The 133,217-nt window shown below is 49.3% G+C and overlaps 8 protein-coding genes, 1 long non-coding RNA gene and 1 pseudogene across 24 annotated transcripts in view; 4 read left to right on the top strand and 6 right to left on the bottom strand.

Annotated features, from left to right (window-relative positions):
- Positions 1–707: 707 nt before the first annotated feature.
- PPY (pancreatic polypeptide) lies at positions 708–2,349 on the bottom strand. The gene is made up of 4 exons (XM_039846849.1): positions 2,198–2,349; positions 1,278–1,468; positions 996–1,067; positions 708–853 (listed from the first exon to the last, which is right to left on the bottom strand). Exons 2-4 carry the CDS (start codon positions 1,466–1,468, stop codon positions 829–831), a joined length of 288 nt encoding a protein of 95 aa, XP_039702783.1. The 5' UTR covers positions 2,198–2,349; the 3' UTR covers positions 708–828.
- A 4,683-nt stretch (positions 2,350–7,032) lies between these two features.
- Positions 7,033–8,235, bottom strand: PYY (peptide YY). The gene is made up of 3 exons (XM_039846850.1): positions 7,570–8,235; positions 7,374–7,454; positions 7,033–7,215 (listed from the first exon to the last, which is right to left on the bottom strand). The coding sequence occupies exons 1-3, from the start codon at positions 7,785–7,787 to the stop codon at positions 7,191–7,193; spliced, it is 324 nt and encodes a 107-aa protein (XP_039702784.1). The 5' UTR covers positions 7,788–8,235; the 3' UTR covers positions 7,033–7,190.
- Positions 8,236–38,770: 30,535 nt separating this feature from the next.
- On the top strand, positions 38,771–44,102 carry NAGS (N-acetylglutamate synthase). Its single transcript, XM_039846647.1, has 7 exons — positions 38,771–39,240; positions 39,815–40,089; positions 40,198–40,411; positions 40,676–40,856; positions 41,454–41,625; positions 41,723–41,905; positions 42,583–44,102. Exons 1-7 carry the CDS (start codon positions 38,815–38,817, stop codon positions 42,734–42,736), a joined length of 1,605 nt encoding a protein of 534 aa, XP_039702581.1. The 5' UTR covers positions 38,771–38,814; the 3' UTR covers positions 42,737–44,102.
- Positions 44,103–44,126: 24 nt separating this feature from the next.
- On the bottom strand, positions 44,127–47,659 carry TMEM101 (transmembrane protein 101). Its single transcript, XM_039846654.1, has 4 exons — positions 47,471–47,659; positions 46,978–47,158; positions 45,949–46,095; positions 44,127–45,177 (listed from the first exon to the last, which is right to left on the bottom strand). Exons 1-4 carry the CDS (start codon positions 47,605–47,607, stop codon positions 44,869–44,871), a joined length of 774 nt encoding a protein of 257 aa, XP_039702588.1. The 5' UTR covers positions 47,608–47,659; the 3' UTR covers positions 44,127–44,868.
- A 9,056-nt stretch (positions 47,660–56,715) lies between these two features.
- On the bottom strand, positions 56,716–75,853 carry LSM12 (LSM12 homolog). The gene is made up of 5 exons (XM_039846655.1): positions 75,599–75,853; positions 73,676–73,809; positions 60,957–61,066; positions 59,437–59,563; positions 56,716–58,691 (listed from the first exon to the last, which is right to left on the bottom strand). Exons 1-5 carry the CDS (start codon positions 75,720–75,722, stop codon positions 58,599–58,601), a joined length of 588 nt encoding a protein of 195 aa, XP_039702589.1. The 5' UTR covers positions 75,723–75,853; the 3' UTR covers positions 56,716–58,598.
- Positions 75,847–82,672, top strand: G6PC3 (glucose-6-phosphatase catalytic subunit 3). Of its 6 annotated transcripts, none has more exons than XM_039846648.1 (8): positions 75,847–75,969; positions 77,682–77,796; positions 78,426–78,677; positions 80,566–80,672; positions 81,070–81,160; positions 81,343–81,461; positions 81,653–81,794; positions 82,026–82,672. In XM_039846648.1, exons 3-8 carry the CDS (start codon positions 78,460–78,462, stop codon positions 82,387–82,389), a joined length of 1,041 nt encoding a protein of 346 aa, XP_039702582.1. In that variant the 5' UTR covers positions 75,847–75,969; positions 77,682–77,796; positions 78,426–78,459; the 3' UTR covers positions 82,390–82,672. The 6 variants fall into 6 exon arrangements, with proteins under 6 accessions (XP_039702582.1, XP_039702586.1, XP_039702585.1 ...); XM_039846651.1 differs by having other exon boundaries at positions 75,863–75,969; positions 77,679–77,796; XM_039846652.1 differs by lacking the exon at positions 77,682–77,796 and having other exon boundaries at positions 75,857–75,969.
- A 394-nt stretch (positions 82,673–83,066) lies between these two features.
- Positions 83,067–118,441, bottom strand: HDAC5 (histone deacetylase 5). 10 transcript variants are annotated; one of them, XM_039846641.1, is made up of 28 exons: positions 118,286–118,426; positions 117,859–118,037; positions 112,675–112,885; positions 105,608–105,682; positions 95,480–95,739; positions 95,226–95,370; positions 95,004–95,118; positions 94,586–94,716; positions 94,324–94,470; positions 94,123–94,235; positions 93,684–93,815; positions 93,255–93,477; positions 91,946–92,157; positions 91,443–91,733; positions 90,591–90,756; positions 89,676–89,809; positions 89,202–89,322; positions 88,676–88,725; positions 88,416–88,523; positions 87,956–88,011; positions 87,725–87,812; positions 86,687–86,806; positions 86,338–86,435; positions 86,080–86,198; positions 85,450–85,583; positions 85,084–85,168; positions 84,794–84,959; positions 83,067–84,701 (listed from the first exon to the last, which is right to left on the bottom strand). In XM_039846641.1, the coding sequence occupies exons 3-28, from the start codon at positions 112,694–112,696 to the stop codon at positions 84,662–84,664; spliced, it is 3,351 nt and encodes a 1,116-aa protein (XP_039702575.1). In that variant the 5' UTR covers positions 112,697–112,885; positions 117,859–118,037; positions 118,286–118,426; the 3' UTR covers positions 83,067–84,661. The 10 variants fall into 10 exon arrangements, with proteins under 10 accessions (XP_039702575.1, XP_039702576.1, XP_039702578.1 ...); XM_039846642.1 differs by lacking the exon at positions 118,286–118,426 and adding an exon at positions 118,038–118,054 and having other exon boundaries at positions 117,859–117,931; XM_039846644.1 differs by lacking the exon at positions 117,859–118,037 and having other exon boundaries at positions 105,608–105,679; positions 118,286–118,441.
- Positions 118,442–124,378: 5,937 nt separating this feature from the next.
- Positions 124,379–124,499, top strand: LOC120589302 (uncharacterized; annotated as a pseudogene).
- A 476-nt stretch (positions 124,500–124,975) lies between these two features.
- LOC120589209 (uncharacterized) lies at positions 124,976–126,763 on the bottom strand. The gene is made up of 3 exons (XR_005649423.1): positions 126,725–126,763; positions 126,051–126,107; positions 124,976–125,704 (listed from the first exon to the last, which is right to left on the bottom strand). It is a non-coding gene; the product is annotated as an uncharacterized LOC120589209 (long non-coding RNA).
- A 2,967-nt stretch (positions 126,764–129,730) lies between these two features.
- HROB (homologous recombination factor with OB-fold) overlaps positions 129,731–133,217 on the top strand; it is a 12,993-nt gene continuing 9,506 nt past the window's right edge. Inside the window, exons 1-2 of one of the 2 annotated variants that reach the window (XM_039846657.1) lie at positions 129,731–129,973; positions 130,938–130,988. In XM_039846657.1, coding sequence (XP_039702591.1) covers positions 129,971–129,973; positions 130,938–130,988 — 54 coding nt within the window. In that variant the 5' untranslated portion in view covers positions 129,731–129,970. The remainder of the gene's footprint in view (positions 129,974–130,937; positions 130,989–133,217) is intronic. The other variant, XM_039846656.1, reaches the window with a different exon arrangement.

Here is a 133,217-nt window from a genome sequence, read left to right on the forward strand (position 1 = left end):
TGTCTGCGCAGGATCTTGAACAAGCCGCTGTACCTCTCTGAGCCTCAGTTTCCTCCTCTGTAGAGTGAGGATAACCGTATCACCCTCGCAGGGTTGTTGGGAGGGTTAAATGCCCCTGGCACACAGTAGGCTCCTTTTTTCAACAATCCACACATGACACCATCTCCAGACCACTCTCCTCTGCCTATGCCTCCGCAGAGCCCTGTATCCCCTGATGAGCCATGCTCCAGCTGCACACAGCACATCTACGCAGCTCCGACCCGCCCAGAGGAGGGCAACTCCGACGCCACAGATGCAGCTGGTGACTGTCTTAGCACCAGTCCTTCTGGGCTGGGCCGTCACCCCTGCCCCCATGCCAAGGACACTAGGCTACAGGAAAGCATGGGTGGGGGTGCAGCTGGGAGTAGACTGATAAGCAGGAGGGTCTAGAGGTGCTGAAATGGGAAGATTCAAGCTCAAGACTGCTGCTTCATTGACTTGCTGAATGACCTTGGAAAGGTTCCTGTCTCCCTGTGGGACACAGCTTGCCCCTCTGTGAAGTGGAGAGGATGAGCTGAATGGCTCTGATGACCCTATAGATCTTCTGGATCATTCATAACACCCTCCTTCCCCTTCTCCTCTTCCTTTCTCTCCCCGTTTCTGTCCTGGCATTTGGCTGCTCTTGCCCCCACCAGGGATCCACAGAGACACACAGAGAGAGGCTATGTCTTTGATTTGCTTTATTTAGCTTGTGTGGGAGCAGGGAGCAAGCTTTGGCCACAGCCAAGGGTGTGGATGGGAGAGCTGGGCTGGCACTATCCTAGGAGTCAGAGGAGGCAGAACGTGGCATTACAAGTCCATCGGGCTGAGCTCCCTGTGAGGAGATGGCAGTGTAAGTGGACAGTCCTTGTGCCCAAGGGAGACCTCAGGCCAGTCCTGGGCTCCTGTTCTCCTCCCGCCACCCTCCCATTTCAGCCCCAGGGAGCTGGAGAGACAGGGCAGAGACTCAAACCTACCTGGGGGCAGCTGCGTGGGGGGAGCCCCACTCCAAGAAGTCCAGCATATCTTCTTTGTCTCTTTTCCCATACCTGGGAGGGGAGAGGCAGCTGGGGCAAGCGCTGTGCCCAGGTGCCAGCTCACCTGCCTCATGCCTGTCCTTGGACACCATCCCACCTGGGGCACATGGGCCTGGTCAGTACAGAGGCTCTGCTTTCACAAGAGCATGGACGGAGCAGGGGCTGGGGTCGTGGCCCAGGGTCCCAGGAGCTGGGACCTCTCTCCCTCTCTCTTATACACACCTGGGCCTGGTCAGCATGTTGATGTATCTGCGGAGCTCAGCTGCATACTGGGCCATCTGCTCTGGTGTGGCATTGTCCCCCGGGTACACTGGCTCCAGAGGGGCCCCTTCAGTACCCAGTGGTGGCTGCAGCAACAGAGCCACACACGTGGACAGGAGCAGCAGAGACAGGCAGCAGCGTGTGGCGTCCATCTGAGGAGCAATGAGCAGGGAGATAGAGACGGAACAGCACCCACCCCGCCAGCCTGGGGCCAAGGAACCAGAGCAAAGTGCCACTCAGACCTGAGCACCCCACCTCCTAGACACTGCCCTGGAGAGCACGAACAGCCCCTCTCGTGACCAGCGCAGAGGCCGGAGCTCAGCCAGGGCCTCAGCAAAGTAGAAAAGAGTAATGGAAAAGGTGGGGCCATGGAGCAGGAGGCACAGGATGCATGACACTCAGGGCCCATTGGCTCTGAGGAGGCAGATGTGAGGTGGGGGTTGGAGGGAAGGGGTTGGTGGGAAGGAAGGGTGCTCCTGCTCACCTACGGGGCAGGAGACTCAGAGTGAACCTGTGAACCAAAGGACAAAAATCCATAGCCTGTGGTCTGCCCTGACCCCCACCTCAGCCAGGGATAGACATGCAGATGCAGACGGTCATGGTCACAAACATGGATCCCAATCACTCACAAGGTCGTAGTCATACACATTTGTGTTTATAGCCATCACTCACTCCCCACACACATTTTCGGTCTTCTAGTCACAGATTGCTCTTTTGGGGTGACAGATTTGTCCAGATGTAGAGCCAGATCCACACAGGACCTTAGGCCTCCTGAGGCCCTCAGCCCTGCAAAGCAACAACTCCTTCCCCCCATCCCAGGTCCTAGCCCCAGGGAGTTCCCCAGAGCTCCGCAGAGTCTGGGGCAGGCTGAGCCTACTTACCCTGAGTCCCGAACGAGCAAGTCCTAAACCAAGCAGGTGCCTGCTTCAGGCTGGATGGGTGTCCTGCTCTCGGCCATGCCCCTTTATAGTCCTCAGCCCCCCAGAGTCCCCGCCTCCTGTCAGCCTCTCTCACTCCCCAGCCCTCATCCCCTCCTCCCACTGTCTCCCTGGTACCCACGACACCAGTGCTGGGGCCAGGGATGGGAGGGGCACACGGGCGTGTTCTAGGGGCCAGACTAGCAGTGTAACGGGTAAAAGCAGACCACAATAATTCCCTTGTGGACCCCCATCTGTCTTTGGGCACCAGAGCTGGCTTGGTTCAAGGAGGATAGGGTTTTGGGACCTCAGGATGAATGAAGGGTTCTGATTGCAGATCTCGGAACAGCCCCTCCTGCCTCCCAAGGATTAACCCAAAACTTCAAACAGGTCCCCTCAGAGCAGAAGACGGAGGCTGGGGCTCTGAGACCAGTGATGAAGGATGGAGAGGCAGGACTTCCTCTCCAGTGTGGGATTAGAAGAAGGTGGGAACAGTGAAGATGCCTCAGATAACTAGGCAATGTGGAAAAGAGTGGGAACCCAGGCAGAGAGAAACCCACTCTTTGGCTGGTGTGTAGGACACAGAATTAGAACTGACATGCCTGGGTTCAGGGGAAATGCGGGTGCCAATTTCTGGTAGCCATTTCAGAGCCTCCATTCCAGGGAATTGATAAAGACCAGCGTCATTTGTAAAGCCTTGAATTTTCCACAGTGCTCCCAGCTCAATCACCTCACTGAGTCCCTACAACAACCCATTTTACAGATTCAGAAACTAAGGCTCAGAGCCATTATGTCTTATATAACTAGTCAGTGAGACAGTCAGAGATTGAAACAAAGTCTAACTCCAAAATCTGAACTTTTTTTTATCTAAGTGGGGCTGTCAGGGTTTTGCTATAATTTCTCGCTTTTTAGCTGAGAAATGTGAGGCTCTCAGAAGTGAAGACATTTGCCCAAGATCACACAGCTGTCTAGAACTCGAGTTCTGGCCTAGATTCCCAACCCCACCAATCCCAGCAGTCCTCCCACTCAGGAGCCTCTGACTCTCCTTCTGCATCCCTTCCCCACCTCCCAGCCCCTCCCCAGCTCAGGCGGAGGAGCAGTAGCTGGCTGTGTCTCAATGACACACCAAAGCCCAAGAAAGGAGTAAAGGACCTCTCACTCTCGAGGTTCTGCTGGCCCAGATCAGGACGCCATAAGTGTGTGTTAGGAGAGGAGTTGGGGTGGTGGGGTGAGGACTGGGGATAATGCCGCTGGGATCTGAGCTTCAATTTTCCTCAAGATAATGAAGATAAAGGAAGGCTCAGTAAACATCCGTGTTCTGCTTGTTCCTCGCAATTCCGATATCTGGTAACAAGAAGAACAATAATGCTTCACCCGACAACAACTGACATTCCAACGAAGCAAATACAGAGATGTTCTGTCTCCACAAGCCCCTGCCCTTCCCTGGGCCTAGGTTCAGAATTTGCAAAACAAGGAAGGTGAGTATGCCACCAGGGGGCGCCAGGCTCCAGCCCGAGTTGGAAGAGTCTGGGCTCCCATAGGACTTATAGCCTGGTGGGACCTGTTCTGGCCACTATTTTCGTCAGGCTCCAGCCCCTGCAGACAGATGGTGGATCTGGGAATTGACTCAAGTGCTGGGGCCATTAATAGTTTTGTAAACAGCTTTGTCACTGCCTAAGAAATGAAAGGTACTTCACGATGTCAACTGAACCTATAGCTTTCATTTTTCTCTTTTGCAAATAACAAATCCCTCTTCTGGGACCTCTCTGGGATGTTATGACAATTGAGGAGGAAGAGGTAGTAGCTGTGCTTTTGAAACAGTATGGCCATGTCCAGAACTGCGATAGTTGGTTCTCATTCATCTTTATAAATTCCCAGGGAGTCCTGCTTAGAGTGGCATCAGGGACTTACTTGCAGGCAGGCTAAGTGGAAATGACAGTGGTCCCTCTCCCCCTGCCCAACCACATGCCCACTGGGACAGGGAAGATGACCATTGGGCAGTGTTGGGGATAGAGTGAGGGCCATGATGAGACTAGGAAAAGAACACCCCAGAAACCCCTGAGGTCACAGGGTAAAGGTGAATGGGGGTCCCCACATATAAGACTGCAAGGAGTTTAACCAGCATCGCATCTTTCATAAGAATGCCTCCATGTAGGTCCCAGGACTACCCCAGAAACATCATGCTGGAGAGGCCACATGTAGGTGCTACATCAACAGCCTTAGCTGAGCTCCTAGCCAATATCCAGGAGCACCCACTGGACACATGAGTGAGCCTTCTTGGACATCAGCCCCGTGGAGTCCTGAGTTAGACAGCTGCAGCCTCAGCCAACCTCTAACTCATTATGTGAGCGACTCCACCTGACAACTGCTTAGTCAAGCCCTTCCCAATCCTGATCCACGAAATCATGAGTGAAGTTGAATGGTTGTTTTAAGCTCCTAAGTTTTAGGGTAACTTGTTATGCAGTGTGGTAACGGCAGACCTACTCTTCTCCCATTCCTCCCTTCCCACTGGCTGGAACACCCAAACCGGCGATGGTGGGCCATCTTCAGTCATGGAGATGAGGGCATGGGGAACCCACAAAATAGGACCCTGGGCTCTTGGATGTCCTCAGAGAGCGGAGCTACCAACTCCCCAGATGCCACTTGTGTTTGATATAAAAGAGAAATAAATTTCTATCTTGTTTAAGCCACTGTTAATTCTGTCTCTATTTAAGAAGCCAAATCAATACCCTAAAAATATAATGTGTGTAAAACAAATAGCTCAGTATCTAGCACATAAGTGCTCTTTTTAAAAGGTAGCTTATTGCTGTCATCATCATTAATATTACATCTAAGGCTCCCTCCACTCCAACGTTGAGTCTGATCAGCGGTGAATTAACCACCTTCTCAAAACTCCACCATGTAAACGAAAGGTTAACCCTTTCGTTTACTGATAGTAAACCAGACATGTCAAGCTGGGCAGAAATTGTCTGTGACCACGCAGAATTCATACCAGAGATCTCCTCCATCAGCATCAAACTGACCACAGCCCTCCCAGACAGACCAAAAGATGGGATTATGGACACTGACACAGATACACATCCTCCCGCTTGCCTGACGGTGAAATGAACCAAAGCTCGTGGCAGCCAATTTGTGCCCTTATCCTACCTCTCCTGGTGCAGGGGGAATGGGATTGGAGGAGAGAAGATGGGGGAAGGGGGGCAGATAAGATAGGAAGTGGATCTCAGATAATGACAGCAGGCAGAGGGAAGCAGAGAAACTAACTCTACCCTGAGAAATAAGGAAAGGCTTCTGGGAGATCACTCCCCTGAAGATGTTTGCCAGACCGAAGGAAGGAAAATGGCTCTGAAGGTGGAGGAGGGGCCTGGGTAAAAGCATCAGAGTCCGCATAGCTTGTGACCTGCACCAGTCCCCGGACCTGCCTTCACCTCATGCTTCCGCCCCTACCTCGAATGAGACTGGAGGGGAAGATAGGGGTCAGAGCTCCGAGGCCACCTAGAACAGGTCGTATCCATACAGGAGCCACTCTTCCAGTTATGGGTCTTCTCCCAGAGCCACCTAACTGCAAATAGTCCTGCATGGCCCTATCCTCCAAAGTGACACCACTCAGCCTTTCTGCCTTTTTTACCCTCTCTGGGTCTGGGGCTTTGGCCTCAATCTGATTCTCCCTCCCATCCCCTAGCTCCCCACCTCAGCCTCAGCCAGGTCCTGCTGAACTAGAAGCCCAGAAAAGAGCTCACAGAGGAGGCTGTGTCTGATGGAGGAGACATAAGCCTTTCCTTCAGGGGAGCCACCAGATCTAGATCAGAGACAGGACACAAAAAGATGGGCAAAATAGAGCAGTGTCCATGAGAGCTGGGCAGCCACGGAGGGCAGGAAAAATGCTAGATCATCAGGGACAATCGAGGTAGGCCTCCTGGAGAAAGGGGGCTGGGAAGGAAGGGCGTCAGAGACCAGCCTGCAGGTAGGCTCTGGGATTCCTCGAGGTCACAGGTGCAGAGTGATGAGAGATTCAGGTCAGATTCCAGTTTAAACATCTACAGTGCCTTCGGCCTTTTGTGTCTGGTCCAGGGAAAGAGAAAAGGGGAGCACAGGAGGGTGCACCCATGGCCTTGTCACCTGAAAGGCACAGTTAGTGACTTTTCCACTGAACATGAATTCAGCAAGGTGGTGGAGGGCAGTTGCTACGGAAAAAGGCAGTCTCCACACTCCCATAACTCCTCCCGCCCAGGGAATGGGGGATGTTAGTTATAACCCCCCCACACAAACCTCACTCCCCAACTGGCTCTAACTCCACAGCTCCATCTTGGATCCTATCTGCACCTCCAGTCACTAGAGCCTTGGGGGTTAGTAACACATCTCTTCAGGGTAAACACCCTGGGCGTTTGTGCCTAGCTCGCGAACCCAACCGCTTTCATCTTGAGGGGTGCTAATCTGTGCCCCTCTACTCTCCTGGGCTGCTTAGCATGCTCTTTTCCACCCTCTCCACCTCCCAGTGACTTCTTCCTGCTCCTCCCTGCGCTTTTGAAGAACTTTCATTCTGCCCTCCTCCTACCCCACTAGGGAGTTCCACCTGGCCCCTCTCCACTCCCAGGGCTGGGCAGCGATGTCTTCTTTTAGCTCAGAGCAGCGGGAGCCCCCATTCCAGCCCAGCCATGTCCTGGGGAGCCTTTTATCTGAGGTGCCTAGCCTTCTCTCATCTCTTGCACCTCCATCCCACCTGGATACCCCCTCTAAGAAGGAGAAACGAAAGGAAATACAAACGCACACATTCCAATTCAGTGAAATTTGCTCTTTATTTGGGGATCAGGGAAGGGCCACATACAGCCCTCCAGCCCAGTGGGGGAGGGGAGCACGGAGAAACGGAACTAGGACCCTACCCTGAAGCCTACCCAGCCGCAAATATGCAAATGAGGTCGGTGTAGGTAGCATCTCTCCCAGGAGGCCTTGGGGGTCGTCACCACTGGTAGGCGACTTCAGGCCTGTAGGAGGGAAAGGAGAGGCATCGCAAGGAGCCCGGCCAAGGACCTGGAGAGGCGAGACTGGGGGGTAAGTTCTAGATGGCGGTGCAGGGTGGGACTCCGTGGGGCAGCAGGACAACGTCGCGCTCTAGAGGGCGTGACGAGGGGGGCGCTTTTACCGCGACGTGACCGGGCGGTCGGGGCCGTCTGGGAAGAGCAGTTTCGAGAGGAGCCCGGCTGGGCTGTCCCGTTTCCCATACCTGGGGGCGGGATCAGAGATGGGCGCGGTCAGATCTGGCCACGCCCTGGGTGGAGCGGGGCGGAGGGTGGGAGCCTCAGGGACCCGGCTCTGACCCGCTGGGAGCGCGCGCTCACCGCTGCCGAGTGACCAAGTTGAGGTAGTGGCGCAGGGACGCGTAGTAGCGGCTCAGCTCCTCGGGCGAGGCGTCTTCGCCGGGAGCCTCGGGTTTAGTGGGGTAGGCGTCGACCAGCGCCCCCAGGCAGGCGAGCAGGGCCAGCAGCACTGTGGCCATAGCGGGCCACGGCCTGCGAACCGTCACCATCTGCAGAAGGGGCAGTGGAGCGTGGGCCATCCCAAGCCTCGACCCCCGACGGCAGGGGACTGAGGCTGCCGTTGGGCCCACGCTCCAGCAGCCTGTCTAGGGCTGGTACGGGACCAAGGCTCAGCCACCGACTCGCTGTGTGTCCTCAGGCACTGCACTGCCTCTGGCCTCAGTTTCCTCATCGATCGGAGGGGCGTGAGCCCTGCCTGCCTCCCCTCCTCTCACTCGTGCTGCCCAGAACGGTGGGCGGAGGAAGAGGGCGATGCTGGCTGTGGGGCCTCCTAGGCCTCTTTCCTACCCACTTCTGCTGGCTCCCTTCCAACCCAGCTGCCCATCACTCGGCCACAGTTTCCACCTTCCCAGCCTCAGTTTCACCACAAAATAGCCTGGGTTACCCGCGTCAGACCGTTCTTGGGCCGCAGGACACTCACAGCAACAGCTCCTGAAACCTAGATTAGCAGGAAATGGAGAAAGGAGTCCCAAGGACTGGACTGCTGCAGATTGCCTTGTGGCCTCCTCTGCTCAGCGCTTCCCTGCGGGGCTTATATCCCAGCCTGTCAAGGGAGGGGGAGTCTGAGGGGGAGGGGGAGCCCAAGGGGGGAGGGCCCTTCTTCTTCCCTTCCTCCACCCCTGCCAGATCACTGAGCTTACACCCTTACACCCAGACAGTGCACGATGTCTCCACCTTGCAGGAGCTGCCAGCCGCCATGCTGGGAATCAAGGTTCCTCTGGACCCAGCGCCTAGCCTGAACCCAGTCTTCACCCCACAGCCCCACGACAGCAGTTCTAGCCTCCTGAGGAAGTGAAGCATTTGGATCTAGACTCCTGGGGCAGCCCCTTGGACCAAGGAAGAGATCCCATCTTCCCTAGCCTGTCCACGGGTGGGGAGTAGGGGGTGGGAGGCCAGACACATTTTCTCCAGCCTGTGGGACCTGTGACCTCTCCTTTGAAAAGACAATCTTTTCAGCTCTGCTCACCAATACCTTGGAGAAGAGCCGGGACTGACAGGATCTATAGGGAAGTCTCTTTCTACTGGCGGCAGGAGTGGGAGCTATGACCTTGCTCTTGACCTACTGCTTATAATGTCCTGGAGGACAGGCCTCTCTGGACATTATATCCCTCTCCTTTAAAGAAGTGGAAAGAGGGGCAGTAGGAGGCAGAGGCCAGTTCCCTCCCCAGAAGCAGCTGAGTTGGCCACCTGTACATTCAGCCTGGCATATGCAGGCCTGACTTCAGCCAAGCCTGGCATAGAGACCCCTTCCAAGGTAGCGTGCCCTCATCCCCATCCAGGTGATGCCAGGGCTACCTAAGCATGTGCCACTGTCCTCAACCCTTTGTAGTCTCCAGGGCAAGATCTTCGGCCAGGTGCTTTGAAGGAAAGAGGAAAGGACTAGCGTTTATTAAGCACATACTAGGCAGTACACGATGCCAGGCCCAACAGCACCGTGACCTGACTTTATCCCCAGTTTACAGATGAGAAACTGAAGCTTAGAGAGGCGAGTGAACTGCCAAGGTCACTCAGGATTCAAACAAGAGAAAAGGGCTGAGGCAGACCCCAGGAAGAGGCCCTCTCAGTCATGAGGCACAGAAAGGCTCACTACCTGGAATAACCATGGGGCTCAGGAGTCCTGCATGGGAGCAGGGGATGGGAGGCTAAATTTGGGGCCTGCCATATCTTTTGAGAGGCCAGGGTACAGAGGGGCCTCCAGACTGCCAACCCCATCAGACCCACCTACCCTAACAGGAAGAGGGGTTGCTGAGGAGTCTCCCCATAAAGCCTTTTCCAGCTCCCTTTCCCCAGCCTGGCCAGAGCCCCCAGGGCTTTCTGGCTTCCCATCAGCCATGAGGGCAGGAGGGGCCATCTTGTCCAGCCTCCTGGTTCTGGGCCAGCCGCTCCACCCTCCAGCACAGATGGCCGTGGGTGTTATTTTTAGAGCTCTCCTGAGGTGGAGAGTCCGGGGCTCCCTCAATCACCTTTTTATAGGTTCAATCACCTGCACTCTCCGGAAATGGCTCCTTATCAGCCAGTTGGGCCCCATGGGCTCTGCACATCCCAAGAAAGGCAGGGCAGTGTGCTGAGCATGGAGGTGGAAGAGGACATCAGGGCCAGGGGACATGGACCCTCTCATCAGAGGGAGGAGAAAAATCATCCTTAGGAAGCTTGCGTCTGATGGGCAAGGCATGGCCCTATTCTCCAGGAAGCCCGGTGTCAGAGGAGTCATGGCCGTATCCTTGGGGATCCCCAGTCTGAGGTGAGGGGTGCAGCAGTATACTAGGGAGCCACAGCCTGAGGAGAAGGCCTTCCACTATCCTGGTAGAGTCCCAGTCTGAGGAGCTCCCAGCACTTAGGGACAAACCCAGAGAGACAAGCCTGGGTCCAGTTTGGAGAGGACACAGCAGACATAAAAGAACTCCCCTCCTCCAGAGGCCATGGAGAGACTAAGGCAGGTGCTCACCCTGCGGATGGAAAGGTCAGCCAGGGGCCTGGTGAGGACAGCTGCAATCCCAGGCGTCCGGGCCTGGACCAGGACCCTGCAGGCTGAAGGGGCAAGAATATCCGAGAGAATGGGGGCCATTTGCTCTTCTGACCCTGCCAAGGAGTTTCTAGTGTGCAGATCCCAGGCCAAGAGAGATGACAGGAGTTGTGAGACACCACAGGGAGTCGGTGGCACCCCTGGAACCCTTCACACCTTGAGATGTGGGGGTCTGAGGATGGGAGAAGAAACCATGGGGAAGCTATAGGGTATGGGAAAGGCCCGGATTCCGGGTACAGCCTCTGAAGAAGTCGCTCCCCCATTCACATTCAGCGTGAAAGTAAATGGGACCCGAGGAAGTCCCTCAGGGTGCATCAGGAGCCAGCCCCCTATCCATCACTCGTCCTCCAATTACAAGGCAAGCTGATTGGTTCATTAATCACCACTTCCTCACTGAAGAGTTTATTAACTTGTTGATTAGTGGGGAGGATATCTCAGCCCTCGATCAATAGGCTCAGCTACCACCTGCCACCCACACACCCACCGTCATCACTGACCTGTGACTCAGTAACTATGAGACATGGCTGGAGGTGGAGAGCTGACATCTGTGAAGGAAGAAACTTCAAATACTTGGGACCAGCACCTGCTTCTAACTTGTCTTCAAAAGATAAGGGCAGACAGAATCACTGGGATTTCCTTGATCCCTATCCTCAGAGCACCTAGCAAGGCCACCCCAGGGGTCAGGGAGGCCATGGACTTGAACCCCAGCTGACCATTTCCTTTTCCCAGTGGGCTCAAGGGCCACCTATCAAGATAGTCTTAGCATTCTGTACTCCATCACCCACCCTCCCTCCTCCACTCCCCGTACACAAGGCATCTCTTTGATAGACCATGCACTGGGCAGTGCTAGTTCACGGCCTTCTACCTTCTGGCAAGACCTCATGCCCGAGGTCTTACAGACAGCAGGTTGCCATGCAGCAAGAGTGATTCAGCTCTCATCCAACAAGTACTTGTTATGTCCCTACTACATGCCAGGCACTATTCTAGGCAATGAACAGAGCAATGAACAAATAGGCAAAGTCCTTGCCCTCATGGAGCCTGCATTCAAGTGGCAGGAAATAAAAAATAAATGAATCGAAAAGGAAGCATGTAGTATGTCTGGTGATGATAAGTGCTATGGGAAAAAATCAGCATAAGAAGGATAAGGTGTGCTAGGCTAAGAGGACTTATTTTACATTTTGTGGTTAGGGAAGACCTCACCTATAACATGGTGTTTGAAGGAAGTGAGGAAGCAAACCATGGAGCTACCTTAGGACGAGTGCTCCAGGCAGGAGAAAGAGCAAGGACAAGGGCCCTGCGGTGGGAGCGTGCTTGGCAGCTTGAGGGAATGCGAGGGGTCTCATATGGCTGGAGTGGAGTGAGCAACAGGGAGTTGGAAGGAGAGGAGATCAGGGAGGCATCAGGAGATCAGATAATATAGAGCCTCGTTAGCTGCTATAGGGACATGGGCTTTTGCTCAGAGTGAGATGAGAGCTCTAGTAGAAGTCAAAGGATATGACTTACGTGTTAAAAAAAAAAGAAAGAGAGAAAGCATTCTGGCTGCTGTGTTGAGAATAGACTGAAGAGGTTAAGGGCAGAAGCAGGGAGGCCGGTTAGAAACCTGTTGTGATAATCTGGCCAGGAGGTGATGATGGTGTGCGTGTGAGTGCACGTGCACGCACACACACACTCTTCACAGCTGCCAATGTCTGACACATGTTTCACTCAAGAACAACTTCCAGTTACATCTATATAGTACCGACAGCCTTTCATCTAGCTGAAAAAATTCCTCTGGAGAAGATAGCAGAAAATCAATGAATGTCTGCAGTAGTGAGGTGGCAAATCTGTCTGCTCTCTGATTGTGAAGGCACCTCATTTATTAGTCCATGTGAAACTCTCAAGGCTACTTTGATCACTGGCCACAGCCCAGGAAAATACTGACTCCTGTCATGGTCCTTATAAAAACGCAAGCTCGTCATTTTATCATGAGTGTAACTGTCCTCTCACTTAAAACACTCTAGCCTTTTTTTGTTTGAAATAAAGCAGAAAATGAAGAATAAGCAGTAGACACCATTGAAAAATGGCCACATCTCTCCAAAGGGATATTAGCCATAATGAAGGAAACTTTGTCACCTTCTTGGACAAATGGTCGGGAAGCAGGCAGAGGCACTGTCTATTTCCCATGATCTTCCATCACTTGCAAAACACCATGGAGGGCAAGGAGGGCCATGGGTGAATGAATGAGATCAATGAGCATTGTCCAAACTGTCACACTGTGGATCCTGGTAATATTCAGGGGATGGAAGTGGGAGACGGTAAGAAAGAATTTTCACTTTTTATGATAGAAGCTCTCCTATGAGACCTCCCCTCACTTGAAGTTGCAGGTCTTTGTGTAAAATGCAGTGACAGAAACCTGTGGCATGGTGCAAAGCCAAGGCTCAGGCTTCTCTCTACAACAGATATCAGTGAAGTCTTTCTCTAAAGGACCAAACAGTAAATATTTTAGTCTTTGTTGCAACCGTTCACCTTTGTAGCACAGAAGCAGCCATAGAATTATGTAAAAAATAGACATGACTTGCTCCAATAGAACTTTAGTTGTGGACATTAAAGATTGAATTTCATATAATTCAATTTCCTGTCATGAAATATTTTTTCTTTTGATTTTTTTTTCAATGATTTAAAAATGTAAAAACATTCTTCATCCACAGGACATACAAAAACAGGGCCATGGGGCCATAGTTTGCTGACCCATGTTTCGAAAACCAACTATGAGAGCTCCAGACTGAGTTGTCTGTTTACCAGGAGTCAGTTGGATGCGTTTTCTTGCCTGTGTATGCCAGGTATGCTTGTCACTGTAATTACATAATCTTATAATTCGATTAAATGTTATATAAACTGAAATATGAGTGCATAAAAAATCATTTTCTTGAAAACTGAGTAGAATGCTTTGGAAAGACTCAACCAAGAGTCTGAAATGTTGAATTAGATCTGAAAGATAACTAGATTATTATTCAAGGGGAAACCTAAAAAATCTGGAAGGATTCTTTATCAGATAGTTTCCACATATCTTTAAGTTCTCACCCCACTTAATGAAACAGGAAATAAGAGATAAATTGCAAGAAGGACAAGGGGAATTCGAAAGATTGGTGCCCGAATGTGCATTTCCATGTCTGAAGTCAAAATAAAATGACTAAAGCATATATGTGTTTGTTTTTATGATTGCCCACTATAACTGACTTTTTCAAAAACTGGCCAATGACCTGGTTCTGTTTATATCTAAATAAGGGCTTCTCCAGTATTTTATCTATTTCCTATATAGTTTGAATGTTTTAATAGGATGTATATGTTATTTTAATAACAAAGAAATAATAAAAAAAAATTTTTTAAATCAATGAAGATACAATGTTGCTGTGTGTTGTGAGTCCTGGAACCGGAAGCTATGAGGGGTTTTGGGCTCTTGTCCCCACCTGGGAGGCCTATGCACGTCCCCATGTACTCCTGTTTTTAGGAATAAGCCTCCTGTTTGAGTTTGAAACTTCTCAGGGCCTACAGTCACAGGGAGCCTGTGCTGCTGGTACAGAAACTCAAATTCTGAAAGTGGCATGAATTTGGCAAAAAAAAGATTATAATCTGTGTCAGACACAGTCAGCTCTCTGACCCCCAGGCCATTTCAGACCTTGTATCTGTAACTCTTGATGTCTCACGTGGTACCAGCACATCGTGTGAGCCTAGGAAATGGCCACTGAATCAATGAACAAGTGAGCATACTAGCTAAGATATTGATACAGCTGCCTTAATAAAGACCAAATAAGAGCAGCTTACATATCATTGAGGTTTATTTCTCTCACATAAAGGTCCAAGCTGGCAGACGGTGCAGGGGTAGGGTGGCTCTGATCCAGAAGGAGGCCACGCACCTCCTATCCTGTTACCCCAAGATCATTACACTCACCTGCATGATTGAAGAATATTCGTTCCCCAAATCCACATCCCAGCTAATGGAAATGAGAAAAGTAGAAGTAAGGGACAAGCATTTTCCTTTTAAAAATGTGGTGAGGAAGCTTCACACATCGCTTCTGCTTCTACCCCAGAAGCCAGAACTTAGTCACATGGCCATTCTTAGCTAAGAGGGAGCCTTGCATACATAGTACCCACCACTAGAATATCATCTACCCCCATGGTTTTAACCACTTCTGGGGTGTTTTCCAAAACCAGAAACCGATTCTCTGATTCTCCAAACACCAGCTAAGTGTTCAACAGTTCAATTCAATTCTGACACTAACTACGTGAGTTAGCACAGACCCCATAGCTGAAGGGCTCAGTCCCACCTCGGATGCCTGTCTCAGGCCTCCCGTACTGCTGACCAACCGGCTATAAATCAGTGATTTCCACAATCTCCTCCTCAAGTTTGATAATTTGCTAGTACAGCTCAAAGAACTCAGGAACACACTATTTACATTTACCAGTTTATCACAAAGGATGCTATATAGGATACAAATGAATAGCCAGATGAAGGGCTACACAGGGCAAGGTCCAGGAGGGTTCTGAGTGCAGGAGTTTCCATCCTGTAGAGATGGGGCATGTGGATGGGTTCACCAACTCAGAAGCTCTCTGAACCCCATCACTTAAGGGTCTTTATGGAGGTTTCATCACATAGCCATAACTGATTATTAACTCAATCCCATCCTTAATGCTTGTAAAACACATTTTTGTCCATAAATATAAAATGAGATATACTATATATACTGTATTTGGGCTTGCTTTTTTCACTCAACAATGTACCACAGGCATCTTTCCATGTCAATAAATCTACATCTGACCCTCTCCTCTAGCACCTCCAGTCCTCCTTTCCTATCCTATCACTTATCACTTTCTGTCATGCTATACAATAAACTTATTATGTTTATTGTCTTTCTACTTGCAATGGACTTGAATGTTTGTGTCCCTCTAAAATTCATCTTATCCCCCAATGTGATCGCATTAGGAGGTGGGGCCTTTGTGAGGTGATTATTTCATGAGGGCAGAGCCCTTATGAATGGGATTAGTGTCCTTGTAGAAGAGACACCAAGAGCTCCCTCACCCCTGCCACCACGTGAGGGCACAGAGAGATGACAGACTTCTAAGAACTAGGAAGCATGCCCTCGCCAAACATTGAATATACCAGTGCCTTTATCTTGGACCTCTCATCCTCCAGAACTGTGAGAAATAAAATTTGCTTTTTAAGCTACCAAGTTTATAACTTGTTATAGCAGCCCGAGTGGACTAAAACACTACTAGAATACAGGCTCCATTAGAGCGGGGTCTTTGTTTTCCTCATTGATGTGTCTTCAGCACCTAGAACAGTGTCTGCCACATGGTGAGGGGCCAGCAATACTTGCTGAATGAACGAATCCACATCCTCACCTTCAATGGCCACGTGGTTTACATGCAATCACATATATAAACATATATCCACACATGCACACACTCTTAAAGAAAAAGTCTATTCCTCGCCCACTGCAGTCTAGGTCTTTATTAAGGAAAAAAGCAATCTTCTAAACCCTTCGCACACCCCGCAGGCCAGAGGGTGGGTGATATCAGGCCCTGTCTACAACAGAATGGGCATCATGCCTCGCCTCGCAGAGCCTGTTTCCAACTCCCCTTGAGGCTGCAGAACTAGTGGCTAAGGGCGCAGACTCAGGCCAGGAGGACTTGGTTGGCCACTTGTTGGCATGCGATCTGTGTAACCTCCATGTGCCTCGGTTTTGCCATCTGACAAATATAGACAACAATAGTACCTACTTTACATGACTGTGACAATTTTAAAAGCTATTAAGTTCCAGGTAAAATGGAGTAAGCCCACTCTACTCTGTCTCTCCTCTTGAAAGCAGCTGTAAAACTTGAACAGAAATGCAGGTAGCAGCCATCTGAGGAGTCTGAAAAGTAAAGAGCAGCAGGAAAATTAGGGAAGAAAGTCAGAATTCTAAGTTCCACTGAACTGGCAGTGAGCATCTCAGTTTGTTTGTTTTTTTTTCTGATATTCCCCAGCCTGGACACAAGACAGCTCCCAAGCCAGAATGGGCACTAGGATGAAGAGAGACATCTCCAGCAGAAACTCTAGTCCTGCCTCGAGGTGTGGAAGAGGAAGGTCTCACACTCAAAGAGAGTAGAAGAAACCTTGTTTTTCTTTTCTGTGTTTTCCCATGGCCCAGCCCCCAGGTAATTCTGTGGCAACAGCAGTGGTTACAGTAACATCAGTGGCTGCAGGGGCTCCCAGACACCTAAAACTCTGAAAGAGGAGAACTTCTCCCTCTGATGAAAAGAGGGTCACAAGAGAGTGGGGTGCACCCTATTGCTTTATATTCTCTCTTTGTCCTCCTGCCACATGGCCCTGAAGGCAAGTACAGTCACAGTCAGTGTGGAGCAGAGCCGAGTGGCTCGAGCCCCAGTTTTCTCACTGGAGAACAAAAAAGGGAGACCTCGGGGAATGAGAAAGCAAGATGGAAATCACAGAGATGGAAGAGCAACTTCATCAAGTTGTTTATAAACTCCTGAGCCCGCTGTTCAGGAGCACTCGAATGGATCTTGTCCTAAGCAGTATACCTAAGGCTCTGAGAACTGGACTAGGGGATGAGTCACTGTCCAGGTCCCAGGCTGGCCACTGGATGGGACAGATCTGAATAGCACTGCAAAAGCTTTGACATTGAACTGACATTAAAACTATAACCCACAGAAGTCTGGTTCAAGTCATGCATCCTGAACCCATCTGGGTCAGTTACCTGCTACAACAAAACTGCCAACAGTCTCCAAAGAATTTAAACAACAGCCAGATTCTCCCAACATAATATTGAAAAATATCCAGGGTACAAGCTAGCATTATTTAGCTACTAGAACCAGGAAAATCATCAGCTCTCACAGACAGGTGCAAATGCCAAGATGACACAGATGTTGGATTTCAAAGACTTCAAAGCAGCTATTTAAAATGCTCCGGGGAGTAAGGGCAAATACTCTTTAAATAAATGAAAAGATAGAAAAATCTTCGCTATTAAATAAAATATATAAAAGGAACTAAATGGAAATTTGAAACTGAAAAAAAAATAAAATAAAAATTCACTGGATGGGCTCAAATAGCAGAATAGAGATAACAGGAAAGTCAGTGAACTTGAAGCTAGCTCAACAGAAATGATCCAGTTTAAGTCACAGAGAATGATATTGGAAAAAAAAAAAAACATGAACAGAGCCTCAGGGATATAAAAGGATAGTACATATGGTTTAAAACTCATGACATCAGAGTTCAAGAAGAAAAGAAGAAAGAGTGAAATACAGAAAAAAAAATGCTTGAAGAAATAATGGCTAGAAACTTCCCCAATTTGGCAAAAGACATAAATTTATAGATTCAAGAACCTCAACAAACCCAACAAGGATCATGATCATACTGCTGAAAACAAAACAAAACAAAAAAAGTCTTGGAAGCAGCCAAGGAAAAAGAACATGTTACTTGTAGGAAAACAAGTATGCAAGTGACATCAGATTTCTCACCAGAAACTATAAGGCTAGAAAGAAGTGGAACATTTTCTAAGTGCCAAAAGAAAATAACTTTAACCAAGAATTCCATACTCAATGAAACTATCTTTCAAGTATAAAAATGTAATAAATTCTCAGTGAAGGAAAACTGAGAGAGATTGTATACAGCAGATCTGCACTGAAGGAATTGCTAAAGGAAGCTCTTCAGACAGATGCCTAAAGAGAGTGGTATTTTCTCTCAAAGTTCCATATAGTTATGGATGACCCAGAAATCCCATTCCAAAGTATTTATTCTAGAGAAATGAATACATATATCCACACAAAAACTTGTACACAAATGTTTATAGCAGCTTTATTTATAATTGCTCCCACTGAAAACCAACCACTCTAATGCCCTTCAATGAGTGACTGAATAAACAAACGATAGATATTCAATTCCAAGGTATTTACTACTCAGCAATTAAAAGGAATGAACTATTGATACATGGAACAAATTGGATTAATATCAAAGGCATTAGGCTGAGTGAACAAAGCCTGTCTCACAAGGTTACACACCGTGTAATTAAATTTATATGACATTCTCAAAAAGATAAAACTTTCATGATGGAGAACAGATCAGTAGTTGCCAGAGATTAGGGCTGGAAGGAGGAGCAACTACAAAATGAGTCTTTTGTACTGAGTAGTCCTTCAGAGTGATGTAACTCTTTGGTACCCTGACCATGGTGATGATTACAGGAATCTGTACATGTGTTAAAACCCAGAACAGTGCACCAACCAAAAAAGTCAATATTTTTTATGTTTATTTTTTTAAATTATATTGTTTAAGTTACTATCACTAAAGTGCTTAAAACAGCACTTGGAAAATAGTAAGCTTCCAAAAAGTGTTTGCTACTTAAAAATAAAACAGTTCTCTGAATTTTGTAAGAGCCGAGGCACATGCCTGCATGAGAAACATGAGAAACACTCCCAGGGTGGGGGTGCGCTTGAAGACCAGGAGACTCTCCAGCTTTATTGGGGTCTGTGCCTTCCTCGGGGTCACATCCTAGATGGTGTCACCAGACGATTCTGGCGCAAATGGAAGGGATCCAACAGGAAGAGTAATGATCATTGTGCACATACAGCCCTTTAGGAGGGGGTGAGGTGGGAAGAGGCGGACTGTGGGGTCCAAGCGCACTTATGGAGCATGGGGTCCTGTAGGAGCTCAGGGTTCATCTCCGGAATCAAACAAATCCTGGTTCAAACCTGCTTCAGCTACTCACCCAGCCTCCGTAGCCAGAGCAAGTTATTATATCTCTGAGCCTCGGCTTTGTCATCTGTGAAAAGTAGATCATAAAAGTGCCTGTAAAGGGATATGAGGATTTAATGATATGATGCCTGGTAAGATGCTCGGCACCATTGCCAGCTCATTGTAAGTGCCCAATAAAATGCTACATTTTATTCCTATTATTTGCAATAAAGAGATTGGCAGGATGCACCCTAAATGTGAACAGTGGGTTACCTTTTGTTGTGAGATTTTTATCCCCAACATTTCATTATAAAAATTTTCAAAGTTACAGCAAGTTGAAAAGACTGTTCAGTGAATGTTGCTAGTGAAATTAAGGGTGATTTTCTTTCTTTATGCTTATCTTGGGTTTATAGTTTTCTACAGCAGACATATATTACTTGGGTAATAAAAAATAAACACAGGGGAGGGGAAAAAGAAAAAAAAAAGTTAACCACTCAGGACCAAGGACAGAGCCCCACAATCTAAATTTATTGCTTCCCACTGATAGCTTCGTCTCTGCCATCAACTGTCTTTAGAATAGGCCCCATCTAATTAGGAATTCTTCCAGCCATCAAGCCATTTCGCCCACACGTCACCATTGTGTCCACAGGATGTCAGGAGAGATTTCGCCAAGTGCCTTGCTAAAGTCCAGACACAAGGAGGCTATGACACCTCCACCCCCAAACAAGTAATTCCATTAACGGGCAAGTCAGATCAAGTCAGAGTAATCAGGTCTTCTCTTTCCACATACTTGGGAACCAGGGGTGATAAAAGGGCATGGCTTCTGGAGTCAGACTGCTCTGGATTTGAATTTCACTTGCATTTTTCAGCTGTGTGACTTTGGGAAAGTTGCTGACCTCTCTGAACCTCGCTGTAAAAAGGGAATAAATAAAGCTTGTGTCACAGGCTTCTTTTGACAACCAACATAATGGATCTATCTGTCTCCTTTTCCATCCAAACTGTGGTCTCCTCAAGGCCAAGGCCTGGGGCTTCCTCTCTTTGCACCCCAGTGTCTGGTACTGATGGGAACCCTCGCTTCACCTTCCACTCCTGAATATCCCTTCTCCTCCTCTCTCTCAGTCTCTGCCACCTACATCTCCCCACTTCTCTCCACCATTCTCACCAGCTCCCTTTCTACCTATCTCCTCCTCCTCCTTCACCCTGTACGCCCCCTTCTCTCTCTCCCCCTCCAACTCCTTGTCCAGCTGAAGTGACAGGCTATATCCTCGACTCCATTCCACGTCCCTGGTGTCCATGAGCCACTGTGCAACCCATGGCCTGCTCCGTGGCCCTCAGCAGAGAGGGCTGGTGGATGGGGGTAGTGATAAAGTGGTGTCGACTCATTTACTCAATCACTTGTTAGCAGCTTCATTAGTCCTGAGGGCTCCATGGAAAGCCATTAGTTGTGACTCAGTCCATGCCATCCATCAGAGAGCAGGGTGGGGGGTGACAGCAGAGAGAGAAGAAAACAAGAAACAATCCACGTCCCGCCCTCCTGGTGCCTCCCAGGGAGACCGAGGCCCAGGCCAGCTGCATGGAAACGAGAGTTCTAGGGGCCTCGCCTTGACACCTGCTTCACCAAGAGGACTCTTTACCTCTTATAGGACGCGGGGGTGCTGCCCCCAGCTGGAGGGTGTTGGCCTAAAGCCTGTTCTGATGCCTATACATCCCCGCCACAGGCACTGCGGACCTGCCCGATCCTTGGCACCAAGCACTTGTGGCCCCCCCCAGCCTCCATCCTCCTTCGCCCCTCTGTCCATTTTCTTCTAACCCCCCCTCTGCCCATTCTGCTCTGTCTCCTCTGCCCAGCTCTGGGGGCCCTCGAAGCTGCATCCCAGTCTGAGAGCCATTTCTACCACTGTCACAGGGGTCATGCTGCTTAAAGTTCAGCTCTGGAATGGGGACCATTCAGGAAAACCTCTTGAAACTGCTGTCCCAGAGCCTGAGGCGCCTAAAAACTACCACTGTAACAAGAGTTCTTAAACAGGGTCCTTCAACAGGCTTCATGGGTCTGTCTGTGAACCTCTTGGAGTCGCATAGCAAAATTTGTGTTGAAGCACATTGTTCCTAGGAAGAGCATCCACGGCTTCCATCCATACTTAAAGCTCCCACCACCACCTCCCCCAGATCACCTCTCCTGCTGGTAGGGCTCAGCGGCATTGGGAATTACACCCCCTTCACTCCGTTTGGGTCTGCGCCTCAGAGAGAAAAGCAACAAACTTTGATCCAGCATTTTATTTGCTTCTAAAACAACACTAAAAATTGGAGGACATGTGATTTGTAGAGGCCACCCCCCAACCCCACTCCCTGGCTGGGTCAGGGCCCCTCCCTGAGCTCCCCCAATCATAGCCCTCAACACCCTGCACTAGAAGGGCAGAGATATTTGTCCATCTGCCCCCTGGACTGTGGGCACCTCGCATCCAGTGCTGTTGACTTACTCCTCTCCATCCTAAGCCCCAGCCCAGTGCCAGGCCCGGAAAGAGCCTTGATAAATGTGTGTTGGGTGAAGACATGAATGACTCCCCATTTTACAAAGATATGAGACGTAAAGAGGTAAGGTGACTTGCTTTATATGAGATCACTTAATCTTAACCTGCTGGGTCTAGGCCCCTGACACAGGCCTGGCTCCCCGGCCCTGTGGTGGGATGTGTTCTTAACTCTTTCTAGTTGTTCCAGTATCTAGTCTTCCTTTCTTTATTAGTCAGATAACCCCTGACTTAGCTAGCCATTGGCCATCCAGAATAAAAAATCACAGTTGCAGCCTCCCTTGCAATTAGTTATTTATATAGGACTAAGTCCTAGCCAATGGATTGCAAATGGAAGTGGTGTACCAAAAAATGTCCTTAAAGTCACTTTGAGGAATTATAATATTTTGGGGTTTTTTCCCTGCTTTCTCCTACCCATTTGCTGTAATAAACACCTAATGGCTGGAGCTCAAGCAGCCATCTTGGACAATGAGTCAAAGGACACATTTTAAAGAGCTAAAGTGAAAATCTTGAAAGACCCTGGATCCTCGACGATTCACTGCCACACCAGCCCTAGGCTACCAACCTCTGGGCTTTTTACCTGAGGGAATAAAACCTCGAGTGTTTATGGCAGTCATTCCCAAAGGATTGTTTCCTGATCAACAGCAGCAGCATCACCTGGCAACTTGTTGTAGAGACACATTCTCAGGCTTCCTGAATCAGTATATAGAGTGGGACCTGGCAATCTGTGTTTTAATAAGCCCTCTGCGTGACTCTGATGCATGCTCAAGTTTAAGAACCACTGGTTTAAGTCATAGTTGAGCTGTTCTTCATTCACAGCTGAACCAAATCTCAACAACTGGTAAAACGTCAAAAAGAAACAAGGCTTCTAGGCAAGGACTGCACTTGCCTATCCAGTATTTCCTTCCTCTAACCAGAGAGAGAGAGAGAGAGAGAGAGAGAGAGACAGAGAGACAGAGAGACAGAGAGACAGAGAGACAGGAGAGACAGAGAGACAGAGAGAGTATATATAGATTGACAGGCAGGCAGACAAGAGAAGAAAAGAAGAGAAGACAGAGAGACAGAGAGAAATTTAGAATATAATTGCTCTACTTGAGCAACCAGAAGCAGGCCAGCCTGCGGGAGATGAGAATCTAGATGGGGCCCAGGAACAGAAGAGGGGGAAGATGAGGGGAGGGAACAACAGGGAGTTTAATCGGTGGGACAGAGCTTAAATTCATCCGAATAGTAGCTCCATAAATGTTTTTTTTTAAAAAAAAAAAAAGAAAAGAAAAATAAACATTTTCAACTTTTTATTCAAGAATAGCACCCGTACACTAATGTGCACAAATTATAAATGTTCAGCTCAATGGGTTTTCACAAACTAAACACAGCAGTGTAACCAGCACCCAGCGTAAGAAACAAGGCACATCACCCACCCCCTTCCCCCATCTCTTCCCTGCCGAAGGTAATCAATCACTCATCCTTACTCTAACTTACCGGTGGAATCTTCTGGTAAGTATTCTTTTATGTCCAGCTTCTTTCACTCAACATGATCTTTGTGAAATTCATCTTTGTTGTTGTGTGTAGTTATAGTTTGTTCATTCATCTCTATATAAATTCCATGTGTAAATATGTCACAATTTATCCATTCTACTGTTGATGAGCATTTGAATAGTTTCAGGTATGGGGATATTATGACTACAGAGGCTATGAACATTTTTGGAAGTGTCTTTCTCTGAACATGTATACACATATGTCCCTAGGAGAGGAATTGCTGGGTTATAGGATGGTTATATGTTAAGCTTTACTATATGGTCAAACAGTTTCCCCAAATGGTTGAACCAGTTTATATTCCCAATAGCACTGTATGAGAGTTCTGGGTGCTCCACATCCTTGCCAACATGCGGTATTATCTCTTTCATGTTTTAGCAATTCTGGTGGATATGTAGTAGTATCTCATTGTGGTTTTAATTTGCATTTGCTTGATGGCTAATAAAGTTGAGCACCTTTTCATGTGCTCATTGACCATCTGAATATCTTCTCTTGTGGATTGCCGGTTGAAGTTTTACCCATTTTTCTATTGAATAGTCTACCTCTTTCTTATTGATTTATAAAAGTTATTTATATATTTTGGATAAGAATCCTTTACAGATATCTTCTCCCATTCTGTGGCTTGCTTTTCCACTCTCATTGTAGTATGATCACTACAGTCCGATGTGGCAATTTCCGGTAATATTTTAAACCAGCAGCCAGAGAACATATACATTCTCTTAGGACTCGAATGGGATTGTCACTGCACAGATACTCCCCTAGTTCTGTCCATCTCTGCCTGGGGGAGCTCTCCAGAGCTCCAGAGGGCGACAGCCCTAGCCACGCATACACGTGGGCCCACGTTCTCACCCACGCACATCACCTCTGAATCTGAATGTCAGTCAACACTAATTGGCAAGCACCACCACTTCAGAGAGGATGCGCTGAGAATCATATCCCAGGGTGGCAGGCTGTCAGGAAAAGGCAAAAAACTCAGCACAATTTAGATGGGGTGGAACCACTTGCACATGCGTGAGTCGGTACATGTGTTTTTCTCAAGCATATGCATGGCCCTGGGTGCCTGTGTGGGATTTTGTAGGAAGGGGCTCCCCTAATGATCCAGGACCTGATGCAGAGGCCACCACATGTTCACATATATACTACTCTGTGTATGTGATGTGAACAGCGCCCCTAAGATTCAACACTCTTGTGCAGTACACAACTGGAAGCTAGTATTTGGCGGCTCTGCTTTCAGGCAGGAGTCAGGAAAAACCAGAGAAAGTTTAGCCAAGCTTGTGGCAGAAACAGTACTAGGGGGAAAAAGCGGATTTGGGAATGTGGCGGAACAGGCATGACTGGACAGGACTGGACAGTCTGTCAAGCTAATGAGATGTCACTAATGCTTATGCTTGAAGCTGGGCCAAGCAGGACTCTGTGCTCTACTGGGAGCCGGGCCTGATGCCTGTGGCCAGTCTATGTTCCGCAGGCTCCCTAGTCTGGGGCAGCTGCTCATTTCTCCCCCAGACCACCTTGGGCACAGGGCGTCCTAAGAAGAGAAGGAGAAGGAGGAGAGTGTGAGCCCCAAATTTGTAGCCTCCAGCAGCATATTAAGGTCCTGAAGGCAGCTGGCAGCAGAAGAAAGGAGGCCGAGGAAGGATTTGGGGGCAGAGCTGGCTGTCCTGGGATGAAGGAGGCAGTGAGAGAGTATCAGCCGCTTTCCAGGGGCTCTCCCACGGGACCCTCTGATGTAGCCCCTGGTTCTGGGGCCTGCTCAGTGTCCCACAGGCCCCACCCCCCTGAGGCACAGGCAGCCTGAGACTCCCCCCTTTTGGGAATCCAGGGGCCTGGCTGCCTGTCCCCGAGGGGAAGAAGGTGAGGTCTGTTAGGGAGCAGCGGACAGAGGTCTGCTATGGGGAGCAGAAGGAGCAGGGCCTGGCTGGAGGGGACACTGCAGGACGTGAGGGCTGTGCCCTGGGGGTTCACGCCCATAGGAGCGGTCCCTCAGATCGCCACTGGTACACCCACTGCTCACACCTCCCACAAGCTCAGGCACACAACTCTCACCCTCGGGAACCTAGAGGTTGCACAGCGATCCACGCTTTTATTCAGACCCACACGTGTGCAAGTCCACACCATAGCCCCGGCGACATCCACGGGCTGGCTCATTCACCCCCCGTCCCCCCACGCGCCTGCTCTGGCCAGTGACCGCCACGGTCACCCGCGCCGCCCACCCGGAGATCCTCCGCGGCCAGTGGAGTTCGGGGGGTGCGGGCGGGCCGGCCTGGGCGTCCCGAGGCGAACTGCTGTTTGCGCAGCTAAGTGCAGTCTGTGTACAGAGCGGCGGGGCGGCGGGGCGGCGGAGCCGGAGCGGCGTTTATCTCCGCAAACAGTGCGCCCGCGCGCGGGGCCGCCGCGTCCATTAGCCGCAGCCACCGGAACCCCAGCGCCGCCGCCCTTATCCGGCGGCCGCTGATAAGGACCGGAGGGAGAGAAGGGGACAGTCAGTCCCTGACCACCCCCCCACCCCGCCTCCGATGGCCCCAGAGATCCTGTTAGGAGGGCCCCCGCCCAGGGGAGCCTTCCCTGAGCTTTCCGGCGGCTGCGGATCCTGTTCCGTCAGCCTCTCTCCCTACGTCCCTCACCCACAGCCCCACCAGCCGTGGCTGCTCCATGTAAGCCTCTCCCTACCCCGTCCTGCCTACCCCTCTGTGGTCGTCTACACCGCCAAGGACATATGTCTTGACTTGGATTCTCAGCAGGTGGGAGCAGGAGGCTCCTCGAGAATTCCTAAACATTTCGACCACCACCCCTGCTACTACTACTAGTAATAACACCTAACTTGACCGAAGCTTGATTGGGGCTGCTTAAGAAGCATTACTATCATCTGATTTCATTTTCCCAACAATTTCCCAACACCTCTGAGAGTGGGGGATGCACTGTTATCACCTCCATCTTACAGAGGTGGACACTGCTTGCTTAGAGAGGTTGAAAACCCAGCGCGTGGATTCGAACCCAGTGCTGTCTGAACCCAGAGCCTGCGCCTGCCTTCTCCTAAGAGACCAGCTAGTTGGTCCAGCCTCCTCCATTTACCGATGAGGAAACTGAGGCACAGAAGGGGGACAGTCCTAGGCAGGCCTCTGTGCTGCCACTTCTATGCCCTGCCCACTGCATCTGGGTGTCAGGCATGAGTGTGCTCTGAGGTTATTGCAATGGATTGTCTTAAGTCTAGACCAGCTCCTGATGGGATCATTAAATCTCGATTTTGCTGCTAATTAAATTCAGCCCGAACGCATGAGGTGGTGGTATCCGGCATGATATTATTTGTTTGTTTCTCTTCCAAACTGGTAGAAAAGTGGTTATTTGACTTTAGAAAAAGAAAAGGCCATTCTAAATACAAAAACAAATGGAAGAATTATAAAGAAAGCTTTTTATAAATTAAACTACATTAAAATGTAATGCTTCTCTATATTACTAAAAGAACTAAAAGGCACAACTCAAATTAAGAAAACACATTCATAACATATACAACCAAAGAAGCATTAGGATCTGAAATATATGAGAGTACCTACAAATCAATGAGAATATAACAGACACCCCATTTTAAAAAGTGAGCAAAGACAATATACAAATCACTAATAAATGTGGAAAATATGTATACAGTCTCATTATTAATAAAAAATGCAAATTAAAACAAAGACATACTTTTCTTCAATTAAAAAAATTGGCAATGTTAATGCCCAGTGCTGCCCAGGCTATAGTAAGCTCTTTTGCAAACACTAGCAATAATATTGTAAGAGGACTTTCGGGAGGCTAGTTTAGAGTAACATGTGTATACCCCTAATCCGAGGTTTCCATTTCTGTGAGTATAACCAGTGGATCTATCCAGAGATAAGCACAAGGATACCCATCTCAGCAGCAATCAAAAATAACACACACACAAAGAGAGACACAACACAAATATTCGAAATGGCCAACAGGAAAATTATAGTATATACGAAAAATGTACTACTTTGCTGGAGTCATTAAAAATCATGTTTTAGGGTGGAAAAAGTGAAGGGATTAAGAAATACAAATTGCCAGTTATAAAAACAGTCATGGGGATATAAAGTACAGCCCAGGGAATATAGTCAATAATATTGTAATAACTGCAATGGTGTCGGGTGGGCACTAGACTTATTGGGGTGATCACTTCATAAGTTATATAAATGTCTAATCATTATGTTGTATGCCTTAAACTAATGTAATATTGTATATCAACTGTAATTGAAAAAAATTTTTAAATTTTTAATAATTTAACCAAATAATTTAAGCCCATTAGAAAAATGTTAAATGACATGAAATATTTATGACATATGCTTACATGGGAAAAAAGCATAGTACAAAAATTGGTACATACAGAATAATTCCAAGTATATAAATATACATGTGTGTATGTATATATGCAGTGTGTGTGTGTGTGTGTGTGTGTGTGTGTGTGTAAATCTTGTAGGGATATTCTATTCATAAAAATATTAAGAGTGGTTATATCCTGGGATGAGATTACAGGTGATATTTTCTTTATATTTCTCTGTAATTTTTATAGTTCACTTATTATTTTTATAATCAGAAAAGTTTTAACTGAGAAAGTTAAAAACCAACAAGAAATGAGAACAAAAAAATGTATAATCTGTAAAGTATTGTTTCTTCCATTTTTTTAGTCCAGACTAGAGAAACGTGTTGTTGACTTTTGCTCCTCCGTGGGGCCCCCAGACTTTCTGAAAGCTGCCCTCTGGCCTACTCGCCCACAGGGACCCCTACCCTGGCCATGAGTATCTCACCCAAACTCCACCTGTTGTCATCCCCTTCATTCCTGCCTTCCCTCTGCAAGGCAGGAGTCTGCCCATCAGTTCCATATCCCCCCACCCCACATCTTGTCATAGGCCTTAGAACTACAACTGAATGCCTCTCACCACCACCGCCTCCCTGCCTCAGCACCAAAGCCCTTCTCCCTCTCCCCACCCGGTCCTCTGGCCAGGAATGAGGGCCTGAAGAAGGACCAGTGCCAAGAGCTTTGGTATCACTAAAGAAAAAGCAGAGGCCAGGCCCAGTGCCTGGGAGGAACAGATTTAAGGTTCTCCAGGATTCGGTAACAGGGTGTGGACACACTCTTGGTCCATAAAGAGAGAGTTGAGTGTCCAGGTACTTCTCTCCTAAAGACACACACCCAAGTGTATGTTCAGGAGAGGTGGCATTTAGGGTGTCTGAGGAGGGGGCTAGGTGCCCATTACCTCCCATGGTTCATCCCAGAACTAAGTCACATGATTTCTGTGGCTGGTGCACCCCAAGTTTCTGTAGTCTTGCAGCCTAAAGGAAAGGATCATTTGAGGACTGTAGCATCAGACAGGCCTAAACTGGAATCCCAGCTCTACAGCCCACTGATTTTCAGCAAGCCAATTGCCCTGAGAGCCTTGGTTTCCTCATTTGTACATGGGAATCAGAATAATGCCCTTGCAAGGTCACACTGTAAGGATCGCAGATAATGGAGAAAAACCCAGAGTGGGTGTTCATTAAACCATACCCATGGCTGGTATGCCTACCCCAGGACTCAGCACCTCAGGCCACTGTCAGGGGAGCCTGCATGTCCCTGCCCCTCGGCGCAGTCACTTGCTCACATGTGGTTTCTCATGTCCAGCCGCACAAACCACTTTTTGAATCCCAGCTCTACGTGTGTTTGCTGCATGCCGGCCTAAGCGGTTCGCATTTAATGTATATAGCAATCCTACGTGGTACGTGTTATTAGCTCTGTTCTACTGATAAGGAAACTAAAGCTCAGAAAGGTTAAGCAACCTGTCCCAGGTTCCACAGCAGGTAAATGGCAAGGCCAGGGCTCAAGCTCAGGCCATCCTGGCCCTGGTTCAAGTTCTTTCCTGTCTCAGGCTGCTTCGTGGGGCCAGATGCCAGCACATTCCTCTGGCCCGTGTCCACCCCCTCCTCTGGTGGTCAGCACAGATGTGAGTGACTGTGACCTTGAAGCCGTGTCTCTGTTATCGATAATCTCAGGCTGGGCAGACCTCTCTCCCCCTCTGCCCTTATTAATTGCACCAGGAGCCTCCTGAGAAAATCAGGCCTCCCTTCCCTGAACCCCTGCTGCTCTCTGGCTTAATTACTTCTGCTGGCTGTAATGAATGTCTCCGAACCCCTGAGACATGGAACTTCAGCAGAAACAGCTCCTCCATGACTCAGCCTCACCTCCCCTGGCCCGTCCTTTGAGCGGAGACATAGGCCTGGCCCCTATCCCTGTGTCCAGCTGATCCTCAGCTTCAGCTACAAAGGGCATCTGTGGGTGAGAGACTCCCAGCCCCTCAGCCTCCCTGCCCCTGATGGAATGCAGACCTGAAAATCAGACGATGAGGGGTTAACTCCACATTGGGGGTCTGGATCATCAGCCCCTCATCCAGCAATCTGCCCATCGGCATTGGAGCAGACAGCTCAGAATGGCAGCTCTTTCTGCTTCCTCCATGCCCACACCACTGTGGGGACAGTGCGAAGAGGCCATTTTTCCTTTCATTCATTCACCTAACATTCCCTGAGCACTTACTGTGTGCCAGTCTCTGCTCCAGGCACTGAGAATATGACAGAGAGCAAGACAGGCGAGGCCTGTTCCCTTTTGAGGCTTACAGTCTAGCAAAAACACAGCCCAAACAAGTGAACGAACAGATAAATAAAATTATTTACAAGGAAAGGAAAGTGGGAACAGAGATAGAGTGATGGCTTGAGTAGCAGGGGATGAGCAGGGAGAGATGGCATGTATACCTCCGTCCCATCTTGTTTAATCCCTAAATTGGAAGCCCTTACAGCAGTCAGCTCTGCATCCCTCATACTTCAAGTCCAACACGGTTTTACCAGGTCATCACCTCCAATCATCCAGGCTTTGGCCATGTATCCACCCCGCCCATAACCTAAAACAACCACAGGGAAGAGAGAGGGTGAACAGTGTCAGGAAGGAGGGTTCCCTGCAGCTGTCCAGCCTCCCCTCTTTCTGCCTCTCCACCTTTCCCCTAGAGTCCCTTATTCCCCCTACCAATCACCAAGATAACTTCCAGGTAGTTTAAAGAGTTAAACATAAAAACAGATTAAACCATAGAAAACCAGGAAGAAACAAATAATCAGACCTCCAGAGGGAAGAGACCTTTATGAGCGTAAAAGCTCTGGAAGAAATCACAGCGAAAGGTCAACAGCCTTGCCCACCTAAGCGTTAAACAGGCGCATGTCATAAAAGCGCATAACCGAAATTACAAACCAGCCCACCTCTCCTCACTGGGTTAACTCCTGATTGGTCCTAGACTCAGATCCACAAGGAATCCACAAGGAATCCCCCCTGACTCCCTCCATCCCTTGCCTCACTGGCTCTGGGTTGTCTGTCAGCCCTAAGTGCTCCGCACACCCCCGCTGCTCAACCCTTTACCAAAACACAGATGAAATTGTGTTGTGAAAGTCGATTTCTATTTCAATTTTCATGGTCCGTAGCACCTTGACATCTTAGGTTCCCCATGCCCAGCACAGAGATGCTTTACACAGAGTAGAACTTGGTAAGTTTTTTTTAGTAGATATCTATTATATTTTCCAGTTATTTAAAATTTTTTAATTGTAGTAAAATATACATAACATAAAATTTACCATCTTCATTAAGAAACTGCCATACTATTTCTATAGCTGTACCATCTGACATCCCCACCAACAATGCACAAAGGTTCCAATTTCTCCTCATCTTCGCCAGCACTTGTTATTTTCTGGGGGTTTCGATAGTAGCCATCCTAATGGGTCGAAGATGACATCTCGCTGTTGTTTTGATTTGTATTTCCTAACAACTATTGTTTTTTTAATGGAAGAGTGAACAGACTAAAACACATCCATATGGCGGCTATGAAAAAAGGTTAATATCTTTCATATGTAAAATGAATATACAAGTCTCTAAGGAAAACATTAAGATCCTCAAAAGATAAATGAACATGAACAGATAACTCCAAAAGAGGAAAAACAGCATAAGGATAGTCACCATCACTGGTAACCAAAAAAAGACAAAACAGGATACCATCCATGTTCTACCTGGTAAGATTTCAAAAGTTAAAAAAAAAAAAAAAAAGATAAAACTCACAGCTGGCAAGAGTGCTGGCAAATAGACATAGCCGCTCATTAATGGCCGATGAGAGTGTATGTTGGCACAACCCTTTTGAAAAGCAACTTTGACCCAGAAATTCAGTTTCTGGGCACTTACTGAAATAAACTCAATTCAGAAATATAAGCATAAAAACATATATCACAGTTTATTTATGATAGTAAAAGCTTGGAAGCATCATAAACATCTAATAGCATATAATCTATATTAAAATTAGAAATATTTCTACAGGATAACATTAGGTAGTCATCCAAAAGATAATTATGAAGTTTATGAAATGAGAAACTGTTTAGGATTTAATATTAAGTGGGAAAAGCAGGATACAAAATGTCACCTACAGTAAGATCGCCACCAGAAAAATAATATGTATAGTAAGTATGTATAAAAATACATGGCAGACTGGCAGCAGGAAACTGGCTGATGGGCCTGTGGTTAATTCTTCTTCATTTTGCTTCTTTGTGTTTCCTCTCTCCATACCATACCTCTCCCCAAACCCATAATATAATTAAAATTCTTCATAAACCTTGATCAGATATTCCCTCTTCTGAATATTTATCCTTAAAAAAAATCATTCAATATGAGGAAAATTTCTATGCATAAAGTGCTAATTACAACACTGTTTATAATCATATATAAATTGGATGCAAGCCATGTTTGATAATAACAAATTGACTAAGTGAAAGGAATTTTACTCTTGTTGAAATATTAGGCAGTTACTTAAAGCACAGTTAGGAAGTGTTAAGGGTGAGCTTGTGTCTCTTGAAAAGATATGTTGAAGTCCTAACCCCCAGTACCTCAGAATGTGACATTATTTGGAAGTAGGGCCATTGCAGATGTACTTAGTTAAGATGAGGTCATATTGGAGTAGGGTGGCACTTAGTCCAATATGACTAGTGTCCTTATGAGAAAAAGAGACACACAGTGGGAGAAGATAGCCATGTGACCATGGAACCAGAGACCGAAGCAGTGTGTCTACAGGCTGAGTAATGCCAAGGATTGCCAACGAACACCAAAAGCTAGAAAAGACAAGGAAGGATTCTCCCCTAAAGGTTTCAGAGGGAATGTGGCCTTGCTGACAGCTTGATCTTGGACTTCTAACCTCGGAAACTATGAGAAAATACATTTCTGCTGTTTTAAGCCCCCCGTTTGTGATACTTTGTTAGGGCAACCCCAGGAAACCAATACAGGAAGTAATATGAAAAATGTTTATGACATCCTAAGTGAAAAACTAGGAAAATTAATTGTATGTACACAATAACGGCCATGTTTTTAAAGTGTATAAAAAGAGCTTGGAAAGAAACAGACCAAATGCAAACAGCAGGTATTAGTAGGCTAGGTAGTTTCCATTTATCTAGTTTTTAGTAATTTTCCTGTTATTTTTACAATAAAGAGTTTTGCTTTAAAAAAAAGTAAATCCTAATTGTAACTACAGCTCCTCTTTCCAGTCCTATTGTCAGGATCCTGGTCTCTCTGCCTGCGATCTACCACCCCACCACTCCCATCCCATGTCCGAATCCATTCCTTATCTTCCAAAAGCCCAGAGGGGATGAGGCCACTCCCCTCAAAACCCTGCCGAGGGTCCCCTGGTCTACTTAACCCGCATCCACACCTCTGGCCTCAACTTGCCCTCTGCTTTGCCCTTCGCCTGCCGCACCACACCAGCAAGCAAGTCAGCGAACACTAGTCAGTATTCCCCTGGGGTTTCTCAGTCTGAGCCGCAGCAACCGGTAAGGTATCGAGGAAAGCGAGCCCAAGGCCAGTCTTCGAGGCTTAGACTTCAATCCGCTTGTTCTGACAACAGATCAAAACAAAGACCGCTCCCTATCCCAGGGTCCACTCGTCCAACACCCTGCCGGGTACAGTGGACACTCCATTAATGTGTCCCAGCTGAGGATACTCGAGGCCCCTCTTCCCACCTTTGCTCCAAATAAAACCTCCTACTCCTCCTAGTGCCTTTGCCCCCGACTCCTCCCATAGGCTGCACCATCACTCCCGCAACCCTCGGCTGGGTTTTCATGGAAAAGGGTTGGGATATCGGGATCCCAGAGAGGCCCGCGAAGGCTCTGGGAAGGCATTGGTTGAGGGTGGGGATAGATAGCCAGAGTCCCGGAGGAGAAGCAGTAAGCCTGAGCACCAGGGAATCGACCCCCACCCCAGCCTCCCAGGGCGGGTTTCCACTCGCCCCTCCTGCGCATTGCTTTCCTTTGAGGATCTTGACACTGCAGCCCGACCCTGCGCGTCCAGTCGGGGACTCATCCGGACCTAATACGGAGTGGCCGAGCAGGCATTGCCCCCTCGTGGCAATAGTGTGTAATTACAACCTGCAGACGCACAATGAAATCAGTATCCTTACTTGTTGGGACCTGGCGCCCTGCATTTCCAGGCCATGAGGCTGACAATTCATCCTTAGGACAGTTTCCTGATACCGCACAGTTCCCTACTTACACATTACCTCACTTTGGAACATGCACCTTTTAGGATGAACCATATGAAATTTCCATAGGTTGACCTTTTTTAACACGTGAAAACACAAAAACATACAAAGACACACAGGAACTCTGTCCCACACCTCACCCTCACACACACACAGACACACAACACTTCTACACACTTCTCTCTCCTCTGGGAGGCACACAGATGGGTACCTCAGGGAGCTTATAGCCATGGGACAGGAAGTACCACTTCTCACTACACTACCTTAACAGAGTCCCACACAGCACCCAAGCCCTGCACAGCCCTAAACATTCACATGCAACACCCCTCAGTCCAGCTCCACCCCAGCGTCTTCACCTCATACTCACTAGGGACATCCCTATATTGAGTGCCACCTTTCTCGACCTCTCTGGACCAGCTTACATGTCTGCTCCACGAAACTTTTTGGATTTTAATCCACATAGAATTCCCTGGGGTCTTGTTAAAGTGCAGGTTCTCATTCAGTAGGCTGAGAGTGGGCCCCAAATTCTGCATTTCTAACTGGCTCCCAGGTGGTGCCACGGACAACACTTTGAGTAACCAGGCTCTGCTTCTTTCTCTAGCCACAATTTCCCCAGGAGTTCCATGCTATGACCATCCCAGAACCCTCCCCAACCCTCTGCCACCTGGCTTTCCCACCCTACTCCCCATCACCCCACTGAAATGGAAGCGTCACTGAGGAGTGAAGCCAAAGGCCTTTTCTCAGACTTTGAGGTGTCTATACTCTAGGCTGCGCCTTACTTCCTGAAGCACCTCCACCCAGGGATTCTGGGTGACTCCTCATGGACCTCCTACTCTGGGCTCCTCCAGCCTCTCCATTTCAGGCTCCTCCTTCTGCAGCCCTCTCCTGGCAGCACATGCCCACACTCAGGGGCTTTGTCTATCACCTCTCCAGGGCCTCCCCAACCTTAACCTCTCTCCTGAGCTCTGGGCCCCTTTTCCAGTTGTCTGCTAGGAAGCTCTACCTGTGCCCTGAAAGCACCTTACCTCCACTTGTCTAAAACCAGCCTCCTAGGATCTCCTTAATAATAGTAATGCCTATTTCATGGCATTATTGTTAGAATTAAGTAAATATATATCAGGTGATTGGAACAGTACCTGAGAATGTTTGCTATTATTCAGGATAGTAGCCTTTCCTAAGTACCTCCAGTCTCCAGAGATTGTAACCTGAAGACCCTTTCTATCATAGGGTTGGTGACAAATTCTTCTGTCTCTCTCTCCCTCTTCCTCTCCCTCTCCTTCTCCCTCTCTCTCTCTTTCTCTCCTTCTTCTAATCAAAGAGAAGGTCTCTATCAGATGTTCCTGTCTGAGACACCTCTCTTACGCTGCCGATAATCTCTTCCTTTTAATAACCCCCAGGACAGCAGCCAGAGAGAGGCAGATAGTAGAGAGCCCCCTGCTGGACAAGAGGTTCATAGCACACTTAGATCCGAATATATCAATCCACCAATCAGGGGCTCCCTTCTCCACCTTGTACTATATATATTTACAGAATCCAGTATTTCACAGATTTGTGCCTTGGAGGAAAACTATGCCTGGAGGAAGCAAACTAACTTTTACTGAGCATTTACATTATGTCAGACTGGGAACTCGTGCATACAGGAATTCTTTGAATCTTTTTTTTATTTTGAAGATGTCCAGGCAAACGCAAAAGTGGAGAGGTAGTATAATGAACCCCCTGTACCCATTGTCCAGCTTCAACAAATGTCAACTCCTAACTCATGGCCAGTCTTGTTTCATCTGTTCCCCCAGCCACTTTCACCCCTCCATAGTTATTTTGAAGCAAATTCAAGGCATATTACCATTTCACCTATAAATATTCAGTATGTAGACTAAAAGATATGGGATACTTTTAAAAACATAACACATGATCATAATGACACCTAAAATATCTCAAATATCCTTTGTGCTCAAATGTCTCTGATTATCTAATTTTTTATGGTTTGTTTGAATCAAAATCCAAATGACTAAGAGACTTTAAAATATATTTTTTAATCTGTTCATCCTTCCCTGTCCTACTCTATGTCTTGTAACTTAATTGTTGAAGAAACCAGGTCATTTGTCCTATAAAGTTTCCCATGGTCTAGATTTGCTGACTGCATGCCCATGGAGAACTTTTTATCTTCACCACAATGCAATAAAATAAAGTTTTATTCTCTTTCTCCCATTTTACATGTGAGAAAACTGAGGCTCACGGAAGTTAAATGCCTTGCCCAAATCTTTGCAGCCTAGGAAGTGGCAGAGCCCGGGCCTTCTGACTTCCAGCCTGGAAAAATGAGACTGCGTCCTCAGATCACCTAGTTCAGCCCCTGGCACATAGTATGTGCTCAGAAAAACTTGTTGACTGGAAAGTCCTTTGTACACTCCCATTTGTCACACCCTCCAGGCCCATCTCTGAGACAGCACCCATTGGGCTCCACCTCTTCACAGATGAAAAGACCACCTTGGGGCTGTCTGGGCAGTCCTAGGTCCAACACCACAAACATGATTCCACAGACCCCACAAACCAAAGCCAGACTTCCCTTTCCACAGGCTTTACTTCTTTCTGTCTTCTCATTCATTCATTTTACTAAACACCTCTCACATGACAAATACCAATCTGGTATGTGAATGAGTGTGGCCATGTGCCTCTATGTGTGGGTAAATGGATATGGTCTCAAAGGGGTGTGTCTGCTTCTAATTGTGAGAAGCCAGGAGCCTGATTCTGGACACAGGGACAACAGGCTTTGCTCTGAAAAGCAAAACGAAACAACACCCAGCTTCGGAGGGGAAAAAAGAAAATTAGAGTAGAACCAGAGGCCAAAAATAATACTGTAGGCCTTCAGTTCAGAGGGCCTGGGGTAGGGTCAGGTAGGGGTGTTGACCCCAAATACCCACACTCGTTTCCTCCAGAAAGCAGGACCAGTTCCTCGACCAGAGGCTGGCCTTCCCCAGGGAGAGAAAATGGAGACAAAGTAGCCCCAGGGTCACTGGCTGGGCCTGCAGTTAATCATCTACTTGGGGTATCCCTGTGCCCTATTGGATGCCTGGGGCCACAGCCCTCTGGACTGAAGCCCAAAGGAGTGAGAAGCCACTCCCCAGCCAGTGTCCACCCATGGCCCAGGGGAAATGGGGCTGATGCTGTTGGCCCTCAGGAAGCCCCCAGTCTGAAGAGAGAGGCCATCCTTGCTTGCTCTCCCTGAGGGCCCCAAGTTGGCAGGAGACAGGACTCAGCCACAGCTGGGGGGAAGGACCTGGAAGGGACATACATTTGGATGGGAAGGAGTAAAGAGAGGCCAGTGCAGACCCAGAACAGCAAAGGGAGAGGAAGACTGAGGAAGAATCCTGAGTGCAGATGGGCAGAGGAAGGTGGACGCCGATGAGAGGTTCAGATACAGACAGAGCCTTGGAGGGGAAGCAACTCTGAGATTGGGGGCTCTGAGGGCAGAGGGGAGGAAGATGATTGTGCCTCAGGGGCTAGGACCACTTCCTGTGGTGGATTCTGGGAAGTGTATGTGTATGTGTTGGGAGGTGGGAGGGACTGGCAGCAGTAAAGTGGGAAGAGAAAAAAGGCCCTGAAGGTGACCCCACAGAGTAGGGGGTATAGACTCTCCATGCGATTGCCTCACTCTCTGTTAGAATCCAGGATTTCTAAATAGGAAAGTGGAAAAGTTAATGGAGGTCACAAAGATCAGCTCCCCCTCCCCCTGCCAGGAGTCCTCTGTCTGGGAGTGGGCATGTTCATGGATGTACCTGTATGTGTGCGCCGGTAGGGGAACTCCAGAAGGGCTTGGTGCACTTACCCAACATCCTCTGGGATATTCAGGAGAGAAGAAGCCCAAGCCATTGATCCCCATTCAGGCAGAGTCCCAGGAGCCTAGCCTGGGTAGTACAGAGCTACACATAAGGAAGGAATGAGCCTGGAGTGGAAACTTAGGATGCCTAGTGTCTGGCCTTGACACTAAAGCTGTGTGACCTTGGTCAAGACATCACCCCTCTACAGTTTGTTTCCTTCTCTGTAACAACGGAGGTGGGGAGAGACTCCATTGATCAGAGCATACCTAGTGTAAGATGTGTACAACTGCAGAGCCTTTAGGCAGCACAAGGATACAGTAATAAGTAACGTTGAGTCACATCTTGTGAAAGTTTCCAAATCCTTTTTAAATCTTGCTTCAGAACATGGATCCGCATCAGAAATGCTTTGCTTCAGAGACCAGCTCCACTGCTTATGAGCTGAGTGAACTTGGCACTCACATACTTCTGTGCCTCAGTTTCTTTATATGTAAAATGAGAATAATAATAATACACATCTTGGACTCATTGTGGGGATTAAAAGTTATTGTGAAGTGCTTTGCACAGTGCATGGCATTCTACATGTGTCAGCTATTATCAGCTATTTATTATGTCTACCAGGAGAAAGCCTCCCAGGGTGCTAGAGTATCTTTAACATCTGGCACTTGTTAATCTGTGTTACCAAGAGAGCAGGTAACACAATTCAGCTGGAATTTAATAACATTGTTTTGTTCTCACTTTATTCTTAAGATTTTTTCGGTTTATGGTCAGCGATACTGGCATTCTAGTTAGAGTCCTGATATGGATACATTTTAAGTTTAAAAAGTTTAAAGAAAAATTTTAATAAGAATAAGGGATAATTTGAAGATATGACAAAATTCTTCAAGGTGGTACCCAGTAGCTGGAGTTTAACAAATCCTGGTAACTTCATGATTCCAATCTTTGAGCTCAGACAACAGGATAGAGCCATCCCTGCCCTGGCTCTCTCCTCTTACCCTAGTCAGATTCCCCTTTAATCGTCGAAGACCCCCCGCAGACCCCCAAAGCCATCCCTGGGTCCACCGAGCCCTTCCTGGAACGGGCCTTGGCAGCAGATTAAAGACTCTCGGCACCCTTTATCTTAGCCACGTGACCCTCGCTAGTGGGTTTCGGCCACTACACACCAGGGGCGGAGGATCCTGTGGGCCCCGCCCTCTGACCCGTGGTCTGACCCTCTTCAAACGCACCCAGAGGCGACTCCGCCCCCTGCCGCGCCCCGCTCCAGCAGGTCCAGCTCCACCCCGCAGCAGGTTAAGAGCCCCCAGAGCCTGGAGCTCGGGACAGACGGTCACTCGTGTGTGTGTGGGCGGGGGGGGTAGGAGGGGGCCAGGAGGGTTTGGTTGTCATGGCGACCGCGCGGTTAGCCTGGGCCCTGCGGGCCACAGCTGCCGGCGGGAGGCTGCTCAGCCCCCGAGGGAATGCGGGCACCTGGAGGTTGAGTGGGAGCGCTCGGCAGCCAGCAGCGAGGGGCGCCAGCCCCGGCCGTTGGCTCAGCACTGCCTGGGCTCCCGTGCCGTCCACACTAGAGGCGGTCGTGGGCGCGGATGATGAAGTCCACTCGCCTGCAGCGGAGGAGTCATCGTGGACGCCGCTCCCCGCGCCTCCGGTGCCCCCCGAATCCGCTGAGGCCCCAGGCAGCCGCTCGCTGGTACAGCGGGACATCCAGGCCTTCTTGAACCAGTGCGGGGCCAGCCCCGGGGAGGCGCGCCACTGGCTCACGCAATTCCAAACCTGCCACCCCCCGCCAGACAAGCCCTTCGCTGTCATCGAGGTGAGCAGAGCCCGGCGCTGACCATGTCACAGCGAGGGATGGGGGTTGTGTGGCGACATGTCGCCAGTCATGGCAGGACCAACTGCAGACTCTTCAGACTCTGCGGATTGGAACCGGGAGCTCTACAGAGCCGGGACGGGTGCCGGGGACTGGGCGAGGCTTTGAACTCTTCCAAAAGCCTCGCGCTCAGCCGGAGTAGGAGCCTGAGGACACTAACCCACCGAGTGTGATGCAGTGGAGAATGCCTCCCACCATGGGCGCAGTTACGGGTTCAGATGGCCAGTGGGGAACCTGGACTGGAGTCACCTGAGTCATCCCTCCCCCCAAGGTGTCCTAGAGTCCAAGGTCGCAGGGAGGAGCGGAGGGAGGAACACTAGTGTGAGATAAGGGGACGACAAGACCCAACAGGGCAAAGGGCGGAGCAGGTGGGTGCTGGTGGCAAGAAATGGGGCCTGACAGCTCCAGGGTAGGGTGGGGACACCAAGAGGGCCCTGTGGGCCAGCCTGTAGGATCAAGCCTGTGCAACAGGAGTCAGGGCCAGCACTGCGCCTCCTGAACGCCCATTCCTCCGCAGGTGGATGAGGAGGTGCTCAAGGGCCGGCTCAGTGTATCCAGCCTGGCCTTCGCCTTGGCCTTCCTGCAGCGCATGGACATGAAGCCTCTGGTGGTCCTGGGGCTGCCAGCTCCCACGGCTCCCTCAGGCTGTCTTTCCTTCTGGGAGGCCAAGGCACAACTTGCCCAGAGCTGCAAGGTGCTGGTGGATGCACTGAGGCACAACGCAGCCACCGCTGTTCCTTTTTTTGCGGGCGGATCGGTGCTGGGCGCAACTGAGCCAGCCCCCCATGCCAGGTTAGTGGCACCCCTGCTTGCCATGGCGTCCTCAGATTACACGGCCTGCGCCCGCCCTGCCCCAGATCAATCGAGGCGGCCCTCCGGAACACCACTTCTGGCCCACAGCTACGGCGGCATCGTCTCGGTGGACACCGACCTGCTACAGTGGTGCCTGGAGTCGGGCAGCATCCCCATCCTGTGCCCCATTGGGGAGACAACCGCGCGCCGCTCCGTGCTTCTCGACTCACTGGAGGTGACCGCGGCGCTGGCCAAGGAGCTGCAGCCCACCAAAATCATCTTCCTCAATACCACAGGCGGCCTGCGGGATAGCAGCCGCAAGGTGTGTCCCCTCATTTCAGGTCCCACTCTCCACGACTCTGGGCCTGGCTGAGCCCTTCTCTTGCACCCCTTGAACGCCCCCCTGACGGGCCCCAGAGCCACTCTTAAGCTAGGTGGGTCGGCAATGGAGTGTCAGGGACAGGTTCACCGTGGTGCCAAGATCTCACTCCTCCCTGGCCGAGGACTCCGGGAGGAGGTAAGGGTAAAAGGGTAAGCGAGGAGAGGTCCGTGGGGTAGGGTGGTCCATGGCCGGCTCCGGACGCAGGTCCTGAGCAATGTGAACCTGCCTGCTGATCTGGACCTGGTGACCAGCGCCGAGTGGGTGAGCACCAAAGAAAGGCAGCAGATTCAGCTCATCGTGGACTTGCTCAGCCGCCTGCCCCACCACTCCTCGGCCGCCATCACCACCGCCAGCACGCTGCTCACTGAGCTCTTCAGCAACAAGGGTGAGGGCCACGGGCTGGGTCCCGGGAGTGAGCGCTGGCCATACCGGGGTGGGGTGAAGAGAAGCGGCCTCCTCTCTGGTAAGGAGGCCGTAGGCGGACGCCACAGCAAAGGCTTCCTGCTCTCGCCGAACCTAGCGATGGTGAGCAAGGAGGTGGACCTGACTGGGCTGGAACTTGCGAGAAACCAGACAGCGGGACGTGACTTGGGGGTGTGTGGGAGGATCCATAGAAGGCGTGGCTTGGGGTCCGGAACCACGTGGAAAGGAGGGGGCTGAAAAGGCAGGGCGGGACTAGGGCGGGCGGGGGTGGACACGGTAATGGAGGTAGGGCGGGGAATTCAGGGAGAAGTAGGTGACTGCCAGTCTGCGGGCTGAATTTGAAGGAAAAACTGCATGGAAAATGCATCTCCTTGAGTGAATATTACATTCAAAATCTATGCAGACCACGGAAAGCATTTCACTGGGGGAGATCTCCCAAAGAGGGTAATTGTTTCACCAGTCCCCGTCCTATCTGGTACCCCCACGAGGCCGGCCAAACTGAGGAGTGGATGGGACTTAGTTGTCAGGCTAAACCTTCCTCCTCCGTCCCACCCCCCAGGATCCGGGACCCTGTTCAAGAACGCAGAGAGGATGCTGCGAGTGCGCAGCCTGGACAGCCTGGACCAGGGCCGCCTGGTGAACCTAGTCAACACCAGCTTCGGCAAGAAGCTCCGCGACGACTATTTGGCCTCGCTGCGCCCACGGCTGCACTCTGTCTACGTCTCTGAGGGGTGAGCCTGCGGACCCCAGTGCGTAGGGACGAAGGGACAGAGCTGGGCAGCTTCGGGCCAAGGAGAAGTCCCAGACTGACTCTCCCTTCTGCACCAGGTACAACGCTGCAGCCATTCTGACCACGGAGCCCGTACTGGGGGGCACTCCATATCTGGACAAGTTTGTAGTGAGCTCCAGCCGCCAGGGCCAAGGCTCCGGTCAGATACTGTGGGAGTGCCTGCGCCAGGACCTGCAGACGCTTTTCTGGCGCTCTCGAGTCACAAACCCCATCAATCCTTGGTAGGTCCCGCCCTCCCCATTCTCCCAGGGGTCCACGGCCAGGAAGGCTGGGAACCCCCTTCTTTCATTAGCCAGTCCTTCCCCAGGGAAAAGCCTGGTCTAGTGTGGCCACACATTCCGCAGGGAGCAGACCACACAGGGAGCCTGAAATTTCCTCAGAGGCAGATCACTTAACTCCACTCTGCCCTGTGACAGTGGATTCCTTGAAGGGAGTGACACCCCCAACTCTCCCAGGGTCCTGAGAAATCCTGACCTTATTCTGCGTACACTCTGCCACCTCCTGACCCCAGCCCACTGCACCATCAGCAGAACCCCCCCCTCCCCACCTCTTCGCTTCAGCAACTATCCCCTCACTCCCCACTACCCTGTGGGTACCAAATGATGAGCAAGAAACCCTTCCCTGGCTGCACAGCCAAGGCAGTGTGAAGAGAGCAAGGGATGTCCTCACTCTAACTATAGCAGAGTGACTCTGGCAAGTTACCAAACTTTTCTGCTTTAGTTGCTTCTCTGTGAAAGCATAATATGACCAGGTCTTGGCTGCTGCTGTGAGGGTAAAATCAGATAACAGACAACAGGTCCTAGCAGTGTCTAGAATGTAGTTAAGTCCTCAATAAATGAACTAGAGAGTAGTGAGCACTGGCCTTACCCTAAAAGCTCCCCACCCCCCACACCCCCAGGTACTTCAAGCACAGCGATGGCAGCTTCTCCAACAAGCAGTGGATCTTTTTCTGGTTTGGCCTGGCTGATATCCGAGACTCCTATGAGCTGGTCAACCACGCCAAGGGGCTGCCGGACTCCTTCTGCAAGCCAGCTTCTGACCCAGGCAGCTGACCCTCACCACCAGCCCTGCAGGCCCTGGGATAGCCAGGGAAGACCAAAAAACATGCCTGGAGGTGACACCAGGCAGCCACACGTTTGTTGGCTGAGTGAGCTGCAGACGAAGAAGCAATCCCCTACTCTACTCTGTCCATGGGGCCAAAGTGGGACAAGCACAGGAAGGAGAAGGGCCCACCCCAAACCTCCACATGCTCCAAAGCCACAACCAGATGGCCTTCAATTTTCAGTCTAGGGATGGGGGAGGGGGGAGTCTTGCCTTTGAGGCCTAAACTTAAGAGTGGGCCAGTTTCTGTGGCCTCTGTGCTGTGTTCTGAGGCTCCCTAGCCTAAACATCACCCCTATCTGCCTGATATTCTACCATGCATTTTCATTTTTGGGGGTCTTGTAACTTTTCAGGAGGCCTCAATTAAAATGCAAATACTTGTCTGAGAGTTAGCTCACATGTGAAAGGAAATGAGCAGTGTTCCTCTAGGAGCAAAATTTTGAGGGCTGAGGAACCAGGGGCTCCTAGAGGGAACAGAGGTGCTAAATGAGATGGAGGGCCCCCAGGATGAATGCTGACACTATCTCCCTCAACACAGCCCCCAGAGGGGCTCCCCTAATCCTAAGTTAGGAAACATTCTCCATTCCACAGACCAGACCAAGAGCAACCCCAGCTCCATTTCAGGTTTGTCCTAGGCCCCACTAGAGGTTATGTCTCCATCTTTATGGGAGCAGAACACCTCAGACTGGCAGAAGTCCAAAGCTGGAGGTTTCAACATTTTTGACCCCCACGATGTGCCAATAGTTGGGACTTTTTTCTGTCAGGAGGTACATGAACAAGTAGGGAGAGGGTCAATTAAGAGACCACCATGGCACATGAGGGGCTGTGACAAAACCAAACTCCAACAGCGGCCGCTGTCTTCCCTCAGAAGAGGGATGGTGTTGAGTACACATCCGGGCATGGGCATTAGACTTGACCTAGAATCCAGTTCTGTGGCTGGATTTGCCCTGTGGCTTGAGGCAAGCTGCTTACGTTCTTTGAGCCTCCATATCCTCATCTGTAAAATGTAAACACCTCAGCCTCACAATGGACACTTAATGTTAGTTCTCTCCTTCTAGTTGCACTCACCAAAGATTTCTCCAAAAACAGTTGGCACCAAATGAGGAGGGGAATAAAAGCTACAAGAGAGATTGAGATGAGAGGTCAAAGCATACACTACCAGGAAAATTAGGAAATTCTTGAAAAGAGAGCCAAAGGACGGTGAGAACTCTCAGAACAGGGGAAAGATCACATGAGGACCAAGGTGGGGCTTAACTGGATACTGTTTTTCAAGAAAACAAAGATCAGTCACAACCAACAGCAAAGTGCCCCATGGGGAGAATAGAGAAGCAAAGCCAAATCTCTATATAAAATGTTTATTTTTGGAGAATTGTGTGGTCTGGTGTTTGGGAAGGCACTCACCCTCACCAGGCCAACCATGGAGTTGGAAACAGAAGGCAGGAGACCGCAAGTTGGCTGCTGCCTGCTCCACCCCTGCACACCCGAGTAGACTGAGGCCTGCTCTGCTCTCAAGGTGGGTGACAGCCAGTGCTATTTCAGCCCCTGACATACCCTAACAACCTATGAAGCCCATAGGTTGGCTTCTTTGAAGCCCAGCCAGCCCCACAGCATCTCCTGGGCTGATCTACGTGTCAATATACATACTCTTAGTCTCTGAAAAGCACTATGGAGCCTCGCTTCATCTGCCAAGTTCAGAAACGAATTTCTCACTTTCGCTCACTTCTGGTTCTCGGTCTTCTTTCCTCTGTCTCCCACGCTCGGTACCCCCACCCTGGCCCTGCCTTATCCGTTCTCTGGGACAGGAGACCTGAGAAACAGCCAGCCTCCTCCTAACAAACAGGAAAAAAAAAACCTGTAAGGCATCGTCATGAGGGCTCTCTGCCCCAAGGGCTAAGCCCAGGAATTGGGGAACAGGCCCACCTTTTACACACACACGCGCACACACACGCACACACACACGCACACACAGAGCTAAGGATCAAACACACCAAAAAGCATAAATAAACATAACCGGACCAGCAAGGTGGAAGGTAGGGTGGCCTTCAATGGGTCCTGTACCCATCTCAGCCTCTTGCTGTGCAACTCAACCATCAGTGGCCAGGATGACAGCGGCCCCAAAGATGCCCGCACTCTCTCCAAGGAGCTTCATCTGGTTCCAGAACTCAACGCGCCGTGTGTTGTGCCAGTAGGCAACATTGCCATCAATGAGCAGCATGACCGGAGGCAGCAGTACAGCCAGGATCTGGGCAGCCAAAGTCACATAGTAGCCTGACAGGAAGGCCAGGGCCAAGACGCCATACAGCACGAAGAATAGCTGGATCATGAGCTCCCCTCCTGGGAGATGGTTCAGATATGCCAGCCGGTCCTCCTTGCTGTGCTGCAGTGAATAGGCCTAGAGACAAAACATCCTCTAAGACTCTCTAACAAGCTGAAGAGTCTGTTGGGGGAAGGCCACCCCTAAGATGGCACTCCAAGTCATCCTCTGCAAGGCGGCCTTCTGACTCCCCTCTCAGACTTGGTGCTCTCTTAAAGTAGGGCCTGCATCTCTCCCTCAAACTAGGGAGCTCCATAAAGTTAGGGCCTATGTCCCTTCTCCCCCTGGGAACTCAGAAGGGTGGGGATGTGTCTCCACAGTCAGATTGGGGCTCTCATCTCTGAATCCAGAGCTCTGCACATGGGAGATGGTGCCCAGTAACTAAGATGAGGCCAAGTAGCCTGGGCCCATCCATATTAGTCTCCCCTAAAGGCATCAACAAGGACCATAACTTGTGCCTTTGGAAGGCCCCATCAGCTCTAAGTGGCAGAGTCCCAGCTGGGGCCTAAACCCTGCCAAACCTTTTTGTCTCCTCTCCCAGTCCTCTGGGAGCTGGAGCCATGAGAAGACCAGTCCATCTTGTTCTTCTGGCTTTCAAGCCTGAGGGTGAATTGTCAATCCAGCCTTTTCTCTCCCTAGTGTCAATAATATTGGAAGAAGGGACTCTTGGCCAGGTCTCCAGCACTTGGAGGGCCTCTGAGGCCCAGAAACTGGCAGGGGCAATTCCCAGGGGCAGGCCACAGGGACCTATATACAGAGCTTTATTCTGCCCACCTCCTGGGTTCTGCCAGGCATGCGCTCACATTCACTCCCAGTCAAGCAGCTCCAGCCAACAGTTCCCCAACCTACCACGCAGATGAGGTAGATGCCCAGGAAGACCTGGCCGGTGGACTGGAGAGAACGGCTGCGGGGTTTCCGCCGGTAGAGCTCCCCAGCACCGCTGGCCAGCACAAGAAAACCACCGATGATGGCAACTGTGCGTGAGTACATACGGACCTAGGCCAAGGCAAGGGGACCCCAATCAGGAACTGCAAGCACCACATTTCTCCTGACTGCCCAGAGCACAGAACTGCCCATTTCTATATAGCCCCTTCCGTATGATAAACCCTCTTACCATTTTTAAGTGTGGTGGGCAGGTACAGCAGTAAAAGATAATTCTTTTTATCAGAAGTGGCCCAGAGGGGTTAATAAAATTGTCCAAGGTCCTACAGAAAGCAAGTGGCAGAACCCAGAAAACAAATATTGCCCCTTTCTCATCCCCAGATCTGCAGACTCGAATCCCCATGTTCCTTCCGCTATATAGTATAGTCTGTTCCATCAAAAAAACTCATTGAGCTCACTGTCCTGTAGCTGTTCACACATCTGCCTCCCCTACTGACAGTCCATTCCTTGCATGTAGTGCCTTTGTCTCGGATTATCTCCAAATTTGCAATGCCTGGCACAAGTTCTGGATGTTACAGACTTAAATGCTGCACTAGGATTAATTAAATTTCATAAAATCAAATCGTTGGACCAGGCACTCTCCAAGGTTCATTTTGCCCTATGAGTCTGAGATTACTAAACTAATGGTTTTAAAGGGTTCTGGGAACGAGGCGACTTGCGTTCTGGTCCCATCTGTAATGCTACTACGGTATGACTTTGGTTAAGTCTGTTTCCCATCCCTGGACCTGTTTCCACACTCTGAAAAGAAAGCTTGTGTGGCTATAAGATCCTTCCATTGTTGCAGCCTATAATAATCTCCACACTCTTGGAAGTTCGGCCTTCCCAGGATCCGCCCTGAGCATTTGGCTAACACCACGCAATGCCCAACTGCCCCGGGAAATGGCCTCGGGCTCCCCATGACCCTAACGAAGTCCTCCCCGGGGCCGACGCGCTCACCTTCAGCCAGTCCCCGTAGTGGACATAGCCCCCGATGTAGGCGGCGTAGGTGCTAATAGCCAGCTGGAGTGCGGCCCCCAGAGCGAACCAGCGCCGCTTCACCCCGAAGGACATGAAACTGGCACACAGCACAGCCGCCCCCATGTCGAAGTACAGGTAGGGCACTGGGATGTCGGGCTTCCTGCAAGCCGGGAGTGGGAAAGCAACAACGCAGAATGAAGGCGGGGGAAAGAACGTTGACACCCCCTGACTTCCCGCTAACTCCACTTCTCCCCCAAACCAGAGCCCCCTCTCATGGCCGGGACCCCCGCACTATGTTCAATGCTCACTTTGCTCTGGACTAGAGCCCTAACAAGTCCGAGGTCCTCAGTCCTCCCAGTCCAAGGGTCCCAACTTCTGGGCCCAAACTTCTTCCCCACTTCACCGCATCCCTGTTCCTGGAACGCGCCGTGATGCCCCGCAACGCAATGGGTGACCGCGTAGGGCCGCTCACCGGCGCGCCTCGGCCCTCTCGGCGTACAGCATGAGCTGGCTGAAGCAGCCCCAAAAGGGACAGCGTGTGAGCAACACTGAGCCCAACTGCATGAGCAGCTGCAGCATCCACCGTCGCGAAATCACCTTCGACGCCATCTTGGGGAAGGGCAGTCCGCTGAGGCCTCACCCCCTTCAGGGAAGCCGGCGCGGGGATGCGACACGCAACTTCCGATCTCACGGATCTTTTTTTTTCCCCACTTCCGTCGGGAAACAAGGCTCTCACTCTCTAGTTCTGATCCGAAGGAGGCGTTCTAGCTGCGTAATTCAGCCTTTCCCTCTGCCCATAGAGGCTTAAGGGCCCCTCCCGGTAGCTGCAAAATTGAAAACTAGACTAGAGGGAGAAACAGTGAGTTCAGGACATCACAGGTCCTGAGCCGTAGATGTAATGAAGCGAACCAGTCTTTGAATGCAGCTACACCTGGGCTTCAATCTTAACTCCAACTATGACTTTGGGCATATCGCCTACTCTTTTCCAGATTCATCTGTGCAATGGAAAAAGACATCTACCTCATAGGGTGTTGTGAGGTTTAAATGTGACCATGTTGGTTCCACACACCCCAGACAAAATCCCTCTGCTTCTGTTCAAGTTCAAAGTAAGGGGTTGTCCTGGCTAAGAGTCACCTGTAGAGAAGTTTGGTCTTCGTCTGCCTTTCTTGTCCCCTGAGAGGAGAGAGGTCTGATGTGGACATATAAGACATCTCAAATCAGTCGATTTTCTCCAGCTCCAATACTCGGGCTCTTGCCCAAACTACCATCTTTTGTGGGTTTAACTGCAGCAGGCTTCCAAATGGTCTCCCCTTCTTTCTCCTCATTTGTTCTCAGCTCCCCTATTTTATGTTTTCATAACCATCAAGCACCTTCCTTTCAATCACTTAGCACACTGGCAATTACATATTTGTGATTCTCTTGTTAATGACTAGATTAACACTAGATTGTGAGCTCCATGTGGCTGTTTTTTATTTACTATTATATACTCCAGGCCTAGTATACAGGATACATTCATAAAGTATGTGCTGAATAGATAAATGAACAAAAGTGTTTCCACTACGTTTTGTACATAGTAGGTACTTAATTACTTTTTTGAATAAATAAATGGGCAAACGTTCTGGGCATTCTGGGATTGCCACAAAGCTGCCCCCACCTATCTTCCTGCACCACCCCTAACCTTGCTTCTCTCATCTACAAGCACTCCCATAGGCCATTTAGTTCAGGGGAAATTTCTAGTTCCCATAGGAAGAGGGGGGGATCATGTCCAAACACTATTTCTAACAATGTGAATTAAAAATTCTCTAAAAGCAGTGAAAGCTGGATAACAAAACACCTTTTCACATCTAATCTTTTACAAAGTCACTAGGGTAAAGTCTGAGTTTATCAGAAAGAATGTGAGAGAGGAATATATCCATGCAAAAACTAGGGAATGGAATTGTGTAGGTGTATGCTAGGGGAGGGATCACCAGGTAAGAATGAGAAAGCCTGGATTAGATGTCATTTTGCCTACCTCCCCTGCCCACCAGTGACAACCACAAGTAAATTTTCAATATAATACAGGTGCATAGTACAGAATAAACTTTCCAGTTGGTTTTATTTTTCCAGACTCACCTGTCCTTGATTCAAATGGGACAAGATATATAGCCCTTGGTAAGGAGTTACGGTGTTGAGGACCGGAAACGGGGTCATGTATGTTCATAAAAGAGTTCTAGGAACCTGCCTGGTTTCTGCCAACAGGAATACCACTACCCCAGCCTACCTCCATCATTACTTTAACAACTAGCTTCTGATAAGTCCCCAAGACACCAGGGACATGTATGAGGTAGGGGAAAGGAGAATAGGATTAATAGTTTTCCTCGATACCCCCATCCCTCTTCCTCAGAGGGGTGTTGAGAAGGATTAGGGGCCAAATCCTTCTTTTTAGGACTGGGAAAGATGCTGGCATTGTGCTAGATCCAAGGAAAGGAATAGGCAAGTGGGGGATCCTAGGCCCTGAGAGATGAACACAGCCATTTGTCTTTCCACCCAACACCATTCCTCCCACCCATCTGGGCAGACAGTTAAGTCTGAAAAACTTCCGAGGAACATCTTTTCCTCTTCCACAGCTCCATCTGCTCTCCTCAATCCAGATGCCTCAACTTCTCTCTGCAGCGCCTCCTGTCTCCAGAGGGCTCTTCCACTCTCCAGCTCCTCTGGGGCCCTGCTTGTGCTTGCCCTCAGCCATGACCACAGCCACAGCACAGTAGCCATCTCAGCCAGGCCGAGCCAGGCCTTCACACTGTTCAGCACTGCCCCCACCAGGTGCCCAGGTCAGCCACACACAAGTGCCAAAGTTGGCCCAGCTTTCCAAAAGCCCTCTGCAGGTCACAGTTGCATACCCAGAGGTTACTGGCCAGCAGCAGCCACGTGCCTGCTGTCCAGATATCCACCATCACTTTGAACTCGAGGTGCTGCAGACAGTTGCCTACAAGAGTGAGGAGGCCCAGTGCCCATAGGGCTGCAAATGGCTCAGTCTCCAGCTTGCTGATGTTGTTCCCAGTCAGAGAGGACCACCAGGCCTGGCTTGGTGGCCACAGCTGCACCAACTTGCTGCAGCTTGTGCTCAGACAGCAAGAGCCAGTGTAGGTGAAAGAGGCCCCCAAGCCCACTGTGCCCAACTCGGCCAGCTGATTGTGGCTCAGGTTGAGCTGTTTCAGGTCCCCCAGGCCCCACAGGCTACAGGGGTCCAGGGTAGCAAGCAGTTGTGAGAGAGGTCCAGGCAGAGCAGAGAACCCAAGGTAGCCGAGAAGTCCAGGGGCGAGCAGGCCAGCTGGTTGAGGCTGAGGTCTAGCTGCTCCAAGAAACCCAGGTCCCCCAGTGCTCCACCAGCCGGATCCCACAGGACATTGTGAGAAATCAGCAGCCCCCAGTCCCCACAGGCCCTGGAAGGAGCCACCTGGCAGGCAGCTGAGATTATTGTGGCTCAGTTCCAAGAGCCAGACTCTGTCAGGGAGCCTGGGAGGGAGGCTGAGCAGGTGCATGGTGCTGGGCATGTTGCCGCTAGATTCCTGAGCAAAGCGGATACCACCATTTTGGCCATGGCCACTCTAAGGAAGGAGTAGCCACATCTGCCCCATCCTTGCCCTTTGAGGGCTGGGGTGAGGATGGCATCACAGGTGCTGCAAGACCTTCGTGCCTCACTCCTCCACCCAGGACCCTGGACAAGCATGGTAATGCTGGGGTAGAAAAATAAAAGCAGACACCATTCAGGGGTCTTATCATTTGCTGGGTTCCCCAAAGTGGTCTCAAGGAATCTTCCATTTCCTATGATTACCTGCTACCCAGATTTCTGGTAAGAGCCATCTCAGCCAGAGACCCCAGCATCCTGATTCCCCATCCCCATCCATTCTCATTCCTTTATTCCTACTTATGATGAAAAGCATCACAGAAGGCAGTCCTTTTAATCCTCCAGACTCCTTCTTTACTCCCACTCCAAACTCCACCTCACTTATTTCCCACACAGCCCTTGGAGAAATTTTGCTTTCTCCTGCCTGCAGCATAGATCCTCAACTAGATTCTGACCTAATTTGGCCTTTGAGGTCAAGGCCTCAGGCCATGGAAGCCAAACGCAGTCACGATACTCCTGGCAGAGTGCAGCTCCAGCCCAGGATTGCCAGTGGAAAGAATCTCAGGTCGTTACCTGCCCTCCTGGCCTCTGGCCAGAGCCCCACTCCCAAAAGCAGTAATCAGCTCTCAAGGAAGCCACAGCCCTGAGGGTGGGGATGAGACGGGTTGAAGAAATCTCCAAGGCCTTGTGGCCTTAATATCTGGGGAGCAGGATCCTACCCTGCCTTTCTGAGAACAGGTTCCTCCTGCCCTCTTTCTCCCTTCTGGAACCTACACCCCGCTCTCTTATCAGGATGGCAGCTTGAAGCCCCTTGGAACCCACCCTCACGTCAGGAAGGAGCCAGGTGTCTCCTCTGTCCTTCTACACTGCCTGCCTAACAAATCTGCCATCATCTAGAATTCACCTGTCTTATCTGGACACAAAAGAAAGGAATGAACTCTATTGTTCCCACTAATCCAAAGCTCAAAATATTCCACTCTGGCTTTCAAGGAGTCCCCAGTATCTCTTTTTGAAACAAAGAGGGGTCTGGGGACAGAGTATCTGTACTCAACGCTTTTGCCTGGCCCTAGAAGGCCAAACAAGTAACTTTCTTGCTAGGTTCCCCAGTGTGTTCATTAGCTCTGCCCAACATAATTCTTAAGAGAATAATAATGGCCATATAGAAGATATGGTTACTAAGGGCCAGGCATCTCATTAAAGGCTTCATTTAATCTTCAACTGAGATGCTCATTTGACAGATGAGGAAACTGCTGTTTGGCAAGGCTAAGTAAGTTGTCAAGTCATATTGCTAATTAATGGCTAAGGTGAAATCATACACAACTCAGGCCTGAGTCCAGCCATGCTCCTAATCACTAAGCTAGAGTTCTCCATGCCAGCCAAACACCCCTCTAAGAAGTCGTGGTCTATAGGTGTATAACAGATTATCCCCAGAATGGGAAAAGCAACCTAGGATATGAATCTGAGCTGTTGGTTGATCAGACTGAGTCCCTTTGAGTTAATTCAAGTGATCTGGTTCAGGAAAATTAAACTGGAAAAAACTGGGGAATCACTGTCAATAATTTTTGAGAAAACATTACAAACAGAAGGTTGCCAGAGACTTGGCTCAACAAAAGTTCCAATTTTCAAGTCAGACAAGTAAGTGTAACAATTAACAAAATTCAAAAAGGGCTCATTGAATATGTTATCTGACCAGTTACTTAAAACGTGACCATCAGGTGCCCACGTCAGTTCATTAAAAAGTAAGTTATACCCAAACAACTTGACTTCCCTTTTTGACAGGGTTACTAGATGGCAGTCATAGACAAACGTCTGGATCTTATTAAACTCTCATGATATTCCTTTGGATAAGATGAAAACAGAAGACAGTTTGTAAAAATTGGAACTGACAAGGATAACTAGAATATTATAGTCGAGATTTTTTTAAAAGCTCTTAATAGGCTGGAACAGTTGGTTAAAAATAAGCCATTTCACTAAAGACAAGACAGCTCCCAGTCACATTTGCCAGTTTAGCAACTCCTATGCCTCTTACCCAAGGGCTGTGAGGAAAAGGAAACATCCTAGAGAGCAAGGACTAGCATGCAGGAGACCTGAGCCTAGTTCTAGAAATGAGCAGCTGCTCAGGGGACTAAAGGGCACTTCTCAAAGCAGTAAGCTCCCCATCAACCCAAGCATTCAAGTAGGGTCAGTCTGTGGATGACGCTATAGAGAGGATATTTAAACCAGGAGACTGGACTGTTCCACTTGAGCTTGAAGGTCTCTGGCATTTCTAAGTGCTGGGATATTTGTACTGAGCCTCCGATACCACACTTGGGCCAGCCCTGGCACTGGAAGCAACCTATATTTTGCACACTGCACACCAACTTCTGGATTTACATAGCTGCATATCCTTCCTATAGCCAGTACATGGGGGATGACAGCAAGATAATTTCAGAAAAGCATATCATGAAGACCAAAAAAAAAAGAAAAAAAAAGGCTAATCCAAACAAAAAAGTGTATTTGATGACAGCATCCATCTGTAGGCATGAAGAGTCCGTCACTACAATTACTCCCTTGCAAATATCTTCAGTTGAACTCCCTTCTCCCTCCATACAGACCTGATGAACGCCCTGGTTGTACCCAACTATCCACTTTCTGTGTCTGCACCCAAGCAATTCAACACAATTAACACAAAGCCACACGATGAGCACCTGGCTACACCGAGTACACACCTCTAAAGGGCACTCAGCAATTTTCCAGTATTTCCCTCATTTCCTGAGCCATAGGACACAAGGTCCCTCACCCTCCCCTCCCTATCAAATCTACAAACTCACTTGCAACTGTACTGTCTTCTACTTCCTTTACAATGGAAGAAGGCCCCCATTCTATGAGAAGCCAAAACATCTACTGTGGCCATGGATCTCACCTCTCAACTTCTTGGAGTTCATGATGAGGTAACAACTAATGTTAGGCTCTGGCCCAGTCCTCTAACTCTAGAATCGATTTCCACTTGCTCATCTACCATCTGCTCTTCAGTGTTTCATGGGCAAAACAAAACTCTTTGACTTTTCCACAAACCTCTTGCTCTCTCATTGTTTGTCATCCACCTAGAAGTCATTCTTAGTTCCTCTCTCTCTCACCTACAATCCATCAATAGGTCCTATCAGTCCTAAAATCACGGTCACCACCATCTCTTGCCTAGACTCCTGCAATGGCCTAATGCAAGTCTTTCTCTTCCAATGTTGCCACCTAACGTTGGACTAAATCCCTTTACACCTTAAAACTCTCTAACAGCTCCCCACTGTGCCAAGAACAGAATCAAGTCCCTACGATGGCTACAAGGCCCTGCGCGATCTGGCTATTTCTCCATCCTGCTGACAAGGCTTCAGCCACCTGTCTTCTAGCAGTTCCTAAACATTCCAAGCTCTCGTCAACCTCAACTTTGGCACTTGCTGTTCCCTCTATCCAAGCACTCTGTTAGCACCTTGTTCTTCAAATTTCAGCTTAAGTCACACCTTAGAGGCCACCCTCCAGAATAGTTTCTTTAGAGTACTAAATGTACCTCCCTACAGTAAGTACTACTTTAAACCAAGGAAAGACCAGAATGCAGGGCCAGATCAAAATAAACCACTTGTTAGCCCCTTCACTGAAGACTACCTGCTGGAGTCAGCATTGGAGTAGTAGAGAGAAAGGGGAGAGGTTAGCTGAGAAGTCACTAGAAATATGCCTTACCCTCACCTTACCTTGTCAGTTAAGAAAGAAACTTAGTTCCATTTTAGACTTTCAAAAAATTGAAAATTAAAGGAAAATGGGACAAGGAGGCCACAATCTGACCAGTGTTGGCTCCAGCTGCCAAAGTCTGCTTTGAAGAAAACTGGAGACAAGCCCTGCTGCTTCTCAGGCTGGAGCCAGGTACACTTTCCTCTCATCTCCTGTCATGTCCTTTACTGTCCCTTGCCCTCTTTCCAAACTTGACTTCAAGCTTTCCTCAAAACTCAAATCAGTCCTGGATCACTTTTCATCTTGGCTCAGGTGACTCAGTTATTAAACTAATGATTTTCAAAACACTACCTTTGGTCTTACATCAATGGCTGGGTGCATGTAAAGTCATAATCCTTGGAGTCTCAAAATTCCCCATTAGGCCACTAAAGATAAACCTAAACAAATAACTATAATGCAAGTCATACATGCCACGTGACATGATATAAATGACAGGAATCACTTTCCATTTTAATTGCCAAGGATGGCTTCACAGGTGGCTTTGAAGCAAGGCATGGTAGTATAAGACAGAATTGATTATTATACTTTGTGGGCCAGGAATGAAGGAATGAGTTGGCAAGTTTCTTTTGACATCGTGAAGTACACCACATTTTCAAAAGTGCAAGGGTTAGGAAGAAGCGTTTTAGGATCTAGATAGTATCCCTTTTTCACCTGTAAAGTATTTCGTGGTTTTTTTTGTTAAACTCAAAGTTTAGGTGGTATGTGCTGATTTCAAGTTTCTTAAGAGAGAATTCTATGGCACCCACGGCCTCCAGCAGCGACAAGAATGCAAATCCATCCCATAAAAAATTATCTTCAGAGATGACTGATCCCAGTTCCCAAACTCTTAACCCCACCACTCACCCTACACACTGTAGCTTCTAGCATTATACATTCTTACAAATTCTTACAAATTCTATTTCTGTGTATGACTGAAAAACCTCTACTCCTTCTTCAACCAACATGACTTACAGGAGTACAGATCTTGACACACATTCTTAGCTTCGAAACTGTCAAGGAACCTTTACCCTGCACCAGTGGTTCCCAGGCTGGAGCCCCTAAACTAGTATTGAAGTGCTTCAGCAATTTTCAAAACAATAAACAGAAATCAGTAATGAGCTGCTCCGACTTAAACAGCAAATTCAATATCAACTCAATGTGGTAAGGCTCTTTATAGTATATGGATTGGATGCTCTAAATAGCAGTAAACCCAAAGGCACATGTGGTGGTGAGGAAGTAATTGGGCGCTGAGGTATGTGTGTATTTGGAGAGGAAGAGGAATTTCTCAAAGACAAGGAGATACTGCAAAATTACCAGTACACGTTTCAGTTTCAAGACTTCTGCACCCCAAACAGTTCAATATTCTTTCAATCCTGGGGACAATTCTCCCACTCACCTGTCTCATCTGTGTTCCATCCTAAACCTGGTAAACAACCATCAGCAGTACACATGCCCACAATCTGGAAAGTCACAGAGCAGTATTAAGAGCCCAAAAGTGGATAAAGCCTGGGGTTTTGTTCCAGCTCTGCCGCCACAGGCAGCAGTGGTACTCTTGACAGGTCACTCAGCCCCGGTGTAACTCACTCCCCTTCTTTCTGTAAAATGAGTGGTTTTCAAATTATAATCAAAGAGATTCCTCAGGGACTCCAGGGAAGGGGCAGGGATGAGATATGAGACTGAGAGGGCAGGGCTCTGAGACCTCTAACTCTGCCCAAATGTTTTACATATTTGCCTCACTTATAATGCCATCTAAACGAAGACTTCTAAAACAACGTTGGAGCCTCTGGAAATCATCTAATCCAGTCTCATCTCCAGATTTAACCATTCTAGGACCAAGCTAACATTTACATTAAAACTTACAAAGCACTTTCTAAGTATTAAGTATTTTAAATATCTTATTTCTAGAAGATGGGTATTACTTCCATGTTTACAGTTGGGGAAACTAAGGCTCAGACAGATGAAATGACTTATCCACAGTCGCAAAGTGAGGAAATGAAGATATGATTTGAACCCAACTATTTTTCCCCAAAGTCCTTATTCTTCTTCTATACTTGTCTTTCCCATCATATTAACTCCAACTCTTGAATTGCTTAAGATTCGCCCACATCACTTCATAAACTAAAACTGAAGAGTCAAATGTGCTTCCTACCAGAAACAGTTGGTACACACAGTCTCCCACTCAGACCTAGAGACTAATAGGAAGGAAATGACATGGGACACATGGCAGGGCTTCCTCCCAGCCCACTATTTCCCACTAATCACCTTCATTCCTTTAATTGCACCTCTTAGGTTTTCTAGGTCTTGCAAAGTCTCTTTTCCCTTCTCCAGAAGCCGACATTTCCATGCAGACCAAATCAAAGGCTTGGTACTTTAAATCAAGTTCTGGCTAATGGCAGGTAGATAGGAAAGTTTACTTCTCAGTCTTCTCTCTTTTTCCTCTAAAAAGTCCTGTAACAAATGGTCTTATGCATGTACCCAGCCCCTTTATTCTCCGACACCACTTAGACACAACTCCCAACCTTGGACGCCCTTAAGTTATACACTTTATACCACATTTCTGGATGTTCTCAAAGGGTGGAAAGAGATGGTAAAGAGTAGAAAGCAAAGAATCTAAAGAAAAAGGTCAAACTTAAGACATACTTTCAGATTCCCTCCATCCAGGGCCTCTGAAGCACACGCACAAACCTGAGACATGAGTGATGGTTAAAAAAATTTGGGTTTTTATTGTTTTTGCTAAACAATACTAAAAAAAAAAAAAAAAAAAAAAAAAAATTGTTTTGAAGGCAGGGCTTGAATTATTTAATTTTGATCCATTTATTTAATTAAAAAAAAAAAAGGAAGGGGAAAGAGATCATGGCCAAAAAAATAGTAGTTAATCCTACCCCATCCCCGAAGCTCCATTACCCACATCTCACTCAATGCCCAATATTCAGATGGTGGCACACTCTGCCCTACTGGACTGCCCAGAAGGATGGGTAACAGGTGCTAGTTTTAGCTCTCAGCAGGTTATTCAAACCAGACAAACTGGTGAGCTAAAGTCCAGAAATTCTTTCCAGGTTTTCTGCCCATCAGCTGAGCACATACAAACTGTCAAAGCTTGTAAAATTTAAGGGGGACAGGGAAAGGCATAAGAGCAGGAGGTTGACAGAAATGAAACTATAGGTCACCCAAGCTTTCTCCTGGGCTAATGACTTTGAATACAGACAAAGAAAGGTTAGGATAGGTGGAGTCCAGGTTTCTGATGAAAGAAAATCATCCCTCGAAGAGGAGTTGAGATGTGTCATGCAAGAGTTCTTCCTGCAGAGGGCACAGGAGAAAGGGCAACTGACTCTCCCATCTAGGAGACAGGAATAGTGAGGAAGTTCTTCTAGTACCATGAAATTAAACAAAAGGCTGAGGGAGAATCCTGAGGTTCAGGTTAAATGTGGGACTGGTACACACAGAAAGATTAAAAAGCCAGCAGGAACCCTCAAAGCCAACTCCCATCTGCATACACTGGCTCTACAAAGCACTGCAGGAGATTCTTGCTGTGAACTAAGTCAAGTTAATTGCCTGGCTATGGGTAGTGGGGAGAACAATACATTTTTATTTTTGGAGGGATGAGGTGGGAAGAGCGGCCATGATCTAGTAAAAAGAGACCTGCAAGAAGCAGAAAATATTTAGAGAACATTTTAATATATATTTTCATATATATATTTAAAGTTAAGAAAAATAAAACTAATTCAAGCCATGCCCTGTGCAAAAAAAGAAAAAAAGAAAAAAAAAGAGAAAAATTTAAAGTGAGACCTCTGTCTGCTGCTCTAGTCTCAACTTAAGTATCACAGTCAGCTTGTTACTTTTATTTTGGAAGAGAAGATGTAAAAGTTTCTTTCAATCATTCAGAAGGCAAGTGTAGCCACTTATAAAAACAGAATGGCAGGGACAGACTAGGAAAGAAAAGTCAGAGGTGGAAGGGTAGAGACAGAAATTTTCGAAAATAAAATTAACAAGGTGACTGACTGTTCCAGAAGGGGGCTGTGAAAAGGACATGGTGGACCAAAGTCTGTTAGTCAAGTAACGATTCAACTTTTAAATTATTCTCTTGTTCTTTTTGTTGGGTGTTTTGTTTGTTCAAGTCTAAGATTTGGAAATGCTGACCCTTTGTTAACAAGAGCCAACAGAAAATATAGGATCCCTTCCCTCCCCCGGCCTGCCTCCGCTGAAGCCACCACCATCGCCTCTTGGCTGGATGCTGGAAGAGTCCTCCGTGTGTGTGGACTCAGGATGACAGGGCAGCCTCCTTCTGTGGTTGCTGGGCTTGTGAACGCTGCAGTATCTTTTGGCTTTCCACGTCTCTAAAATGTTTTTCAACCTGAAAGAGACCAGTCAGCCTAGGTCAGAAACGGAGATGGGCACTCAAGGTCTCTCAAACAGTCCACTCCAGGCTTAGATAGCCCCATCCTGCCAACCAGCCCACAGACTATTCAGGCGCCTTTGCCCTTGCTGTCTGTTGGCTTTTCCAACAAGGCAGGTTGGGGGCCTCTTATTTCAGCCACATTTTTTGCAGCTTCAGCTAAGACTGGCTAAAATAAGATAACTCTATAAACTAAAACAGAAATTCAAGAGATTATTATGACCCCTCTTCACACAAGTACAGAATGGAAAGCTGGCAGGGAATTATATAGTCTTAAACTTTTTACATCCACAATGTTGATCTTTCAGTACTGTTTGTTTATAAATGCTGCAACGCAACCTAAAAAGTCAGATGACATGCAGGGTCAGAGGCACCAGTGATAACTAATTTATACTAATCAACCCTTCCTGAGAAGAATCCGACCTGGGATGCAAGGAACTTTTCAAGTCCAAAACCACAGAATGGTCTTGCTAATTCCAAAAAGACCACACTGCAGCTGACCACTCGCTTTATTCCACACTGCCCAGTGGTTCCACCCCCGCACGAGTGTCCCCGCCACAGCTGCAGAGCACCACATTGCAGGGAAGCAGATTGGCTGTGTCAGAAGAGACAGGGATTGCAGCTCACTGTCCTGCCCTGATGCTGGAGCGTGAAGGCCGAGGAATCGCCCTCTCCCCTAAAGTTTCACGGCTCCTTTACTTACTATTTTGCGTACATGGCTCAGTGCACTCCCCTCTTTGCCTTTACAGTTTTCCACTTGATATGGGGGTGTAATAACAACTTCTTCCATGACTACAATGTTTTTTTCTTGCCATTTACAGTCTTTAATGCTGGAAGGAGAAGACAGTAGGTAAAAGTTACCTCTTGTGGGCATCCCACACCTCTTGCTGACCCCAAGCTCCCAGCTCCCACTCAGGCGACAACTAGCTGCCAGCAGCCCAGAGAGAGTAGCAGCCAAGAAACATTTCCTGGGCACCACTGGCTATAAAAAGCAATAAAACTGATGCACATTTACTCTGAGGAGGGCCCAGAAGAGTTTCTCTGAAGCATTAGGGACCTGGAAAACCACAGAAAACTTGGTGCCAGCCTCAGAAGTCCAAACCAAACTGAGTTACAAAAAAACAGCTAGGTTGAGACCACTAGCTTCAACTTAAGTAGCAGCCCCGGGCAGAGGTTGGCAAACTTTTTATATAAAGGTCAGACAGCAAATGTTTTAAACTTACAGGCCATTCAATCTCTGTCACAACCATGGAACTCTGCTGCTGTAGCACAAAAGCAGCCACAAATAATATACAAACTAAGCTGAATTGGTCCAATGGCGGTAGTTTGCCAACCTTTGGCTTAGGGGGAAACTGGCACCTTTAGAAAGAGAGGAGAATAAATTCCGCATCATACTGTGATCTGTAGTCTTTCCACCACCTGAAACGGAAGCTGTTCCTCAAACTGGCCCCTCTCAATTATCAGACAGTTTCCCACTTGCCAAACTGGGAAAACCCATTCCAGTTCACACTTGGGAAAACCCAAGGCAACTAATACTAAGAGAGTTCCTTCACATACCTGTAAATGCTCAGATACTCACATCAAGGCCTCTTAACAGCTCTGATGCCAGCTGCCATCTGTGCACCAGACCCAGGTGGTTAAATAGGGTAACAGAAGGCAAGGGGGAGGAGGGGAAGGACTGTCAAATGTTTCAGTTTTTCAGCAACTAGGAGCTAGTGGAGAGTCAAATGACTTCTGGTGTGACAAAACGTCTTTTAAGAGGTGGTAATAAGGTGGCCTTCTGCTCTCCCTAACTCCCTATGTTTATCCCAATTTACAACTGGGAAGACTGAATAGATATAACTTTCATTTAAGAAAACTGCCTAAGCTTTTAGAGAAAGGTACAAGATCAAAATAACAAAAGACAAAGAAATCACTAGTTCTAAATTATGGAATACTAGGTCTGGAAGGGATCCTTAGGGATAACCTAATCCAAAACTAAGTCTTATAGATGCAGAAACTGAGAAACTGAAGCCCAGAAAAGACGTGTCCACGTTTACACCATTCTTCTATATGGAAAGGCAACAAGCACCTGCATTGCTAGATGCCAAGATACTGCCAACACACTACCCAGCTTCCCTGGTGACTTTCAGGAACACGACTACCCAAGAGTCAGCCACCAGAGAGCACAGCCAGGCAGTATCACCCCCAGGACAAGGTGCCCCCTATAATCCCCCAACTCACGTCTTGTGAATGGTCTGGAAGAGCTGCTGGCCCTCTAGGGAGACACCAGCGCTGATTGCATAGGCCTGGCTCAGCTTCTCCTCCTTCTCTGTCCGTGCTTTGCTGGCAAGCTAGGGTGGGGGAGAGGAAAGAGACTCAGAAAAGCATTTACCTTCATACTTTCCAACAGTCAGGACCTAAGTTGAGGAAAGGAGGCCAGAAAAAACTGGTTTGGGTAGAGTCAGTTTTCTCAGAGATCAAAAGTGAAACAAAAACACACAATATACCTGAAAAGTTACTGCTACTCCTGGCAAACATTCTTTCCTTCCAATATTTATTGTATGCCTACCATGTGCCAGACATTCACTGTGCTAAGCTACAGATACAGCTCTGAATGGGGGGTAGGGGAGATAGATTATAAACAAAAACAAAAATAAGGTAATTTATACAGTACTAAATGCTAGAAAGAAAATAGAGAACAATGTGATAAAATGTGACTGGGGAGCTACTTGATGAAACAGTGATAAAAAGTAATACAAATATAGGAAGAATTAAGAATTTTTATCAGCTCACGTGCTAGAGTCTCAGTTAGAAATTACTATCTATTGCACCTTCATAAGCCAGAATTTGCAGCTCTAAAGACTACCTTTCTAGCACCATTATCTATGCACACACAGGGAGCCAAGATGTAAGTAAATCTAACCATAGATATTGTCCACCTTCAACTTGAGATGAAGAGCTATCCAGCTCTTTAGAAAAAGGAATGGTCTGCATTCTACTTCAAGCCTGCTCTTTAACTGCCCTCTAGTGGAACAATCACAAATTAATCGAAAGAAATTCTACTAAAATCTAGGAAATCCCTCCCAACAGGAGTGGGGTCTGTCAATCCCTGTTGCCCCTCTAATACATATTTGATCCCATTCCAAACAGTAATCCCATACTATTGGTTCCTAGAGACTTCAGAAGTGCAAATTTGTTTGAATGTAAAACAAAACGAATAGGCTGGACAAGATGGTTAAAACCAACAAAAGACAGATAATACGTCTGAAAGTCAAACAAATGATCGGGAGATTTTCAGACCCATGAACACCTTAATATACTGATGCTGCAGCACACTAAAGACATACATACAAACAATTTGTCCCCAAACGCCAGCTCCTTAAAAACAAAGAGATCATACCTCCAACACATTCCCAAAGCACCTAGATGCTTGGAATTCTTAAACATTTCTATTCTGCTTTAATAGTGACCCTTCAAACCATAAACCAAATATTGTTTTGAAGGGAGGAAAGTCAACAATGTATCTAACTGTTTGCTGGCAAAATAAAGTGCTTTATTAAGCTATGGGTTTGACCATGAAGATGAAAAAAAGAGGTTAGTGGGTTATGGGGAACAGGGGAGTTTCATCTCTGCCTCTGAGTTTCAGAAACTGACTGAGGGAGAAGGGGATCTAAGCACAGATGAGAAAGTTCATACCCACTTTCATTTCAGTCTTCCCAGATTAAGGGGGAAGGAAAGGTCAAGATGCAGTGATTTGAAGCCAGAGCTCCTTTTTCACATATCCCCAGGACAAGGAGAGAGACAGATAGCAGAAGTAAATAAATAATTTTTCAAGCTCAGTTTTGCCATCTGGCCCCACCAGGTGATAACTTCACAGAGAAATAAATACCAAAGAAATAAATGTATAGGGCTGAAAGCATTCCTCCAATCACTGGCAATTCCAACTGCAGCAAGAAAGACTCGTGGCTGGAAAGCTGTTTCTATGGAAAGAGAACTACTGGTGGTAGATTTTAAGTGGCAACAAGCAAAGCTTACTCAGTCACCAAGAAAACCCTGGTAATAAGGAATTTCCGTGAGTCTCACTTTCCCAACAACCCTGTAGGAAATCTGAAGTCTCTAAGAAAAGAAGGAAAACTGGAGGGCAGGAGAGCTTCCTGGATTAACCAAGCTCCTGCAGAGCTCCTGGGAAGCAAATGGTGGTCAGGCAGATGTCTACCCCATGAGCATGCAGGAAGGCCTCATTTTTAGGTCTTTTTAAAAATGTTTATCCTTGAAAACCAAAAACATCTCCCAATACTGGGTCAGACAAAGCTGCGTTTGTAAAGCTTGTGTTGACTAGATAGTCTGGGTACTAGGAGTGAAATATCCTTGTCACCTACACAGTAGGTTAAAAACATAACATCACCCATTTGGTAAGAGAGAAGAGTTGGCTCAGGGAAATCAGGCATCTATGCAGGAAGTACAAGAATGGAACTCACAAATTAAGCTAGAAGAAGTGGGGGAAAAGGCTAGAAGAGGAGCCACTTTTGAATTTTGCCAGAAGCAAAATAAAATGAATATAAATCTCAGCCAAAAGTGATTAGTTTGAACAGCCTGAATAACAGCAACGCAATGGTTATGGAACAATGATTTCAAAATGCACCCCTAGCCCCCCCAAAAATACCAGTTGTATAATCTCTTCTAAAGGCTCTGAAAGCAAAGGAGAATAGATGATTCTCCCTTTCGACTCATAGTGCAAACAGATCCCAAATGCTAAATGATATGAGAGCCCCGGAAAAGTCAGCAGGCATCAGTGTAAGCTAACTGTGTTTCAATTTGCCCCAATATCCTCAACTATACTCTACCTGTACCTATAATTGTGCTTTGAGGGTCTGGACTTAATGCAAACTGTGAAACCTACCGTTATCAGTTTACAGACTGCATTTTCATGGCAATCTGAAAAATATTTAAATATGATATTCAGCAGCAGATCTGCTTTCACTAGGAAGTTGTAAAAAAGGGGTAAATTACTCCCAAGGAGGACCCCATCAACAAGAATCTAAAAGTGTTTCTTCTCAAAATTGAGGGTGAGAGGGGAGGGATTACCTTGTTCTTTTTAGGAATGTTCCTTAAAACTGACGAAAAATGTGGATAAGCCTCCTTTTGTAAAGTAAGTGACTATCACTCTACCCTCGAGGTAGCTGTTATACAGATCAAATTTTTCCACATGTTTTTCTGTAAACTAATGCATATCTATAAATGGTCCAGTTATTTCAAGTTAATAACTTTATAGTAATTGTTAAACCACCAGAGGGAACCAATAAAAGCTGCCCTTAGTAGAGAAGGTATAGGGTGTACCTTTTAAGCTTGGGAGGGTCATCAGGACTGCAATTTTAAAAATTCAATGACTATCACCATACATCCATTTTCAATGCAAACATGCAAGCCACTGGCCCCTTCCAATAAAAACTGAGGCACTAACTGTTTAGAATCTCATAGACTATTAAAGGCACAAACTTTAAAAGCACACAGGATTCAGGCAAACAGAAACACAAACCTACAAATATTTTTCACTCATGTACATGTGGCTTAATTGAAATGACTGCACAAGACAACCTGTGCTTAGCTGCCTCTTCTTTAATTTTGTATGTTTCCCAGTGAAAACAGTTATTCCTAGTCTACTAACCTGTGCTTCCTCCTGTGGCCATTTTATATACAGCACCTTAATGTGGGTAATGGAGAAAAGTGCATGAACTTGATACCAAAGCACATCAATATTAAAAGGCTTCTTCTAGTCATGCCTGCTGCTGGCTACCCCTTGAATGAATTAATGAACACCAATGACACATATCTCTTCCTGCACTCAGTGACATGAAGAGCAAGCAGCCACAATGATAAATTACAAATAATATGCATTTCATTTTGTTAGTCACCAGCTAGGCCATCTTATTTCCACACACATAGACCAGGAAAGCACAGGTGCTGTGAGGAATCCAGAGGAAGTCTTACTGCAAGTATTCAGCAGGCTGTGACAGCTGATACAACAAGGAAAGCAGAGCCCAGAGACGAACCTGCTGGATGTGACCTAATAACTCCAATGAGCTCAGTTTGTCTTCCCTGTGTATTTGGGCCTTCCAACTAGCTGACTTCAAAGGGGTTAAGAAACACTGCAACTGCTGCCCTTTGCCAGTGCTGCCTGCAAGGCCTGGTGGAGGCTGAAGGATGGTAGACAGAGCACCCAAGAACAACTGTCATTCTAAGGCCCATGCTTGCTCCTGCTGTTTCAATTCTGAGGTGTGCTCTTGGAAAGCCCTCATTTTTAGCAACAAGCAATCTCTCGAAAATATTTCTCCCAAATATCAATATCCCCAAGTCTTCCTATTCCCTAGCTGAAAGCTCCTGCCTGAAAGTTTCTAATAAAATACTGTTCTTTACGACTTTGGATAACTGGGAACTCAAAAAACAGAGCATCACACTTGGACTGGTATCCTAGAATACATATTGTAACACATGAATCAAACACCTGAACCACAGAGCCAAAGAGGCCTGGTAGTGAACACTATTATAAGAGCTAAACTCTTGTTGAGCAAGCATTTACTCCATGCTCAGCACCAAGCTACACACTTTACATGTATTAAACATTTAATCTGCACAACAATCCAATGAAATAGGGACTAAAATTATTCCTACTTAATAGATGGAGAAACTAAGGCACAGTTGAGAAACTTGCTCAAGTTTACCAAGCCAGAAGTGGGAGGAGAGTCTGGATTTGAACCCAGTCTGCTCCCAGAGCCTGTGTTCTTAAACTTGCACTGCAGTTCTAAAAGAACTGTTTTTCCATCAACGTCCCCAGTACAGAATACAATTGTCTACCTTTCATTGAAGGGCCTCTCTTTTCTGAAAAGGACCCCTGGCCTCATCCAAAATCTCAAGGACATCCTTCATTTCTTTTGTTAAAGGTAACTCAGATATTGTGTGAGGGAGCATTTCAGGTCAATAATTATAGGTATTCCCTGGACCCGTCATTTTCTGATGTGCCAAGACTAGAGAAGGTAAGTCAAGCATCTCTTGCACTTGAATGTTAAGATACGTTGAGCACTTTGAGCTATGATGAAAAATACCCTGCAAATCCAGGGGCATGGCACCACCTCAATCTCCAGACTTTGACATACTTGTCAAACCATCATATTGCTGCTATACAATACAGACCGGTCTCTAGTCACAGTCAGTACACACTATAGGCAAAATTTTATCTATGCCAGTTTTCGTTATCTGTAATTACATCATTAACTGTATTCATAGCTATAACAGACAATAAAACCTCCTGGACACCAATAGAGTAATTTCCTAGCCCTGAGACCCTGAAACCAGTACTGCTGTATAATCTCCACATGGCTCCATCACAGAAAACTGACTGAGATATAAGCTGAAATCTGACCTTAACAACCTACCTCTGACAGTATACACTCAAATGAGTCATCTCACACAGGGCTGTGAGGATTTAGGGTGATAACATGGGTAAAAACACTAGGTGAGCTGTATAAAGCACTGTACAAACACTAGTTGTTAACATTATTATTGTAACATCATCATTATTAGCAGAGAAGGTGGCTTGTGGGCCATTCCAGAAAAATCCACATAATCCAACCTTTCTTTAGCCAATGAGCTCAATGCTCTCCCTTCTGGTTTCTATAAGAGCTGCCAGAGAGGCTGTAAGTCCTATACAGACTATCTTCCAAAGTATAACTGGAATAATATATTGGGAAATGCCTTTAACTTTGTGTGCCAAAATGGGGGCCCCACTTATGAAATAAAGAGTTGATTTTATTCAATGATAGTGAAAGAGCCATGTGCTATTCTTTCTTGAGCCCTGAAGCAAGCAGAGAACAAAGTAAAATAGAAGAGCCACCATGCCTCTAAAAAAGAGATTCCAGCTAAAATCCCTCCCTAACACTCATGAGCTACATGAACCTGAGCAAGATTCATAACCTATCTTGAGCCTCGGTCCATTCGTCTGGGGCCTACCATGAAAGGTTATTGTTTACCATAAAAGGTTATTGTTGGCGTTCAGTAAGATATACAGTTGATCCTTGAACAACACAAGTTTGAACTGCGTGGTCCACTAATACACAGATTTTTTCAACTGACCCTCATTGTTCAAGGGTCAACTCTGCGGTTGGGAATCCGCATAAGTGGAGGGCTGCTATAGTTATATTAGGATTTTCAACTTCAAGGGAGGTCAGTGTCCCTAACCTCCACGTTGTTCAAGGATCAACTGTACGTGTAAAGCACTTAACATCAATATTGGCACTTAACTAGTTCTTTCCCTCTCTTTTTAGAACAACCTCCATTAGCTCATTGACAGAAGAGTAAAAGTTTCTAAATTGCAGAGATGGACAAATTGAGCACCTTCCAAATCAGCTTGATTCCATTTAACTTCTCTCCCTTTATCTAATTAATTACCATTTATTCTTTAAGACCCTACCCCACTGCAACATCTGAGCCTTCCCTAAAATGTTCACTATTCTATGCCAAGGGTTGGCAAACTACAGCCTGTGAGTCAAATTCAGCCAACAACCTGTTTTAGTTCAGTTTTATTGGAACGACCATGCCCATTTGTTTACATATTATCTATGGTTGTTTTTGCTACAAAGGCAAAGTTGAGTAGTTGTGCCAGAGAATCTATAGCCCACAAAGCCTAAAATATTTACTATCAGGATCTTTACAGAAAAAGTTTGCTGTCCCTGCTCTATGCTATCATAGCACCTTGCTCATACCTCCGTTAACACTGATCCCACCATACCGTTATCACTAAGATAAATGCTGCTGCACCTCACTACTCCCAACAAACATGAGATTCTTGAGGGCAAAGGCAGTATCTTAATCATCCTGACATCTCCAGCACCTAGAAGGCAGGGGAAGTGAAAGGAAAGATGGATAAAAAAGAAACTTTGACTATTAGTGGTTCATAGACCTAACAGTTCCTAGAGGTTAAGTGACTAATATAAGGTCACACAATTCATTAGCATCCCAGCTGTAAATGAATAATTTACAGTTCTTCAAACATTCTCTCCACATTCTACCATACCACACTGTTAACTTGGCGTAGTATGTAGATCCTTCACTTTTCTAGTTCAGGTAAAATCTGCTTCACTCTTCAGGGTAGTATCTGGTATTTACCTAAGCTAGTCTCAAAATTACAGTGCTAGAACTGCACCATTTCCCCGACACACCCCTGTTCCGTGCCAGGAAAATTAGACTAGTTAGAATTCCCCTTTCTTAACACTAGAAGAGATATCACCACTGACCCACCAGTAAAGTCTTTATTTTGAATTATCTCCAACAAAGAAGAATGCAGAGATGGCTGCAATACACCTATGGCATTACTCTGCCAGAGTACTTGGGCAGAGTACTTGGGCTTAAGTCTTTTCAGGTAGACAGCTATCCTCCCCAGACCTCTATGTCAAGAAAGCCCCCTTCAGAACTAAACCCTTGACCTAATGAGAGCCCCATTGAGTCAGTTGGTTGCCATATACTATAGCCTGAACTGAGCCATGAGCCCTAACCTGGAGCACTGCACCCCCCATCATGGCTGTCAGGTTAACCCCAAAGTTTGAATGCCACTGAATGTGACCTCCTTCAAAAGCCTGGCGATTTTTAAAATGGCAGTCACTCTACCTCTCTGACTATATCTAATACCACTACTACTTAACATGCCCCATTACTCAGCAGTGATGGGCTCTTCCTCTTCACCCCTACCCCCTGACCCTCACTGGTATCTTCATAACACTTCTCTGAGGAAACAGATGTCTGCTCAGAGCCAGGTGCAAAACTTACTGGTGGACTCTTAACCAGGGACTGTGGCCTTAACAATATATTCCAATCAAGTGAGCCAACAGGTTATATACAGCTCCTAGAAACCAGAAAAATTTTATCTGACAAAGCCTTGCTTTCACTAGACAAGCAGTTATTTCTCTTCCCACATTTACACATAACATGAACATTTTCAACCTCCTACCAATATACACATACCTAAACACAGGGAGGCCAGGTCATCTGATTTTACTTGGTGTTAACTCCAGACCTCAACACATTAGGGTCAAGATACGGTCAAGGGCCTGGCTAAAATGATAGGTCCATGAACATAGGCCACAATGCAATGGCTATAGACTCCCCCAGGAATTTACTCATACTTGAGGATTAACTCTCAAATTGCCAGAAAGTCATATGGTTAGCTAAATTTTAGCTCTGAAACTGGTGGAACTCAAAACAAAAACTAAGTCAATACTTCCCTCAGTGTGACATCATACCTAAAAGTAAGCACTGACGTCAGTTTTTAAAGTCGACTTTGTGACTCTTCCACTTTCTCAGCCTTAATAGGTCCCTCTACCCACTGACCAATCTCCAAATACCATTTTTATCCTAAGGCAGTCAACTCATTCTTCATTACCAGGAACTAATGATATACTCTTTGAATCGCTTCCTGGTTCCATTTGATCATTCACTGCTTGTTAGTAAGATATAAACAGGTAAAAGGAGATTCAAGAAGCTGACAAATCAGTCAGTAGTGAACGGCTTATCTGTAAATTTCACTTTTCTATGCTTTCTTTTCCTGTCTCCCCCCAAAAACACACAAATATCTCCTCTAGAGTTCTCTCCAACTCAGCAAAGTGATAAGACTTACATCTCATTCAATGCACTGGCTGCATTTATTTATCTGAACAAATGAATATATACACTTGCCTTGGCTATGTCACTGAGTTCTTTCCTGAGAGACTCAGAGATTGGAAACACAGCCTTCTAAATTCTGTGACTACTCATCTAACCTCTAGTTCACAGGCAAGTGTTAACTATGCCACCTGATAACACTGCCCTGGAAATTCAAGTTAATTCTGGACACCAACAAGAGGTTTCTTAAAAACATCTTTTAATTTTAAGTTGTTACATATTGATGGCGTCCAATACAACTTTGATTTTCCCCAATCTTGGGCTGGTGAGTTCTGATATCTGAACAAATGTCAGATCCAATGCCAAGAGAGACTGACATAATAACAGCATCAATTTTCTTGGCTGCCTTCCCTTTGTCATGTTGCCTCCCTTCCCCCATGTTGCTTCTTATGCTATAATTCAAGGAACATCAGTTGGCTACACATAGCTGATACAGGAGAACAAAATTAACAACTGCCAAGTCTAATCCTTATATCACTATAAGATACATACCAACATTATCCCATTTTAACAGTGAGGAAACTGATGCTTGGTAAGGTTAGGTGGCAGAGAAATGATTTTAAAGACTTATCTGCTTGGTTACTATGTTCTTTCTACTAGACCACACTGCTCCTGACTACACAACACACGTTTCTCTTTACTTAGAAACATTACTTAGGATTATAGATATTTTGATACGATTCATTTCACCAAACTACTCTATAAACTTAGGCTTAGCACGCACAGCAAGTAGAAAAAACATGGGACTTTGCTGTCAAAACATCAGACCTGAGTTCAAATCCCAGTTTTATCACTTATTGGTTATTTGGCCTTAAGCTAGTGATTCATCCTCTATGAGCCTCAGTTTACTCTTCTATAAGACAGTGATAGTACCCACACCATAAGAACTATTGTTAGGATTAAAAGATGTCTACTAATTGCTAGTTCAGAGGGTGGCACGTGAAAATATTAGTTCCCACACTACTAGTCATATAACCTACAAGTCACTTAAATAGATAAGACTGTTTTCTCATCTGTTAAGCTAAAAGAAAAATATACTCTAAAGATCACACAACGTGGCTGTGAAAATGAAATGAGATGTGTCGAAGCTCTTTATAAACTGTGAAGAACTAGAACAATTAAGGTATGGTCTCCAGCACAGCGTACCACAATACCTTGCACAAAACAGATTTTCAGTAAATGTTTGATAATGCTACATAAGAGAGAACCTTATTAATACTGACAGGCCCTGAATCATCTCCTGAGAGCACTACTAACCCATGGGAAACCTTTATCCCCACAGAACAAGATGTGGAGTCAATTCAAAGGAACTTGTTAAGAAACACCTTACCTCACCCCACCATGCAGATCCTAGGGCTCTCATCCTCAAGCAATATTTAAGCTTTCCTCATGATAAACTAATAAGAACCATAGTGAATAAACTGAATCTCACTTACGATTGGCTTTGGTGTGCTTTTTTACTTTTATTTAAATGCTTCTGTCTTACAGTAAGGAAAATCAGAACACTTTAAAAGGGTACATAATGCTACTGTGGAGAAGATAAAATGATATTCAAAACTTCCACCTTCTGCAACTCCACTGTCCTCTTCCAAGCTTCCTCTTACATCCCACTGCTGTGGATAGACATAGGACTTCTTAGCCTGCAGTGAACTGCCAATAGAAAGCAAAACGGGCTCATCTCCAATTTCTAGTTCATACCTTCTCTAGTTGGGCTGGAATTTAGTATTTCCTTTAAAAGGCCTTCTCTTCCATTTCCTGCTGGGTTGGAGTAAACAAATATATAGTTTATATCAACAAGTTTAATTAAACAGAGCACTTACTACGTAAGCAAGATGACCCAACATATGATGGTATCTTCCACTGGAAGTGAAGGTCACAGGTAGCACTCCCCTAGACTGTGAGCATCAAGAGTTTTCTTTCACGGATCTCAGGGCACTTTAGTTCCCTTCTAACATGCTTAAATAATCCTCCATCTTAAAAAACCCTAAGTCCACGCTCTTAAATGAGATGAACTTTCCATGTCATTTAAGCAACTTGTAAATAGCTGCCTGGACTAGCTGTTTTCACTAACACTAGCAGGCTCTTTTAATTCTAACTGAATCCAAAGAGGAATCACAAAGCATCTTCAAAGGTTAGTTTCAAGGGAAAGCTAATATTGCTTACTTATAAACATATCTACAAATGAAAAAATTAGAAAGAAATCCAAAGATAGCCCTCCAATCTAATTTTAGTTTTCAGTTCTGACTCCTCTTCCCAGCAAACCTTTTTCAAGACTTGGCAAACAGGCTACAAAGAAAAGTAAAGATTTCTGGTATTCCCCTATTACTTCCTACTACTTTCTTGAATGAATGGGTAAACTACTAGTTTACAACAATGCTAGTAAATAACTAAAACTGACCAGTGGACAGAAAAAATAAATAAACCTGATCAACAGAAAGCATAACCCTAAAGGCAAGAATAATGTGCAAACTAACCGTGAACTATTTGTATTTGAAGTCAAATATAAGAGAACTGCTTCTTAGCAATCCCACCCATACCACTCCAAGCCGTCTCAGATAAATGGTGGTATTTGTTGATTATGAGCAGAAATCAGTATCTTTTAAATTTAAGAACATCAACTCTTTCATATAATCATTACTCTACTACTCGCCAATGATCCAGGTATTTAGTGACAAACTTCTCATGCCCTATAAACACCAAAGAATAACTTAGAGCCTATTTCTCTCAACATACTAGGAATAAACTATTTCACTTGAATCTTTTAAAATCTCTTCAGCTAATAGAAGACCACCCAGAGTTCCTATACTCTAGTAGGAGGTATGTGACAAAGCTGGGATTTCAAAAATCTTTGTTTCTAAGGATGGGGTGTTTTGCATGCAATATGAAACCCAAGACCCTTCCAAATCTGTCCTCAGCCATCACTAAAAAAATATGTGGTATTTCCCTGGAATCTGGAAGGAAGAGAGCTCCAGATCTAAGGTAACTTATATTCTGCTAGCCTCAGTTATCCTCTATTGTTTCACTGCTAGAGTGTTTTCTTGCTCTGCTCAATTGTAGCAAACACACCACATTCCCAAGAGAGGCAAGAGAATATACATTATAAGACTCCCCCAGAGGGAACAACTTCCACCACGCTAATTCCAGAGACTTAAGGAAAAGCAGCTGCTACTAAAACTGAAGGCCTAACTTACTCATTCAACAAATATTTATTAAGCACCTACTCTGTGCAAAGCTCTGTATATGCGGTGGTGAACAAAACATATGTGGTTCCCATCCTCACAAAACGAAGTTTGATGAGACAGAAAAGCAACTCCAAAAACAAATGATATACAATTATAATTACAAAAAGGCTATTAACTTGCTCAGGACTCACTGATCTATACTTGTCCCAGTATAAAACAAAAGCAATCCTCTTTACTCTCACAAATGTCCCAGGTTGGACTATAAATGTTATGTCTCCTTAGCTCAAAGGGTAAGATATTGTAAGAAAGAATAATGGGAAAAAATTACTTTAGCCTAGGTAATCAAAGATGACTTCTTAGAAGATGTGCCATTTAACTAAGTCCTGATGGATAAGGCTACAGTTATTTTGGAAGTAAGAAAGTTCCAAGTACAGGGGACAGCAAAGGCTACAACAGGCTTGGAGTATTACTGTTATCAACATAAACTTTGGCTGACAGAACTGAAGAGTCAAAAAAGTGATTTGGGGGTTCCCAGAGATCAATTTATACATCTAAGATTAAAACATTCTAAACCTCTAATTTTGTTAGACCTCATATTTCAAACATAAAGACCAAAATGAAGCTCTAAGGCAATGGTTTTCAAATTTTTGTTGGTCATGAATCCCTGAGAATCTGAAAAATACTTCATATCTTCACCCAGGAGAAACATGTATTTATGTATACACGCATGCACAATTTCAGGAGGTTCACAAGCAACACCCCTTCTCAACCCCACCAACACCAGAAGTTCACATATGGACTTCAGGTTTAAAAAAAAAAGCCGTCTTTCACAAAGGACAAAAGCAAAAAGTTCTCAACTCTAGTTCTCTATTTGAGCATTAAGATGTTCTTAAAATCTTCTGAAGATATCCAGGAATAAAACTAAACTAACATGTTTTTTTAAAACAATAACAGAACAAGCTATTTTAAGTCAATGATGGATAATAAACAATGGACAATGTATATATCACCAAGAGTCAATGAGAATTTTCCCACCATTTTGGAGAGCCAGAACTGCCCTCAAGTCCTTACCTTACTAACATTGAGTGAAGCTAGGGGAGGAGGGGTTTCTGTTCGGTCATTAATTATTTCCACGTCTGAAACATACTGTAAGTTTATGAGCAAGATGTCTGCATGGTTGGGCTTTCCACTGGAAGAGGGACATTCTGGTGAGAAAATAAAGTTAAGGAAAATAGGGGCAAGCAGACAATAACACATCCCAAAAGGGGCATGGAAAACAGAATTCACACAAGGCTTGTGTAAAAGGTGTGCCATGAGCAGGACAGGAGAGCCTCACAAGAATCACAACTCTCCTCTGGAAATCTCTGCCTGTCACCTTCCTCCCGCTTGACCCCATAACCAAAAGATCTCAAGCTTTTCAAAGCCATATATGATCCAAAACTAGAAGCCTCAAAAGGATTTATCACCTTCTATCAGTTTTATGGAGAGGCGCAATGCAGTTTTAATGCCTCACGTCTACTGTATATCTTAAAACTAATGAACACAGGAGAAGCAGTGCTTTATGCTCTTGGTGTAATACTGCCTTCATTTGTACAGTGCTCTTTTCACTTTCTCAGATTTGAAATTTCCCATTTTGCAAGAGAAAATTACAGCACTGGAAAAGCAGCTCACTCAAGGTAATCCAGTTAGTTAACTCATTCATTCCTTCACTCATTCTCCAACCACTTATTAAAAGCACACTGTGTCAATTAAAAGCAGAGTAATTCCTCATTCCCAAACCCTACCAACTAAACCACTACTGTAAAAGGTTTTATTTGGTCTAGATATGAATTCTTGTAGTATAAAAAAAAGCAATTGTTCTCGCTGGTAATCAGTTTCAGAGGACATCTTCCTAAACTAAAAATCTACAAGTAGTAGATTAAAATACTTGCCACTCAACTGCAGCAGACTCATTAGGAAACTTCTTTTGAAAGATGCCATAAAGGATTTCTCCTCAAAAAAAAAAAAAAAAAAAATCCAAATAAACCCACCTGTGGCTCAAAAAAAAAAAAGGAAGGGGTGGCACAATTATTACAACCAACAAGCATTTTGTTTCCAAGATTTGAGTTTCCTGGAATAATTCAGAAATCATTTCCACCCCAAAGAAGTAGGCCACCTTTTCCATTCTGTTGGACACTGTCACTTTCAAAATGGGAGGCTACTTCTATGGAAAACTCAGAACTCCATGTGCTGGGCTGGGCAAGAGAAGATAACTTACTGCTTCACCTGTAACCCGCACATCCCTACATAAGCCCCTGAAAAACGTGGTCCTTTCTCTAGACCAGGTCTCCAATGCAAACATCCCCCAACAGCAATTTTCAAATGACTGAGAAACCTAAAATTCAGCATTCCCCACCTCTAATGGCATCACGCATACACACGAAGCAGCAAAACAAGCCCCTATCCCCAGTTCAGATAAAACTCTGCTCAGTTACTCTCAGTTACTCTCCCCAAAAACAGGCGAGGCCCATTTGGTCACCACCCCACCGCCCTTCCTTGAACCAAATCCCATCAGTAGACACCCGCTCCTAAACTCCATACCCTTGCCCTCCCTACTAGCAGTTCCTTACTCCACTCCCCCTACCATCCGGGCTCCAATCCCCCAACCCTCTCCCACGACCACCCCCTCTCCCACGACCACCCCCTCTCCTGATCACTGTCCTGTTTCATACCGTTCCCCTCGAAAAGCCATCCGCGTGTCAAGCCCCCTTCCACCCACCGGCCTTCGCCTGGGGCCCAGGTCCCACTGGGGTGGGAAACAGGATCCCCAAAGCAGACCTAGGGACCCGCGAGAGGGGGAGGGGAGTCCAGAGCCATGCGCATGCGCTCCGGGAGCCGCGGTGGCCGGTCGCCCCTAGGCCCGGAGAGGGCCCCAGCCGCCGCCGTCGTCCCCCACCCCCCCACCACCACATATACACGCCGGCCCGGCCTCGGGCTCCGCGCAGGGAAGGATACTTAAAGCCAGCATTTTGGACTGGTAGTCAAAGGCTACCACCTCGCCCTGCAGCCGCTGCTCCTGGCACGTCCGGCACGACACCTGGCTCCCAACGCTGAAGTACTCGCCCGGAGGAGCCGCCATCTTGGGAGAGCAGCCGCGGCCGGCGGCGGCGGCAGCAGCGGGCGAAAGCCGGGCCCCCAGTGAGCGCCGCGACGCGACGCACGGGGCGTGCTGACGTCATACGGCAGGGCGTGGCCGGGCGCTGGGTGGGGCGGGAGGCAAGGTGGTAGAGGAAAGAAGAGGAAATGAAGGGGCATCTGAATAATTATGTTTGTGCAGCTGCGCCCGCTTGGTAACGTGCTTGCAGGGTTCGTTTTAGAAGTCAAAGGTAAGTGACCTACGTGGACTGAAAAGGGAAAGGAGGAAGGAGTTTCAGTTCTCCATTATGTGTACACCTTCACACAAGAGTTTGATTAACTCTATATTTTACTTATGAGGAATCCGAGGCCCAGAAAACCAAACATTAAACTTGCCCAAAATGATTATTCTAGTCACAAAGTGGTAGTGGAAATAACATTGGCTATAGAATTAGCTAAACTGGAATCGAAATCCCAAATCTACTACTTGCTGTTACATGACTGAGCAAATTACTAAACCTGATCCTATTTCATTATTTCTTCTATATTAACACTTATTGAGCATCCAACAACACTTTGAGGTAGGAAACAATATCTTCATTTTACAGATGAAGAAACTAAATCTTAGAGAAACTAAACTTGTCTAGGGTCGCACAACTAGCAAGGATTTGGTCTGTTTCCAAAAATAGTGCTATTTACTACTATACTATATTAGGTAGTACCTCATAAAGTAGGGTTAAATGAGAGAAAGTGTATCAATGCATGGCATGTAGTAAATAAATAAATGGTAGTTCCTCCATGATCACCCATCACCTTTAGAACTCAAGATGCTTCTCCATCTCCCATCTTCTCTAAAAAGCCAGGGGTGGGAGTGAAGAGCAGTGGTAGTAACAAAAGTTGCCTTGGGTCAAGAGTTTGGGACACCCCCCCGCCAGTACGTGTAAGTACTATACAGATGATTTTTCAAGCCCTATCATCACCAATTTCCACCCCAAACCTACCTACCGCCTCCCCCCCCCCCAATATAGACATTCTGAAGCTTTATGTGTAGCAACAGGTTGACCTTTCTCTAGGCCAGAGGGAGGCGGAGGGCCAGCCTTGGCACTACTTAACCTGAACAAAGTTCAAAAGTGTTTCCTTGCCCTGCAAGAGACATCAACTTCCTGTTGGTTGTATATTAGTACTATCATTTAATAGGAATAAACTTACTTCTTCCTCATACTTGTGTTTTCTTCAGAGAACTTTCATGTCTGGCCCTTGATAACAAGTCGTATGTAACTGCCACTCCACTTTTTATATGGCATTGTGATTTTAGGTTTTCATATGTAACTGCCAGGCACTGTTAGGAAAGTCTTCCTGGAGGAAGTGAAAAATCTGAGACCTGAAGGACGGGTAGGGAAAGAGAGTGGCTATGTTCTAGGCAGAGGGAACAGCATGTGCCAGGACACCTAAGAGGAGAGAGCTTTATGATTTCAAGGAATATAAAGTAGCTCCAAAATATTATGAAACAAAGTGTAGGGGTAAGCTGGTGAAGGTTGTCTGGCTAGAGCCAGGACAAACTTTCAAAGATGTAGAAAATGTAGGCTTTCTCCTTGGAGAAATTGGAAAACATTTAGCAAGGAAGTAGAATGAGATTTATATCCAGCTTCCCTTCCTCATGCCTTTTTAATTCATGAAATTAATTTCTTAACAAGAACCCAGATTTACATTCTCATTTTCACTCACCCATCAGAAAACTCTCTCCAAGAACAAAGTTGCTTGAGATAGGAAGGAACTGAGGAGCCACTTGGTCTCCTCCTCCACCCCTAATCTCTGCCCCTAGACAGAACATCGCCTAGAATAGCTGAGATTTCTATTATCTGTGTGTTGTTCCATAAGATTATTCCAAATTTTGTCGCGGTATGTGCCTCCCCTCTTCCCATACCAATGCACTTACTATCTCATGGTTTATCTGCCCCAGCAGAGTTTTGGAAGGCAAGAGGATGCAAAGAAGGGGGCAAGACAGCTTAGAACTGGAAGTAGGACTAAGACTGTCCTATATTCGAACGTCTTTAGGGAAGACCCCTCAAAAGCAAGAGGTCAGTCTCCAAATCAATTGTGGATGAAATCGGGCGATAGAGGGGCTTGGGCTTGGGGAGGAAGGCACGGGACTGATCAGCGGTGTGTACAAATTTAGGGTCCCGCTTCAATGCCGAGGAGGGATGTCCATAGCTCTCTTCTACAAGAGATCTTAGAATATCTTTGGAGGGTAGCGGTACTGGAGTAGAGAACTCCACTCTGGAAGGAATCCTGGCCCTAGAGATTACACATCCATCTTCGCAGCAGTAAAGCAGGGAGGGACCCTGGGCGCGCCGCGGCTCCTCAGGTTATTCCGTCCCTTGACCCGGAACAGCAGCGAGAGCTGTTTCTACGCCCGAAGCCCACGTGCCAGCAACGGCGGCCACGTGGGGCTCTGTGGAAACGCCTTCGCAGAGATTTGTCCCCTCCGCTGCCCAGTAGAGAGGAAGGCCGGAGAACAGCGCTGGAGGAAACCGTACCCGCTAGGGCTCAAATCGCGGGAGCCTGGGACTGCCGAGGGCGGGACACAGGGCAGGGTTTGCGCCGGCTGCTGGTGAAAAAGGCGGGGTCTGGGTTTCGTGAGGGTGGGCTTCGGCGGGCAGTGGGTGTTGGTTTCCTTGTCGTCGGAACTCCTCGGCTTTCGCCCTAGAACAGGCCCCGGCCCAGGCGGCTCCTGGATCATCATGGAGTCCACTCTAGGCGCGGGCATCGCGATGGCCGAGGCACTGCAGAACCAACTGCCCTGGCTGGAGAAAGTGTGGCTCTGGGTCACCTTTCTGGGCGATCCCAAGAGCCTTTTTCTGTTCTACTTCCCTGCGGCATACTACGCCTCTCGCCGTGTGGGCGTCGCAGTGCTCTGGATTAGCCTCATCACCGAATGGCTCAACCTCGTCTTCAAGTGGTGAGATAGCGAAGCCCTCCGGCGTCCGGTTCCCCCACCTCCAAGGGCCCTGAGTCCTATGCAAGCCTTGATCTTTCAGCAGGTGCCTCAAGGGCCTGGATCTCCCCCAACCCACCCCGCAACCACCAGTGAACCCATAGCCTTAAAGACCTCCCATCTCTACCCTGTGGTCCCTGACTTTTCCCCTTTGAGCATCTTTGTGCATCTTGTTTTCAGACCTCAGAGTCCCTATCCTATCCATTAGACCAGTGTTTCTCAAAAGGGCCTTATCAGAAATCACTTCAGTGGCATGTTTAAAATGCAGATACCCCATTCCATCCCAGACACACTGATTTTAGAAACTCCAAGGGAGGGGCTGGGAATCTGTATTTTAACAAGCATCTGTGGTGACTTAAGTAGCTGAAAGCCTTGCTTCTCAACTCACTTTCATTCATCTATTCACTCATTTACTTGACATAGTTTTTAAGAAGCATGCTTTTTGCCAGGCTTCACAGTAGCTGCTAAGGACAGAGAAAACATGCATATTTAGGTGTGCTCCCCGGAACATGACCAGCAGCATAGGAAGCATTTGAAAACTTCCTCGAAATGTAGCCTCTCAGGCCCCGGGGCAGAGCTACTGTATCAAAATCTGCATTTTAACAAGGACCCCAGGCAATTCGTGTGTACAGTAAAGTGTGAAAAGCACTGAGCTAAAGCATTGCCTTCCAGGGAGCACTTTCTCTCTTCCCTTTTCCCTTCATTTACTAATAGGCTCTTCACACAGACTTAGAAGCCAGGAATCCCAGGCAAGTGAGTGGGGCCCTTGGGCTTATCTCTCTGTGCCACCTGTTCTCTTGGGTGCAGAAGGGAGCTATGCCTCCTGCTGGGCATGTAGCTGCACCTCTCTTCACCTCAGCCTCTGCTGCCAGATCTCCAGCCTGGGGGAAAGAAAGGATGCTCATAGGAGATCCTTGAATGGGCTGGAATGACTTGTTGAAAAATGGAATAAGAGTTACCTTCCCTTCCACACCGTTTTGCAAGGCCTTCACCCCTACTGTAAACCGAAAAGCAGTTGTGCAATAGTTTTCTTCTTGTCTAACTGTTCATTGTGTTATCTCCTCCCTCAGAGTTTGTATGAGCCTCCCTCTTTAGTCTTGTTCCCCTAAGAATCAGACCACCTCCCCCCCCCACCCCTGGTAGACACTCTCAATGACCCTCCTGACAAAAACCTATTCATCTGCTAGGTATGTATTGAGCGCTCAGTGCGTGAATAAGGCTCAGTTTTTGGTGGAAAGAGGCAGTTCCTTTTGTACCTCCCTCCCCAGCACTTGGCTTCCTGCCAGCATCTCTTCTGCTCTCCCACCTCTTTCTGGCCACAGCAGCCTTTTCACAGTGTGTGGTTTCCCAGGGACCAGTCAAGCACCTGCTAGGCTATGGGATTTTGAATTTTCGTTCTCCTTATTCTTTCTCAGCCTCCTCTATCCATTCCTCATTCACATTTCAGACATAAGAGGCTTACCTAAGTAATTTAGGTATAGGTAATTCAGGGGAAAGCAAGAGGGTTAGTGAGAGTCTGGGAGGGAGAGAGAAAGAGAGCCAGGTCCTGGGCTGTCTATGGATGAGAAGAGCAGAGCTGGCCCTGCAGTGGGAGGGGGAAGAGTAGGACTTCTGAGCATCTCAGAGCATGCATGCGCGTACACACACCACGATCTCTTACCTTCTTATCACTTTAAAAAATAGTGTGCTTTTTCCTGTTTCAAGATAAAACACCATGGCAATGTAATGACACAGAATTGAACTCCCTTTCTGACTCCACATGCAGGCTCTCCAGATGTCTGTCTGCCCCTCTCCTGTCCCCCTGGCTCTCTGCATGTACTTAACATCATCTTAAAATTGTTCGTTCTTCTAGGTTCCTGTTTGGAGACAGGCCCTTTTGGTGGGTCCATGAGTCTGGATACTACAGCCAGGCCCCAGCTCAGGTTCACCAGTTCCCCTCTTCTTGTGAAACTGGTCCAGGTGAGAAGTCTCAAACCTCTCTTCTTCAGTGTGGTTAGAGTTCAAGAGAGCATTTCAGAGTACTTTTCAGCTGGAGTGGCCCAACCAGAGGCCCAGCCTCTCAGCCATACTGGCCCAGGGAACAGTAATTTAAGAAATCCCAGGAAGACTACGTTGAATTCTGGGAGAGCAACTATGCTAGTGTGTGTTAGCTGCCCACCTTGTTTAGAGTAGAGCCACAGGGCAAAGCAGTGGCCTCAGAAAGGAGCAAGGAAGGCATCAGGGCAGAGGAGCTATGGGCTAGTGCTGGGAGAAGGCTCTCTTCTCAGCCAGGGGGATGTAGCTGTGTTGAGCTATCACCAGGAGCACCTGGGTTTTGCCCCCATCCTCTCACCACAAGCTTCTGGATCCCCCACAGGCAGCCCTTCTGGACACTGCATGATCACAGGAGCAGCCCTCTGGCCCATAATGACAGCCATCTCTTCTCAGGTGGCCAGTCGGGCCCACAGGTATGCCTGAGCATTGCTCACCAGAGGGAGCAGGGGTGATGGTACCCTGGACCCAAAAGACCCAGCAGCAGGCATCTTGGGGACCCAGGGAGCTGGAGTTCTGGGAACCCTGGGCATTTGTGCTACGGGAAGCTGAGCTGTGTCCAAATACCCTCTGAACCATTTGCATATCTTCTTTTTAGCCGCTGGGTGAGGGTGATGCCAAGCCTGGCTTACTGCACCTTCCTACTGGCTGTTGGCCTGTCCCGGATCTTCCTCTTAGCACATTTCCCTCACCAGGTGTTGGCTGGCCTGATAACTGGTGAGCAACTGAGACAACAGGATGGGCCCAGAGGTTGCCATTGGCAATGAGAAGACCAGTCTAGGATCTTCCCATTGTATAGCCAACCCCAAGGCCTCCTTTATGTCTTTCTGTTTTGCCAAGCTGCACTGTTGCTCAGAGGGGTTCATATCCCCAAACTCCTTGAAGTTGCTGTCACTCCACTTCCCTAGGTGCTGTCCTGGGCTGGCTGATGGCCCCCCGGGTACCTATGGAGCGGGAGCTAAGCTTCTACGGGTTGACCTCACTGGCTCTTCTGCTGGGTGCCAGCCTCATCTATTGGACCCTCTTTACACTGGGCCTGGATCTTTCATGGTAAGTTCCACTTTGAAGCATGGGCAGGCTGGGCCTGTCCGGCTTCACCTGTACCTAGCTGGTAGATCTCTGGTTCACTATAGCGAAATTTGGACACATTACCTTTTCACAAACATAAACTGTCCTGGGATCTCAGCAGAACATGGGGGTCGGCCCCAGAGCAGGTGAGAGCCATTGGCCTTCTGGGTTCCAGGGAAACCCTCTCCTGGAAAAGACTCTTCCTTCTGACAGGTCAATCAACCTAGCCTCCAAGTGGTGTGAACGGCCCGAATGGGTGCACATGGACAGCCGGCCCTTTGCCTCCCTGAGCCGCGACTCAGGAGCCGCCCTTGGTTTGGGCATCGCCTTGCATTCTCCCTGCTACGCCCAGGTACGGCGGATATACCTGGGAAATGGCCAGAAGATAGCCTGCCTTGTGCTGGCTATGGGCTTGCTAGGCCCACTGAATTGGCTGGGCTACCCGCCTCAGATCAGCCTTTTCTACATCTTCAATTTTCTCAAATATACTCTCTGGCCATGCCTGGTCCTAGCCCTAGTACCCTGGGTGGTGCTCATGTTCAGTGCCCAGGAAGCACCACCCATCCGTTCTTCTTGACTTCAGTTGCCTCCTACAAAGCCAAAATCCTGGGACCTCCACACTCCGGGAGGCAGCTCTATGCCCTCCTAGTCCCACAACAGGCCCTGCTCATCTTGAATTTCCCACTTCTCCCAGTACCTGGTCTTAGCCCCAAAGAAGGGCCTTCTCTCTCCCAGGAAGGCGGGTCATCATCCTGCCTTTTCTCCCATGTCCACAAAAAGCAAAGTCAACATCAAGACTGGTGGGTTCCTACAACACTGTGAGGGGCTCAGAGTGGCCCCAATAAAGCCCTTTAACACTTCTGGACTTTTTTGCCTATGTGCACATCTCCGCTGAACTTGCCTGCATGTGTGCAAGTGTAACCCTGGCCAGGCTGCTTGTTCTCCGCTCCCTCCAACCCTGTTTCCACAGAGGCCGTCAAAAAGAAGGGAGAAGGCTGTAAACTCGGTTGAGACCTTCAGCCCTAGGTACCATCACCACCTAGGCTGGGTGAGAGGTCTCATAAAGTGCTAAGGCTACATCCAGTGTTTAACCTATTGCAAAGAGATCCCACCCACTTCCACCCCAGCCTCCTGACTCCAAAATTGGCTAGTCTAGGAACTGAAGAGAAAAAGAGCAGTTTTTTGGCCCAGGATGGGGGATAAGAACCTTTACTCCATTTGGGAGCCCAGAGAACACAGACACTGGCCCCAGAAGGCACTGGCAGAAACAAGTTTATTTATACAAGGACACATAGTGTAACGGGTTACAAAATACTTAACTGAAAACCATATCCAGGGAGACAAAGCAAGAAGTGGGTTTACATGAGAATCAGACCGGTCATGGGGAGAGGGAAGATAAGGGGACCGGAGCTTGGACTTAGCATGGGGAGGCCTCGCACACTGAGCCTAGCCCCATCCCCATCCCCCAGGTGGTTATAAAACACACTAACAACACAGAAGACACAAGCACACAATGAACTGATGGTGGTGGGACTCCTGCCCGTCCCCTGGCTCCCTCAACCCTGCTCAGGCCCCTATTAGGATAATAAATATGTAAACAGATTGGTGGGGCCCTTGGGGATGGAAAGAAAAGAAAGTGTGGTGTTGGGAAGGAGGAGGGAGGAAGACTCAGCCTCCTAGGAGCCACTTCCCATCTTTGGTTTCCTGCAGGCTGGACAGCACTCCCTAGAAGCCCTGTGGGCCCCCATCCCTGAAAACAAGGCTAGGCTGGGCTCTTGGGGAAGAGAAAGGGCAGCAACCCCTCCTGGTCTTAGCTCCCTTGGGCTGGTGGCCTGCAAAGGAAGCCAAGAGAAAGGGAAGCTCCAGCTTCCTGGGTTTCTAGGTTTTGGCCCTGCCCCTTCTGGAGCCCCAACTCTCGCCATCCCCAGGAGGGAGGTGGGCCACTGACCCTTCTACTTGCAGCATGCTGGATGACTAGGGAATGGTCCTGAACAATGGTCCTGAACAGCCTGCCTGGAGCACCCCCTGCAGAAACCACCTTTTCCCCCCAGCCCAAGGCAGTGCCAGCAGAGGGGCAGGGAGGCCAACAGAGTAAGGTAGGAAGCAGGCCTGGATCTGCAGCTCCTCTAGACCCATCAGAACCGAGGAGCCCAGCCCCATCCCTCCCCACCCTCTCCAGCCCCTGGAAGGGGAAATAGGCCCTGAGGAGTATAAAGACAGCTTTGCCTACAGACCTCAGGCCCCACATCCTAGGGTACAAGCCTTCCCCTTGGTGCTGAGGCTGGGAGGAAAAAAAGGGTCTGTGCAGAGATGGTGAAGACAACAGAGGAGTTTCGAAAGGGTGGAAAATCACTGGGCAGGAGCCCACCTCCCCTCCACTCTACATCTTAGACTGCAGAGAGACCCTCCAGAACCTCCCAAGGCGAGAGAGGGGAGGAGGGTGAAATTAAGGCATTTCCCCCCAACTCAACTGAAGCCAAGGCACCGAACTTCCTTTTCCCTCCTCACTCAGGGAGACTCCAGAACCAGAAGGTACTGTTTGGGCCCCCATGCCCACCTTGAGCTGGCCCAGGCTCCAAGGGGGAAAAGGACAGAATGTGGGAAAGTGGGTGAGATACAATGTGAAGGAAGGGCCAGAAAGGGCTCCCCCAAGCCCTACAGAGGAAGCAAACTTCTAGAGCTGAGATGTGGGCCACAAGGGAGGGAGCCTGAGGCAGCTTAGAGGAGCAGGAGGGGCAAGGCTGAGAGACCCACACGGCACACGTTGTTGAATGTGTGACTTTTTGTTTTTAATAGAAAAAATAAACAAAATCACAATGATGAAGCCCAGAGGAATGGGGGCCAGGGCATCACAGGGCAGGCTCCTGCTCCATAGGCTCCTCTGCTGGCCTGTGAGGACAAGCACAGGGAGAGATACTGAGTGGCGGGGGTGGGGCACCAGCTTAGACAAGGGCAGAGATGGGGCGTGGGGGGAACCTCACCTGGGGCTCTGTTCCCGGGCTGCAGCAGCCTGGGCCTGCTCAGCCCCCACTGACAGCAAGGCCATGGCGCTCACAGTCTCAGCCTCCTCCGTCTCACCTGCCTGGGCCTCCCGCAGTGAACGGCCCAGACCAGAGGCAAACCTCTGCACACAGCTCCAGTGTTTGCCTGTGGATGAGAAGCGGGCAGGGCATTAGGGCAGAAAGCCCCATATGTACATCCCCAGCCCTGGAGTACCCATAAGCTCCACCCCCTTGGCAAAGCCTGAGCCCCTCCGCCTGTCCCCACACACTCTGGATCTCGATGACTTTCTCTAGCGTGGCCACTGCACTGACGTTGGGTTTTTGCTGTAAGACTGTCTCATCCAAGGGCTGTAGCTGGTCAGGGGAAAGAAGAAAAGGTTTAGAGTAGAGATTGGGTGGTGGTGCCTGCCACCCACCCCAACCACCCCCATTCAGCCTCAGACCTCACAGCAGGAGAAACCCCTACTCAGAAAGTCCTCCCTCGCTACTAAGTGTCCTTGGGACCCAGGAAAACCTTCCCAAGGGTCTTCAGTGTTGCTTGACCCAGGAAGAGGCCCTTCCTCTGGGCACCTCTGGGCCCCTCAGCCCCTGGCGTACTGGCCCATATCCTCCAGCCTCCTCCCTGCACCCCTCACCTCCACACTGAGCAGAGCTGAGACGCAGGCCTCAGAGGCATCACAGATGGCGGTCAAGTCATGGCCTCCTTCCAGGGCCAGCACCACCCGGCCCCCTGCCAGTGTCATAAGCTGCCTGGTCAAGTGGCCAAAACCTTTAGGAATGAGTGAAGGAAGATAAAATGGCTTTTAAAAAATCAATTCAAAAGAAGGTAAGAAAGGAAAAAGAAGAGATGTGACAAACAGGACAAAATAAGATGGTAGATTTAAACCCAAATATATATCCATAATGAAATTTAATGTCAATGGACTAAATGCTCTGTTAAAGACAAAACATAACAGACCGGCTAAAAAAATCCAATTATATGTCTTAGAAGGACTACCACTGAAACAAAGGATCAACAAGCTCTATCCTTAGGACTCTAGTAGGAGATACACTCTCTGCTACCCGCTCCCCTCCCCACTTGCCCCTCAAGGCCAGGGTTGGCAGAAGGAGATGGGGGAGGACACTGCTAGGATGATGCCAAGTCTTGGACTTGCCTCAGCTCTCCTCCTCCCAATTCTGCAATGTCCATCTATTCCTGCTCCACACCCCCACTCAACCCCATCCTGACGGTCCCACAACCTCCCTCAATCCCCCAGCAAGCTCACATCTGGCGGTGACAGAGTAGCCACCCAGTGGAGACAGGTGTCCCTCAACAGCATCAAACCCAGCGGAGACTAGGACCACATCAGGTGAGAACTCGTGGGCAATGGGCATCACCACTGTCCTGTAAAAGGAGGCTCAAGCTGACCCTGGCGGGAGGCTGGGCCACCCCTTAAGACAACCTCCTCCACCCATACAGAACTACCTCCCCATGTCAGGGGCTGGGGGCTCCCACCCCCACCTTGGCCCTTCTCAGTCCCCACCTGAAGGCTGTTAGGTATTCCACGTCTCCGATGGGGGGGTCCACACCTCCCGTCCATGCCACATTCACATTGTACCCCATGCCTGGCCCTCCGCCAACCTGGTAGCATGGTGGGGGAGAGATTATTCTTACTGCATGGGGATCCCAGACATTTCTCCCACCCTCAGCCCTGTCTCCAGCCCTCACTCCACTGACCTCTGCTCTGCACGGAGGGGCAGTTGGCCGACATGGTCCCACTAGGAACCCAGACTCCCCAGGTACCAGTACCACCGCAGGCCTTCAGGACTCCCTGCCAGGTCCCATTCTGCCACCACCCTGAGGGGCCCTGTGTTTGAGCCCAGGAGCTGTACCTCTTCAGGAGCCCCGGAGCCTGGAAAGAAGTTCCCATTGTCATAGCGATGCAGGGAGATGTAGAGCACGGAGGGGTCATTGTAGAACGCTTGCTGGGTTCCATTGCCATGGTGAATATCCTAGTGGGGAGGAGTGGAAGTATCAGGAAAGTAGCCCAGGTTCTGGCTCAAAGGTCAAAAAATTCCAATTGTCCTCCACCCCTACCCTATGGTGAGCTCTGGGGGTACAGCCCACCATTAACTACAAGGCATCTGTGTTCTGTTCACAAGAGTATTGCCCCACTTCTCTAACCGGGGTCTGTGGGCCGAGACATGGTGCCACTCAGGAAGCTCCCCCAGAGCCCATTCAACTCCACAGTGTGCAGGGCAACGTCAAGGCTAGTACAGAACTGAAGACAGATACAGTCTGAAGAAAACTCCAATATCAACATGAAGCCAAAGTGGGTTTCAAAGAGTTTTCTTCCTTGATGAGGATTGCTCCTGGCTACTTCCCTGGCTCACAGGGAGTGGTGGGTGCCTTCTGCCAAGAAGGGCAGGGTTTGAGAAGCACTGCATAGAAGCAAGAGCAGAAGTGTCGGGGCCAAAAGGCCTGATCTGAAACCCAGTGCCTTTTGGCCCTGACACTTGGGATGTTTCCCAAGCTAAGCAACCCTGGTATAGTTAGTCAACCCATAGCTCTGTGTCTCCCCACATACAGAAACAGACATCCTAATTCTTATTACGGTAGGGGGCCATTAGTAGCACCATGTGTCCCCCGCATCAAGACTAGCTCTAGCAATGGTGGTAGCAGTCTCTACCGTTCAAAGTAGGAAGTCCCCTCAGTTGCCTGAGGCTGTAAGATGGACCAGGGACTGAAACCACTTTTGAGTCTCTCCCAGTGAGGAGGGAGCCCCGTGGGAATGAAGGGCTGGACTAATGCTCCAGCAGAAGGATGTAAGGTAAGCTGTCAGGCCCAGCTCCAGCTTGGGCACCTGAGGGGGCAAGGTGGGATGGGGGCTTTCTGAAGGCTAACTCTGGCCCCAGCACCCTGCCACTTACCCAATCCACAATGAGAACCTTGCCCACATTCAGCTTCTGCTGCAAGAGTTTGGCTGTGATGGCTACAGAGTTGAAGAAGCAGAATCCCCTGGAGAAAAGGGGGGGCAAAGGGCAGGGAGGTCATCCTTAGCGGAGGTTTGTTCCATGAGCAAGAGATAACACGCATTACCTTGCTGAGAGGGAGAAGGGGTGAGGGCAGCTGTAGTAGGGCAGGGCTGGAATGGCACTCACATGGCTGTGGATTCCTCAGCGTGATGTCCTGGGGGCCGGATGATGGCAAATCCATTCTGAAGAGGTGCAGACAGAGGGACAGAGACAAGAGAGAGACCGGCAGACCAGGTGGCCATAGACAAGTGGACATAAGAGAAAAGCGTAAGCCAAGCGGGGAAGAAAACATCAGAAATATATATTTTGCACACATATAGGAATACCAGCCATAGGCCACGTGGGCAGGCAGGTAGACCCATTCCTGGCCTTAAGATACCCATGAAAGCACCAGACATTAGTGCCATCTTGTCGATCCCTCTTTACCCCACTTCCCTAACCTGGCCCTGGAACTGTCACCTCCTCCCCACTTTGACACCTGAGAGTTGAGGTTAAAAGGACCATGCCTTACTGAAGGGATAGCCAAGGCTGCACCATCCTCTGCTCCGAGCCAAGCAGTGCTAAGGCACCCTCCCCATACACTCACCTTGAGTTCTCCGGCCGCCACCTTGAAAGCCAGCTCCACCAGGCAGCCCACCGCCATGCGCACAGCACTGGAGGAGTGCATCTCATTCCATACAGTGTCACTGTCTACCTGCAGGGGCAGGAGAGCAGGCTTCAGCGTGCCCCCTGCAGGGGGAGGGCAAGAATGGGGATGGGCACCTACACAGTCGGCCAGCAGCCATGGTAGGGAAAGGAGGGGCCAGGGCTGGGAGAGCCACCCCCACTGGCAGATGCCCCACTCACCCCAATGCCCCCACAAGGCAGCATGGCGTACATCTTCTGGCTGATGGGGCCTGCAGGGAAGAGAAACAGAGCTACTCTGGAAACTGCTTCAACGGCCAGGAATGCAGGTTGGGGTCTGCAGAGGGCAGTAAGCTCAGTCACAAGAAAAGAAGGCCAGACACAAGCACAGGATGGGCCTCTGCAGCCCACGCCAGGTGGGAGATGTCTGCCCCCTGTTCTGGGGGGACATCCTACCTCTGGGGTAGATAGCAGGGAGAAAAAGGCATGATCAGTTAGGGAGGAGAGCAAAGCATGCCCCCATTATGAATCCTGTCACCTTCCACCCTGCAATGCACCCTACCAGCATGCTCTAATCATGTCACATTCTATGTGAATGGCGCCCCCTGGAGGTGTGCCACCTCTGCCAAGGGAATAACCTGTGCTCATCAGGGCTCACTCGTTTGCCCTGGCCAGGCAGTCTTCCTGACAGCCCCCTATGCCATCCAAGCAATAGATAAGGCACCCTACCCATCAGCCTGTGGCTCACCAAGCAACTTCTTGCTGTCCAGCTTCTGTCGGTTGAGGGGGCTGGTCCCATAAAGCAGGGTGTGGTATTCGGAGTGCACCGTCTGAATCTCATCTAGTGTGGCTTTGCGACCCCGGATCCGCTGGCAGAGGAGAGCAGGAGGAGAAGAATGGCACTGAAGGCCCAACTCTGATGCCCAGACCCTCTGTACCACAGTCTGGGGCACAATGGAGCCACTTCTGGGGATGTCTGTCCCCCTCAGGAGATCTGGGGTCCTCCAGGGACCCCAGTCCAGGACCCCACTTATCTGGGGACCAACAGGGAAAACAGGCTGCAAGGTATGGAACCTGGAGGCAGCTGGGGGGATTGGCCCTGAGATCAGGGGTTGAACAGAAGATGAGAAAGAGACACGGAGAGTGGCCTCACCAATAGGGGAGACGTAAAGGCATTCGCTGGGTCTGAATTGGGGGCTAAAGGAAGAAGAGGCTCTCTTACCTCACACTTGCTGAGCAGGCCTGTTTCCTGCAGCCGGGACCAGATGCTCTGGATCCGGCCGGCATGCTCAGGGTGCACGTGTGTGTTCCCACACATGCACTGGTGCTTCAGCATGAATGTGTCGTAAACCACACCTGGGCCAGAGATACACATGTCAGCCAACACTGCTCTGGGCCAGGTCACAGCCTGGCCATTTGCAATCCTCAGCAGAGCTCATGGAGCTCTCCCAAGCCCAACGTGGTCCACGTATCTCCTCATGGCCACCCCAGCCACCCTCTCAACACACCTGCCCCTCTTCTCCCTGAAATTCCTTTCTTCCATTACTGCCTATACAAAGCCTCCCTGCTCCCCAACACTGTACCCCTGTACGCACATCTCCCTTTCCCTGCTCCTGTCATACCCGTATGCGGCTTTCCCCACTCCCACCCGCCACTGGTGAGACAGGACCATCCTCAGGCATCTGTGCCCTCTCCAAGCCCAGCTTCAGGTGGAAGAGCTTTCTGAAATAGACAGAAGTCTCCCTCTTGACCTCACAGGGACAAGGAAGGGAAGCTAGAAGGGGAGGACCCAACTGAGACAGCAGGCTTTCTCCACCCGCTGGAGGGCTTGTGTAGTGATGGCACAAAATCACGAGGTCTCAGCAGTGGTGGGCAGAGGTAGATGCTGCTGCAGTGGGTAGGGACAGGGCATTTACCACCCTCCCAGTGGGGTAGAGGCTGCCACCACTGCCACGGCTGGCTGTGGTGCATAGGGAGAGAACAAAAGCCTGTTTTCCCTCCATACAGGGCACTCTGAGGGGCCCACGCGATGCCTTCAGGGCAGGGGCTATATCTCTTCCCAATACGCACCATGTTGGATGCCTTGCACAGGCCCCCGGCGCATGGAAGAAGAATAGCCGGAAGTGGTGGGGCTTACCTGTGGTGAAGAGGTGCTTGGTGGGCTGGTCTGGGGGGCTCTTCATGCCCCCAGGAGCAGCAGGTGAGGACTGGGTTCGGCCCAGGGCCTGGTGGGGCACAGTGGACAGGCTGAGGGGAGCCTGATACACCTGCAGTGGCTGCAGCTGCTGGGCATCTGAAAACACCTGGAAAGAAGAGTGGGAGGGAGGATGAGTGAGGCTTAGCCTGAAATGGAAGCGAGGACAGGTGCCCTAGGGCCTCCAGGGGGGCCTTAATCCAGCCCTTCCAAACTTCCTCCTTCCCCCACCTCCTGCCTCCAGGGACAGGAGACACTCCAGCATTCACTGTCTTCATCTCCGAGGAGATGGGGAGGAATGGGGGGACAGTGATGAGTCATGCCAGAGTAGCATTGAGGTAAGAAGGATGGGGGTGTGGGAGGGGGCGGGATGAGTCAGGCCCAAGGGCTCAGCTGTGTCCGCAATGAATGGAGTGCGTGCTAGGCGCAGGGCAGACTGTAGTAACAGTGGGGGCGTGTGTGTACATACACGTACATGCACGCACAGAGACGGACGCACAACCGGCCCTATGCAGGCAAAAATGCGGATACACACAGTCACGTACACACAAGCAGACAGGCGGGGGCAGTCACAGACATAGAAGTTGGCAGACTGGGATTGATTGACAGCTCTGAGGCCAATGCAAACCGCTCCATCCCTTCTACGGCCCCCTGTTTCTTTCCTACTCCCTTTTTGCTCTTTAGAAAGCTGCCCTGCACTTCCTGGAAACTGCAGACTGGGGAGAGGCAAAGGCAACGGTGGAAGGTGGAAGTGGGGAGGACAGAGGGTGATAATCAAGGGCTGGGAGGGGGCACCTTTTTGTAACCAGTACTGGACTCCTCCAAGTCTGGCCCCTCCTCAGCGCCACTCTCGCCCTCCTCATCCTTGACCTGGATGCAGTCCTCCTCCTCCTCCTCCTCTTCTTCCTCCTCCCCTTCTTCCTCCTCTAGGTCTTCCTGCGTGCTCTCACTTTCCGTGGAGCCTTCTCGGGGTATGGTCAGGGCTCCCTCCCCCAGCAAGGCCTCCTGCTGCTCTGTCAACTCCTCTTCTGTCTCCTCCGGGTGGGTAGTGGGCTGTCGTGGCAGCTCCCCAGTCTTGGTGAGGATCTGGAAGCACAGCAGAATGGGTGCATCAGCTGGGAGGGGGAGCAGTGGGGTGCAGCCCCATGGCCCTCCCCTCTCCCAGCCTATACAGAGCTTCTATGTGAATCAGAAAAAGGCAAGGTAGCACATGCGGCACAGAGTATCAGCCCCACTCCCTTCCTGCCAGCTGGCCCCGCCCCCACCACAGCCCTGCACATTTGCTTCTCCCACTTCACCTTGCCCAGCTGCAGCTGCTGCTGCTTCTGCTTCTCTAGGAACTGCTGGTGCTGCTGCTGCATAACCAGCTGCTGCAAGGCCTGGGGGCTCTGGGGTAGCGGTGAGGACTGGGTGCGGCTAAGGGGCCGGTGCCTCGGGAGCTTGCTCACTGTCCGCATACTGGTGGCTAGTCGTTCGCCCGTCACCAGGGGGGACTGCCCATGGAGTGGCACTGTGGGGTGGAGACAGGAGAGTAACCATCATTGTCAGGGCACCAGGTCTCCCATCCCACCTGGGGACTCTCCCCTTCCTCAAACACTGCCACTTATATACTCAGGAAAAACCTTGGAGGGGCCTGGAGCACCCTGATCCCAAACCTGAGCCTGATTCCTCCTCCTCTCCACTCAGAGCCACCACCTCCAGCAAGCCTTCCTGGATTCTCCATTCTTTCTCTTTGAGTTGCTTATGATTACACATATAATCTTGGGCCCCAATGAGAGTGGACAATGACTAGTTCTCCCCAAATGCAACAAGACCTCCCTGATCGTGGAGATAGATCCCACCAGGCTGGAAAGCCTGGGGCCAGGATCATGTGTCTTTAAGCAGAACCTTTCTGATGCCACTGGCTACTTAAGAGCTGACTGTCCAAAGCTGTGTTGTCCAACCACACAGCTACCAGCCACATAGGAAAGGCTACTGAGCACGTGAAATGTGGCCTGTCTAAACTGAAGTTGCTCTGGCCTTTTGAGCCACGCTTCTCTTGATCAGGCCCACTTCCACTTCTGGAAGTGTACTTTCCTTTTTAATAAATCTTTTCTTTTCTACTGTAAAAAAATAAAAAATAAAAATAAATAAATTGAAATTGCTCTATATGTGAAATACACACTGGATTTCAAAGACAGTATGAAACAAAGTAAAATATCTCATCAATAACTTTATGTTGATTATACATATATATGTTGAAATAATCTAGATATACTGAGTTATATGTACATTATTAAAATTAACTTCACCTGTTCCTTTTTAGATTTTTAATATGGTTACTATTAGACTTTAGATTACGTATGCGGCTCATGTTATATGCCTACTGGACAGCATTGTTCTGGAATAGGAGCTCCACCTGGGTAGCAAATGTTACCCAGAACAGTGCCAGGCAAGTTGTAGGTACTCAGTAAATCTGTAGATTGTGGAAGAAATCAATGATGCCATTGAGGGGAGTTGTAACATGGCTGGAGAGCATCCCTGGCTGCTTCTCCCTAATGGTCCTCCCTTCAGCCCCAGAAGGTGGACCTGACTCTGCTTAATTTGCACTGTCCCCTGCGCACTCACCAGCGATGAGGGTGCTCTGCTGCCGGGCCTGCTCCAATAGCAGCACGTGCTGCAGCAGGGAGGCATGCCCATGGGGGCTTGTGTCGCCCTCCAGGGCCACGCCCAGCAGGCAGCCAGGAATGGAGGATGTGCTCATGAACTTGCCGGTCAGTGCGCCACCCTGCCTCAAGGACTGGAGGGCCTGCCTCTCGGCCTCCTGCTGTGTTGACAGCTTCGGGGAGGCCTGTGGATAGGGATGGGAGATGGAGGTGAGGGAGGGGCTTATTGCCAACTTTGAACCAGCATCTCACCTACCCTCTGCCCACCCCGCTCCACTCCACAGCCATATGATCTCCCTCAGGGCCTTAGGAGGACAAAAGCCCCAGGTGGGGGCATCCAGGACCAAAGTACTCAACACCAGAGAAGGGTGGGGTGTGTGCCCATACTTACAGTGAGGTGTGAGTTGGTGACAGTGACTGTGGCCTGTAGCCCTAAGGAGATGTTGGGCAGAGAGGGTGACGTGTAGAGGCTGAACTGGTTGGGGGAACTGTCCAGAGGGAGGGCCCGGTGCTGGGGGAGCATCTGGGAAGCAGTCGAGAGAGACAGGCATGAGCGCAAAGGGGGGCCACCTGGGGCCAAGACCAAGGGCTCTGAATGGTGCCCCACTCCCCACACCGAGCCCCACCTTAGGGAGACTGAAGTCACAGCCCTTCAGGGGCCCATGGGGCATATCCCACTTCAGGGCAATAGGTCCCTCTAGCCTGTCCACTCGGGCAGAGAGGTCCCTGCTGGGCATTCTCGGTGAGACAGACTGGAAGGAGCTGCCCTCCTCCTTCCCAAGGAAAACAAGCAGCTCTGGCCCACCCTCCCGACCCTGGCAGGACTGTACCTCGGTGGAGATGTTGGGGACTGAGCCAGTAAAGCCATTCTCGGCGATGGTGCTGTGAGAGCTGTTGGGAGAGCTGGGGCCAGAGCCTGGTGCGCTGTTACACACTGACGACACTATGGGAAAAGTGGCTGTCACCTGGGCCTGCTTGGAGCCACCTCTACTCCCAGGCCCTCAGAACAGGGACAGGAGAAGAACCCTTACCCCCAGGCCCGGCACCTGTGATCTCAACAGCTCTCTTCTTAAAGGTGCTAATGACGGTCCCATCTTTGCGACGCAGGAGCGGGCTGCTTCTCCGCTCGGCCACCTTCTGCTTTAGCCTTGAACGTACTTTCAAGTTGGGTTCAGAGGCTGGGGAGAAGGGAGCTGGGGCTCAGCCACATTCAAGCAAACAGGCACACACCTTCCACATTCCCACCTCTATGTCCCAGGAGCCATATTCTGGGAGGTCAGGCTGGGCACTCACCCGTTTTGCGGAGAGGGAAGTCATCGCGGCTGTCATAGGGCCCAAGCAAAGGCAGTTTGTAGGAGGGAGGTGTCCCAGGGGGGCCACTCTGGGGAGGGGAACTCTGGTCCAAAGAAGCATGGTGGGCTCCCCTGGGGATGGGGGGGACAGGATGAAGACAGATCTATGTTATCACCCAACCAGCTGGACCTGCCACCTAGTAGCCTACATTTATGAAATATCCACTGCATGCAGGGATAGGAAATGGATCCTGGGAAGGAAAGCAAGGAATGAAACCCGGGGTGGGAGCCTCCTCTCTTAGGAGAGACTGACTGCAGGGCCTATATATGGCTTCAGGCTAGGAACCCCTTGCCAGCCTGCAGCCAGGCAGCCCCTGAGCAGGACATCTCTGTGACCCATGCCTGCCAAAGGTTCTTACCAGCATTTGGGATGCTGTGGGAGGGAATGGTTGAGGCCGCCTGGCGTGGGCTCCTTTGACTTCGACAAGAGGAATTCCTGGAGCCTCAGCTTCACCTCAGTGCTGGCGATGGCACCTGTGGGACAGGGTACAGCTGACCTGGGTGCTTGGGGCCAGGACCCCACAGCTGGGCGTTGATGAGGGCAGAAGTCCTGCTTGGTCCTGGGAGGCCCCAGGCCTTACTCTCTTTGCTCTTCTCCTTGTTTCTCAGGATAAGCAGCTGCTGCTCCAGCCGCTGCTTCTCCAGCTCCTCCTGCCGCTGCTGCTCCCGCTGCCGCTGCTGCTCCAGCTCCTGCTGCCTCTTGGCTGCCAGCATCTCCTGCTGCTGCTGCAGAGGCGCGGGGTGGGATGGGGTGGGGGCGGGGGGGAGGCGGGGTGAGCCAGGTCCGGGCAGGGGTCGGAGGTCTGGGTGGCCCCCCCGCGCCCCCCTCGCTCACCTTGAGGTGCTTCTGCAGCTGGACCTCATGCTGCCGTGTCAGGTGGTCATGCTGCTTCTGGAACTCGGCGAACAAGAGCTGCTTCTGCAGCTGCTGCTGTTGCTTGAGTGCCAGGAGCTCCTGCTGCAGTTGCTGCTCCCGCAGCACAGGGTCCACAGAACCTGCTAGAGCACCCCGCAGCTCCACAGGGCTGGGGCTGCCTCCACCCCCGCCCCCCATGGAGCTGGGCATGGCTCCTGGCAGCACTGGCTTCACCTCCACTGCGGGGAAAAGAGACAAGAAGGGTTCAGGGGGCCCAATTCCAGACCCCACTAGGCCATGTCTGTGGTCCAGAGAGCCACAAGGCAGGACTACTAGACCCAAAGAGAACAGAGAAAGGGGGAAAGTCAAATTCCATCTTAACTAAATGAGGTTGAAGCCGTGGACTTCAATAAGAAAAGGTGCATAAGCATGAAGCACAGTACCTGGAAGACTGTGAGTGCTCAGCATGTACTATCGTCATTGATAGTTAATGCCACTGAGGATTTTACATGAATTACTTTACTTATGAGGAAACTCAGGTTTTGAGAGATTTAAGTAACATGACCAAAGACAGCCAGCCAGGTGATCGATGTGAATCTAAATCCTATGCTTTTAACCACTACCCTTCCTGTGCCTCCTCCCCTGCCTCTGAATACCACACACTCCCTGCCAAGAAGCTTATACCAGAAGAGAAACTGAGGCACAGAAGTTGGTTCTAAAAATGATGGGGCTGGCAGCCAAGGCCCTCAGTAGACCCAGGAGAGGCCTCTGGGGACCCTCTGGACATCCCTACCCACTCCCCTTTTCTCTGCCCCACTAGGGCAGATAGCTGCAGCGAGAGGCTATGAACAAAGGGTGGAAGCAGGAGGCCTCAGAGCAGTGGCAAGTGCAGGGCTGCACCAAACCAGGACAGGAGCCGGGGAGTGGGGGCTGGGATCAGATCTTGCTTCCTTTGCTGGATTATCTCCTTTCAACAGTTTTATTGTAATTACCCCAAAAATGCCGCTATATATAGAGTGAGCCAAACAGCAGCTGTGCCTAGGGGGAGGGGGAAATGAGAGAATGGGAGGGCGGGAGCAGAGAGGAGGTGGGAGCAGGAGACAGGAAAGGAAAGGGAATCAGACAGGAAGAAGGGTAATAGCAAGAGGGAATGGAGCTGAGACACGGATCTCAGCACTCCAGTACTAATGACAACCCACTGGGAGTGGGAAAAGGGGTTGAGGGGCCTGCTGGGTCCCAAGACCTTAGGTCCAGGCCCCCATGTGGACAATGGGCTGAGGGGCCCCAGGGAGTGGCAAAAGGTTCCAAGGGGAAGGATGGGTCTCGACCTCTTGATCCCTGTACACTGTCCTCTGGTCACTGAATGTCACTTCCCACCATTGCCCTGTGGTTGCCAGGGCAACTGGGCAAACGCCATACCAGCAAGGAGCCCCAAACCCAGCCCACACCCTACAAAGCCTTTTGACGCCAGCAGGCAGGGGAAGACAGGCCTGGGAAGGAGGAAGTGAGAGAGGCAGGGACAATCCATCTTGTTTCTTTTTCATTTCTTTCTCCAAAGAAAGCCCTCACTTTTTTCTCACTCCAGTTCCGGAGGCCACAGGGAGCTAGGATCCTAGATTTTCCTGTGGCAAGGCGGCCCACTCCAGCTTGAGCCCAGAGAAGAAAGGATCCCAACATCCTGATGGCTGCCAGTGTCTTCTGCTCTCATGAGCAGGCCTCTGCCCAAGTCCCCCCAACCCGACTACTCCTCATCAGGAGTAGAAACGGAGCAGGGAGGAGGTGAAGGGCTGAGCTAAGAGAGGCTTCCGGACCCTCCATGAGCATGGGTCTTTCCAGGGAGCCTGCACTGAAAGAGTGTGTCACCAAAGCAGGGGCTAGGCATGCTGAAGGCCACGGCTATGCTACTCTCATGCCTTAATACAGCCTCTGGGACCTACTGAAGGTAGGGGTGGGGAAGTAAAGCCTGAGGAGAATGTCTCTCTCAGTCCCCACCAGCCCCTTCTCCCCCCGAGCACTGCTCGGCACATTCCTATGTGGTTTGCCAGCCAGCCACACTGACGACTCTGCGGCCAGGAGGCCAAAGCCACATCTGCAGGAGTGGCCAGCTGTGGCCAAAAGGGTGGGGCTACACACATGCATACATACTCACACACTCACCCACTTTCCCTCCCAACCCACGTCCTGTCCCAGTACCAGGAGGATGGACCTTTGAAAACTGCAAAGGGCCTTTCTGGAGGTGGCTGGCACTACCCAGGGAGCAAAGCAGGATGGCAGCAAGGAGCCAGCAGCCAGCCTTGGGTCTTCCCAGCCCTGGAAATGCTCAGCAAGGCCTCAAGCTGGCTGGAGAGTTATCTGTTTCAAGGCAAGGCTGGTTTGGCCCGGGGCACTCTGATCGCTCAGCCAAGAGGTGGACAGGCTACAACCTGCTACTCCTGACAGTGCTAGGGCTGCAAGCCGGATGCCAGTCCACCCGCCCAGGGAAGGGCAAGGGTCCAAGCACTCCTGGCTCCCAGCACATAATCCTGCTCAAGATGGAACTGCCACTAGCAGTGCTGGCTTCCCTTATAGGAGCCCTGCAGAGAGGGCATGGGCTCAGTTGGGAGGGGAATCTCCCATCAAGGCTCCAGCACAGCTGCCGCAGAGATGCTAGGCCCTATGCTGCAGTGAGAGCTGCAGCCCCATTGGTATGCAGGTAGCGGGGCGGCCAGCGGGCTCCACCACACAGTATTGTTCCCACGCAAGCTGGAAGCACGGGCAACTGGAGAATATTAATCTGCAGGGCCTGTGGGGCCTGGACAAAATGCAGCACTCTAGGGGTCTGCCAGGTAGTAACCTGGCTCCAACCAAGACGGAAGGGGCTGGAGTTGGAGAGGCACAGAGCCCCTGACCGTAGTCTGCTAGGCACAAAACACAGAGTCTGGTGGGCCTTGCACCCCCTCGAGGATCTGTGCCCTCTGCCAGCTTGGCATCAGCAGAGCAGATGGTAGTAGCTGCCATTAGAACCGAGCACCTGAAAGGGGAAATGGGTGTGTCAGGAGAGGAGGCTCTCGTTTGCCTCCTGGTGAACCAAGAAAGGTGGGAGGACCTTTATAAAAGGAAGAAAGTGGGCAGAGGGACACGGTTCCCTAAGAGGGCAGGCTGGCAATTCGTTAGCAAGGAGCCCACTGAAAGGCCAGGGGGAGGGGTCACGTGGAAGGACAAGGCCCTCGGTTCTCCCCTTACCCCCACGCCTCCTCCTGACAGCTGTAGGGAATAGAAAGTAAGCCAGCAGCCAACACAGCAACCTCCTGCAGGGGGAAGACAGAGGCATTGTCTACCCTGCTCCAGACATTGCTCCTTCCTGGGGACTCTGACCCTTACTCTTGGGTGTGGTAGCCTTAGAAACAAGCAGCAGTACTATCCTGTCCTCTAGCCTTCTACAGGTCTGACCAATACTGCCCCCATGGAGAAGCCCAGACCAGGTAGCTGCGTGGGCAGGGCTGAGTACTAGCCATCACAGTGACCCCACACATACCAGGTGGGCTCTGGCTCAGAAGGAATAAGGGTTCAAAATAAAAAACAGATCTAGCTGCCCAAGAACAAGGCCAAGCCTTCCTGCTCTGAACACGCTGCAAGCCATGCTCCCACTCCAAGCCCTTTCTTGGAGAAGTCACCAACTCCAGAATCCCTGTGACCCAGACCCTGGCAGCAAGGAAATGGTACTTTTACTTTATTCCCCTTAGAGAAACCCTGCGGCGGCGGCGGCGGCGAGTGGAGGGGGGTGGAATTGCAGCACAGTGTGTAGAACTGCCTGGCAGACCTAAAAAGCTTAAAGCTTGGCTCTAAAAACACCCTCCTCCCAGGAGCCACCGGCCACAGAAGGCTGGGGAGGAAGCGGGGACAGAGAGTATGCACAGTATGAGGAAGGGGTGCATAAAGCTGTTAGGAATGGCTACACAGGTCAAAAATGAGGCCTGTGTAGATAAGCCCTGGATCTGAGCAGCCACCCTAACAAAAGAGGAAAGAGAGTGAAAGGGGCCTTTGAGATCATGTTTCAGCCCCCTCATTACACAGACCAGGAAAGCAAGTCTCTTAGGCTCCTGCTCAGAAGATCCCGCCAGCTAAGTAGCAAGGACTTGAACCCAGGTGTTCTGACTCCCAGCTCAGTCAGGCTGCCTCCAAATAGTAGCCTGTGCAGCCTGGCTCCAATGTGGGCATCCCAGGTGCTCAGCATGCACCAGACCTGGATATCCAGCCCCCCTGGAGAGCAACAGGCCAGCAGCCCACCCTGAAGGGCAGCACCTTCCACCAGCACCGATGACCTCAGGAGCTCCCTTGCCAGGCTGGGGAGTCAGCAGCTTCCTTAAATGTCTAATGACCTCGTTCCGTCCCTATAGAAAATGGAAAAGGCTCTTGTCCCTTTTCTGGCTTTGAGGGATTTTGGAAGGAGGCAGGGAACAGTATTTTATACTCCTCCCCATGACGCTGATGACCCCTCCCCACCAAGGACAGTTTCCCATGATCTATTTTTGTGCTCTTACGTGATTAGTGAGGCCAATTTAGGCTCAACAGGTTTTACCACAATTCAGACGGTATTTCCACATGTGCAAGCTGGGGATGACTCTCACCTAGCAATTTTCACAACTCCTCATGTAATGCAAGTGAACACACATCACGTAATGGTTAAGAGCAAGCGCTCTAGAGTAAGAGAACATCAGGGTTCAAGTCAGGCTCTGCCACTTCCTAGGGCAAGGCACTGAGCACCTCCCCGTGCTCCGTGCAGGCATCTGTGAAATGGGAGTAAGAACAGCACCTACCTCCCAGAGCTGTCAGGCTCAGAAGAGATAACACATGCAGAGCAGCGTGGCACAAAACCCGAGAAGATCTCAGGAGGTGCTAGTCAGGGCTATTATTAATGGCTCCTGACATTTTTTGTGTCCTGGACCACTTTGGCAGTCTAGTAAAGCCTATGGACCACTTCTCAGAATGTTTCTAAAGTGCATGAAATTTGAATTACGTAGCGCTAAGTTCACAGACCTCCTGAATGCTAAGGAAGCCAGCTCAGATCTCTGCTAGAGTGAGGCCTTAGCTCTCTCATCTCAGACTGTCCCAAGATCACTCTGTGGTCCTGCCCCGAACAAAGCCCTTCCTGTGGGTCCCACACAGCACAAGCGGGAGTGGCCAGCAGCTGGATCTCAGTGTGGCAGAAGAAATCTCTAGGAACAGCTTCCTCCCAGGACAGACTCTTCCAGGCTGTCTCTCCTGCCTTGTGACCTCCAAGAAAGACCACTCTGTCCTCTGCAGCTCAGCCCACAGTGATGGAATCCCTGCTGACCCTCAAAAGCTTTACTTTTGACACAGCACAGATGAGCATGAGTTTTGGTCTCTGCTCTCAGGACCCCAGCTCCAAGCAGTCAGAACGTCTTCCTGGGTATCTAACCTTATCGGGGCAGGTGACACTTCTCTCCCCAGCACTATTCCACCTCTTCCTGGGGCCCTCTTCTCGCAAGGCAGAAACAACATGAAACTGACTTCGGAGACTCAGAATGTCAGCACAGGAAGGGCCCACATATCAGCAACTCAACTGCCCCAGCTGACAGAGGAGGGCAGTGAGACCAGAGAAGGAAGGGACTGTACAACGTAACCCGGAAAGGAGGCACAGGAGCCACGGCTTAACACCAGCTCTTCTGGCTCTCTCTCTGCCTCCCACTGAAAAACAAGAGAAACCTTGAGGGCTACTCTTGAATTTAATGAGAGATGGAGTGAAGATCCAAACTCTGTATTAAGGATCCAGGGATGTCGGGGTCCCTAAAACACCAGAACTGAGGAGCACAGGAGAGAAGGGGCCAAGTGGACAGAAAGAAACTTTCAGGCAGACTGTGCCTCTGAAGGACCTTAAGCCTCGGGAGTGCATAGCCCATGTGGAAGGCACAAAGCATCTCTCATTGGTGAAGATGGAGTTTGTCAATGATCTTGGGCTGCTACATGGGGGAATAGACACTTCTCCCAGCCCAGCCATCCAGGAAATACTTGGGCATCAAGCTAGAGGCAACTGAAAGGCACACTAACTATTCAAAATCTGCAGCTGTTGCTGGGACTATTTGCTCCACACCTGGGGTAGACAACAGGGGCCCCAGGGCACAACCTAACCCTGAACATCCAGCAGGATAGCCTGCCCACCTGCCCACCTGGCTGCCTGCCATAATCCTCCACTCCAGCTGGGGTTTAGCCAACTGCTTCCCCAGTGTCTCAAGACATCCTCCCTCTCCAGAATGCCAAGATGCGAGGAGCTGGATTTGACTCTGACTGGGGTGATAGGCTCCCTCCCTCTGTACTAGGCTCTTCTCCCAAGAGTCCCAAAGCCCACTGAGGCCTTCCAGGGATGCTGGTGACACCCACTGGCAAGCTGTTAGGCCCAATTATCCCTGTCCACATGACCCCTATTTGAAGAGCCCTTACTCAAAGCATGGTCTGAGTCCACTCCCATCACAATCACCTGAGATGAGTTAAAATGCTGGTTCCTGGGCTGCCCTACAGAATCTGAATCTGGGGTTTAGGGGCAAGGCTTGGGAACCTGCATTTTAATATATTCCCTTGGTAATTCTGATGCAACTGAAACTTTGAGAACTACTTTCTCACAGTGTCCCCAGGCTGGCTGCAGTCATTTCTGCCACCAAGCTGACAGCTGTTACAGCTGTGTGTGGACACAGTTAATCTGATTTCCTGTCTGGCAGCTGTGCAGCAGGGAAGGGACAGCTGAGGGTCTCAAAAACAAAAAGAGGGGATGAGGTAGGAGGGGATGGGGGCAGGGGAGGCTGTCTGAATGGGATGGGGTGTACTCTTCCTGAGGCCCCTTCTGCTGTTAGGCCAAAATCTCTGTAGGAAGGGAAACAGCTGACCAAGTGGTCCCCAGTATTTATAGGAAACAGTCTCCTCTAAGAAACCTCAGGAGCCTCCCCAAAGCCAGCCTGGTCTCTATTCTCTAGGAGCATAAACTTCAGAGGCACAAAGTCAGGACTACCACATAAAGTTGTACAGGCTGTTACTGCACAAAGGCACCTACCTGACTGAAGGGGCAAGTTGGGGACTGAAATCTAGCCCACACTCCAATTGCTAAGCCACGCACTCTGTAATGAGGATGTACCCACCCAGAAGAAGGGCCATCTTTTAAAAATTTGCACAAAGGAGCTCTTGTGTGGGTCGGCAGTGGCCCTACACAGAGATGAGTTCAAATCCCAGCTCTCATTTACTCTGTGACCTTGGGCAAGTTCCTTAACCTCTCTGATCCTTATCAATTATAAAACATGGCTATCAATACCTTCCTAGAAGATAAGGTAAGGAAAGCACCTGATATCTTGTTATTTATTACACTATAATATTAGTTCTCTTCCCACCAAAGTCTCACTCTTCCTACCCTCCCCACACCCTAAACCTACACACCCACACACCCAGCCAAGCTTGGAATGGTCTGAAGAACGTGCATAAGAATATCCAGGGGAAACTCCAATACCAAACCCAAACCCCATAACACTTCCCAGCATCCACAGCATCCCTTCCTGGAACAAGCAGGATTTACACCCTCCCTCCATGCCTACGCATAATATCCTGCATGTTGCCCAAGCATCAGCTCTGCCCAGTCCGGAGGGGAATCTGAGGTCCACAGAAAGAAAGCAGGAGCTCTTCCAGCACTGCATCCTGGGGAATCCCATATCGGAGTTCAAGCTCCTGGGCTCCCCAAGCCAGGACCGGGCCTGGACAAGGTAGTGCCCACTCTGTGCTGGGCTGTTGTGGGGGAGCCATCAAGGAAGACCTACAATAGCACTAGTGGAGGCTGTGATCTGTCCCCCTCCTCAAGCAGGAACAGCAGAGAGTGCCCTGCATCTCTCATGAGCTCACCTGCCAAGACTCTAGCTCATCCACTGGGGCAACCCACCATATCTATTCACCAAGAGGGCCAGGCCCCAGAATAGAGCTCAGGAATCCTGCCATCATCCCTGGATGCCAACCCCTACAGCATCATTCATTCATCCATGTGCCTGCCAGGCACTATGCTAATGCTGGGAAATGGCAGGGAACAAAACAGCTCGGAGAGCAAAAGATGCCCCTAAAATGGGTTTCCAAACATTTGCTGCTAGAGTAGGCAGAGTCTACCCTGGCAAGCCCGTTTCCCAACCCCTCACGCTGCAGAGGCCTGGTGATACATACCACCCAAGAAGCGTCTCTGGACACCTGCTTCTTTAGCCACAAGCTTTAGCATCCTGTCTGGAGACCGATCAGGGTGGGGTGGGGGGGGGGGCAGCAGAATAGGCTGCCTGAGCCTCATGGCCGTGTTTATCCCGATTGGATTTTTTAACCCAAAGGTTAAAGTGTTTCTGTTGAAACATCTATTTACATTCAGAGTCCAAAAAAAAAAAAAAAAAACAAACAAGGCAGCCAAGCTCCAGGCCTATATCTGTCCCCAGCCGCGTCACAGACACAGCATCAGAGCTGCGCAGGGGGGAACATTCTTAGCCCTCTTCCCGAGCCGCTGAGGTGACTCACGCCTCCCTCCTGCCAGCATGGACCACGCCACCGCTCAGGAGGCTAGGCAGTGTGTGTATGTTGCACAGGGACAGGAGGGGGACAAAGATCTGGAGACAGGGATGGGGGATGGGGATAGTGGGGTTCCAGCCTGCAAGGATTATGGGGTCTAACTTGAAAGAAGGTGAGAGAACAAGCTGAGGAGGAAACTTCAGGACAACTGCCAGCTGCTGCTGGGAGGCAAGGGACAGTGGGACAGGGCAGGATGGGTGGACTGATATAGCATCTGCTCAATAGGATAGAGCTGCCCCCAAGCAGATGCTCTGCACAGTGAGTCCTCTGCTTTCCAAGAGACTACCCTGACTCCTAGAGGCTTGGGGCTAGGGATGAGCAGAGTCTTTAGCTAGAGCTGCAGACTCAACTAGACCAGGGCTAGACTAGCCCTAGATATTTACATCCAATCCAAGAGGACTGTGCAGGGACTCCGTGGGGCTGGTCCCCAGGGTTATGCTCCTACCGTAGGAGACTACATGGGCATCCCTGCCCAGGAAGATGGCAGGCCTTGTTCCAAGAGTTTTCTAGATCTTCCCAAAACATTCATCCCGACACATCCCAGTCCAGCTGCAACCTTAACTCTGGATGGTTTAAAGCCAAATCATAGCTCCCATCTACCAGTTCAAAGTTTGAGACCCACACCCACGTATCCAGAGGCAAAGACTCCTCATACATACACACAGACACCCACACCCAAGCTACTGCCAGGAGGGGCCAAGCGGGCATGGATCCAGCAGGCCTCTCCCTCGAGGAAGCATCTTGTGGTGCCGGCCTGGTGGGGAGGCTGTGCCAGAAAGGCCTGATGCTGCCAACAGGTTCCTGGGAGGGAGTGGCCCAGCTCTGGAGGACCCCACCCCTAGACCAGAGCCACAAAAGTCCCTGCTGAGAAGGTGGCAAGGCTAGGGGGTCCTCAAGTCCATACGAAGACACTTCTTTGCCCTCATGAAATAGGAATAGACCAAGGCCTTGACCAGGTTTGGAGAGGTATGGGGGAGCTAAGGGCTAAGGCAGCAAAGGCTCCCAACATCCCAGCTGCCAGCCTCTGCCGAATTCTACCACAATTGCATAAGCCTTCTACCCAGGTGTCTGATTCTCAGGGGACTCCTGACTGGGAACTTGCAGAAATCACTGCACGGAACCCTCTGCCCATGAGAACCCAGCCAGAGGAGCTGTGGCAGCCTTTATTCTTATGGGTACTTGGCAACGGCTTCTTCCCCTGCCCAGACCTAGGGGCGGGTAGCCTGGAGGCAGGTCACTAACATACTTCTTTCCCTCTGACCATCTAGGTGCCAACTAGGCCAGGATCTTCCAGCAATCCACAGCCCCCAGCAGCTGATGCAGATCCTGCCGGGGGCCTAATGGACTCGAAGAGACACAGCAGAGGAAAGGCAGGAAAACCCACCTCAGTGAGCATGGCTCCCCTGACTGCTCATATTCTCAACACAAAGCCCCTCAGAAAGATCGAAGTAGGGCCTCATCTGAGCCCCAGATGCTCAGTCCTAGGAACAAGGCTGCCCAATGGCAGAGGGCAAGCAGGGACACCGAGGCACTTACCTGCCACAGGGATGCCGTGTAGAGGGGTCCGAGGCAGGATTTCCAAGGATGGTTCCCGGCCTGACATCCCATCTGCTGAGAAACAGGATTCTGTCTCATAGATGGTCTGCAGCATCTCCACGAGCCCCTGAGCCTTGGGCACCAGCAGCATGCCAGGGAGGGGGCCGCCCGAGGCGGGAGTTGGCCAAAGGGAAGGTGGGCGGGCAGGGCCCTCACTGCTCAGGGGCTCCCTCAGGCCACTGCTCTGGGATCCACGCTGTGGGGAGGTGCCTCATCCGGCCTGGGCACTCCTGGCAGCAGCAGGAGCCAGGAAGCCCAGGAGCTATAGAACCAGCTCTCCCCTAAAGGGGCATCTGACCCCCAGCCTGTCTCTAGCTCCCAGGAGCTGGAGGTATAGCTGAGCACTCGGGGGACAGGAAGGGGAGCTCAGCAGGCTCTCTGTGTTCCCTCCCAGCCTTGGGTGACAGCTATGGGCCCGGCTCCCTGCTCCTCCTTCCCGAATGAGCCGCCGGCAGCTGGCAGAAGACTGAAATAGCAGTTGGGGGAGGGCCTTGTCTATAAATAGGTGGAGCATGCTCAGGGAGCAGCCGGCCCGCTGCCAGGAGCCGGGCCTGGCGGAGGCCCCATGGGGGGAGGCGCGTTCCACCCCAGGAGGAAGCGCCAGGCAGGGGGATGGGAACCGGGGAGGGCCTGCGCTCCGGGCCAAGGCCACAGAGCCCAGTGGCCAGAAGCTGGGCTGGGAAAGGGCACGGCCAGAGTACCCATGCGTCTGGGAGCAGCTCTGGTGCTGCTCATGGCAGGCGAGGGGTTGGAGACCAAAAACCAGATTTCACCTCTAACTTCCCTCTCGCCATCCAGAGCCAAGTAAAGGAACCGGAAGAGTCTGTGAGAGGGCGGCAGACAGGCCACCTGGCCTAATCTTGCATCTTCCTTGGAGTCTTTCTAACAGCTGGATGGGAGTTTATCTAACCTCTGCTCTTCCTCAGATCTGGGAGGTGCCTCACCACCCCCTCAACCAACAGGGAGACCCCTGGAGCGGAAGCTAAATGGTAGCTCCCTCCCAGTGGGGTGTTGCCTCCAGAGACTGCTCAGCTTCCCTCCAGGGGGCAGGAGACTCTTCCTGGATAGACCTTGCCCCTGTCCAGGGAAGGGGATCAGAGAGCACCTGCCTATTCTCTGAGCACAGGTAGCTCTTCTCTGGCCATGTGCCAGGTGCAATGCTAACGACAACACAAACATCACCTCATTTATTCTGCACGGTGACCTCAGGAGAGAGGAGCAGATAGGGAAACCAAGGCACAGAGAGATGAAGTCACTCCCCCTAGGTTATACAGCTGTTTAAATGGTAGGGCTGGGCTGTCTGAGCTCTAATCACCACAGCCCACTGCCTGCTGCACAAGGCAGTACATGAAGTTGCCCCAGGGTTTCCATTAACGGGTACGATGACCCCCGGTACTCAGGTAAGAACACACTTGAAGTTGGAGTCTCTCCAGGTAGAGTCAAGAGGCTGCCAGTATCCAGCCCTTCCCCAGCAGCTATAAGCCTGGCAGAGCAGCCCCTGCTCCTGGGGCCCAGCTGGGACCTAGAGCTGGTACCCCATGAGGGCTGGTGATACCCACCTACCCTGCCCACTGTTGGCCCGTCCCTTCTCTTCAGGTTGAGCCCTCCCACTGGTACAGAGATTCCGCTTGGCCCCCTGACCTCACTGAAGCCTTTTAATAGTCTGGTTATTCCTGAGTCTGTGTCCCCCTCCCCTCTCTGATGTCACAGTTGCTATTTTGGAGCCCCCTCTTGGCCCCTTCTTGCCCCCAACTCCAGGCATGGAGCCAGGGACACCTGTCCTCTCCCTGGACTGGATGACCTCACCCTCTTGTCAGGAGCCCGGGAGGAGCTGGCCAACCAAGGACATAGTGGCTGTGGCTCCTGAAGCCCATCTTCCCAGTTGGCTTATTATGCCAGCCAGGGACAACAAAGGTGCCTCCTGCCCTCAAGCGAGAGAGCACATTAGATAGGGGAGGTGGCAGAGGTGGGCTTCCCCAGGCCGTAGACTGGCTAGCAAGATGTATATTTTGGGGAAGGAGGGAATAGGACCTAAACAAAGATTTGGAGCCTCAGCTTCTCGGCCAGAGCAGACTCTAGAAAAATGATGGACCAGTATCTATCCAGTGGCCTGGAGTTGGTAGACACTTCAGGGTAAGTCTGCGGACCTCCTTCACCACCCCGCCCCAACCTCATTCTGGCCAACCAGGCTCTCTCAAGAGGAAGGGAAGGGAAGACCAAGGTCTCCTCAGTGGGGTGATGGACGGCAGACTCAAGGGAGCCCAGAAAGCGGGGCAGCAGCCCCTCCCAGCCCAGGACTCCACCCGCCCCAGCTGGGAGCAACCAGAAGGGCTGGCTAGCCCTGTTCTGGCTCTCTCTGCCTGCCCCAGGCACAGGAGAGTATGGCAGGGGAACCCTGTTTTGGAGGAGAGGAAGTCGTTAGTTAGAATTACTCAAAACAGGGTCCAGAAGCCCAAGGAAAGAGAACTCTCTGATTAGAAAAGCTAGGAGCACCCAGAAGACTGGGCACCCATAAGTGGCCAGAGCCAGGGGCTTGGGGCAGTTCCCAGCACTGTTACAACTTCCAGTAACAGCATGAAGTGGGAAGCAAAGTGTCAGACACAGCCAGACAATCCTCAATGCAGGTCCCAGAACCCTCTAGAGGAAAAAGAGAAGAGTCTGGAGTGGGAGCAAGTGTCTTTTTTAACTGCTGACATTCAACTGATGAAACAAGATCTTCCTAATGTCCAACCTCAGTCCTTCATGCTTTACAGCCTTTCTCCTCATAGTTCATATCTCTTCTCCATCCCCGCCCATCCCGTGCTCCCTTATGTCATCCCACAAACCTTACAGAGCACCCATCAAACATGGGGTACATGAGCTTCATTCAAAGCCAGCACCATCCCCTCCAAACCACAATAACCTCGTTCCATCCCTTGAAGGCTGGGCTCAGGCCTCCTAACCCCCTATTATCTAGAGGAGGGGAATCCAATGCTGGCTCCTTGGGCTTCTCAGGCTCCCATTTTCTGGGCCCAAAAGGCTAGACTGGGGCCTGACTAAAGGAAGAAAGCAAGATTTGCTTTGTGCACAGTACGGAAGTTATGGGCTAGCCCAGGAGCACTGTAAACAGAGTGTAGGGTGCCACTTTCCCTGGGGCCCCAGAGACATCAGGCCTGCCTGCCCTTCAGTTCTCTCCTGTCCTTTGAACTCAGTCATGCTGGAGCCCATCAATATCACCTGGGAGCTGCCACGTGCCAGGTCCTATGCTAGGTGCTGGCTAACCCCTCTCGTTTGAAACCAAATCCAGGAAAAATGTGAACACCTACTTTGGCAACCTCAGCATCTCCTCGGGGTTGACCCTGCCTCTTCCCACCATCTCATCCTAAGCCTCTATAAGGATGGAGCAGGGAAAAGGAGGTGGAGCAGACTCTAATCTACGGTGAGCACAGAGGTGCGCCAGGTGGCACCTAAGTGGAGAAGGGACAACAGGAGTCCATTTCCCAGACCCCCACCCCATGCTGGCACTGACCCACTTTCTCCTCCTCAGGGCTGGCTGCCCGCCTTTCCCAGGGGCTCAGAGGTAGAGTCTGAGCCCAAGGCTGGGAGGCAGGACGCCGAGGTTCCTGGCTCCAACCCACACCCATGCCCCAGTTTCTCTGGTCACCCAGAAAGGAGGGGGCAGCTGCCCTCCCTCCCTCCTGGGAATGGGAAGGAGAGAAAGTGTAGAGTGTGCTGGGAGGTGCTGGGTAGGCAGGTATTGTCATGAAGCTTGTCTCCCTCCCACGCTGGGGATAAAGAACCTGGATGCCTCCTCCTGGGGCCTTGTCGCCATCTAGACTGGCTCGAACAGCAGGCCTCCCTCTTGTCCTCTGGATAATGGCACAGTGGACAGGGCACTGACCAGAGCAGGCCTAAGTCCCAGGTCCCAGGGTAGCTCTTCCAAACTGGTCGGGCAAGGCCCAGGCAGGGGACAGAATCTGCCAGTCCTTCAATCCCACTGAGGGGAAGAGAAGTGATCAGTTCCAGAAAAATAAAGAAAGCCTAACTCCTCAAGCCCCCTTTTGCCTGGAAATCGAGACACAAGGGGATTGGCCTCCTCAGGGAAGCCCCATCACTGGCTTCTGCCTGAACCCAAGACGCAAAAGAGTCACATCAGCTCAAATGCTGGCCTTCAGCCCAGCATAGAGGTCAGCTGATCGGTTCCCACTTCCCAGGGAGGAAGGGTGAACCCCAGAAGTAAATTGCTCTGAGTCTCTGCCTGCCACCCTTCACCCAAAACACGCTTTCTTATTAACTTGTTTGTTGAGGACCACCTTCTATTTTCCTTCTGTTTCCCCGCAGAGCAAGTTCAGGGTCTTGCATGTGGGGATATTCAGCAAGAACTTGTCAAACTGGAAAGCTCCTGTGCTGAGTGAAATTGAGAGGAACCCAGGAACAGCACTATTCTGTGCCCTAAGGAAAGAGGAGTGAGTCTTCGGGCATTCTAGAGTCAGTAGGAGGTGCTCAGGGGCCAGGGCACCCAGTCCCTGGGGACTAACCATTCTCATTGTTCCCATCTCTCTCTCCAGCCCCGTGCCCTCATGCTCTTTCCTGGGTATTGCTGTGGGATGTCCACAGGGGAAGTGGATACCTGCGTGCTCCAGCTACAATTCGTGTTTTTACTTTACTTCCACGGAGTCCAAAGGCACATAGCATCCAGGCTTCTGCCTGGAGCCAGGTACCTGTAGCCCCAGCCCAGCTGCCACTCTAAGCTCTTGGAATAGCAGATGCTGGGCCCCTCAAAGAGGATGAGCTATGTGGAGGCGGCTGTTTCCCTAAGCAGCTCTAACTCCACAAGTGGGAGAGCCAGTCCTAGAGCCCCAGGAAAACTCAGTGGGAAGGACCTCAAGGGGGTGCCCCCAAGCAATGACCCCAGTTCTGAGGCCTCTCCACCATCCTAAAATGAGGTCTCCAGTCTCTGGCCCCCTTCTTCTCTCCTCCCTTCCCAAACATGAGAAGAGAGCATCTCCCCCTACTGGGGGGAGTTGGAAAGCCGGCCAGGAGGTGCAGTCAACTCTACAGGCCCCACTCAGGAGGCCCCCCTGGCCCAGCTCAGCAGGCTCCCAGGCTGCCTGCCTCCTTTGCTGGTGGACGCCTTCAGTTACTACCACACTCCTGCCAACACTGGCAGAAGTAGCTACAAGGGGAACTGGGACCATCAGCATCTGAAAAGGCAACCCAGGTTGCCTAAAATATCTGAGGTTATTTTAGCTTTTTACTTAAAAGAATAAACCCCCGATGTCCTTCCCAAGCCATCAACAAATGTCTCTGGGCAGCTTCTGTTCCCTTGGCCCTGGGTTAGACCCCAGGTCCCAGGTCAGACCCCAGGCCCCGTGTGGCACTGGACAGGTCAGCATAGCAGCTCAGAGGAAAGGAGCAGTTGGCACTACTGCCAGGTGTAACCAACCCTGCTGGGGCAGTGTCCAGCTGAGACAGACAAGGGACTGATGAGAACCCACCAGGCCTCTCCTCTCCCTTCACCAGCCCAGTCTCAGAAGAGGAAGCAGAAAGCAGGAGCGTGACAGCCCACCCTCCAGCACCAGAGTCACACAGACCTCTCCATGTCTAACACCTGGCATAGCCCCTACAGGCTGAATGAAGGCAAAGGCAGAGGTGGGAGGATCTGAGAGCAAAACACAACCCCTGCAGGAGGGGGCTCCTCAGGCAGAGCTGACTCAGTGAGTCTCAGGAGCCCAGCCTGCTCCAGCTGGTACTCTACTCTGCCTGAAGCCTATGCCTTAGGAATGTCATTCTGGAAAGAGAAAGGGGAGGGGGCGCAGCCTTGACCATTGTGAATGGCACAAAGCCAAACAATCCCACCAGCTTCCAGCTTCCGAATCTGCTGGACCCTCCAGGACCCTGGTCAGGGCCTCTCCCACGTATTGCCAGCACCGAGGCCCTGTAACAGAAAGCATCAAGTCTAGCAAACTGATGAGGGAGAAGGAGACGGGATGGGGGCCTGGGCTCCTCCCTGATACTGCTTCTATCCCTCCTACAAATGGGTTTCGTCTCTAGGCCCTAGTTTCTCTATCTCTAAAAGAAGGAAAAATATCCCTCTGCCCCTACAGGAAAAGATGTGGGGGGGTTTAAAGTTGAGCAAGATGGACTCTGACCCTTTAATACTGTGCAGAAGGAGACAGCCAAGGAGAGAAGGCAGTTATTACTCTGACCACACTGACCCATGACCCTTCTGTGAAAGTCCTGAGGGTCCAGCTCAAGCCACTTGGACACATCCTCATGGGCATACACCCAGACCCACCCACACACAAAGTTGCCTGGAGTCCCACCCAGAGACTATTTCTGGCAACACAAGGCAGGCTCCTAGGAGCAGAGAAGAATAGGAAATCTCAGAGTCAAAGACCCCAAATTAGGAATCCATGATGTCCAGGGAATAAGAAGAGAATGGGTAGTACGCCTAACTTAAAAGAGAGAGCCAAGACTCTACCTACATGTTGCTGCACGCCTACCCCAATACCGCACACCCCAACACAGGCCAAGGCCAAAGGCCCTGAAAACTTCCACTAAGAGAAGTGTATGGAACACAGAGAAATACTCCACCAGGGAGAGAGCCATCACCATAAAAAGGAAGCTACGCATCCAGCTATTGTAAGGGACTTCTTCCAACAGCATCCTTGAACCATCCATACTCAGGGATCCACACCCCCATCCCAGGCCTGAATGTCTTGGTGAATGAACAGGGCAGGGCAGAGCTGGAACTGAAGGCCCACGAGTTGAGAGGGCAGGCATGGGGACAGAGTTGGACCCACACCCTCCCAGGGCCAGGCCAGACTGTCGACCCATCAATTCCCAGGTGTACCCCATGATCAATAACTTCAGGTTCACTTCTGTCCTTTACTCGCAATGCTTCTCCACTCCTGGTTCCCCTACAGCTCAGACTCTGAAATTCAGGTGGCCTGGGATGGAAACCCGCACAATCCACTGCAGCCAAAGCCACCCAGGGTGCCCTTCTCCGGCCTCCCAGCTCTTACCCGACTCGGTAGGAGAGTTCATGCCGGCTCTGGGCCCACAGGAAGCTGGCGCTGGGGGCTGGGACGGGAGGGGGTGGAGCTGCGGTGATGTCAAGAGAGACAGACGATAACAGACAGACGGACGGGACAGGAGCCCGGGGCCGCTGTGCCTCTAATGCCCATCCGAGGCCATCCTTCGGGGCGAGGCAGTCAGGCACTCAAAACGGCATCCCTGGGGAGAAATGGAGCAGGGTTAGAGGCCCCCAACTCAGGAATCTGAGAGTTGAAGGAGACCTCTGAGCTTGTCAGTTTATACCTGGGGAAGAGCAGGAGTGACACCTGCCCATGGACACAGAGGGAATCAGCAGAACTGAACCAAACCCTGGTTTCTCCTCTCTCTAACTAGTAAAGCTGCCAGCACTCAAGGGAAGGGAAATGGCTTCAGGAGTCATACCTGAAAAAACTCCTTTTCAAGCAACAGTGCCACTGCCAGGTGAAGAGACATTATAGACTCTCAAGGGTGCCCAATGCCAGACTTGGCGTGCACAAAGGAGAAAGCGCAGGGAGGCTTTTGAACTCTGTCCATGGCAGTGGGGAGATGCAGGGCGGACCTAGAGTCCCCAGCCAAAGTTAAGGGAGAAACTGGTATCCCAGCCCCAGCAACCTGAGCTAAGACTCTCAAGTGAGTGTCATCTCCTCCCTATTCTCTGCTCCTTGTGCTGCCCAACTCTGAAATGTGATGTACTTCTGTCTGAGTCTCCCCTATTTAACAACAAGTCAGGGAAAGAAGGTAATCACTCCCCTTCTACCCATAACCCATGCTGTTCTCAGGAATTGGGACAGGCAAAGACATTCACCCCACATGCAGTACCCCCTACGGACTGGGGTCCAGGGCCCAAGCCCAAGGCTTTGTGTGTGTTGTACCAGTTGTGCTCCGTGCAGGGTCTAAAATCCAACCTGTGCTCTGCCTGCCAAGTTATGGGTCCCCCAGACTGAGTCTACCCAGAAAAAAGGACACTTTTTTCCATTTTGTACAAAGGCACCAAAAGGTCCAGCAGGGGACATGGAAGATGTTCTAGTATTAAAGGACCATGAGTTTGTCAACCTGTCCCCGCTCCTACAGCCTGAGCTAGTCCACAAGCCTCAGACGCTACGCACGCACCCACCTGAGCCCATCCCTAAACAGCCCACAATCCACCCCAGACATGATCTCATTCATTTTCTTCCAAATGAAGGCAAGCCCTCTAATACCCAGTGAAAGCAAGATACCAGGAAGCTATCAGAAGAAGCTGGGAGGAACTAGATGTTTAAGCCCTAACTCTGCTTCCCCAGCCAGGAACCAGCAAGCAACTGCCCCCTAGACAGCCCCACCTCCTGGCAGGATAAAGTCGCAGTAAGCCTTGCATTCTCATCAAGGATTCCCAGGGGTGGGGTCCACATGGAGCCAAGTAGCCTAGGAGTCAGCCATGGCAGGGATACAAGAACGTGCGCGCGCACACACACACACGCACACACACACACACACACACACACACACGGAAGACCTCAAGTCTCCCTAGGCCTATTTGCCCCTTGCTCTCACCCACAGGGTTTGGACTCTGTAGCTGGAGAAAGATGCACTCAGATTGGGGAGGTGGGAAGAGGCAGAGTGAAGGGGCTCCCAATGACGGGCACAGGCACAGCTGTGGGTCAAGGACAAAAGAGGTTATATAGGGCTGAGGCCAAGCTCAGGTATGCAGCAGGTGGGGCTGTTAGTGCCCTGGCAGGGCACGCGTGGGCAGGCAACTCAGCCCGTGCCCACCCGAAGTTGGCGCCCAGTCCCGCTCACACCCTTTTCCGTGGGTTGGGGAACACAGCTTCAGAAATTCCCACGATTCCCAGCAGCCCAGTGGCCCAGCCCATCTCCCTAGTAAAAGGCATCTCCACAGCAGGGCACTCAGAAGGGGCAGAGCCTCAATGGTGCAAAAATTAAGTCAAGATCAGACCTGGGCCCCCATCATTCACACCCCCTAGGAAGAAGAGGAAGGGAAGGGCTCCCAGAACTCCAGCGGACTTGGGACTCCTCCCCACCCTGCAGGATGCAGCAGGACCCCTGGGCCCTCTCAAACAGCAGAGAACATCTGCCAACTCCCCCTGCAAGCCTCCCCAGTGAACAGGGGCCTCCCTGGGAAACAGTGTTCACTGCCTGATCAGGATATAGATTCTTGTCTAGGGAGCAGCATGAAGGGAGAAAAGGGCAGTTTGATGGTTAAAATCCGAGCTATTTGGTTCCTCCTCTGCCAGAGAAATGCACTACTAACTGCTGTTATATGAGTGTCTTGGTCGGCAGTTGGGGACCAAGAGCTGTGTGGGTCCTGAATGTCCGAACACTTGGATGGCAAACCAGTGAGCCGCCGCCAGGGTTCCTTGACATCATAAGGAAGCAGACCCCAGGGCCCTGACTCTACCCCATCCCCATCAACTCTCTCTCAGTCAGATCCCTTTCCCTCACCAGGATCCAAACCCACCTCCCACCTCCAGCCAGGTTGGCAGGGCAAGAAAGAGGGAAGCATTGCACCCCACAAGCTCATGGCTAAGTCACAGGAGGTAGGGCAAAAACTTAAGAGGACACCCTCCACCCCATTCATGAGCAATTAAAACTCTGGCAGAGGGTGGGAGGAGAAGGGCAGACAAGTGAGGGAGATATGGAGTAATGTAATGCCTCAAAGGCCACAAGTTACAGTGCTAAACTACAGGGATCTCGAACAGTTCCTTCGGAATTCCTGGGGAGTCAGGTGTCTCTCCAAGGGTCTCTCTGGAACCTGGACTCCAGCACCACCTGGAAGCCTTCACCCAACACAGTAGCCCTGGCCCTACTAGAGACAGGCCCAAGTCCTAAGCACTGTGACCAGGGTCCCCTCCCCAGGTCACAGTCAGCCAGGTGAGCTGTCTGAACCAAATCCTGTGAACCTGAGATTGCCACAATCTGAGATCTGTCGCCAAGATTTCATCAAAAAGCTACAAACAGAGACATCCCATCTCGAGGCACAAAGGACCACTCATCTTGACCCCTGCTGACTGTGGCCATGGGAGACCACTTTCCCCAGCCTCCATGAGTTTCCATTGCCTTGTGCCTTCAACCAAGCGGGGCCACCAGAAGGCCAGAATTATCAGAGCCATGAGGGTAGCTGACTTGGATGTCCAGGCCCCAAACTAAGAGAAGAGGGAGGGCAACCAGGGGAGAAAAAAAGGTACCAGGCTGACAAATTCATTTTTGCAATCGGCCCATTTCTGTTTGTCTGCTCAGACGCAGCTCTAGGCATCTGCACAAGCCAGATGGAGGAGGCTGCTATTTCTAGAAAAAGGGGGGGAGGGGTTAGAGGGGAGGGAAGGAGGAGGCGGAGGCAGAGGGCAGAAGACAGGGTCTGTTTGCCCTAAAACCTCAGGCAGAATGATACCCCCTCCCCAGCACCACCAGACAGGGTCCCCATTCAAGAAAGGGCTGGGGCCAAGGCTGGGGTGCGGTGGGATGGGAGAGAAGAAAGGCAGAGAAAGTTTAATTAGCCAAAGTCAGCTACAGGCTACAATAGGCCCCCTCACGGGCTGCATCAGGTTTTCATTCATGAGCAAACGACAGTGCTCCAAAAATGCCAAGAACCGCCCCCCCCTTGCAGTCTCTCCCCCACCACACCACCAACAGGAGTGCAGTCCTCTAGCAGGCTGGCTGAGCCTGATGCCGTGTTCCAGACATCCCTCCTCAAAGGGATGTGAGTAGGAAGAATTAATTATTAAAGAGCAGCTGGTACTTCGGCACCGACTGTACCTCCCCCAGCTCCTAGCTGGTCCCCTCCCCTTATGTAGAAACACAAACTACCTCCCCCATCCCCAGGCTAAAATGCCACCCCTAGGGAAGGAAAAACAAACCTTTGTCTCTTCATGTGATACTGCTGCCCCGACTCCCTCCAAATTACGGAATCCAGCCACAGAGGATATGTTGGGGAGGAAGGGAAGGCTGGCACAGAGCTAATATGTCCTCCATCCTGGCCCCCAAGTAACTTGCACCTGGTACCTGTCTCTCTGGCCCCTGGAAAGCATACATTTCCAGGACAGAGTAGAGATAATGGGGGTCCACCCCGCTTAACCCAGAGACCCCTGCCTGCCTTGTCAAGACATACCCCAGATCTAAGTCCGAGGAAAGACATAGCAAACAGAAGATTTAAGAGGAGAAAGCAAACCAAGACCTCCCCAAGTTCTGTTTAGAAGGGAGAGGAAGGAGGGAAGACCAGAATGAAGAAGTAGGCAGCCCCCAACATGGCTCACCCATCATTCCCAGCCCAGTCCAGCACAGCATCTCAACAGCCAGCTTAAACTCAGGGTCCCTAGTGCCTGGAGCTCAGATTGAGAACCCACCCTGCCTACCTCCTCTGAACTGATGAGGCCCAGAGCAAGACCCAGCTCCAGCTCCAGTCCTGCAAGGTAGTCTGGTCAGGAGTCCCTCCCGCCAAGACTCCTAGATCTCCCATCCCCTGCTTCCTTTTGTTTCTATGATCTGGCTCCATCCTCCCCTCCCAGCTGGACCCTGAATCCAATCATCACCATCACCACCCGCAGTCACCAAAGCTAATTCCAGGCCCCAGAAAAACAGTGATCGCAGTCAGAGTGGTGGGTCTCTTGAGCAGTCCCCACAAAAGCAACTGCAGCTGCTACCTTTCCTCTTTAGGAACACACCTCATCCCAGAAGGCCAACAGTAGGGGTATCAGGTGGTCACCTCCTCCCCCGAACGGGGCACCCCCACCTTTCCCTCTTCTCTCCCCACCAACCAGACTTCCAAATTAATTACTTATCACCCAGCCAGTTCTCATCTTCCTCAGGGCCCGAGAAGGGTGGGGTAGGGAAGCAGCCTCCCCCAAGTTAAAAGACACAAGCAGTGTCCTCGCCTCCGTGAGATACAGATCCAGGATGAAAAATGGGGGGCATCCGCCCCAAACAAGAAGCGGGGAGCTTGCATCTCCTAGCTCGCTCTCTCTCTGGCTCCAGGGTGTCAGACAGAAGAGGGTGGAAACAAACGCAGTAATGCCTCAAGGGGGAGGGGGTGAGAATAATGGGAGAGAGAACCAAGGTGGGCCCGCAGGTCCCCTCTTTATACACGGAAGTCAAGGACACAAAATCAAGAATGCGTTCTTAGGTCTGTGTAGAAGTGCTGTTGGGTGGGTAGCGCCCCTCACCTCAGAGTACCGAGAAAGGGGTGTCCAGCGAGGAGGGGTCTGCACAGAATCCGAGGGCAGGGCTCAAAGCGCTCTGCAACGCAACATGCGCCACCCGGGAGGGGGCAAATCAGACAGTCCCTGCCGGTGTCCAGGCCATTTGGAGGTGCGGGTTGCGGGAAGACGGGCCACTCCCTTACCTGCAGGAAGGAGCCCCTGTATGGGAGGGGCGGGAAGGGTGCGCGCAGTAACCCCGAGGCCCGGCTCCCGCGCTGGCGATGCTTCCGGGGGGCGCTGGCCCCACCAGGAGCTGGGCGAAAGGAAGGGGGGCGCGGAGCGCGGCGCGCGCGCGGGGCGCCCGCGGCCAGAGACGGCAGAAGCAGGGTGCGCCGCCTCGCGTCCCGGGGGCCCAGGGGATGTGGGGTCGGGGTTGGTGCGGCGCGCTCACCCCCTGCGGCTCGAGCTCCGGCTTCGCGGGCGGTGGCGGAGGCAGCGGCGGCGGCAACAGCGGCAGCGCCTCCTCGACGGCTCCTCCATCTTTGCGGCGGCTCCTCGGGCTCTGCTCGCCGCCGCCACCAACAACAACATTCGGAGACGTCACTCCTGTCACGTGACCCAACCCGGAGCTAAAAATAGACCCAGACCCTCCCCTCCGCTTCAGCCACCACCAACCCCGCCCCTCCTTCTCGGCCCTCCCTGAGGGGCGGGGCCAGAAGCGCCACCGTGACAACTTCTTAAAGGGCCGGTACTCTGCAACGGGCTGGGCTGGGGAGTGGGTAGAAGGCAAGGGATCGGAACCCAGGGAATAATGCTAGAAGGAACGCTGCAGGCAGCCTGGTTTGGCCTCTGGGGGTCAGCCTTTGGGACTCTCGATTTTCCTCTCCGCGCTACCTCGACTTCCTTTTCAAACCGTGTATGGTGCAATCGTTGCCTGCCTAAGCTTCTCCCTAACACGCCCTCCCGTGGTGGGGGAGGGGAACTGGGGGACGGATTCTTAGGGCTGGGAGGGCCGCGGAGGCCCCAGCCAAGCTGTCAGCCTGGATGGAGGTGGTTGGCTGAAACAGGTCTCGAGCTCGAACTGCACATACTGCATCCACGCTAGGTAAAGAAAAGACTGAGAAAAGCCAGAGTATGGTCGTAACAGTCCAAGGCTTTCAAAATGAAGACTTCCGGTCCCTGACTTTGGTGCTGTCCTCCTCTACAACTCCCCTTAGGACACACTATGATGAAACCTAGACAGTTTGTCAATAATCCAGTAATTCTACTAACAAAACCTTATTTTAAGGAAATGAACATTTATGTGTTCAACAATGAGTATAGAAGGAAAAGAGATTGTTTATAATGATGTGCAAAGTTGGGAAAAACAATATCCATCAGTAGGGGATTGGCAAATAAACTAGGGCATATCTACTCAGTGAAATGCCATCTGGACATTAAAAATGATATACGTCTATACTGACCTGAAAAAATGCTTATGATATATTGTTTTCTTGAAGAGCAGAAATCAAACAAGTACTAAAGAATTGCTCCATTATGGCAAGCAACAACAAACTAGATCCACATGTCAGAGCATGTATGTATGTATAAAAAAAAAGTCTAGAAGAATATATACTAAAATATTTACTTTTGTTTTCTTCTTTACTTTTTCCTGTATGTTTGAAGTTTTCCAACTATCATATATTACTTATCTATTCAGAAAAAGTAAATGACATACATAAATGTTTCTGGAATAAATGATAAAAGTTCTTCCTACAAAATATCTCATGAATCAGTTCCCTCTGAAACATCTCCAGCCCCATGCCTTGCTCTAAGCCAATTCACACCTCACCTGAGATACTATAGTTGCCTCTCCAATTAGTCCACTCCCTACCTCCATCCCAGTCTTCTCTCAAAACCAGAATGACCTTTTTTAGAACACAAGTCTAATCAAGAGAGGGCTTAAAACCTTTTCAGTTTTGCTAGCACCCAACTTCTCCACACCCCTCTCACTCACCCAGGGTCTATGCCCTCTAAAGTTAGCATTGCCTGGGGAATAGACAGGGCACCCAGTTCCTGTGTGTCCTCATGCACCTCCAAACTCTCACCCAGAATTTCTCCTGGGGTGGAAATCCTCAGATCCATGGACAAGATTGCAGAGGCTCTGGCAGGCTCTGGCTAGAGTGGTCTAGCACAGTTCTGGTCTCCCGCGGAGCAATACTCAGGTGGCCTTGCTGACCTCCAAAGAGTGCCTGGGGTGGAAACAGTCCAGTTCTGCCTAAATACAGCCTCGGGCAGAAAATAATATAGAACAAGGAAGAAATGAGCTGATAAACCCAAGTAATAAGCATTTACTAGATATATCAAAGGAAATATGCATTCTTTAAAGGTTTTATAATTACCAAGGGCAACTTGCACATAAGGCACCTTGTTCCTATTACATTCAGCAAGAATTTATTGAGCATATTGAAAAGTAATGAAGCCAGCACAATACTCGGTACTGTGGGGACTGTAAAAAAATTAGAGGACAGGACAGGAGGTGAGAAAACTTGGGTCCTAGGATCAGCTCCATCCCAATGTGCTGTTGGATGAGTCATTTCCCCTTTGGTCCCTGGTATGCTCATCTGGGAAACAAGACTCGGACTTCTGTTCTCTGAAGTCCCTTTTAGTTCTGACACTGTTTATTCCAAATTGGATTTGATGGCAGATGTGATAGCATTCAGCATAGTTCTGACCTTCAAAGTCTAGGCTGGACCTTCATTACTTCAAGATGCTTTAAGATTCAGTCCTACCCTTAGGCATTATACGCCATGCTCAAAAGCCAGAAAACAGTTTATTTCAGGGAAAACAATTCATGTGCCCAGGGCACAAAGCAAAGGCATGTAACTGAGGACTGAGTTATGTAGAATATAATGAAAATTACCCCCAGGATACCTGAGTTTGGCTAGGCCTCCCTGTGTGACCCTGGACAAGTCCCTTCCTCTCTCTGGGCCTTTGTTTCTTTACCTACAGGATGAGAGGGTTAGATTGGATTTCTGTCTTTCCATCTGGAGACAGTTTTGGACGATCCCGCAAGGCGAAGTTGAGAAGGAAGGGTAGACAAACTGTTTCCTCTCCCTTCCCTCTCCCCGCTTTTCCCTTTCCCCCTTCTCCTCTGGGCTTAGGGCTAAAGAAAACTGGTTCCAAGCCAACATGCTTGACTGTTTGAGATGCTTAAAGGAAACTAGTTCCAAAGCCACACTTGACTATTTGAGATGTTTGGGGGAAGAACAACAGAGAGGTACCTGGGCAAGCCGTCACCCCTCTAGACTTCATTTTCCTCATATATAAAACAGTATGATTGGATGGATGACTTCTGAGGGTTTTTCTAGTTCTGCGAGCTAACAATTCTAGACTTGTAGCTCAAAATAAAAAAAAAAAAAATCAAAAAACAAAACAAGGAGGGCCTGACTGGAGGTGAGGGCCTCGGTCATTCTTCGCTTAAAAGCCTCACCGGGCCCTTGACACTTTCCATCCCTTCCCAGGCCTCCTAGCTCCTGCCTTCCTGGCCTAGAGACTGGGAGCAGGCCACTGTCTCAACAATGGCCAAGCCTAGGGAAAGCCAGCATTGTGGCTCTTAGAACAAGCTGTAAATTTGTTTAAAAATGAAGACTGTTCTGGGTGAAGCTACCACCATTTGTCATGGTGCCCCCCAAAATAAAATAAAATAAAATTTATCTACCTATTATCTGTCTGTCTGTCTATCTATCTATCTATCTATCTATCTATCTATCTATCTATCCAGAGCTGGAGAAAAGGGGGAGAGAGAGAGAGAGAGAGAGAGAGAGAGAGAGTGGCACAGGGAAAGGCTACCAGTCCCCTGGTCTGCAGCTCCACATCAACCAAGAGCCTCTTATAGCAGCCAGCTTCCCGCTAAAGGACAGCAGGTGACCAGAAAGCCTGAGACAGAGGTGGGACCCTAGGGCCAGGCTTATCAGCTAAGCTCCACCAAGGGACAAGGAGTAGTTGACATGGAGCGTTTTTACCCCTTTAGCAGCAAGAAGAGCAGGAGGTCCAGGGGGATGGCTGAAAAGGAAGCCTATCCTTTCCCCGACCTCCCTGCTGGGACCTGGAACTGAGGCCCAGGACTTCCTGGACTGGACAGGGTTCCTGCCTCCCTGCTGAGGAGTCAAGGCCATGTGAACACCACAGTGCAAGGACAGCTGTGGCCAGTTATGTCCCACATGTCTTCTCATGGTTCCTCCAGAGTGTCTTCTCAAAGCAGAGCATGCATGTCAGGGAAGAGACAGAGGGTGCAAATGTGCCTGCCCTCTGGAAGTTTATGATCCTGTGGAAATAACAGAGCTCCAAGAAGCAAGCTGAGCAATAGGGAAGGAAGGAGCCTGGGAGACACAAGCCAGCTCTGCATAAAGAAGCTCAGACAAATCATTTGTCTTCTCTGAGCCTCAGTTTCCCCTCTGTGATTGGAAGGATAGACTGTATGATTCTGGAAAGCCCTTTTGATCCTGAGGTCATGAAACAATAGAGAATAAGACACAGTGCACTGACATGGTATATGGAAAGGCATGGACTAGCACCACAGAAAAACTGGCCCAATTGTCTTTTCTCCAGCAAGTAGTCTTCATTTGACATACATTTCGTTCCCTTTCTTTGTAAACATTTATTGAGCAACTTCATTTTGCAAGGCCCTGTCACATATAGTATCGTCCTCACAACTCTATTAGGTAGATATTATGTACTCCATCTTATAGATAAGGAGACAGAGGCCCAGGAAGGTTAAGCAACCAGTAAGTGGCAGGGCCAGAGCAGAACCCAGAACTCTCTGGATATAGTGCCAGATAGGTCCCCACAGGTGAGAGGTTTCCCCAAAATAAGCAGAGATAGCCATGTCCTCTTTCTCCTGGGAACTCCTTGAGGACTCAGGACACCCAGACAGGAAGTTCTTAATTCACATGTCTGGAAGGTACATTCCATCATCCTTAAGTCATAGGATCTCTGGCACATACATGAGGACATAACCTTCCCAGTAGACAGAGAAGCAGAAAACAGATTTTACCTGCATCATTTCATTTCATCCTCCCAACCCCACAAGATGTGTGTTGTGATTATTATTATTCTTACTTTTAAGATGAAAGACCTGAGGTTCAGGAGAATTAAGGAACTCGCCAAAAGCCAGGAATCTAGCAAGTAAAGAAGCAAGGATATCACCCCAGGTTATGGGAACTCAGAGCCTGCTCAGTTTAACTACCAGATTCCATACCAATGTCAGGGTAAAGACCTTGACTTGGACTGAGACTCAGCCACTTACCAGCTGTGAACTTGGAAATTTGCTTAATCTCTTAAAATCTGTTTCAACACCTATAAAAATGTGTGGTTGGGACAGACATGGAATACTTGTGTGAAGGGTTAGCATGGGGATGGCAAAAGGTAAGCCCCACCCTCACCATTAGGCTTAGTGTTACTACTCCCTGATTCTGGACTAGCTGAAATGCTATTGGCCACTTCCACTCCCAGCAAAAGTGCACGGAAATGATCACTGCCCCCACTCTCTCTCATATTGCTTTTTCTAGCTCCTGAGCTCCCCATCCCACTCTCCCAGGCTCCACAGACTTGCCTTGGGAGTGTAGGGTACAAGCTCAGATGTCCATCCCCAAATCTGTTTCCCTGACCCTGGGATCCTACAGGAGCAAGAACTCCAGACTAGGGTTGCCATAATTAGCAAATAAAAATACAGGATGCCCAGTTAAATTTGAATTTCGGATAAACAAGGAATAATTTTGTAGAGTACTTATATTAAGAGTTTGTGACTTTTACATTTTATTTATTTTTATGCTTATATTAAAAAATTATTCCTTATCTGAAATTCACATTTAAGTAGATGTCTGTATTTTGTCTGGCATCTCTACCCCTGGACCTCGAGGTCAGATTGAAAGACTGACCCTAATGGCAGATGGCTCAACAAATGACTTTAGTTAAGAGTTTTTAAACAACTTTAATTATAATTTTCATAGTATAAAATTTACCCATTTTGAGTGTACGATTCAACATTTTTTATTAAGTTTATCAAGTTGTACAACCATCACATAATCTAATTTTAAAACATTTTATTACCCCACTAAAATGTCCATTTACAGCTAATTCTCATTACCAACCCCACAAATGACTTTTTAAAATATTTAATAAATTATTTTTTCTGCTGTAAAAGTTACAAACTCTTAATGTAGAAATTCTGGTGGTGGCAGGGATCAGAGAAGTACGAAGAAGAAAATAAAATCACTCCTAAATCATAATCCAATGAGAACAATTGTTAATAATTGCATAAATACTTTTGTAATCTTTTTTCCATGATCATATTTTCTTAAGAAAAAGATATCACATGGTACACAATATCTTACAACCTAATTTTTCATGAAAATATTCTCATGGCATCAAATTTTTTTCCACATCGTTTTCAGTGGTTGTGTAGGATTCCATTGTGCTGTTGTACCACATTTTCTTTATTTAATCCCCTTTTGATGGACATTTGGGTTGTTTCCAATTTTTCATCATTTAAAATAATGTTGTGGTCTATGGCCATGCTATCCTGAACAAGCCCGATCCTGTCTGATCTCAGAAGCTAAGCAGGGTCGGACCTGGTTAGTACTTGGGTGGGAGACCACACATAGGAAGACCAGGTGCTGTAGGCTTAAAAAATAAGGGATTGTAAACTGACAAGGTCCTTGCAATCTGTGAGGTCAACCAAGGGTTGCCTCATCTTAATAAAAAAAAAATAATAATAATAATAATAATAATGTTGCAGTGCAAATTCTTGTAGCTAAATCATTGCATACATCAATTATTATTTTCTTAGGATAAATCCTTAGAAGTGGAACTGTTTTGTCAAAGGGTGCACACATTTTTAAGGCTTTTGATGGTATTTTCTGACCCCGTAAGGGCACACCACTATGGGACCCACTTGTCAAAGTCTGAATCTTCAGGTAAGGTTCAGTCCAAGAGAAGGTTGATTGATGGGGAGTAGTGAGATACAGGTTGCTGGGGACAGGTGAAGAAATACAGAGGAGAAAAGCTACCAGGCTCTGAAGAATGTCGGATACTGGGGAGACACTCTGAGGGACTTTCCTGGAAAGTAGAGGAATACTCTTGTCCCCTCCCCACTCCCTCCTCACCACCAGCCACAAGTGCTCCAGACAGCAGCCTCAGCAACTCCTTCCCTGCTGCCCCCATGTTTGTCTTGATGCTCTTCCAAGCAAGCCGAATGCCCCCTCCGGAAGATCCAGCCAGCTGCAGCCAGCCCTGAGCCCCATCCACCCCACAGCCCTGAGTGGGTCAGCCTTGCTTCCCAAGGCAGATCCTGGCACCCCCACCAGGGGTCTAGCCTCTCTGTACCCACACCCAACATTGGAGGAAGACCAGCTCTGAGAGGCTCAGGGTGGTGGGGGCTGGATTGGGGGTGTGGATCTTGAGATGACTCACATGCCACCGGAGGGGAGAAAGGGACTGGGAGATGAATGGATTGCAAACTGAAGGGAGGGGCTGAGGAGAACGAGCTTTGGTGCCTTGATTCGCCTGTGTCAGTTTCTTCAACATCTGCAGTGCGTGGGGATGAGGGATCCCACTGGGGGGTTGGAGGGGAGGGCTGGGCGCTGGCTGACGTTTGCTTCCTGCCTGCTAGGTCGGCCCCAGCAGTTCATGAATGACTCACTTTATTGTCAGGCTGATTCACTGCTCGCCTGGGGACCTGGGTTGGGGGAGGCGGCAGCAGCCCCCTCTTTTACGTCTCACACCTCACACGCGGGTGCACACATGTGGATACACACACGTGCACACGCACAGGCGTGGCTCCAGCAGGTCCATTATCCTGCTATGAGGGAGGGGTATGCACACCACTGGTCTGTGGAGAACAAGGTTGAGGTTTCTGTGAATAGTCTACCTGTGGCTATTTACATTCAAATTAATTAACATTAAGTCCCTCAGTCTTGGCCACATTACATTCAAGTGCTCAATAGCCACATGTAGCCACTGGTTGTCCTATTAAACAGTACAAATAGAAAATATTTCCATCAACACAGAAAGTTCTATCTCACAGAGCTGGTCTACACAGCCTTCACACGCACAAAGCCACACAAACAGACCAGCTCTTTCCCCGGCATACACTCCCACCCCTACCTCCATATGCAGTACAAAACACACATTTCACTCTGCACACATTCCACACTCACTCAACATATAATACCCACCCGCCAGCACAACCATGCGAGACTCTCAGTATGTGTACACACTTCCAGTATATGCCACTGTCCATACCAAGGTGAAGGTCAATAGAAACACATAAACACACACATTAGTATACCAATTTGCATACAACTGTTCATATGATAAAAACACAAATTAGGGCAAAATGCATTTGCACATATGCTGAAATAGATACAAACTGAAACCATGTGGTTCCCATAAGAAATCTGAGCACGTGTTTGCGAATTCAAGTTGGGGGGAGGAACCCACATTGTGAAACCCCTGCCAATGTGCCATGGCATTGGCCATTTCAATGCATTAATGTATTTAATCTCAAAGCAGCCCTGTGAGGAAGATGTATTATTCCATTTTCAGAGATGAGATGATTATGGTTCACAGAGGTAAAGTAACTTACTCAAGGTCACACAGCCAGTTAGCAGCAGGGTCAAATATGAACCAAGATTTGTCTAGCCAATGCAGCATGCTGTCTCCGAACACACACACACACACACACACGCACACACACACACACACACACCCCCCAAGTATGATCTCCTTTGTACCTAAGAAGATGAAGCTCTTCATCCAGCAACTGTAGGTATTCATGGAATTGAGCACATAGTCATCCAGTCTCATTTGCACTCCCTCCTGATAAATGGTATTAAATTATTTAACAAACCTTGCTGAGTGTCCTCCATGTGCCAGGTCATGTGCCAAGTGTGGTTCACAAAAGTGAAAAGCCGCAGTTGGTGACCTGAAGGAGTTCAAAGTCCAGCAAGGACATATGAGGAGAAACCTGAAGACATTACGGGGCATACAAGAGACCCAAGCTATAGTGGAGGTAGGCTGCAAATGCAGTGAATCAAGGATAAGGAAAACTGGGTCCACCTGAGACAGTATAGGAAGTCTTAGAGGAGGCAGCCTATGACCTTGGGCATGAAGAATGAGTGCGGTGGAGAGGGATTAGTATTGACTAGGAAGTTGGTTGAGGATGAGATGGCAGGGGAAGCAGATACCAGAGCATCGCAGGCCCTAGGGACTTTATATGTCATCCTCTGCTGATCAGAAGTGATTGAAGAATGATTACAGTGGAAAGATAGTATCTAATTTGCATGTCAGAAAGAATGGACAGAAGGGAGGAGAGCCTGGACTAGGGAGACCATGTAGAAGGCTACTATAATAGTCCGGGCAGGAGACGGTAAGGCCTGATGAAGAATGTAAGGCATCTGGACAAAATGAGAGATGGAGGGTATTGGGGGCGGGGGAGTAGGGTATATTTTGGTCCTAAGAAAAAGCAAGGCAACAGACTTCTGACTCATGAAAATGTGATGAAAGCCATGGATTCTATCTCAGAACAAGGCATATGTGCATAGGCACACAATGTTTTACATACAGTTATAGGGGACTTATATTTCCTGAAGCCCCAGATTAAGAACCCAGGTCCTTGGAATTAAAAGAGGCAGAACAACATAGTGGTTAAGCCTGTGGATGCTAGAGTCCGACTGCCTGGTTCATCATCTCAGCTCCAGCACCTATTAGCTACATGAGCTTGGCAAGATATTGATCCTTTCCTCCTCCACAAAGCAAGAGTCATCCTAGCATCTATATTAAGGCTTGTTACAATGATCAAGTGAGTTGATACATGTAAAGTGCCCAAAACTTTGCCTGGAACACAGAAAGCACTCAGGAAGTACTGGCTGTTATTATTCTAGGTTAAATCACAGTGCTATTGAGACTTATCATTATACTTATTCCACTTTGTACTTCACTTCACAGCTGGGGATCTGGTCCTGTCCAAGTCCCAGCACTCCCTTTGCCTGAACCCATCCCTTCCTTTTTCACCCAAATCTCCATATCCTCAAGCCTCATTATTAGAGTTAAGCCCACTAACCTCTCTTCTAAGAGGAGGGAGAGTACCTGGGCCCCATCACCATGGCGACCTGGTTCTTGTCTTTACCTTAAGATGACAGCGTTAGGAAGGAAAAGACATTTGATTTTGGGAAAAATGTAGGTGCTTCTCAATTCCAAAATCACAGACAACCTCCGTACTGCATCCTGCTAGCCCTTTCTAAAATGTCCCAAGTCTACATTTTCCATTTGCTCCAGCCACTGCCCCCACCCCCATCCAGGTTCTAACAGGCAGTAGGAGCAGCGGATGCCAAGTTCATTTAACTTAGAAAGGTGATGGGAGAGAAAGTATAGATCCACCAATGAATGACTGTGAGCCCTTGAGGGAGTCCGTTCCCCATCAGGGCCTCGGTTTCCTAATCTGTAAGTGCCTTCCGCCTCACTCTTCATGGGATTTTTGTGAAAACAAAATGAGATATTGGCTAAAATTGGAAGCTGCAGACCACAGTGTAGATGGGAGTTGTTATTATTCCTCTTGGCCTTTTGGGCTCTGTGATCTCCTGTCAGCCAGAGCCCTATTACTGGGTCCCCAGGACTATCCACAGCAGGGCAGGATGAACTGCTGCTGGGACTCCTGTGAGGAGAGGAGGCCCGTAAATGGGAGGTTGGGATTTCTCCCCCCAGCTCAGAAGCACGGAGGCATTGAGGGAATTCCTAACTTGGATAAAAGTTCAGAATCCAGGTTCCCTTTCCCATTGCCATCTAGCCTCTGACATACAACAGGTAAACTAGTCCACATAAAGCTATGATGGAAGCCATAGGGTGCCCAAAGGTAAAGCCAGGCCAGGCCACTCTGGAGAAAGATCCAGAGCTGGCTCAGACCAGATGGTTAAGAACTCGAGTCCGGGACCTTCCTCCTGCCTTTTGAGTTCTCAAAACTATGCAGCCCTAACTGTCATTCTGACTAGCCCTGTAGTGACAAGCAAGAAAAGAAACTGAGGTAGGAGTGAGGGTCATTAACCATAGCAGGCTTTAGTGACAAAAGGAGGCATTCCCAGGTCACTAGGCCCGTGCCCATTTCTCTACACAATTCTCCCGGGCTCTATCTTTTGATCTGTGTCTCCCTGACTTGTTTGTGAACTTGAGGGCACAAGGAGTCATTCATTTCTCTGTCCCCAGTACCAAGTATAATAACTGATACAAGGTAGCTGTTGTGTCATTCAATAAATCTATTGTGCATTGTGCTAAGTGCTGGAGATACAAAGTTCAGCAAGCCAGACAGGTCCCTGCCCTCAGGGAACTCATATTCTAGGGAGAAAGATAAACAATAAAGATGTAAATCATGACAATTATAAATTATGGAAAATGCTGAGAAGGAAATAGTATCGTGGTGGGGGGACGACTACTACTTGATAGAATAGGTGACAGGGAGGATCTGAGATCTAAGCTGAAACAGGAAGGATGAAAAGAGCCAGACCGTGAACATCTTTGCTTAATAAACACATATTCCAAGAATAGATGGATAGATTGATGGATGGATGGATAGATGAACAGACAGACAAATCAACAGAGTGGGCTCTGGTGTGAATGAGAGTCACACTCAAATACCCAATCTTTAGTGTGCTTAATGCAAGAGAGGAGAGTGGGCAGGACTGGGCTCAATGGGCCCATGATCTTCAACCTTGCTCTTACCTGGATGCGTGTTGAACCACCCAATCGACCCTAGGGGCCGCTGGGGGGCGACCGAGAGCCCATCCGTTTCCCTTTAAGGCCGGGGTGGAAGACTGGCTAATGAAAATACCTTTGTGTCGGAGGGAGAGAAATAGGCCCGCCCCTTTAAGAGGGCGGAGACGCAGGAGTGGCGGCGGCTTCGAACGCGACCTAGGGCGCCGGCCCTCAGCTTCCCCGTGACCCTCACTAAGCCACCGCCTGGGTTGCGGACACCTCTCTGACCTCGCCCCAGAGACACCGTCGCCCGTACTCCGACCTTCCCCCGGGCCAAGTGCGAGGCCTCGGCGACCTCTTGAGTTAGGGCCTGCCCGGCTAACCCTTTGGCCGAAGCCCACCAGACATCGCCATGGTAATACCGCGCCCAGGGCCGCCTGGCCTCCCAGTCCTGGGGCCGGGGAACTGCCTTCCGGGTTCCAGCCCGTCGCTCGTGCGAGCTGTAGGGCCGAGTTAGGGTTTAAATGAGAGCTTGGTGAGGTAGGAGACCTAGCCTCAAGTCTGGGCTGGCATGGACGCGCCGGGAGACCGTGGGAGGGCTCTCTTCACCTACCTCCCTCTGGGACTCAGCTTCCTTCCTGTTGCCTTCCCTCTCTTCTTGGCAAACTTGTTCATCTTTCCCGGTGCGCTCAAACGTCACGCCCCTGAGCTCTTCCCTTCCCCCCAACCTGTCCACTCTGATCCTTGGACGCTTGAGAGTAGGTATTCCTAATTGTAGTACTTACTGCTCTGGCATCTGGGGTTAGGCACAGCCCTTGGCTTTAACACACATCCAAAAGCTGGCCACAGCAGCCCTGCTGCCTAGAAAGAAGGAATTGTGGATTGGGGCATCCTACCCTCCTGGGACCCTGGCTTTTAGGCATGGGATTAGGTAGGAGGAAACTACTGTCTTGGCTTTAGAAACAAGGCCACTGTGCTGGACACGCTTGGATTTATGATCGTATCTTATGTTTGACAAAGGTTTCTCAGGCCAAACCTTTGGGATATTGCAAAATCCTTAGGCCTATGTGCAGAGTGCTGAATCTGAAGAATGACCCATGTTCCCTTTGGCAGCCTTCCCTTTGCTTCCTCCCCCCTCTTCCAAGATTAATGTAGTTGGACCTGAGTGGATTATTTTACAAGAAAGAATTCAATCATCTAAGTCTTTAAGTAAATACCATCTCTTTTCTCATCCTTTATTCCTCCCCCAACACTAGCAAAAAACAAACCAAAAACAGTACACCTGATGGTCTTGTTAGAATTGGGAAGAAGCAGAATGAGGACAGAATGTACTTGCAAATGGTATTTCTCCAACCTCAATTGCTTTGTTTTCCTTTCAGGCGTGCAGTTTGCAGAAGCTATTTGCTGTGGAAGAGGAGTTTGAAGATGAGGTAAGGAAGTGTTGGTGATCAGAGGAGGTCTTAAGATGTAAACACCCAGGCCCGGAACATTTTGGAGCAGTCTGCCCCGGTCTCCTTCTACTTAATATGTACATCTTTTTTGTCTGTGAGAGGCTGAGAAATGATGAGAAATGCAAACAACCTACTTAACTGTCTTAGAAACAAATAAAAAATCAGAGAGACAAGCTGCCTGATTGTTATACCTTTAAATTATAAGGGCCCTTGTCTGGAAGCTGTGTAGTGTGGATGATTTGATTCTCCTTCTTGATGACATACTTGAGGTGGGAAGAAAGTTTATGGAGAGCCAGGGACAGCATAGTTATTGGATGGCAGGAGGCATGTGGTCACCAGCTGGCTCTGTGAGCCTGGGCAAATTACTTTATTCTCTGGCCTTCTGCAGTATGAGGTGCATTCTTCTGCCTCCAATGCTCTCCCTTTCCTTCTCTCTCCTTAGAAGATGAGGGATTAGACTAGTTTTGAAGCTGGCACATTAGAATCACCCCTGTCAAGGCCCTACCTCACACCAATTAGAAATTCGGGAGGTGAGCTCAGGCAGGAGTATTTCTAACCTCTAGGGGCAGCTGGAGACCACTGAACTAGCGAGCTCCATAGCTCTCTTCCCACCAGATATAGTTTTACCTGAGAAGTCCCAAATTGCGACCTTAGATCCTTTTCAGGAAGAGGTAGGATTTACATGAGTAAAGCCCAAAAAGATAAATTAACATGCTTAGGAATACAACACCAATATACAGGATGATATTTTGGCCCCCAGACTCTAGTCTAACATACATGGAAACTACTAAGATATATTTATAGAATACAATTGCTCTATTTTGTCATTGATAAGCTATTCAAACCTACTTTTTCTCTCCCAGCACTTGGCTTTAAAAATCACATGTAGAATTTGCCCAGATACCTAATTTGTGCCGAGTATGGTGGTGCATGCTGCATTATGGACCCTTTGGCAGCCCCAGCTCCATATTCCCCTTCCACTGAGGATTTTGGAACTTGAGCTTTGAAGGGGAAAAATGACTTTCAGATCTCTTAAAAATCAGTCTCTGGCTTGTCTCATTCATTGAGGCCCTAAGACATAGTAACAAGTGCACATGTGGGTTCTAGTCCTAATTCTGTGAAGTTACTTAAGCTTTCTAAGTCTCGGTTTGTGCATCCATAAAACAGGAATAATAACACTACCTATTCATAGGGGTATCGTGAGAATTCATTGAGAGAATTCTGATAAGATGTTTGCATGGTACCTGGCACCCAGTGAAGTTTCAAATATTAGATGTTTTTGTTATCACTTGGGGACTTGATTGTTGTTTTTACAAATAATTCAAAACTGCCAGCTTTGTCAAGGAGATGTGTCCTTGTCTTTGTCTTTCAGCTTGGGAGATGTGTGACTACAGGCTGAAAAGACTGTTAAAGTGACCCTCTTGGGACTTACTAGGTGATGGTAGGACTGCTAGATTGGTAATGAAATTAAGAGTGAAGGAATGTGACAGCTTAAGGGTCCGTTCCATGACCAGTCCCTTTGCCCCTTCCCAGGGCAAATGACATCATGTCTAAGAGTGAACTTTTCCTGAGAAAAGGGATCCATCAACCCGCAGGGTCATCAGGATTTTGCTACAGTAGTTCTGATGTTGATGTTGTTGTTGTTGTTACTATTATTATTATTATTATTATTACTATTACTATTATTATTGCTAGATCTTAAGGTAGTCATGCTGGAGTATGCTACTCTCCTGATAATGCACAAAGCAGGAAAAAAGCCTTTCTCTAACCCAGAGAATCCAGTGTGGCAGCAGGGGGTAGAAGTGGAGGGGACCTTCCTGTCATTTAAATCAGCAGTTCTGCCTCAAAATCACCCTTGGAATAGGTCTGTTGCTCTTGAAGGTGTCAATCTCACTTTGCTTCCCAAGTGGAATCCATACTTAATTTAACTTGCCTGAAAAGCTATATTTAACTTCTGCCAATTAGGCCTCTCTGGCTTACCAAAGGCTGTGTGTGTGGTGGGGGTGAGGAGTGGGCTGAGGACAAGCAGCATGACTAGCTGGACAGATCCCTATTGCACAGGCTGGATACCGGAAAGCTAGTTTTCTTATGACCTTGGTGATTTGTTTGACTCCTTGGTGCCCTGGTACATTTGCTGCTCCTCCAACTGCCACGCTGCCTACCCCCCGCCGCCTCCCCCCGCCTCCCCCCACACACTCGAGATTGAAG

Source organism: Pteropus medius, unplaced genomic scaffold, assembly GCF_902729225.1.
Source record: "Pteropus medius unplaced genomic scaffold, Ma_sr-lr_union100, whole genome shotgun sequence".
Classification (NCBI taxonomy): domain Eukaryota; kingdom Metazoa; phylum Chordata; class Mammalia; order Chiroptera; family Pteropodidae; genus Pteropus; species Pteropus medius.

Bases quoted from the DNA above. Each gene is read 5' to 3' on its own strand.
- PYY (XM_039846850.1), bottom strand. From the start codon at position 7,787: ATGGCCCACGCTCCACTGCCCCTTCTGCAGATGGTGACGGTTCGCAGG. The intron at 7,455-7,569 runs GTGAGCGCGCGC...TCCCGCCCCCAG, and splicing joins AACTTGGTCACTCGGCAGCG to GTATGGGAAACGGGACAGCC. The intron at 7,216-7,373 runs GTAAAAGCGCCC...TCCCTCCTACAG, and splicing joins GACCGCCCGGTCACGTCGCG to GCCTGAAGTCGCCTACCAGT.
- G6PC3 (XM_039846648.1), top strand. From the start codon at position 78,460: ATGGAGTCCACTCTAGGCGCGGGCATCGCGATGGCCGAGGCACTGCAG. The intron at 81,161-81,342 runs GTATGCCTGAGC...TCTTCTTTTTAG, and splicing joins GTGGCCAGTCGGGCCCACAG to CCGCTGGGTGAGGGTGATGC. The intron at 81,462-81,652 runs GTGAGCAACTGA...CCACTTCCCTAG, and splicing joins GTTGGCTGGCCTGATAACTG to GTGCTGTCCTGGGCTGGCTG.
- NAGS (XM_039846647.1), top strand. From the start codon at position 38,815: ATGGCGACCGCGCGGTTAGCCTGGGCCCTGCGGGCCACAGCTGCCGGC. The intron at 40,090-40,197 runs GTTAGTGGCACC...TCTGGCCCACAG, and splicing joins GAGCCAGCCCCCCATGCCAG to CTACGGCGGCATCGTCTCGG. The intron at 40,857-41,453 runs GTGAGGGCCACG...CCCACCCCCCAG, and splicing joins TGAGCTCTTCAGCAACAAGG to GATCCGGGACCCTGTTCAAG.
- TMEM101 (XM_039846654.1), bottom strand. From the start codon at position 47,607: ATGGCGTCGAAGGTGATTTCGCGACGGTGGATGCTGCAGCTGCTCATG. The intron at 47,159-47,470 runs GTGAGCGGCCCT...CCCGGCTTGCAG, and splicing joins GAGAGGGCCGAGGCGCGCCG to GAAGCCCGACATCCCAGTGC. The intron at 45,178-45,948 runs GTAGGTTGGGGA...TTTTGTCTCTAG, and splicing joins GCATCTACCTCATCTGCGTG to GCCTATTCACTGCAGCACAG.
- LSM12 (XM_039846655.1), bottom strand. From the start codon at position 75,722: ATGGCGGCTCCTCCGGGCGAGTACTTCAGCGTTGGGAGCCAGGTGTCG. The intron at 73,810-75,598 runs GTATCCTTCCCT...TTTTCTCACCAG, and splicing joins GTCCAAAATGCTGGCTTTAA to AATGTCCCTCTTCCAGTGGA. The intron at 61,067-73,675 runs GTAAGGACTTGA...CCCCCACCCTAG, and splicing joins CTTCACTCAATGTTAGTAAG to CTTGCCAGCAAAGCACGGAC.
- HDAC5 (XM_039846637.1), bottom strand. From the start codon at position 105,758: ATGCTGCTGGTGCCCAAGGCTCAGGGGCTCGTGGAGATGCTGCAGACC. The intron at 95,371-95,479 runs GTGAGCGAGGGG...GCGCCTCTGCAG, and splicing joins AGCTGCAGAAGCACCTCAAG to CAGCAGCAGGAGATGCTGGC. The intron at 85,169-85,449 runs GTGAGGGGTGCA...TCCCCTGACCAG, and splicing joins CAGCTCTGCTCAGTGTGGAG to CTACAGCCCTTGGATGAGAC.
- PPY (XM_039846849.1), bottom strand. From the start codon at position 1,468: ATGGACGCCACACGCTGCTGCCTGTCTCTGCTGCTCCTGTCCACGTGT. The intron at 1,068-1,277 runs GTGTGTATAAGA...CTCCCCTCCCAG, and splicing joins AACATGCTGACCAGGCCCAG to GTATGGGAAAAGAGACAAAG. The intron at 854-995 runs GTAGGTTTGAGT...ATCTCCTCACAG, and splicing joins CCCCACGCAGCTGCCCCCAG to GGAGCTCAGCCCGATGGACT.